This window comes from Trachurus trachurus (genome assembly GCF_905171665.1).
Source record: "Trachurus trachurus genome assembly, chromosome: 3".
Classification (NCBI taxonomy): Eukaryota; Metazoa; Chordata; class Actinopteri; order Carangiformes; family Carangidae; genus Trachurus; species Trachurus trachurus.
This window is the reverse complement of record NC_139893.1, coordinates 25,218,568-25,362,746: the sequence shown is the minus strand read 5'-3', so window position 1 is coordinate 25,362,746 and position 144,179 is coordinate 25,218,568. Positions and strand designations below refer to the sequence as shown.

The 144,179-nt window shown below is 41.1% G+C and overlaps 3 protein-coding genes across 4 annotated transcripts in view; 2 read left to right on the top strand and 1 right to left on the bottom strand.

Annotated features, from left to right (window-relative positions):
* Positions 1–37,305: 37,305 nt before the first annotated feature.
* znf507 (zinc finger protein 507) lies at positions 37,306–64,330 on the top strand. Its single transcript, XM_084001756.1, has 7 exons — positions 37,306–37,410; positions 39,551–41,935; positions 44,799–44,916; positions 45,064–45,172; positions 52,811–52,915; positions 59,131–59,265; positions 59,970–64,330. Exons 2-7 carry the CDS (start codon positions 39,554–39,556, stop codon positions 60,442–60,444), a joined length of 3,324 nt encoding a protein of 1,107 aa, XP_083857882.1. The 5' UTR covers positions 37,306–37,410; positions 39,551–39,553; the 3' UTR covers positions 60,445–64,330.
* A 6,946-nt stretch (positions 64,331–71,276) lies between these two features.
* Positions 71,277–131,681, top strand: dpy19l3 (dpy-19 like C-mannosyltransferase 3). 2 transcript variants are annotated; one of them, XM_083999099.1, is made up of 19 exons: positions 71,277–71,962; positions 72,554–72,709; positions 73,350–73,477; positions 86,001–86,091; positions 88,993–89,114; positions 89,780–89,925; positions 91,547–91,670; positions 91,858–91,992; positions 92,585–92,716; positions 94,481–94,582; positions 95,380–95,453; positions 96,176–96,334; positions 98,040–98,168; positions 102,564–102,675; positions 103,903–103,959; positions 104,315–104,397; positions 121,019–121,151; positions 127,910–128,068; positions 131,393–131,681. In XM_083999099.1, exons 2-19 carry the CDS (start codon positions 72,589–72,591, stop codon positions 131,591–131,593), a joined length of 2,208 nt encoding a protein of 735 aa, XP_083855225.1. In that variant the 5' UTR covers positions 71,277–71,962; positions 72,554–72,588; the 3' UTR covers positions 131,594–131,681. The 2 variants fall into 2 exon arrangements, with proteins under 2 accessions (XP_083855225.1, XP_083855224.1); XM_083999098.1 differs by having other exon boundaries at positions 71,278–71,962; positions 72,580–72,709.
* Positions 131,682–138,939: 7,258 nt separating this feature from the next.
* LOC311006298 (neural-cadherin) overlaps positions 138,940–144,179 on the bottom strand; it is a gene marked incomplete at its 5' end in the record, with an annotated part of 358,210 nt that continues 352,970 nt past the window's right edge. The window contains 2 exons of the mRNA XM_083999073.1: positions 138,940–139,650; positions 141,574–141,728. Coding sequence (XP_083855199.1) covers positions 139,039–139,650; positions 141,574–141,728 — 767 coding nt within the window. The 3' untranslated portion in view covers positions 138,940–139,038. The remainder of the gene's footprint in view (positions 139,651–141,573; positions 141,729–144,179) is intronic.

Genomic DNA, 144,179 nt, shown 5'->3' with positions numbered 1-144,179 from the left:
AGTTCTCACACAAAACGGCCTTAGATCATTTAGACTGACAACTTTTTTTTCTGAGGCCATTTAGTGTGACGACTTTTTTTCTGAGGCCGTTTATTCTGACACACTTGTTTTCAGAGGCCGTTTAGTCGGACAACTTTTTTTTAAATAAAATATACAGGCAAACAGAAGGATTCGCAATGGGAGACCCACTATCCGCAATCATGAGCAGTTTTTTTATGGAGGACCTGGAAACCAAAGCAATACATACAGCACCCGCCCACTATAAACCTACACTATGGAAAAGATACGTTGATGACATCCTGGAGAAAATAAAAACCGGACACACACAAGACCTCACAGATCACCTGAACACCATGGACAGCACTGGCAATATTCAATTCACACACGAAGAAGAAATAAACCGGACCATAGCTTTCCTGGACATAAACATTCACCACAAAGAAGACGGCAGCATTAAAATAACAGTTTACAGGAAACCCACACATACCGACCAGTACCTCCTCTGGACATCAGAACATCCCACAGCACACAAACTCTCAGTTGTCAGAACACTATACGAACGGGCCACCATCATAACAGAAGAAATAGACAGACAGGAGGAGGAAAAACACATACAACATGCACTCACACTCTGTCAATACCCTAGATGGGCCATAGAAAAAGGAAAACAACAAGTCACAAACAAACAGAAAAAGAAAAAAGACGAAAAAACAAAACATACGAGAAAGATAGACGACAAACCCAAAGACATCATAACCATACCATACATCCGGGGAATAACAGAATCAATACAACGGATCATGAAGAAACATCACATCAACACAGCAGTCAAACCACATACAAAACTCCGTCAACTACTAGTTCACCCAAAAGATAAAATAACACCGGACCACCAATGCAACGTCATCTATGAAATACCATGCAAATCATGCAACAAAACATACATCGGAGAAACAGGGAGGTCATTCAACATAAGGAAAAAAGAACACCAAAAAGAATGCGAAAAAGAGACAGCTGGACGATACACACGGACACAAAAAGAAAAAGCAGAACAGGAAAACCTAAAATCAGCAATCACAGACCACTGCAGAAGAAATAATCACATCATGGAATGGGACAAAGGCAAAATCATCACATCAGAAACAAACAAGTTCAAACGCTGGATAAAAGAGGCCATAGAGATCAGGAAGCGGGCGAGGGACACCATCAGCCGGGACGAGGGGGCGTACACTCTCTCGCACACCTGGGATTCCGTGCTCCAGAGACCACCCAGGGCGGAGGGGGCGCGGTCGGTACGGCGGACTCTGACAGGTCCGCCGTACCGACCAGCTGATAAATGACACGTCAGTAACACGTCGGATGACGCTTCTGAGGAAGACTGGAGGCACAGTCGAAACTGTCAAGCAGGTAACATCACTCTTGATTTCAATTGTCTGAACTCAAGAAAAATATAACTAACTTTTTTTCTGACGCCTTTTGGTCATATAGAGAGTAACTATGATATAGTTTAATATTAAACTACTTAATTGAGAAAACTGGAGGAGGAATTCACAAATATGAACATCAAATAAGCCATTCAGTCAGTATTCTCATTGGACAAGCCAGCTGCACCACACCCCATCACCTTTGCCAATAATGTCTACTATTATTTACCTCTGATTTCTCAGCCGAGAAGAGCCTATTGAACTCTTTACCCTTTCATGAGTAGGACCATTATCCCCTCCTTACCAGACAGGATGTTTATCTCCAACTTATCAGGTGGAAACATATGGAGCAGATAGGCCAGATAGAGGCCCAGGAAAGCCACAGGTCCTGAAGAACTCCCGGGAACACATATCCATCCTTCACTCTCTCTTCCGTATGATCCTGTGTCCATTAACAACTGTCATCCCTGTTCCTAAAGAACTGCACCCATTACAGACCTTTGACTCTGAAGAACTTCTGTTGTACTGAAATGTTTTGACAAACTATTCTAAAACATCATCCTTCTATACCTTTGACTATAATTGGATCCCTTCCACTTTGCATAGGTTTTGCAATTAAACCAGAGGCACAGTAGATGCGGTGGCCTTTCTCCTGTGCGGGAAACTATGCCAGACCTCTCTTTATTGATTTGAGTTTTAACACAATCCAGCGCCATGGAGTTAAAGCACCTACAAGTTCCATCACCACTAATTTACTGGAACCACAACTTCCTCTCCAACAGACCACAAGCACTAAGGATTGAAGACTCACATTCATCCACCATTATTCTCAATGTGGACACATGCTGAGTCCATTCCTCTACACAACTGTCAAAGTCCAACCACTGCATTTTAGCATATAGTGTGATAATAACTTTCTCCACTTTAAAGGAGCTATTAATAAGTTTTTATCTCTTGCCAAATGTGGTTTCTTAATGGGAGCAGGTGGTGATTGTCATTTTAAATGTGCCCTCTTAGCAGGATAATCTCTTCAGGACAGACTGGAGGCTCCCCTCAATCAGATACCACTATTGTATTCAGTATGTTTACTTGTTTGTTTGTGTTTTCTTGTGCAAGTAAATGTCTTTACACTAGTCTTTGTTTTTCTTTTGTGAGTACTTATTGAGTCATTGTGTTGCCATTAGTTTGTGTTTGTTTGTATATTATTTGTGTGTGTGTGCTGTAACATGTATGTGCATGACTGTGTGTGTGCGTGTGGGGTGTGAAAGGGTGTGTGCATCCACATGTTCTGCAGACATGTGTGTGGGGATTGTGGGTCATGCTGGTGTTGAAGGGTTTCTGTCCCAGGATGGCTGTAATGGATGGAGAGAGAGAAAGAGCCTTCCCAGATGGCAGACAGAGGAGAGGACGACCTACACAACAACCAACAACAAGAGAAAAACAACATGGATACACATGGGGGAGGTGTGAGTGAATGTGTGTGGAGGGGGCTACCAGATGAAGAAACCACCAGTGGCTCTTTGTCTTATAGATAAACTCTTTGTTCTTAAAATGACAAACATGTTTTAAGTATTCAACTTTTGAAAACTCCTACTGTATAACCTCAAATTCAGATTATGACCACACTGAACATTATAAAAACCTTTCTGTCAATCTGTGTTGTCCTTTAATCTGATCTAAAGTAAGATTTGTATTCCTGTTTTGGCTGGACCAAAACACCAGCTCTATGAATGTCCATAGTTGACTGACTGAGTGAAAATATTGAGTAGTCATATTTACACCATTGGTCAGCTGAATACCATGACTGAGTTATGTATTTGAATTCAATCCCCATGAGTGTGATCTTTCTGTCATGTTTTTCTTGACTATAAATAGGATGTGTGTCTATCAAATATTGAACCTGCTTACACAATCAGGATGTTGAAATAAGACTTTATTAATGTTTATGTTGTCAGATGACTTCATAGTCATCTGGTCACCACTCAGTGCTACACTGCAGGAATCTGCTTTTGCCTTGATCAGCAAGTAGATATTATCAAATCGCCGTTTTGTACCACCTCAGTATCTGAGATCAGAGAAAAATGTTGGTGTGTAAAACTTAGTGTGTTTATTGAAAGACATGAATAGTGATTATAGAGAAGGAAATGAACACTGGACGGAATGGGGAGCACTCACTCCCTAGTGTCCATCAAATCTTCTGATCATTTAAACATTTCTGATTCTCCTCGCACTTTGTGTGTCTTTGCCTGGGGACAAACCTTTTGTCATAAAACATTCTTTTCTCTTTTTTTAGCAGAATAACACACACCAGTGACAAAAACGTGCAATGGAGAAATTAATGTAATTTTATTAAAAGGAGGGGTCAAGTTTAAAACTGCCCTGGTGCTAATGGACTCGAAGGATTATTTCTGTCTGACAACTACATTTATGACAGAGACACAAGCAAACACATATGAATCAGTATGCTTGTGCGCACACATACCGTATGCAGCCACACTCAAACACACACCTCATGTCAAACACACACATACACACACCATTTTAAGCGTGAAAGTGCAGTCTCATTGGATTGGCAGGCAGACATCCTGAATAAAATGGAGTGGCATTAATATTAATACCACTAAAGTGCCTTTATAATCAGACAGTGGCCTGTCATCTGGCCAAGTGGGGCCGCTAGCATGTCACGCACATACACGCACGCACACACAATGTCACTGCATGCACACAGTTAACATGAAGACAAATTCACACACAAAGTACTTTGATGCCCTACATTCTACACACACTGTACCTGAGACAAACATGTTTGCACACAGGTAGACTTTCAAATGCACATTAACACACACACACACACACACACACCACCATCAGAGATAGGGGTCACAGGTCAGTAGTGGATTTCAGGGCTCTTATGACAGATCTTTTTGTATATAAAATGTAATACAAGCTTATGAGGGTAATCTAATAAATCAAAGATGTGAACTCCAACATATTGTCAGAATAAACTGCATTGAATAATCTACATTTTGTTCTTGGACCTCTCATCAAACAGCAACATAAACAAACAGCACATCAGTAAACAGAAAAGCTACGGGCTGCATTAACCAAACACAAAGGATGTCAAACCACAGGAGCACACAAGATGGTCAGATACTGAAAAACCCACTCCATATGCATAAATTAATTCAAAACACTGGCACGAATACATCAATCAGCACATCTAAAATACAATTTAAACTAGTGATGGAGAAAACTGGGTGAGAGGTCGACAAAACATACAATCAATGAAAAAAAAGATGTTTAGTGAGGAACATTAAAAAGGATGGAGTGGGGAGTGTCAGCTCTGGGCCTGTTAGTGGAATACTGTATGATGTAATTTTATTATCACAGGAAAGGAGTAAAACATAACTTAAGACATTTTTAAAGGAGATGTGAAAACTGTGAAGTTCATCACTTCAAGGATAACATGGAAAATAAAGATATTCTGACATTTTCTGTTAGTTGGTTATGTTTTAGTGTTTGGGGGTGTGGTGGGGGTGGGTCCCTTATGTGAGTAGTTTGGTGGACAAGTCTAGCCTAATTTAAAGCAAGCAATGTGATTTCAATATTATAATATACATTTTGACATTGGAGCATTTATTTAGGATTGATAGGATTAATAGTGAATCAACACAATATTGCACCTTTAAATTAACAATGCATTATAATGTAAAGCAATAAAACAATACAATTGATCATAAACACCACCACCCTCCTTGAATCCTTGGTACAGGAATGATATTTGTTAGTCCTACCAAGTCAATATTGAATGTATTTTCCTGATATGTCAAACTATAAAACAAAACAATCAAACCAGATAGGTCAAGAAAAAGCTCTTAACTTGAAATGTGAAGCTCTAGATGACTTCAGTAGATTTATACTGCAGCCACATTGGGACCTCTGACACATTTAGACGGTGAACACAGATCTTTGGACACGGCAACCACACATGCGTTCCTACTTTTCTTAAGATCTGTGAGCTGAGTCATAGCATGTTCTCCATTCACACACCTACCACAGTAGGGAAATGGCCTGTCTCTGAGGTTGTAAATAAAATGCTGGCTGATGTTTCCAAAGAAGCTCCAAAGGGAGAAGGGGAGCTCCAGAGCTGGATGTGTCCATAAAACAGTGAAATACTATGAGAGGTGATGGCAGCAGCTATGAGACAGGACGCTCTGAGCATTTCCAGATGGACCTCACCATCACCAGGCTAGAACACCCACCACTATGTGGAAAGAAAAGGAACATGAGGTTTTTTAGGTATTCACTCCCTCTGGAAGACATTTTGTTGGGATTTTTTATCCGTGAAATGAGCATTATTACCACAGAAACATTTCATGGCCGGGGGATGTGGCAGTAAAAATGGATTTGAAGCAAACTACTGCACTTAATATCTGCTACCGAGAATCAACAGTGTGTCTTTTAACCATCAAGCAGTTGTTTTAAGCATTGCCACAGTCTTCCAGTCCTATAGCCAGCTAGTTTGAGGGTGCTCTCACAGGTTTGGTCCATTATGAAGGAAACCTAGCAGTTCATGACCAACGTTTGAGTGACAACTTTCACCTTGGTCAAAACAAAGGAGAGAACAAACCAGAGTTGGACACTTGGTGGTTGTTTACATTTTGGCCAGTTAGCCAATGGTCTCTGAATATTTGTACCATAATGTTACTGTAGCTAACTTGATATACAGTAGCGTGTGTCTTAAGACATTACCCCTATTTTGGGGGGGGAAAGGAAAAAAAATATTTCATAGTTTGGAGTGTTTTAACATTGCTAACTGCTTGAATTTGTTTTAGCTAGAGTGTACCTTGTGCCAGCTACCTTCAGCCAGTTAAAGGGATAGTTCAGGTTTTTTGAAGCAGTGGGGTTGTATGAACTGCCAATAAGTACACAGGAAATACACTGTTGTGAATGAGGGACAATTAATCAGAGTATTTTTGCTCAAAATAATACACCAGTTCAAGAGTACGATGTAAAGTAAAAATTTACAATGCATCAGCTGGTCGGAAAAAAGTTTTTTTTTTTTTTTCTGGAACTAACTAACTCGCTCACTCTGCACAGGCAAGCTCCACGCTGTATCACTCCGCTGTTCAACTGTTTGGATCAGCTGTGTGAAGAGGCGCGAGCCTGCCTGTGACACAACACCCCGCCCCCAGAGATGACAACATTCCGCCATTTTGAACTTACTGGTGCCGACCGCTTCTACTGTACTTCTACAGCAATGCGTTCATTGTTTTTGTTCTAATCGTCATTTCCATTACATGGCTCGACCTAACTCGGCCTTTTTACCATTAGGTAAAAGTACCTGGAGGTACTAAAATGTGACCTGTAAACAACACCGCAGATGACTGATTGTTCAGAGAGTCGTCACCAGCGGGTCGTCTCAGAGGCAGCAGCTGGTCTCCTGAGATGATCGGCAGGTCAACCTACGTCGTCATCCCTAACCCAGAGACCTCTCTACTGCGTAGTGTAGCCCTACTTAATGGGCATTTCTAACTCATACAACCCCACTTTAAAAAAAAAGACAAAGTCACTGTTGTGTCTAGTCTATTACAGTTATGGCTGAATGTCTTTGTCAAGACTGTTAAGCATCAGCTGTTAATGTAGCAATAGCCAGACTTAAAGTAGGCCTACAAAGAGCTCCCTGAAGGACAAGCATGGCAAGCAAGATCATTTTCAACAACCTGATAACCATTATCAAAAACTAATTAAAGCACAAGTAAGCGGAATGTTTGTGTTAAAGCAGAAGTAAGCGATATTTTTGTGTTAATATAAGTCTTAAATAGTTATATCTTCCGACAGCAATCACTTACATAGAGTGTTTGGACCGAAACACGGGTCTGTCAGTCACTCTGCTCTGCTCTGAGCCGAGGAGAAAACTTTTCTCGTATCCTACAAGTTTTATCCAATGAGGAGAGAGAACGGCATGAAGGGCTGTGTGTGCAGCCAAGGGATGCGCCTGAATGTGGTGACGTAGGGACAAGGACCAATAGATCCATGACGAGGGCGGGGGCTGCTGACAAGACGTTATGGTGCGTTCAAGGCAACCCGTAACTCGTGTTTTTCCGACCTGTGAAGTTGTACCAGTTCGATCTGGTACGAGTTCACGGGTCGGAAGTTACGAGTGGCCGTTATAGTGCACTTTCACAGGTAAAACAGGTCGGAAAAACACGAGTGGGTTGCCTGGAACGCTACAAAGTCGTAAGTCGTGACTTGAAGCTGTAATTTACGGTTTCAAAAGCCTGCCTGGAACGCAGCATTAGCCAAAATGACCGGATCGCTTATTTCTGCTTTAATATAAGTCTTAAATAGTTTTATCTTCCGACAGCAATCACTTATATAGAGTGTTTGGTCTGAAACACGGGTCTGTCAGTCACTCTGCTCTGCTGTAAGCCGAGGAGAAAACTTTCCTTGTATCCTACAACCTTTATCCAATGACGAGAGAGAACGGCATAAAGGGGCGGTCCTCTCTGTGTGTGCAGCCAAGGGATGCACGTGAATGTGGTGACGTAGGGACGAGGGCGGGGACTGCTAACTCCATTGGCTGACAAGAAGTTAGCCAAAACGACCGGATCGCTTACTTCTGCTTTAATTATCTGTAATTTATTATTTAGTACCCTAAAATAGCTGTGCAACTAGATAATTTATTAACCACTAACATAACCATTAAATAATAGCCTATCTATAAACACGAGAAAGGATTGTGAAGTCAACAGGTAAATAGATGCCTGAAGTGTCTTACTTTAGATGAAGGACAAAGGAAAGGAGGTCAGAGGGAGAGGATGTAATGAGGAGGAAGAGAGGGAAAGACAGACAGAGAGGGAGAGCATTTACAGCTGTGTTGCTGATCCAGTGTCAGCTGAGTGTCAGCTCCAATAGTGCCATGTGAGCAGGACACTCTTTGTGATTCCAGCTCTCTGTCCCTCTGTTTCATGCAAATCACACAAAGACACTCACACACAGGTAGGTCAAGTCTTTGCACACACATGCGCACACACACCTGCAGATTTAAATGCGTGCAGGATCATAAAGAGCAGGTGCACATGGGATGTGTTTCCGCTAAATGTCTCCTCAGGACCCTGTAAATATTTTATCAGCCTGCCTGTCACTGGCCAAAAGTGAGAAATCATAATGAATCATAAAGAAAAGATCATTCTCTATTCATGTCACCAATATTAGTCTCTTTCATAAGCAAACTCAAATATTTATCAGCTGTTAAAACTGTTAAACATTATCAGAGACATTGTAAAATGGACTAAAATGATTTTAAAAAAGAAAAGAAAAAAATGACATGAAAAAAGGGGTTTCTAATAATAGCGTCTAAATTGAGTATGGTGGCAACATTCTGGTTGGCTGGTTTTTATTGCTTGTTATTAGATCCTGGCAAAACAATTATTAGTCTTATAATTTTTTTTCTGCATTTGCTGGTAACACAAAAGAATTAAAACAGTGCCCTTGGGCTGCACAGTCCTACTGTAGTGATTAAAAACAGGAAATTGTGATGCATAAGCTATTAGACAAAGCCGTAATCAGATTCATTAATTTCCTTCATTTCTACGGGCTAACAGGGTTTTCTTAAAGTAACACAGACTTAAAAATAGAAATGTGCACCAACAACCACAAGCCCATGTGTTGAAAAGTGTGCTTTGATTATATGATAGTTATCAATACTGATTATACAATATATTTGCATTGTAAATCACAAATAATGTATTTACAACCTTACCCTGATAACTTAAGCTTGCTGAGTGCAGGAGAGCAGCTGTGTAAGTAAAATAGCTTGTGAATACTTTCATATCAATATATCAGCATTCCATGATTTCTGAAGGTTTTGGTTGTTTCAACTAAGATTTGAATTGAATTGCATTTCTGCATTGATTCCAATGCACACATGAAAAAAGCATGTAAATTTGTAAACTGTAGTGTAAATGAAGAAAAATATTGAAAATAAAATGTATTGTTTGATAAGCTAAAATATGAAAAACACAACTTCCCATTTGAACAAAGAAACTGATTATTTCAAATGTAATAAAATATTTTAAGTGTTATGTGTGTGGATGCATACTGTTTATTTGAAACAAATGTTTCACAGATGATAACATAAGTCATCAAGCTTCGAGTATGAAACTCTTCTTGCAATTCACACATGATAAGAAAGAACATTTAAGTTAAGTCAACATTACAATATGTTTTTATGTCTAGAAAAGATCATATCACAAGTCAACTATAATATTTAATGTTGTGTGATTTCACTTTTGATATAAGACTAAAATCTGTATATGTCAAAAATAAATATCAGATGTTTTCAGTTCACGTGTGAAATAAAATAAATCTGAAAACCAAAACTGCTTATCACACGAGGAATAACTCTTCACGAGGTGACAGCTCTGACATGGTTGTATAAAATTGTGTTACTACACAGAAGTTACATACTCAATCTTATACATGTAGGAATGGGTTTATGCATTTTCTGGACTATAATGCCTTTAATATGTGATTATTTTTTTTACACTTTTTCACAATACACTGCAGCACCTGCCTAATTCACTAAAGACTGAGTGATGTTTTTAGTTTTATTCCTGGTGTTACTATATTTGCTTTGTAGCCTGTATCAGATTAAAGTCTTTGTCATTGGCATTGTGTTTTCCTAAATGCAATAATAAGGTAGGATTCTTCACTGCTTCCTACAAACCATTTAAAACCTTGTTTGTTTTTGGCTTTCACATAAACTAAAAGCACTGTCTGAAAAGTCTGAAAGGTTTCCTCACAAAACGAAACTTATTCAACATGCGGTGACACACTGAAGAGGAAAAGAGAGAATGACACGAAGAAGGAAAGAATGAAGAAGGGAGCCCTTGAAACCAGATGAAAAATTAGAACTAGGAATGACCACAATCAATTCTGAAACACTGCACAAAATTAATTAGGTTTCTGCATGGAGGGTGTGTGAATGAGTGAGTGAGTGTGTGTGTATGTAGCCTATGTATGTGTGTGCGTCATTTGTCTCTGTGCGTCTCCACTGCCACTATGCTGTTGAGAAGAGGGAGGGGGGGAAGCCCTCTCTCACCCCACCTCATCCCTCTTCAGCCCAAATGATTAACTACAAATTACTGATCTCACAACACAACTCTGTGTGTGCGTGTGTGTGTGTGTGTGTGTGTGTGTGTGTGTGTGTGTGTGTGTGTGTGTGTGTGTGTGTGTGTGTGTGTGTGTATGAGAACCATACATCAATATCAATAACACTGGCAAGTGGTGACAGGTTAGTCACATGTATTTTATCATATACACAGCTGTAGACAGTTACAAACGTACATACTTGTAAGCTCAGGCCAGGTCTCCGCAGCATTTGTAGCGAAATCGCCGCACAATGTTCAACATCCCATAAACAATGTTATTTTAAAAAAGCATTCGGTGACAACTTTTTTGCATGAGCAACTCCTCATAGAGTCCCATGATAAAATTCACAACTTTACAACATTAAAAAACATGTGCACAGTTAAAGGTTCTGGGTGATTCTCTGAATTCGGTGCACTTTGGGTTGTCTGACCTTTGATGGAATTACCACAAATAATTGTATTTCTGATCATCTCAGCTGATTAAAGATTGTTTAAACCTCTTAGAAAATTAATTTTCCAACTCAGACATGAAATTCCGAACAATAGGAATGTATTTGTCACCAAAGTTGTGTTGAGTTTAAGACAACTTGATCCCTTGGTTTGTGAATATAATTCTAAAACTAATTCAGACTAACTCTTGAAGAACCTTTAAGGGATACTTCACCCAAAATCAATAATTCACCGTCATGCCAAGGAAGGGTTCGGAGAACTTTCAGAGTTATCAAAATGCTTTTGGAGTTCCGAGGGGTTGGATTTTCGTATAATGGCGGCGGATAGAGTTCACTTTTGAATCATCCAAAACACAAAGTATAAAACCAAATACCTCCATACTGCTCATCTGTACTGACCCAAGTGTCCTGAAGCTGCAACATGAAAAAGTTGTTTCTTAAAAATGTATTTGATCTCTGTTTTTAGTCTTGAGATGTTCGTTCGTTGTTGTAAAGCATTGGATGTCTGATGTAAACACACAGCAAATCTCGCGCATCTCTCTCAGCCACTGGGAGCGGATCGGGCACTAACAGGGGCTAACACTCATGGCGGCTACGTAACGCGCATAGCTCCAGGAACTAGTTCCTTTGATTCATTTCTAACTGTACTGTTCTTGAACGTGACAGGTCACACAAAAAGGGGTGTAATTCTGATCAGAGTTTCCGCCAATAACCAATAACAATACCTGTGACAGGCCAGATATTAGTGACTGTTACCAGGGGTTTTGTCCAGTGAGAAAGGGGCTTTACAGACAACTGCTAGTCTACTTGGCAAGGAATGTGCTCTTATGTGACTGTGGCTCTCTAAAATGACTGTGCTTGGTGAGTAGAGCAGAACGGAGCAGCAACACATTCAGCTGACCACTCACTACCAGACAGAACCATGAATAAGCTGTGAATGTGTAAACCTAATGTCCAATCCCTGTCCCATCTCCTCTGTTTTGTTCTAAATGATTTGACATTTGACTGGACTTGTTTGTTTGTTTTCCACATAATACACAGAGTTTACAAGTGGAGGTTTACCCCAGTGTCCAGATCCTTTCTGTGCATGGCTAGACTGGTTTCACAGTCTCAAAGAGAATTTGAAATTGTGTTTATAGTTTTTCATTTCATTTTTTCATTCTCTCATATGACCAATAGTAATGATTCCCGGAATACTGCACCTAATGGATGTTGGTTGTCATGGTTACCATAATAACACAGTACCTGTACGCTGTACCTGCTTAGCAATTGTTGCCATGGTTACTATAAAAACAGTCATTCATATTAGGCTTAGGCACAAAAACTCTTTGGTTAGGTTTAGACGATAAAGGCACTTGGTTAGGGGGTTAGACAAAGAGCATGATTTTGGTTAATACTCCTGTAGACTTGGGTCGATCTGAAAATCAAACTTAAATTTCCTGCGTGAAAGCCCTGGATAAGATTGACAATCACTCCAACCTCCTCCTGACATGGCCTTACGCTCTTTATACAATGTCACCGCGCTACCACTGCCCCTGTCATAATTACTGTGGCCACTAGATGTCACTTTAAAACGTAACTATAGGTCATAAAGCTACTGAACAAACAACCCACGGGTTCGTTTTTTTATTTTTTATTTTTTTTATTTACTAGAGGTCAGTCTCCTTTAGACAAGATTCTCCTCACAAAGTGATTGCCCATAACTTCATTGTGGCAAAAAGAGGCACTAGCAAAACACACATACATCTCTCAGTGGTATAAATCCATGAGGTTATGATAAGATCATCTCTATATGATTCATCAAGAAGCAGAATTGCTTGTTTAGAGAAATGTGGTTTGTCAACAAGAACCGAGATGGCTTCTCAGCTGTTATTTCACATGTGAGCATCTAGCTCACTAATTTTTGTTTGGTCAAACACTTATTGTTGCATGTATACGATGGATCTCACATTTACCCTCTCTCATTGTCCATAATGCATATGTACACACACACATACACACACAAAGAGGAAGGTATAGTGTTCTCAGTGTCTTTCATTCAGCACTTTGCTCTGTCAGTAAAGATATGCCACTTGAAACAGTGAACCTTCTGAAGTCCTCATCAGAAGAGGCCTCCACTTTCATAAAGCTGAGATGCAATTAAATACAAAAAAGATGCTTTTATCAACACAGCACTTCAATGCACACACACTTACACACCCTCCAGTCTCCTAGCCTGTGAACTTCAATCCATCGCTCTTACTTGTGGACAAAAGGGACCAGAATTTCTTGTGTATGAACGAAAAAAGAAAAAAAACATGACGTCTCGACTTGTCGGGAAGCGAGGGCCCAGACGGTTTCAGCGCTCAGGGGGCCTCCATGATCTGATATCTTTTTAATTAACGGTATCCCATTCAGCCACTTGAAGGAACAAAATAAAAAGGGAAAGAGAGAGAAAGGGGGACAGACTTAAGTTTTGACAGCTCTAATTAATGTGCATGGAGGCAAAAAAGCGCAAAAAAAAAAAAAAAAGAAACGGGAAAAAGACGATCTCATAGCGGACTGGTGAAGGATTCATTAGACAGACCGGCCGTCTGAAAGACATCAAAAACTCCTCTCTCTCCCTCCCCATACTTGTTTTTTTTAGTCTTTTCTCAGGACTCAGAAGACTTCTTTTTTTCTTTTAGAAAAAGTGGTGGAAAAAATGGAAAAAGGAGATGAAAAGAGAAAGAAGAGAGGAAGAATTGCTGAGGATAGAAGAAAAATGAAAGGAGAGGAGAGGAAACAGAGATGGGAGGCTAGAAAAGAGGAAGAGATGGAGGTGGAAGAGGACGTGGGGGAGTGGGGGAAGGAGCCCAGAGCTGCCACTTCACAACAGGGGAGATGAATGACTTTTTACCTCTGGACACTGGGCCTTAATGAAACCTCCAGAGGCCAAACAATGGCACCTCTGACACACACACACACACACACATACACGCACACTGATACGCGCTCAGAAAAGCAGACACTATATGTAGGTATACTCACACACACAGCAGTAGACAAACAGTACTAGAGACAGACACTTGTTCATGAACACACACACACTGGAAATATAAACCCTGTTGGGTGTACACACACACACACACACACAGATGCTTGCTTACACACAAAAACACACAAATACACAAAAACACAGACATGCCCACAATCAAACATTCTCTCTCACACACACAAATGTGCCACAGCACACACACTACCACATAAAACACAATCAGACACATGCACAAACAAAACACACTGCAATTATGCACTCCCTCTCTTTTTCCCTCTCTCTCTCTCTCACACACAAACACGCACTCAGCCTCCCTGGGCGAAGCAGGGCGCCGCAGCTGTGGTGCTGGTAGAGGAGACAGAGTCAGAGAGGCCACCTCTGGTAAAGCAGGTCAAAGAGACTGAGCTCCCTTAGCAACCCGACATCCCACAATACCATCATAACTGCAGTCCTCCAACCTCCTGCTGCACACACACAAACTGAAGTCTATTATAATCTATATAATCTCATATCCCCTATTGTGTCAAGTGTTGTATGTCACTGCAGTTAGATCATGTTTAAATCATTCTTGCACTACCGTTGTGTAGAGTTATATCATGGGAAAATGCAGGACCCATTAGTTTTGTGGCTAGGCTTACATTTGAATATTATGGCAGTAAAATACTAAATTACTGGGATGCTTCTTTTCTTATCCTTGCGCTTTTTTTCCTAACTCATGGCCAAAACTATGAAAACTACAACTAAAAATTCCTGTAATTTAAGTGTTTTAACTAGCACCCATACCTGCATCTTGTGCCTATTTGACATACATGTATCTTGTTACTTCGAGCAACTTATATGTCTCACTTTTCCCATGAAAATCACAGAAGTTTTATCCAAAAACAATAGAATATTGGCGCTGTTTCCTTCTTAACCTTCAAAAATATTTCACAATTGACTCCCCATGGGGCTCTCCACTGCTCCAACTTTGGGACTAAATTGTCCTTGAGAAGCTATATTAAGTCCAAGTGTCTTCAGGTCGCGGTCCGTCCCGCTCAGTTATGATGATAACCTTTTATCCGGCGGACTGCTTCAGAGCTGAGAGGGTTGAAAAGTTTGGGACTTGATTGATTCCTTCCAACTTCCCCGGCCTTTTCCAGACTACATTTACAGAGTCAATCACCGGCAGAGAGTGATTTATTGGCACTGCTGGCATTTCCGTGGTACACCGCCACCACCCACCCACCACCACTACCTCCCAGTCCATCCATCCCTCCCTTAATACCCTCAATTAATGCATCAAGGCAAGCGCTGGGTTATCGTTCCCCATCCTCCTCCACCCTCCACTCCTGCACTCCGACATCCCTCCATCCCTCCGTCCCTCTCCATCATTCTCAATTAAAGGGAGCTGGATGGGTAGCTCTTATCTACGCTTATGAATATGCAAGCAACTCTTATCCGCACACCAAGCGGCAGGTGAAATGGTTACGCCCTGCATAGAAATGTGTTTTGGGTTTGGATGGTGACGTGGTTTAGACAGGAAATACCTTTGTTCATTTGATCCCTTCATTTCACACAGTGAAACTTAATTCTGTAATCGTTTATTTCCATGTTTTGATGTTGAAAGGTATTTTGGACACTTGCCTTGCATCTGTTGATTAATTTATTTATTGATATTATACAGATGTTCAGCATAATTATTGAATTTTCTCTTACTGTTATTCATATTTACCAAACATCAACAAAAAGATGAATCATTTATTAGTTTTGTTCACAGCCACAGCAGTAAGGAAGACGTAACAGGGGCATATCATCTTTAAGATGATAGGACTTTCATTAACTATTTTTTGCAGATTTACCTTCCACTCAATTTGACTCATCACTCCAATTTTGCTATGTGGACAGTTTCTTATCTGTTTTACATATGAGCATTTATGTCATTCACATGATGCATGTTTTAATGTTGTGAATTGTCTGGTATAACTACGCACAACAAAACTAAAAATGTAATCCACTGTACAAAAATGATTTGATTATTTAACAGCATGACCTCAACCGAGACAAATATATTCATATCAGTGCAGAACAAAGTGGGAAAAAAATTATTTGAACATCTTGGCTTAAGGAACTTGAAAGTGTGACGGCAACAAGCTTTCATTTCTAGTCTTCATTGATGATAAATGCTTTAAAATTATACTTTTTCTTGCACTCTTCAAAATAATAAGAATGAAAAAGTGGATGACAGATATCCATTTTAAACACAGAGCTGCAAACTGTGTTTATACAGCAAGAACACCTTACTTGCATCACTAAGTATTTCTTTAGTGCCATAAACAGCTGATACAAAGAACATTTTGAGTAAAATCTTTTCACAAAATCATAGATGCATTTTTATAGTTTTGGGCAAGAGAGCGAGGCATCATCAGTGTTTGATCATCAGATTAGTCCTTGTTTAGGCACATTCAGCGACTGGAGTTAGAGTAAAGGAAGAGACTGAAAGAGAGAGATTGTCCCTTCAACAGGCAAGGAGGAGGGCTGAGAATATTACTGAGGGGTTTCAGTCATGGTTAACAGCACCATCTATAGGATGTTTAAGGAAGCAACAGTCAAAAATTGAATTAAAATCGCACCTTCCTTGATCATTAAAAAGCTTGTTGTGAAGCAGGGGAGGCAAGGAATCGAGGCAGGCGTGGCATAAAAGAAAGAGAAAATGGAGAACAGCAGACAAGAGGGTGGTAGAGAGCACAAGAATTAAAAGACAACTATAAGAAAAAGAAAGAAAGAAAGAGGAAGCAAAGAAAGATGGAAGAGGAGGTAGAATATGAGGTAAAAAGGAGTGAGCTGAAAGGGTAATAGTGAGAAAAGACAGTAAATACCAGGAAGTAAAGAAAAGGAGGAGAGGAGTAAAATGAATAGAGGGAAGGAGGGGGCATAAAAAAGTAAAAGGCGGGAATGAGAGACAAACCTCAGATAGGAAAGTCCACACACTTGTGAAGAGGAAAAATTGATGAAAGAGCGAATGAGGGAAGAAATCAAAGGAAAATCATTTTAAGCTTCCATTCAAGAAAACTGTATTTGCTGTATTATCACCTCATGTTCTGTGGTTAAGGCCTCCAGTAAGTTTGACACCTGACTGAACCTCGACACCCCCCTCTGTCTCTTCGGTTTGCCTCATTACCCTGTGGACCAAATGGAGGACTGTTCCATGTCAGGGGGAATACGGGGGAGAGGGAGCGGATGGAGAGGGCCTGCAGGCTCAGTGTCACTTGCATCAGCAAATGTGTCAGTGATTTTGACATATGTCTGATATCTATGTGACACACACACACATACACACACACACACTTCAATACTGCTTCATAGCCAAGGGCCCACCGTTGGCTACTCTCTCATTTCACACACTTTAGAGCTGTAGCCTGAGGCAGCCAACAAGCCAACCCCCTGTTTCAGAACACACACACACACATTCTCACAGTAGGCACAAATACAGGATGCCAATCCTACTAACACACTCAGTTTAATGAGCAGTCCATATATATATATGTATGTTCATGTTTGCGTGTTTATTTGGAATATAGGCCAACATATTTCCTCTGAATCACACAAATGAGTGGTGAGTCCATCAGTATAGATGTACTGTACATACAAACCACAATGGATGAGCATGTTTGTTGTTTGTCATTATGGCTTTAAGATCAGTTGTGAAACTAATCTGACTCAATTTAGTTGTCTTTTACATAGCTTTCTATCTAAGGTCATGAAAATGGTGATACATAATGACTCAAGTGAAAAACTGCAGCATCAGTTAAATCAAATCACACAAATGGCCCATTGTTTAATGGTAAGAAGACAGTGGCTCCTTATTTTCTTTTAACTGTTGAGGCAGATTCACCACACAATAACACACCACACAGCTAAACAAATAAAACTGCATGTAGCTAGCTTCAGCCAGAGCCAGCTTTGTTGTCCCCCCCCCTCTTTTTACAGTCTTTAGCCTATGCTGAACCAAATCAACCAGCTTCTCGGCCAGAGGTGAGCCACCATTAGAAAGTGTCACTAGTTGATTAGCGTGCTCACTTCACTGGAAGAAAAGATGTAATTGAAGTAAAAGTTAACATTGGTGTTGTTTTCAACCACTGGAAAAAGGTGTTGGTGAGTAAAGGAGTGAAGTTTCATGCTAAACATTCATCTGGCCTGGTCAGCGAATGTCTATTTGCTATAGAAAAACTTACAAAAAGTTTTTGCAGTCATGCATTTGGCAGCCTGATGAGTGTAAGTGGATGTCACTCTCCTTTTTGCTCTGATTTGGTCTGCTCCGCTGTGGTCACCAGCTAGTCATTCATTTAGTCTGTCTGTGGCTGATGAGCTAATTATAAGAAACATTTTTGGAACATTTTAAATCCACGTTCACCAGTTAGATTCAAGCAAAGGGTTAAGGTTTCAGGGCTTTTTTTTCTATTTTATTTTGTTAATAGGAATTTACACACAAAAGGAACTGACTGTGGCGTTCTTTTATTTTAGTAGAAATGCTGCCATGTTTTTCCCTATCTCTATATGCATCATTTATTTTCTTTGTCTGACTCTCATCCATTTCTCAGAATTACGAAAAAAAAAAAAAAAAAAAAATTCTGAGGCCAATTGTTTTAATATATTTTACCATTCCATTCAGTGCTCAGCTCAACTAGCACAAACATAATTACTACCAGTGTTTCTGCTTACCTTTATATCTATTGTGCTTATACTAAGAATTCTTTACCTCTGGGTTCCTCATACAGTACCTGATGCCTTCCTATTTCATGGCAAATAAAAATCAAATTTTGCCACACATTGCTGTTCCTGCCACTTATTACCAGCCTCCTAGTTCACCCCAATTAAACATGAGCTCTGGCTGCCCTTTATGAAACCTCACCTTCCTCATGACAAATTAAACATTACTAGTAGAGCTAAAGATTGAATTAAAAGAACCCCTCTCTCTCCTTCTCTCTCTCTCTCTCTCTCTCTCTCCCTCTTTAACTGTTCTTCCAGTCAGCAATAACCCCAGCTCTAATTAGCAGCAGGGCTGAATCTCCAGACTGATTTGGTTCAGGCCAATTTGTCTGTATTATTACCTGGGTGACATTCAGCTCTGCTGCCTTTACATATTTGCCAGATTTATTCTCTAAAAAACAGATTTTACACTCTGCAACAGAGCATACTGATTTTGTATCCTATTGTGAAATGCAGCTTCAACAGCTTGAACCTATTCCTTTCATCTTGACAGAAATTATGAAGATGTGTGACAATAGGATAAGCTTGTGTCTACTAACATTAATAAGCTAAAAAAAAAAAAAGGGGTGCAGGGGCCAAAAACACACCCCATTTTCTTATCAAACTTTTTTTTTTTTGTAAAATAACATCATCCAGTCTCATTAAGGTCTACAAAACTGAACGTGTTGGTGGTACTGTGACTTACACTTGATGTTCACTTTGTTCCTACCCCTTCGCTATATTTCACTACATTTACCTTTAGGTACAGTAATAAGTAACAAGGCTACATACTGTCTCTCCTTTTATTGACGGAGGTCATTGTTGGTCAGGTTCATATCCAGCCTGATGGACAAAATCCCACTGCAGAATAGGTTAAAATAGCTAAAATAGGGCAACAATCAAAGACAGTGCTACAAAGCAATGGTTCTCAAACTTTTTACACCAAGTACCACCTCAGAAAATACTTGACTCTCATAGTACCACCATGACCAACATTAAAATACAGCAGCCTAGTAGGCCTAATGGTGTGTTCCATGCAATCCGCAACTCGTGTATTTCCGACCTGTTACCCGTGAAAGTGCACTGGAATGGCAGTCAAACCCGTAACTTCCCACCCATGAACTTGTACCAGATCAATGTACTCCCAGTTTCAGCCTCTGACATCACACACAGCCCTCTAATGACGCTTTTCCACTACACAGTCACGGCAAAGGTGCTTTTCCACTACAGCTGAGTTCTCTAGTTCCTCAGCGGGGGTGGGGTCGTCGCGGGGGCGATCGCAGGGTCGCATTGTCCGTCTCTCTTTTTTCGATCCTCTCGTCAGCTCTAAACTCACTTGTCTGCACCTCGATTACAGACCACAGTGTGGTTTTCCACACAGCAGTCATTTAACTCAGGTGAAGGAATAACAACAGTCTCGATACAGATCAGTGGGCGCTGTTGCCGCTCTGTTTTTGAAATTTCCGGGTTTGATTCTCATGTCGGACGTAGCGCTCGCACCAGTGACGACGCTCTGCCTAATCAGTGGAAGGCAGTCGGCTGACGTCACATTTTAGTATCGCTTCGGCTCGCTTGGAACCGGGGCCGAGGCGGTACTAAAATAGTACCTGGTACCGGGTACTAGGGCTAGTGGAAAAGCAAAAAAAGCGTGCTGTGCCGTGCCGTGCCATGGAAAAGCACCATAAACGTGCTCTAATGTTATTCATCTGCTAATGTTAATGCATTATTGGCAGCAGCTCTAGCGTTAGCTAGTTTTTGGTGCATTAATCAATACCAAATATATCGGATCGGTGCCTCCACTTTTCTGCAGGTTTTTGGTTGCGTCATCACAACATCCTGCAAATGCATTTTTTGGCTGTTTTCAGCCGAAAATATTCAGTGGCCGAATGTCGGTGCATCTCTAAAATGTATTTTATTTTATTTATATTTAATTCATTGCATTAAAGCAGAAGTAAGCAATCCGGTCGTTTTGGCTAATGCTGCGTTCCAGGCAGGCTTTTGAAACCGTAAATTACAGCTTCAAGTCACAACTTACGACTTTGTAGCGTTCCAGGCAACCCACTCGTGTTTTTCCGACCTGTTTTACCTGTGAAAGTCACTATAACGGCCACTCGTAACTTCCGACCCGTGAACTCGTACCAGATTGAACTGATACAACTTCACAGGTCACGAGTTACGAGTTTCCTTGAACGCACCATAACAGTCCTCGTCCCTACGTCACCACATTCACGGCGTCCCTTGGCTGCACACACAGCCCTGCATGCCGTTCTCTCTCCTCATTGGATAAAAACTGTAGGATACGATAAATGTTTTCTCCTCGGCTCAGAGCAGAGCAGAGTGACTGACAGACCCGTGTTTCGGTCCAAACACTCTATGTAAGTGATTGCTGTCGGAAGATATAACTATTTAAGACTTATATTAACACAAATATATCACTTACTTCTGCTTTAAATAATCTGTAAATTTGTCTTTCTTTCTTTCACTATACATTCTGTCCCCTGTTAGCAGCTTTGTGAAGCTGTAGTTAAGCACAGTGTCGAGGAAAATGCTAACACGTTTTATCGTAGTATTAATCATGGACTAAACATGAACTTCAGCAGAGGATGATAGGGTTGTCATTAGCTTTGCAGGTCTTAAACTGAAGAACAATGAACAGAAATGTTGACATGGAGTAAGGGGATCACTAAAAATTTCTGGGGGTGATATATCTGTAAATTTAGTGAGAATCAAGCACATAGATGTCGTGATATCTCAGTGAGTAATTGAAAACTTGACTCGCTGGTGACTCTACATGAAAAATCAGGTGATCACAAGAGCCATTAGCTTATTTAACACTTTTCCCTCAGTCACTTTGTGTGCAGAAAACTGAGAAAACTGTTGTTTGGGAAACAGTCAGCAAGATCTGATAAACAGTCCTAACCTGGTCTGAATATGGGCCTCGTATCTCCTGAGCTTTTGAGCTTGCGACACATAATCATACAGTCTTATTGGACCATTCATTCAAGCTTTGTCATCTGGCCTGCAACATAAAAGCCCAGGCCCCTGACCTGCCCACCTATGGCTTCATCCCCGCCTCCTGCAGCACCTTGAAATATCAAATACATATTTCACATTTCTGCACTGTGACCAACTAAAAAGCAGCAACACACTCCATCTGAAACTGTTATTGCTTATACTAAATCACACATGTCTGTACAGACAAATTGGTCCAACCAGGATCGGCCGGACTGGGTGGAAGAAATAGTCTAGTCATTTTGAAGCTCGACATACACACTACACACAGAAAGAAATATACAAACACTCACACACACACTCACACACACATATACCCATCTCCAGTATGTGGTGGCTGCAGAGGTGCTGAGGTTTTTTCCTAGGCCTAATGGAGTGTTTACTACTATGTTTACTAGTTTTAAACATGTCATAAACAACGCTAATAGGGTCAGCTCTGCATGTCTGGGGTCAGTGCCAACATCAGTGAGAGAGAGTGAGGAGGAGAATCACAATCTGGTGCGATAAACTCTTCGCCACCTCAGAGCTCATGCACTTAGCTACGTGCATATCATATATCACATGTGGTATAAACTATGAAGTAGAAAATATTGACTGTATGTCACCTGGTAAATGTCAAATATTGGCATTTACAAGGACAATTATGAGAATAGAGGCACAGATATTTCCTACAAGTGTTGCGCTGCAATAACAGTCAAGGCCAAGGTTCAGGTTGCCATTGGATACATAGCTGGGCTGATATAAAAAGGAAAGAAAAAGTAAATGCATTCAATAGTCACTTTCAAAGGTTAGAATAGTTATCTAAATCGTGTAAGGATTATCCATATTTCATATTAGAGGGTTCAGCCAGATATCACTTTGCCTTTCTTGTGCTGTCATCCGGCTTGTTGCAGTTATGACTGCGAGTATGTTCTGTAGTCTGCACAGTGTGCATGTGCATTTCCTTCCAGCTTGTGTAGTGAGTCTAGACATGAATCCAAGTGGCCAGCATGTGCGTCAGTGTGCCTGACTCATTAGGACACATTAACAGTGATTTCATTGGGGCTGACGCCAACGTCTCTATCTCATCCCAAATGAGAAGGGACGCGATGACAGCGTGCACACACACAAGAGGGATAGCTCCTCTGAAAGATAGAAAAAAAAATTGTCCAAGCTGAAGAAACAAGATTGTTTTTTTGTGTGTTTTTTTTCATCTGTAGATAACAGAATTGCAGTGTGACAAACTCAAAACCCCTCGCTTTCTGCCCAAGGCCACATTAATTGCATTAATTTGCTCTGACAATTGCACAACAGGAAAAGAAAAGACAAGGGAGTGGGAGTGTGCCTGGCTTTGACTGTGTGTATGTGTGTGTTTTTGTCACAGAACTGTTCTTGTCATTTTTCAGCAATGATTAAATTAGCAACAAGAGTTCTGTCTGGCTATAATCAATCATTACCCTCACTCCAGTGCCATCCAATATCACCAAAACCATATTTCCCCCACTTGAGGACAAAATGTTTTTTGATTGTGTGGCACACTTGTCTATAAATATATCAGACAGACCAGTCGCTCCCTGCAGTATTGAGTTTGAGATTTTTTTTCCTTTTCACAACATGATTGTGTATGTGTACCTCTGTGTAAATGTGTTTGTTAGGAGTGTGTGTCCAGGGGTCTTTCAAGAGCAAACATCTGTTTCTGCCTTTTCTGAGACTGACCAGTGACCTGAATACAGTAAGGCCTGAGATGGCTGGCTGAGCATGTTGAAAAATCAAGATGTACAGCAGTTACTGTTCAAGTTAAATAGACCAAAATCCGTCCTTTAACACTCAAGGGAAAGCTTCACACAATAACCCACAGAGTATGTACAGCAGCAGAGAAACATTTAAGATTATGATCCCATCATCACAAGTTGAAGTTTATATTCAATATCTAACTTTTTCAAACCACTTTCTCTCCAATTTCCCCCACAAGAGTGTTTAAATCCATGAGAATCCATCAATCAAGCTGTTGATTACTCTGCATGCTATTGCCAAGGTCTGTCTTGGGGATGTGTAGCTTACATCAGAAAATGAGTATCTGGTATCAGAGTGTCCGACTTTCAGGACCTTTAAAGCACAACTTACAGACTGGATATTAGACAAACAAACTTGTGAGCACATGTAAACATGTTTAACCCGGGCTAAACATGTTTGCAGTTGTATGGCTATGGCCGGTGCGTGTGCAATGGTCCAGCATTGTAGATATTATGTGCGAATGTTTGTGACCGGTATGTCTGAAATAATGGAGGTATAGTTATTGTGTGCGAATGTTTATGGCTGGATCGTGTGCAATAATAAGTCAGGGTGCGGTTGTGCAATACCTGCAGTGCTTGAGTGAGACCGGCAATAGAAACGTGAATATGGATAGAATGTTTAGTTGCTATAATATGTGGATAACATACCATGTCGCACTTTAATTTTACTTTTACTTTAATCCGATGCGCTATTTAATGCAATACACCTGGCACTTTAAACTGAGTGCACTTTAGGGCACCGTGCAATACAACTTGGTACCCATGTACTCTTGCACTTTAGCACCTGTCACTTTGGCCCAGCACTTTTGCACCTTGCACTTTATCTCTCAAACTGTCCAGGTTCCACTACTGGCCTGATTATCTGACCTGTTTTTTATCTTGTTGTCTGCTTTGTCATGTCGCGTATATAACTGTGTTCTCCTGTCACTGTATTGTTTTTATGTTTTGGGACTCCGGATGGAAATTAGCATTGTTGCTATAATTCGGCACATTTACATGTTTTTATATGTACATTGATGTGCACTGTCCCATCCAAATAAACAAATAAAGTAAAGTAAAATAGCTGTTGATGTCTTCATTTTGGAGGGCAAACAACTGTAAATGATGTTAGATTATTTCATGAAGATTTAGACCACCTATAGATAGATATCACGTGAAGTCACACAGCAGCCGCAGCCTGTCACAGTGCCATCTTGGGTACCGACTTCCAAAGGCAGTCTATGGGCTGTGACATCAAATCTCACAAAAAGAGTGGATAAACCTTTTTTTATTACATGGCTCTATTGAATGTCGTATTCCGATAATTTATTGATATCACTGATATTTATTTACATTCTGATTTTGCATTTTACAGACTGTTATTCCTGTTTAACAGATCGTTGCTAAGTAAAATACACCGTTGCTAGGGACGCCGCTCTGATCATCGCAGCACAGATAAGAGAAACTATGCAGGATATTTACTTTCTGTTTCATTTTTACCGTCATTAAACAGCTTGGGACTAATAGTTATGTTAGATCAACTTGTTACAGAGAGAGTGGAGGCTCCTTCCACATCGCTGCTGGAAACACAGCTCTCCTCTGGTCTCTGTCAGAGCGTCAGTGGCACCGCGAGTCCGCGACTGTAACAAAGTCCTTACGTCTCTGACCGTAATCTCTTGTTTATGACAGATACGACTACACAAATACATACATTGTAACATGTATATGATAATCTATCGATCCGCTGATTGATTATTAAAGGCTTCATTGAAAACAAATGCACACGACCAAGGCGGGTGAGGAAACCAGCAGAGAAGTGACTGGACTTGCAGATTTGCCAAATGATGAAATTTATAAATCGATAAAAGTCGTATTTTGATCAACATTACATCTGAAATGAATAATTTCACTCTTAAGCCGTGTAATAAGCGGGATAATGTAGAGTTAGTCTGTGGTTATAGAGAAATAAAGACTAGACATCCTTCATTAAAGCCCATACAGTCTAATGATCATAGCTGTGCCGGTACCCAAGATGGCGCTCACAACAAGAACGTCACGTGACTGATAAGCATCTATGAGTGTAGATGAAGTCATATTCGTTGTGAACTAGGTCAGTTTTGGCTTTATCGAGGTTGTGATATTCTTTTGTCTTTACATGGACACAAATCATTTTGTGCAACTAGTGTGTCCCAGTCAGAAGCATGCAGCGCCTTCCTCCTGAACCTGTACATAATGTCACGTCAAAGCCCATATCAACTTGATCGTTGTGTTCAGGGTCATTGCTGGTGGTGATAGTCAGACAGGGGCCATTGCTTGCTGTGGTGCCGTGGTGCTGTGGTGATTTGTAAGCCGATTTGTTCCTTTATTTCCCCTGGCCATACACATGCAGTCACAGGGCCTTTATACTCACAAACACGCACTCACACACACAAATCAAGCAAAACACACAAAGGCCCTCCCTGAGGACAATCTGTTCTGAATCGCATTACAGCCATTTCCCATTCTGTAGGAGGGGACTGGCCCCAGCAGAAATCAAATATTTATCATGTTGTATTAACCCCCACTGCTGCCCTGCACACACACACACACACGCACACAAACACACAGCATTGGTCCTTACACTGCCTCTACACACTGAATTCATTATCCTATTAGGCCATAGCTCAGGCACTGTGGCTGGTGTGTGTGCAAAAAGACACACGTACATTAGTACATGTGTCTATGTGTGTGAGCTTGGACGTATACTCACATGCTCACACTGAAAATCTCATATTGCGAGGAGCCTGCTATTGTTGGGTCAGTTAGCTTTAATGCAGTATTGTAGGTTATAAATAATATAAACCACATCAGTTCCTTCCATTGATTCCACATAACCGTCTATCTACTGTAACATTGATCATTCTTCTTATATGTCAATAAGACTCAGACGTACAGCAAGATTCCTGGTTTCCTGTTCATCACCCATGAAATGATGAGAATTGGGAACCATCTGTTGGTCACTAACATAACCAGTGCTCTGTGGTTTAGCTGCATTTTGGGTTTTGTTAAGGGTGAAATATTTTACATCGCTTCAAGGATGTGTGCAGTGGGTACTGCACCCTGGTGCAGTCTTTCCTGCCACCAGCCAGTCTTCCCTGGCAGCTCTCCAGTATTAATTGGATGCCAAATATTCTGTTCACAGTAGTCGCTGGCTCGCTGGTTAACTAGATACGAGCACATGGGTCCACTCTGCCTAAAACACCTCTGATGCTGGCATTGGACGTGTGTCAGGAAATTTCTATTCGCCTACAGTTATTGGCTATTACCACAATTGTAATGATTAAAATGTTTCAATAAATCTCTGAGCATTAACTGCTGCTGAAAAAATATAGCAGTTGGTGTTGATTTTTACATAGGTCTGTAATATTGTAATCGTTACTTTTTCATCCACATGTTTTTCCCACCATAAAAGGGGATTGCAGCAAACTTCATAAGCAGACTATGATAAGATTTCTTTTTTTGTCTGTGACCAGATTTAGGCGGCTTACATTACATTTCACTATTTGTATCAGACCTCCTTGTTCAGTTACTCACTTAAAATGCTGGAGCTCTGCTTTACTTACCAAGTTAAACATGGGGTGCTGGAGCCATTAGTCCACTGGGGACACAGATGATTTCAGTGTCACTGTTCTTAAGTGATAAGTTAACCAGCGATGCCTCAAATGCTTTCTCTCTGTTCAGTTAACTTCTAAAGTTACAACAAAAAAGTTTGCCTGACTTAGTTGTTGAATACATCTGAGTGTCTATTGGATTTCTGCAAAACAGATATTTATCTTCCTCTGAGATTTCCCCCAACTGTAGAGAGAGGAGCCTGAAAACGACAACTGCAAGAGCAAAAGACAAAAAACACACAAATTGTGCACATTTAAGCATACACACACGAAATAGAAGTGTCCTCTTTTCGGGCTCCTCTGCCCTTCTTTCTCTTCACCTCACCTTCTCTCTCCAGGAACAGTGTAAGTGGTGGATACATGACCCAGCCACACATTGTTATAATCAATAAGCTGGTTGTTATGGTGATCAAATTGCATTCGTTTTTTTCCCCTGTGGCAGGTCAAGACTAATGTACCTTGTCACTGCATGTGATGATAAAGTGTCTTATTACCCAACAAGCAGGAATTTTAAGATTACTATGAATATCTTAAGGAATCAGTCCGACTCGGTGCAGTTTTGTTGCTTCTGACCTAGTTGGGTGAATGTTTGTTAGAGTGTGTGATTGTGCTGCTATATGCATACAGTATCTGTGTGTGTGTGTTCTCGTGTGCACATTTGTGTGTGGAATAATTGCTTACGTGCATGTTTGTGGCCAGGAGGTTGTGTATTTGTGTTGTTCGCTGCTGAATGAAACATAGCGAATCAAGATTTTTTATTTTTTTGTGCAACTTTGCATGTGTGTGTGATATTGTGTGTGTGTACTTTGGGAACTTTTCCTCCTCTTTGTCCTGAACTCTCCCTACTGGAGGGTAAAAAGGCAATTAGAAGCAGTGAAAAACAACAGCAGCGTCTCCCACCAACATTTATCTCAGCCCTGCTGCTACAAATGCCAACTGGTCGGGCCGTCCACCCCTGTTAGCTGTGAGGTGTTAAGGACAGATTTATCGATGTAAATATTTTGACTCCTTGACTTCGGAGATAACTCGGATTTTACGAGGTAATATTTCCGCCTGTTCTTTTTTTACATTAGGTGAATATTGCACTTAAAACTCCACCATTTAATTATTTGCACCGGCCCAATAAACATGACTTTATAGTGTCCATAAATCAACCAAACGAAAACACACTTCACACTGTTAATCTTACACATTCCACCATAAAGTACCATCTATAAAAAAAGATGTGTTTTACACCAAATGTGCGTCGCTGAATACCTTAAGTAAATGTAATAAATGTGGTAAGCATGGCATATAAATCTCACATGCTGCATGTTGTTAATTTGATACATTAGGCAATAATTTGTTATAAATAATTGTTTATTAGGCGGGGCATCCTGTACTGAGGCCTAATGATATGTACTTAGCAAGTTTTAAGGGATGTCCCAATCAGCGCACAACTTTTCAGCAGCAGGGCCATTTATTAGAAGAAAGGATAAAATTATTGCCATTTAACTATTTGTATAATTCAAAACAACAAATCATTAAAAGGAGGGAATTAAATTTTCGAATTGCTCCGTTAAACATGGATTATATTGTTGCGTTGGATTCTACCTCCCAACTCCCACCCCCCAAAAGTTTACATATTAGTATGGAGAGTTTCTTATAACCGCTGCCCTTAAGTTTCCAGCATTCAGATTTTTTAAAAGTATCATATTTTAACAAATGAACTCTTAAGTTCCACTGTGCATAGGGGCCTGTTTTGGTGGTAATGAAATGGAAAACAAATGGAATCTGCCGACCATGATGTTTGCAAATGTGAACAAGTAGCCCACCTATGGCCCACTCTCCACTATCTGTTCACTTATTTATTAATTCACTTCATTTTATTCACCCGCTCTCTTGATCAATAAGTAATTAATTTCCCTGGCTGAGGGAAAACGGGCCCTATAATGTCACTAATGTTGCTCCTGCCTCTGACTTTTCTTTTTTTGTTTGAAAACTTCAAATTTAAATTAGGAGCAAGAGAGGAAAGGCGATAAATAGATGTCTCTCGCTTCGATTTCTCTGAAAAGGCAATGAGTGTTTCTCTGGCTCTGTTCTTCCTTACTGATAGTGGACAGCATCTCATGATAATATTGCATTTGTTTTGTTGGAGGGGAGCCAAGGACAGAGGAGTTAGAGAGCAACTTTGAATTGAGTTATTGTACAGTTAAGTTACTCCTGAGGTACAGTCTGTTTTCTTATTCTCACTTTCTGCTCGACTTCTGCTTTCCCAAGCACACGGGCTCTTTTCCAAAGTCAGCTAAATACAGCGAAGATAATTTGATTTAAGAATCCTATGTTTAGATTTTAAACTATTATTATGACACATTCATCTCAGTTTTTTTCAAGTCATAGTCAGTGACAAATAACAAGTTCACACCTCACTTATGTACATGTCTATGCTATTTATAGCCGGTGTGCCTTTTCTCGAGGCCTGAAAAAATGTAGATTATATGAAAGTCTTCCCAAACAAAATGTTTTTAATGCAAGAACCATTTTAATTACCATATCATATTTTTTTTAATTTCCACATTATTTTATAGTATGTATTTGATAGTTATATTGTGGTCACACAGTTCATGATGAAGACAAATAAAACTACTTTATCCAGCAGCATGTTAATCTGTCTGTCTATATATTTTTCCAACAAAAAACATGCAAACAAATCTTTAAAGAGTCTGTGAGTATTTTCAGCAGTTGGATGCTGAAAATGAGTCAAATGATGCGGCTCACTGATGTGTTGACACTGATTTCTGTGGACATACAGCGTCATAAGATATGTCAGGATCTGGATCTATATTGCTCACACCTCGAAGAAATTTCTGAATTCACGTAGTAACATGGACCAAACACCCTGACACAGTGGCATTTCTCCCAGAATGCACCGCCACTGCAGCCCTACACATGCAGACCGCAGTCTCCTCCAATTCCTCTATAATAACATGATTCATATATTTGATGTGGCCTAGATAGATCATGAAGACACATTATTTCCCATTCCTCAAATGAAAGCATTATTATGCCGTGTTGTTATTGTTGTTAGTGTTGCTGTGTTGGTGTGGTGGTCGCACAATTTTTCTTCTCCAGGTGAACCGTAGCTGTAAGATTGACCGGGGCAACAGAAAGAGAAATCACACCAGAGAGGAAGGGAAATCGGATCAGCGAGCACAATAAAACAGCAACTCCAAAGAAAATGACTTGGGAGGCCAGCCACATGCCCAACTCGCTGTGTGTGTGTGTGCACGTGTGTTGGTGGAATATATTTTTAGGGGAAGAAGAACTGCGATACATATAACTACAGGCTGTCGTTTTGTTTGCTCACTACCGTGGCAAAATGGAGGACATACATCGTCTCTTATTGCCTAAAAAAACGGGGGGGGGGGGGTTGAGAAAAAAAAGAGGGGTGGGGGCGGGGGGCAATGCAATTCCAGTTGCCCTTGGGTGTGGCGTGGCTCTGGTCACTCAGGGAGTGTGCTGCAGGAGTCACATGGTTCAGATGGATCACATCAATTTGCCACAAAAACAATATACCCCCCTCCACCACCAGCATCACCTCTCTTTCTCTCTCCCTCTTTCATATATTCTTCCCTTATTCTCCACCTTCTCCGAGCCTTCAGTCCATCATCACATAATATAAGAGAAGAACCAAATCGAAAGGCTGACCTCTGTCTTTTTGCTCCCACCTCACCTTTTTTCCCCTCCTGGCTACTTTCTCCATCTACATTTTCCTTAACACCTCCCTCATCCTCTCTCTGTAACATTTCTTTTCTTTCTTTCTGTTTTACTTTCCCCTCCTCTCTCTCTCTCGCCTCCACCCTGAGTCTCTGCACAATAGAAATTTGGATTTGAAGACATTTTTAGAAATTCTATTAATTCCTCTTGTTCTCACTAACTTATCTTATCTGCGTCACCTCACTGTTGCACATTCAAACATGTTTCAGGCGTATGTTAAGGAGAGAAACTCTAACAAGGGATTTCACTCAAGGTTAATATTGTAATCTGATGATTGATATAATTTACACAAAAATTACTAATAGTACTGTTCTGATGAATAATATAAAATAGTCAATAATAATTTGGTGCAAAGTCTTTCCCCGTGTCTTGTCTTTGTATATCTCATTCTTTCCCTGCGGTGCATCTCCCACTGACCAGAAGGTCACTACTGCCACCCTGTGGTGATCTGTGGAGAAGCATGAGGGAAGTGCTCAATCTGATAACCACCTGATAACCATAAGCAGATCAAGATGTGAGAGCATGAGATGAAAGAGGAGATTCGCACGAACAGACAACCTTGATTGCGATTTTCTATTGACACAACCAATTACAATTCTGAGTTACATTCAGAACATCGAAAAATATTAAAACCGGAAAAAAATAACTTTCCCAGAGAGGTGAACTTTAGCAGAAGTTGTAATCTTTGCATCGCTGCATTGACAGTCTCTGTTAAATATTTTTTTGTGTCTTGAGGGGATCAGTTGAAAAAAAAAAACACAATGTGAAGAACTGAGCAATAGACAGTTGTGGGGTTGTCACGGTAAATGACATGAAGCGATGCTGACGATATAGATTATACTGGTACTGACTATGCAACTGTATCAAAAGATTATGAGATTAAAACTGATCATTGTCTAACAGTTGAATAATGTGTTGTCTGACACTGGAACAGCACTGTAATATGAGGAAATAACCCCGATGATGTAATTTATGTGATCTCATCATGGGCTCTGAAACTCAGCACTTTAATAGTGGAATGTCTTAAAATGAGAGCATGAAAGATGTGGATAGGAGGTTCTAATGAAAATGTTATCAAATTGCATCATGGGAATGTGGTGCCCTGTGTTTTTCAAGCCCCGTGGTGACTCATAACGATATGTCTTATTTCAGGCAAGTGCATATATCTCCTGAGTACCATTTTTATTCAATTAATGGTTAACAAATTGATCCAGCTACTTTTTTTTTCTTTTGACTTTCGCTCACATTTCATTGTCTTCTTCAGCAGATGGAGTTGGCTCAGTTCTTATCCTGCAATCTATGTGTGGACCTTGATAGTTGTGTTCATAAGTGAGTAGAATCTCACCACAAAAGAAAAACTCTGAAATGCACTTAATAGCTCAAGAAAAACAAAAAATAAATAAATGAAAAACAAAAATGAAAGAATTAAAATGTTTTTTTCCTCCAAATAAATTCCTCCCATCAGTGATCCCTCTGTAATACCCCCTCTCTTTCATTTGCTACTGTGTGTTCTTACTCCCCGTTATTCATGTTCAATCAATCGCTACTCAGCTCTGCGGTTGGAAAAAATAACACACCCAGAAATAATAGCTTAAACTGAAGTATTACTTTAATACTTCAATAGAAATAACCTGGTTTCAACATTTTGAAAGGAGCGGGCTCTGTTGCCCAGGGCTATACTGTAATGTGTGAGTGAAAGTATATGGGCTGTCACTTCAGATTAGAGAACAGCCTCAGTGTGCCTTTGACGGAGAGGGAACAGGGGTAATAGGAGGTGGAAGGAATTACAGTTCATAAAAATCACATATGAATGGAGATAGCCGACAATGGAATATGTCATTTTCAGCACAGGCTTGTTTTACACCAATTGGGCCTGAATTACATGGTGTGTATCTGTGTGCATGTGTGTGTGTTTGTGCGTGCTTGTGTCCATTTCTCCTGGTACAGTTCTAACTATGTCTGATTTGTTCAAATTGTCATACATCATCTTAATTCCATTAAGTCCTTCAGTCTACTAACATGTAGGAGAAGCATGCATCACAATGATCCAAATAGTGTGGAGTAGTTTTTACCAATTTCATTTTCTGCATCTTGATATGGGATTAAAATTGACATTTTGAAAATTGCTCTAAATCTGTAATGAAAATTATTTTAATTTTTCCTCAGTTTTATTCTTCATTAGACATGGGAAAATGTTCTATATATTTTGTTTGAATATTTTGTAAGAAAAAAAGTATTTGATATGTATGGTCTAAACTAATCATTTCCACCCATTTTAACATAGGCCTACACTAAAGGTCTGACCAGAGTGAATAATTGGACAGACACTCTTTCTTTCAAATTTTCAAGAGCTACCTTGGTAAACCCACAAATCCATTATTTTGTCAAAAAATGTGAATCTGATAACAGGAAAATGTGTTAAACTGGATTTTCTAGTGATTTCTGATACATGAGATGTGTCTATTTACTTTGACACTTTCTCTGCCCAGTTATTTAACATTAGCTTTGTCTTTTACGATGTTAACCTCAAGTTTCCATGGTAAAATTACAGTGTTAAATTCTGATAGCTGTTATACTAGTTCCCCTTTCATAGACCAGACAGCTGCGCTTGTGCATGTAGGCCTACATGAACTGACCACTAGGTGGTGGTAGTCAGCTGTATTACTAAAGAAAGCAGAAGTGTACTCAGAGTTTACTGAAACTTTAGTAGCCCAAGTGTACTGTGTGTCTCTGGGTGGACATTCAGTTTATATCATGATATTATTACCAGCAGGTATTGCAAAAAAAAAAAAAAGGGAATTTCACGAAATGAAGGGTGAAGTTAAAGGGATATTCCGGCGTAAATTTAAGCCATGGTCCACCGAGTTTGACCGCACCATAACAAACAGCGCAGTATACGGATCCACTATCCACGGATCAAAAAGCCACTTACAGCCACAAATAATGCTCAGAACAGCACCAAACGTCATCAACAGTACAAACAGGGTCCCACCACATAATACTAGGCATCAAATTAAGCAATATCACACGAGAGGGAGTGCTGTTGTACTGTATATCAGCACGGGTGTGATTCGGTCGTAGGCACTAGGTTTAGTAGAGATTTATCGCCAATTAGACGGACCAGGTCAGGTCCGGGTTTTAATGTTCAGGTCCGTTTATAAGCGGCAGAGAGATGGGGGGGGAGCCTGGCTCTGACTTAGCTCCTGTCCAGCTGAACAGCGGAGTGATAATGTCTGTAAAAAGTCGCAGTGCTGTTATACTGTATATGGAACGTCTCTTGTCCAATCAAATTGCTCGGTTGGGACGGTCGGAATTAACTTGTATAACATCTGTTAGCTTAGCCTGGTTTCTATTGAAAAGAGACGAAAACAACTCACCCACTCTCCTCCAGTTATACGCTATGCAGCAACTTTCCGTGTCCAGCATAGAGTCCAGGCACTGACAACAGCAGCACAGACATCTGGTTTCAGCGGCCACCGACAGGCAGTGACCACCACACTGACCACTTGATTCCCCCAGGTCCAGCACATATCCTCTACCGGGCTCTCTCCCTCTGTCACTTTTAGCCTCCATTTCCAGCACATAGCCTCCACCGCAGCTGTCCCTCTTTCACTTTACTCCTCCATTTCCTTCAGCTTGTCTTCAGTAAACTCGGTCTCAAACTGATAGGGCGCCCATCGAAATGAAACCAGTCGTTGTTGTTCTCAAACTCCATAAATAGTCCAGGCAATTTAGCTCATTTTGGACCCCAAAATAGAACTTATTGTCACAGAATGTTTTTCACCTTACATCATTTCTATGAGGTGTCTAGAACAACATACTAAAAGTCCTAAGAAATCCTAGTTGGGGAAATATGTTTAATTTGCATCATTATTTACTGTATAAAGTCTATGGTGCCGACAACAATACACCCCAATGAGGCTATTTTTTTCCTTTACTCCTATCACAATGAAACTTTACATGATGAAAGTATCCATGAAATGTAACATTTTTTGTATTACAAGTTTCTTTGAAAATGAATTTGAATATGCAAATGAGCCTTACACTAATCAAATATGCCCAAAATACACCCGAATAGGCTTCTTTTTTTCCTTTACTCCTACCACAATGAAACTTTACACAATGAAAGTAGACATTAAAAGTAACATTTTTTGTATTACAAGTTTCTTGGAAAATGAATTTGAATATGCAAATGAGCAATGCACTAATGGAATATGCCCCAAATACACCCGAATAGGCTTATTTTCTTCCTTTACTCCTACCACAATCACACTTCACACAATAAAAGTATACATGAAAAGTAACATTTCTGTATTTCAAGTTTCTTGGAAAATTATTATTTTTTAAATATGTAAATGAGCTCAACACTAATTGACTTATGGTCAAGAAGCCATAAAGCCGCAAGCAGCAAAAACAGGGGCCAAATAACTTAGTTCTTAGTCCCGCTCATATGTTGTTGAACATAGTTCAGCATATTTAATATAACATCACACACAGTCGTTGAAACGACTTTGATGAATTCTGACTTTCTTCTGATGTTCTCTGCAAACTGGGAGGAAAGTCGTTAGGTAAGGCTTGTTCGCTAATAATAAAAAAAGAATTTAGAAAGCAACTGGAGACAAGACTGTGCAATTAATTCTTAAGGTCAATATACAGTAGGTCTTTTAAGTGTGGCAAGTGACATGTGTGTATGCATAAGTCAAGTGTGGCAAGTGACAGCACTCAGTGCATAGGTTAACTTATTGAATGGACATGAATGTGTTAGTTATTTGGCCCCTGTTGCTGCTTGTGGCTTTATGGCTTCTTGACCATAAGTCAATTAGTGTTGAGCTCATTTACATATTTAAAATTCATTTTCCAAGAAACTTGTAATACAAAAAATGTTACTTCTAATGTCTATTTTCATTGTGTAAAGTTTCATTGTGGTAGGAGTAAAGGAAAAAAAGAAGCCTATTCGGGTGTATTTTGGGCATATTTGATTAGTGTAAGGCTCATTTGCATATTCAAATTCATTTTCAAAGAAACTTGTAATACAAAAAATGTTACATTTCATGGATACTTTCATCATGTAAAGTTTCATTGTGATAGGAGGAAAGGGAAAAAATAGCCCCATTGGGGTGTATTGTTGTCGGCACCATAGACTTTATAGAGTAAATAATGATGCGAATTAAACATATTTCCCCAACTAGGATTTCTTAGGACTTTTAGTATGTTGTTCTAGACACCTCATAGAAATGATTTATGGTGAAAAACCTTCTGTGACAATTAGTCTGTCGTAAAACGCTATTTTGCCTGGACTAAAACTCAGCCGTGTCCGTACTAGTCTCTTCCTGCAACGAACGGCGTCCTGATCGCGCGTGTGACGTTGCGTCTAATCTCGCGCTTGTTTACGTAATTCTCTCCGTTCATTTCCCTGTGACAGAGAATTTCTAATAGAGACTGCTCTGCCTGTGAACACTCGATAACTTTTATAAACTGATATGCAAGATACATAGGAACTTGGCTGCATTATATGGAGTAAATACACACACATTCATCCTTGAGCTGCGGGACTCCACTTCACTCGGTAATCGCCTCCACGCCAGCCGACTACCTGTACAAGCAGACATCACAGAAGATATGGGGGAATCAAGTGGTCAGTCTGGTGGTCACTGCACCACCCAGGTGCAGTAAGGCCTAAAAACTCAAGAATGACTTTACTTATAGTTTGAGTCAAAGGTGATGGTTTGGTAATATTATTTATTTATTTATTAACATTAAAAATCGTTGGAGTGTGAAAAGAAACTGGGGCACATGGAGGAACATTTCACAGGGAGAGGTAGCAGGTGCATGACAGTGGATAGATAGCAGTAGTGGAGAATGAGGTCAGGCACGAGGTGAATGAGGTCGGTGAGGTTAAGGAGAGAGCAGAACAAGAGGAAACGGTTACAGTTTTTTCTCAATTATTTATTTGGGCTATTGATGTTTTAAATTGAACAAACACAATATCCACTAGTGTAAAATACAAGTTATAACCTACATTGTATGGGCACAGCGCACCTATTTAAATCAATAGGCTACATCTATCTCGCTCTCTCTCTTTATTTTTTTATTATTATTTTTTATATATAACATCATAGACTGTAAAAGATTTAAACCCGCTTCAATGCTGTGCATGGGGCTGGCTCATGTTATAATATATATATATTATAACGATAAGATGTGTCAAGTAGGCTACGTGTCGCTTGTTTTACAAAGCCCCACTCAGGCCTCTAAACGCACCAGGAGTAAGGTGAGTCTGTGTTTTACGTGCAGCAAGTGAAGGCGGCACCGCGTTGGTCACCTGACCCAAACTCCGAGTCACGTGACTGATATTCCATCCTCGCCATTTTGCAATGTTGGGGAGAGAGAGAGGCCACTTTTTTATGGCCAACGATTAAAACAAAGTAGTTTTATGTGCTGAGGACAAAGAGCGCCGAGCCTTTTTGTGACAGTGAGTATATTTTAACTAAATTACAGTCACGCGCTTCTCCGTCACTTATTAACCAAAAAAGCTTATTAAAATGCCCTTGTACATTGAAGTGTGTGAATGCTAGCACTGTGTGAGACTCGTGTATGTGTGTGTGCCTTTGAAATAGCACACAGCACACAGGGAGGCTAACAGCGAAGCTAACAGTGCGTGTCTGCTTCCTTTAGCTCAAGTTTCGTCTGTTTCCTTCGTACGAAAGTCTCACAAGTGTCACAGCACGTTAGCGTTCGTTACTTTAGCCGGCCACATTTGACGAAGTGTCGCTCCAGTGTTTGACAGTGTGAGTTTAGGGGCTGGTGGGCTGTTTCAGCTTCACTCTGCAGGAGGAGAGAAAGTGCATGAAATATTTTTAGACCCTGACATAACAGGTGCTCATCTGAGACCGGCTGGAGCACATGTGTGACTACAGACAGACTCACACTGACTTCCAGCAGGCCTTAGCTCCGTGTGTCCATGTGATCAACTTTAACATAGTGGACTATGCGTTGTTTCATCTGGCAGCTAGCTAATACACATTATAATAATAAGACATTTCCACAAGAAGCCCGAGTGAATTATTCTTCTATCCATTAATCAAAATGTAATGCCGGTTTCTGGATTGTAGCCAGTATTTATCTCCTGGGATGAGCTCTCTCCAAATGTGCATCCTTCTGTTTTGATGTAGTCACACTGAAGAAGCAGAAGTTGGAGAAAGGGGAAGAGATGAACTGTGGTCAGAAAGTGACAAAGAGGAAAGTGTTGGATTTGCAGACATGAAAGGATTTCAACCACATTAAGCTGTGACCATTTCCCTCAGGCTCAGTTTGTAAACACAGGCACATGGTGCACGTGTTTGGAGCAGTGTCTGGGCTTATCACTGAACTAGCTAAGCTATCACACTTATCATGGTGGTCGTTTTCTCCACTTCCCCCTTTCTGCCTAATCAGCCAATTCCCTCACCAGACCATTAGTCAATAGATAAATATCAGTGTAGGAGGCCTCATGGTCAAATCCACCTTCAGATGTAAAGAGTTTAGAATGAGTTACTTATTTACAGCAGCTTTCATTTTAAAATGAAAAATATGGGCATAATTGAATGATAAGCACATGCATATACTGTGGTGTGGTCGCAGATCTAACCTGCTGTGGGAAATTTTGCATCAAATATTCTGAAATACTAATTCCAGCATCGTAAATACCAAGATTCACTGCATTGATGTGTTATTATCGTATAACTGTGTAAACTAAAGAAAAGTCAAATAATACAGAGTAAATGAAGACAAATCTGTAATGATAAAAAAAAAAAAAATGTTCTAGAGAAGCATACTAGACACTTGAGGCTGTTGTGTCTGGTGAGGTGTGAGGTGTGCGCCAAGTTTTCCAGGTGCTTCTCTCCTTGTGACAGCCAAACATGATTTTAATGTCAAAATGTTATTAATGGTTATACACTGCCCATCTTAAACAAAAAAAGAAGATTTTCAACAGTCGAGAGTTGCATTATTTTTTTTCAATTTCAAAGAATCTCAATGGGGTTCAGGTCTCTGGACTCTGTGGTCACATACATTTGACCACATTTCTTCCTTGAAGATGATGGTTCCCTCACTATACTTCCAGTTTTTAATAATGCATTGGACAGTTTTTAACCCAATTTTAGTCTCAGTCATCTCCTTAGATGTTTTATTTGCTTGATGCATGCCAATAATTTGACCCTTCTGAGACAGATTAACATCCAGTCTTCCAGCATGGTTGTTTACGAAATCAGACTACATCAGTTAGGGATAAATACGTTGTTTCCAGCTGAAACATAATCATCCATGCAGTAGGCTAAATATCCAATTGGAGGTTCTGACCTATTAGCTTAGTTAAATCTGAGTGGCCTCTGCAAAGTTAATTGTTTGATTTCAAATATGTATTATTTAGTCTATAAGTTATATAATAGTCCAATTGCTGTGTCACAGGTGCCCGGAAACGGATGAAATTGTGGAGCACTTCCATAATATGATATTATATTTTATAATACCTGTGTCCATATTGGTTGTAAGGGATCATATCTGTTAAAATGCGGTGCACCGTATAACACCGACCAGATTACAGGCTAATTCTTCTGTTCTCTGCTCTCTGCCAGGTCATGGAGGAGATCAGCAATGTGTCTGTACTCACCACGCACTCCTCCACTGCCTCCTCCTCGTCCCCATCGGTGCTGCAAGCTCTCTCTCAAACCCAAACCCAGCAGGACGTTAAGAAGGACGCCCCCCAGAGCTTTCAGCAAAAACAAGCTCCGGATTCTCTCATACAGGTGATTGAGAAGCTCAGCAAAATCGTGGAGAAGCGTCCCCAGCGCCGCTGCAACTTGACCGGACAGAAAAGAGCATTCCAGCAGGCCTCCTCTGCACGTGGAGGAGGAGGAGGAGGAGGTGAGGAGGGGGCGAGGGGGAGCAGAGGAGGCTCTCCCAGTAAGAAACCGAAGAGGAACTGTAAGGAGGAGGAGGAGGAGGCGAGTGTCGAGGAGGTAAGATTAGACGCCAGCGGTGGCGCTGCTTGTCCATCTGTGTCAGGTGACAGTAACAACAACAGCATCGCCTCCACAGAGACGGGGGGACCCGGCAACAACAAGAGGACGGTAACGTGCTATCAGTGCAGCCTGTGCTCTTATCTCTCCCAGACGCTGCCCTTGCTCAAAGAGCACCTGAAGCAGCACAACGAGCAGCTCAGTGACCTCATCCTCATGTGCTCCGAGTGTCGCTTCACCTCCAGAGACCACCGGCAGCTGGAGGAACACGTCAGGCTGCACTTCGACAACGGAGGCGACCTCAGAACGAACCCTACCCCGGCGGACGCCTGCAGTGAGGCCAAAGAGGAGGTTTTAAGAAAGCGGGATGGAGATTGGAGCGGGAGCACCGGCAGCATAGCAACCGAGGTGATTAAAAGCTCAGAGGACGGTTCCACAGCGCTACCACAGAAGAAGAAATGGTACAGCCACGAGGAGTACGGACTGTACCGCTGCCTGATCTGCAGCTACGTGTGCAGCCAGCAGCGAATGCTAAAGACCCACGCCTGGAAGCACGCCGGCCTGGTGGACTGCTCTTACCCCATCTTTGAGGACGAGGACGGGGCTCCCACGACGAGAGACGCCCAGGCCGCGGCGGCTAACCCTGCCGCGACCAGGGAGGAAATAGTCGTTCTTTCCCCAGCGCTTCAAGATAAAAAGCTCCCCACCGGCTTCAAGCTCCAGCTCTGTGTGCCATTGGCTGTCGACGGTAAACAGGATGTGTCTGTCTCTAATCCCGATGGAAGTCCAAAACCAGCGGAGGAGGAGGAGGAGGAGGAAAGCGCGTACCCCATCAAAGAGGAGCCAATGGTGGAAGTGCAGGTGACGACGGCGGAAACGGAGGCTGATGCAGACAGTAGCTCCGTCACAGACAGCTTGTTGTCATCAGCCCAGAAAATCATCAACAGCAGTCCCAACAGCGCCGGTCACATCAACGTGATCGTAGAACGACTGCCTTCGGCCGAGGACGCAGTCATGGCCGCCAACCCGCTGCTTCTCAGCCCGAACGTGGACCGAGACAAGAGCTTACTGGACGCAGAGGACGTAGAGCAGGACCGCGTAGGAGGAGCAGCGAAGGACGAGGCGGCCCTCGGCTGCAGCGCAGGCGCCACAGACAGCCAGTCGTCAGGAGCTGATATCAAGTCTACTGTTGCTAAAAGTAGCGGTGCTCCAAGGGATGAAAACATTCCTCCAGCTGGGCGCAAGAGGACGCATTCTGAGTCTCTCCGCCTGCACTCGCTGGCTGCTGAGGTCCTGGTGGCCATGCCTATGCGGACCCCAGAGCTCCCCACCTCCAGCACCAAGGTGAACTTCAAGACCATAGCGACCCAGGCCCCGTGCCCTAACACGGGCCAGAAGCTGGTAGACGTGACGACGACGGGTGGACAGAAGACTTCTGACATGGGGACGACAGCTTTATTGGAATTGGAGCTTCACAGTGAGGGCAGAGATGAGGAGCTTGAGTCCCTGGGCCTCGGGGAGGTCGATGAGGAGGGCCCCGCCACTAAAGCTGGCATCAGTCTGTCGCTGCTCACCGTCATCGAAAGACTTCGAGAGCGCTCGGACCAGAACACGTCGGACGAGGATATCTTAAGAGAGCTTCAGGACAACGCGCAGTTCCACAACGGGGCCGTGGCCGGCGTGGTCACGGGGAACGGAGCCGGGAGCTACGTGTGCACCATCCCAGGAGTGGAAGGGTTGGTCGCCGCTCCCGACGGCGGTCTGGTGGACTACATCCCGGGCAGCGACAGGCCATACCGATGCCGCCTGTGTCGCTACAGCAGCGGAAACAAGGGCTACATTAAACAGCACCTACGAGTGCACAGGCAGAGGCAGCCGTACCAGTGTCCCATCTGCGAGCACATCGCCTTGGACAGTAAAGACCTGGAGAGCCACATGATCCACCATTGCAAGACCAGGATGTACCAGTGCAAACAGTGTCCAGACACCTTCCACTATAAGGTGAGGAGACGTTCACAGCGCAGCATTACAATCTTGTTATTAAGAATAACCCTGTCAGTGCACCACTTTGTTCACTTGAACCACAGGTTCACAGGTTCACAGGTTTCCAGACTTGATACTCATTATTTTTATGAACACACACATTTTACATCAAGATTTTAGGTTTGAGTATATTTATATACCCACATGCACAACATGAGATAAGGTCACAGCTGTTCATACTGTGCTTGAAATATCTTTGGTTGTATTATGATTATTGTTGTATAAGTTGCAGGAAATATTTGATTTTCCAACAGTGTAATCAATTAACTTGATTTATTGTAGACAATTGCATTTCAAATATTTTTTATCCAGACTCCAAATAGATTTTATGCTATTAAATGATTTGTATGGCCATCATTAACATTAATATCACAATACAAAATAACTCACATAGCTGCACATTTCTTGATTGTTAGGCTCGTATCAATTTGAAATAACACAAGGGATGCTACATTGAAAGTCCTAGTATGTTTACATCACTAAAGGCAGAAGTGTGTGATAAATATAATGGTTTTAATACACAGTTCTCGAAGTTTAGTGGCTCCAAAGTTAATGTACAAACTTCCATGAAAAATCAGACAAAACCATTTATAATTGAGGACAATGCTTTGCAGTTAGCAATAATGCCTGAGGTCTTATCCGCTCGTCCGTGTCCTCCCTGATGATGCTCTCTGAGGTCTCCACTGCAGCCTCCCTCAGCTCTTGCTTGCTGTTGAGTCTTTTTAATCTGGCCTTCAGCAGGTGGACTGCAGTCATAGTGACTCATCCAGTCAAGGATACTCCACTGCTACACACTGAAGTGCTCTTTGGTTGCTTGAGCTGTATATTTAGTATCGTTGACCAGCTGAATGATGAAATGTAGTCCAGTGAATTTTGATGCATTTGGCTGAATCTGAGCAAACAGAAAGCTCATGTACCTCTGCATTCATCCTGTTGATTAACAGCCACAGAACCACCACACTGCAGTTTGATAGATAAGTAGGTGGCTTTGGGTCATGAAGTCTGTTATTTTCCCCCTCTTTCTATCATTTTTATAGAGGGTGATTTTTATTTAATCGGCCCATAGAACTTTATTGCAGCGCTCTATTGTTTTTTTAGTTACATGTTAAAAACTTTAAAACTGCAACCTGGCCCATCTGTTTTGAGGCTTGGCAGGAGATAGGTTTTGCATTTTGTGGTGTGGTTATGTTCACAAAGTCGTCTCCTCAGAAGGAAATGGCTACACCTACATCCTGCAGAACATCCTTGACTTGCTGTTCTGTCACGCAAAGGATTTCAACACACTACTTTGTCATTTTCTAATTTATCTTGTGTGCATTTGCTTTTTAAGAATGCCCTAGACTATATTTCCCTTCATCTAATATCCATCATACCATAATATCAGTTTTCTTATTTTTCAGTTTTCAAGAATCTATGCCGCTGCGCGGTTCAAACGTCATTTCACTGCTTTGGTCTATATACTCAATGCACAAATCCAATGATCTAATTATATGATTTTATAATGAACTTATCTATAGTCTTTTAATAAAATAGCTGAAATATAAAATTTGATTAGTAATCTATTCCTCATTATTTGGGCTGTGTGAAGATAGAGATATTACATTATGGTTTTCGCTCAGGTTTCATTTGTCCCTCCTTATATTGACAGACAACTGAATCATAATTCCCATGAATAATTATTCTCACCTCTCATCTGTCATTTAGGAGCTCTTTTTTGTTTACACACTAATCTTGAAAATGAGGCACAGCTGACCCAGAAATATTCAGCAGCCAAGTGTCCAATCATTTAATTTGAACATTTTAATTTGGGCCCCATTTAGCAAAGTAATAATCCCTTTGTGTCCTTTCATAATTACACAAATATAATCCAGTTCAAAATTAAGACTAGTGTCCATTCATTTATATCATATTAAATGTGCTAAACACACAGCCAGAAGAACAAAAACTGTGTAACCATACCAATACTCACAGCTTAGACTGTGTGAGAGTTGTAGTGATTAGTCCATGAGTTGATCATTTGATGGATAGAGAAGCAATTGGCAAATATTTTGATAATTTATTATTTTTCCTTTGATTCCTTGAAGGTGACATGTCAGACATTCTCAGGTTCCTGATTCATTTTCATTAAATAAAACTGCTATTGAGTTTTGGAATAGATGAAGCAGTTTGAATATGATAAATTTGCCTCTGAAAAATGCACAATTTTAACTTGTGAAAGTTTGTGGACCACAACATAATCAGCAAGTTCATAAATAATAGAAATAGATTTGGGGACTGTAGATCAGGTAATATTTTATGTTTTGAAGGCACATTTTTCAATATTAGAATAATCTTTTTCTTGGTATCTCTATCTGGAATCTTCCTGTCATCAGCTTTTCTTTCTGAGTGACTCCAAACATGAAAGAAGAGCAGGTAACACCCATGGAGGCCTTAAATTGTCTCTCTGCCACCTCTGTGAAGGAATGGACCCTGTCAGTAAGAGAAGAAAGTTGCAGTCTAGCAGTGAAAGTTTGCCTTGGTTTGATGATAATACGGGCAGAGGAGTGAAGTATTGATTCCACTGCTACCGTGGGACTCCAGGGCCGATCTACAGCAGAGATTTGGGAGTTAGGTTGAAAGAGTTGGTAATTATAAGGAGTGAAGTTTGGCCCGCTGCTAAGACATCGCTCCAGAGGTGGTATCAGTGAGTTATGGGTCTATTAGACCTACATGGTGCTACACTGAAGATCACTGCAGGGTCCTTTTTAAATGCCAACTGCATATGTTTTCATTTGTATAAACATCTAAATGGGTGTTTGTTTACTTTGTTTTCTTTACTTAGAGTCAGTTAAGAACTCATGAAAGGGAGCATCATAGTTTCAGTGGTGACACAGCAGACCTCACAGCCGTCACCGAGGCCATGGCCACAGTGGAGGAAGGTGAGCGGGTGACAGATGAAGGTAAGACATGGTTTTATGTTCTTGTTACGTATAAAGATTGGAGATTTAAATGACACTCTGGCTCCCCCTGTTGTCCTTTTAACACTTATTGTCAGTATTTGTTTTTTTAGAAATCTGTAAATGTCTTTCATCTGTCCTCTGTTGTAGAATGCGGAGTACAGAAGATGTATAAGTGTGATGTGTGCGACTACACCAGCTCCACGTATGTTGGGGTGAGGAACCACCGGCGGATTCATAACTCCGACAAGCCTTATCGGTGAGTTGTTAAGAAAACTTTGCATGACCAGTGTGACCTAAATAACAGTCACTAACCAACCGGAAGTGTCGACAGGTCGACATTTGCTGTAACTTGGGGCCAAACGCAGTTGGTGTTGGGTTTTGGTTCATCAGCATTTCAAATTCCTTCAAACAACAAAAACATAAAGTTTATAGGGAACTTAATTCAGATCAATTTATTTTATCTTAATGTTTATTTAACAGGGACGATCCATACAACATTGCCACAAAAAATGGGAAAATGTGATGCATATAAGACATCTAGCTTCAGCTAATTTGCAGTCTTTGTCATGTGACCTACAGATGGTGAAATGAAGTTGCCTATAAGATTCGTCAATGATTTTTATGAGTCTAGGTGGCACAACAGTGTTGCTCACATCAGGTACTCATATGTAGACACTTTGTACACAGTATACCCACTGCATTTGAACAGGGCAGTGCCTCCAAGAAAACACTGTCGTTGTGCTCTCACCAGAAATGATAATCACAACAGGCGACGGCAGCTGTGTGACCTGCCAGCTGCTTTGCTCTCTTGACTTGAAAATCAACATGTTATTATTCTGTGTTTGCCTCCATACGAAATGGAAATAAGGCCGCCGTCCGCGCCTGCAGTCGCTGTTTTTCCAAATAAGATGGTGATCCCTCCCCTTCTGTTATGTAGCCACCATAGCAACAATGTTTTGGTCGTTTTGAGTGCACCGTGGAGGTAGTGCACTGCATGTAGTACTTCAAAATGTATAACTTGCTAGATAATGACTCCTTGAATGTTTTATTTATTGCTCTTTGCTTGTGAAAAGGAAGGACAAGACCAGGCGAGGAAAGCATTAAGCTCTGAAGTCCAGAATATGTGTGTTTTGATAATTGGAACTGGCCCCAAAACTAAGGCAGCTACCACAAATCATTTTTTTGTACAGCTGTTTATAATCTGTTTGGTTGATCCACTGAGTAACCAAGTGAAAAGAGCATGTACAGTACATAAATAATTTATCAGGTGCAAAGTCTCCATAAATTATGGAGTACATTTTTTTTGTTTTGTTTTGACTACAGTTATTCATTTTCACTCAAAACAAAACAGATAGAAAAGTTTTCTTTTTAATGCGATATGTGTTTCAGTCAAAAAATTGATCTTCACCATAAAAATAATTTTAAAAGTCTAGAATAACTTCAGATTTAATATGTGCTGATTCACTGGCCACCTTATTGGGAAATCTAGCTCAGCTGCATGTTAACATGAATTATCACAGATATGTCTAAGCCAATCACATGGCAACGATTTAACGCATTTAGACATGTAGACATGGTCAAGATCTTCTGAATTTCAAACTGACCATCAGAATGGGAGAAAAAGTTGATTTTAAGTGACTCTGAAGGTAGCATGGTTGGTGTCAGACAGACTGGTCTGAGTAGGTTAGAAACTGTTGATCTACTGGGATTTTTACACACAACCATCAATAGGGTTTACAGAGAATGGTTGGAAAAAGAGAAACTATCCAGCAAGAGAAATTGCCTTGTTGATGAGGACAGAGGTCAGGCTTAGGTTAGGTTATGTCAGGCTACAGTAACTCAAATAAACACTTGTTAAATCTGAGGTATGCAAAGGAGCATCTCTGATCAAACAGATGGGCTCCAGCAGCAGAGGACCACACCTGTCAGCTGAGAACAAGTTCTCACAGGCTCACCAAAACTGTACAGTAGAAGTTGCCTAGATTGCCTAGTCTGATGAGTCTGGATTGCTGCGATTCAGGCTGCTGCTGCTGCTGCTGCTGCTGCTGCTGCTGCTGCTGCTGCTGCTGCTGCTGCTGCTGCTGCTGCTGCTGCTGCTGCTGCTGCTGCTGCTGCTGGTAAAATGGTGTGGGGATATTTGCTCGCCTCACATTTGGTGGCCCCTTAGTACCTTAGTAATTGAGCATCCTTTAAACACCACAATCTGAGTATTGTTGCTGACCATGTCTGTCCCTTTATGACCACAGTGTTCCCATGACTGCTTTCAGCAGGATAACCTGCCATGCAGCAAAGCTCAAATCATCTCAAACTAGTTTCTTGGACATGACGACGAGTTCAGTGTACTCAAATGGCCTCCACAGTCACGAGATCTCAATCCAGTAGAACAGCTTTGGGATGTGTTGGAACGGGTGATTTGTATCAGATGTGTGATGCTATCATGTCAATGTGGACCAGAAACCTCTGAGGAATGTTTCCAGCACCTTGTTGAATCTCTGCCATAAATAATTAAGGCAGTTCTGAACGCTGAATGATCCAACCTGGTACTAGTAAGATGGACCTAATAAAGTAGCCAGTGAGTATTGTAATTTGTTAAGGATCCTGAAACGTTGATGCTGTCTGCTGTAGATATAATGCATGACACATTGGTAGTCTTGTGAGATAATATTTTCATTACAGTCAAAGTCAAATCAAATAGGACTAAACTTACAGTAACTTCATCCTCAACATGGATTTTGTTTTCTATACTATATGGTTAAGTTCAGTGTTTAATATCTGCTTCAGATGTTCATTTACATTAAACATTTAACAAAGTTGACACCACTCTTTATTTTTGGAAACTGATTTCATGTCTGCTCTCTGGTGCAAACTGGATAAGCATTCTAGGTTTACACATAATATTGTCACACATACTATTGTCTTTATGGGGCTTGAAATATAATACATGTATTTTTTCCTTTATATTAGATTAAAAATGTAAATGTATAATAAACAAACATTAGTATAAAGTTAAAGAGGTAGAATGTATATTTGAGTGAAATATCATCCCGTGTGTTTTTGTTTTGCTGTGGTTGTGTTAGTCATCAGTTAGTGTTACATTTTGTGGATTTCACTTCCTGTTTCGGACAGAGTGAGCTGACCAAATTCTTTAGTTGCCAGACAATAAGTTTATCTTACTTTTCTGTGTCTCATGCTTTCATCTTAAAGATGTTGATTCTAGAAAGGTCCATTAGATGGCAGTAGATACTGAGTAATGCTCAGACCAGAGCAGTGATCTCACTCTGTAGTCACACCTCCTCACACTGTGCTCTCTCTCTCCCTCTTTCTCTCCCACTCCTGCTCTCTGTGTTAGCACTTGGCCTTTGAGTTAACACGTAGCTGCCATGATGCGTGAACACATATGGTTGTTTGTGTCAGCTTTTCTAACCGTACACTGTTACCAATACTCCAAGGTCAAATGTATGTATAATATACAGAATATAAGAATATACACACTGTTCTTTCTGCTCTCGAAAAGGTCAGGTGGGTGGCATTTAATTGCTTTTTTTTTTTTCTTATAAGCAGAGATCAAGCATCCTGAGAGAGCAAAAATAGAAATAGCCTTCTATATATGGTCTATACTTTGAAGATTCATGTAGATTTAATTATGTGAAATCAAGAGAACATTTCAATTTCTGCAAAGGAGAATATGCTTTTGTTGGCTGAGAAAGTGTCATGGTTAATGACACAGTGACAGGTGTTTAAGCTGAACCCGTAAACGTTGTCTATATTATCTTCCTTACACTATTGTAGTCTTGTCCTTTTGTGAAGATGACATTATTCTAGGTGCTGAATTAGGTGTGTAAGTATTCAGTTAGAAGCAGTGCAGTGGTAATGAATGCAATCTTAGTGACATGATGTGATTGTTGGTGCTGGAGAAGCTGGTTCGGGTCAGACAGTCTCCAGACTTTTTCCCCTCAGGATGGAGCCAAAAACAGACGACATACAATGAGCAGCGGTTTTAAAGACAGAAGTAACTTTTTGATGCTCAAGGTCAGATGAGAATGGCCAGACTGGTTGGAAGTTTTAGATTTGCACCAGTTAGTTCACATAACCACTCTTTACAACTGCGGTGTTTCAGAAAAGCTTCAGACTCGCCACCAAAGCCGCAGACTTGGCAACATTGGACAGTTGAAGACTGTAAAAATGGAGCCTGTTAGTACAAATCTGGGTCAGAGTCTGGCATTAACAGCATGAAACCATGAGCTCAAGGAGCCATGTGTCAACAGCCCCAGACCGCTGCTGGTGGTGTATAGGAGTGGGAAATGTTTTCTCATGACTCTTTGTGACGTTCAGACCGTGACTGATTGGTATTAATGAACTCGGTCTATCTGAGCATTGTTGCTGAAGATGTTCATCTCCTCATGGCCACAGTTTACCATCTTCTAATAGCTACTTGCTGCAGGATAATGCTCCATGTCGCAAAGCTAGTCCCTGACTGCTATCATGAAAATGAGATGAGTGAATTCAAGTGGCCTCCCCAGTCACCAGATTAGGATCCAGAGCAGAAGATTGGCAGCGCGAATAATATACAGCTAATGAGAAGAAAGCTTATCAACACGAAGCAGGAAAGTGTCCAACATCTTATTGACGAACTGGAACTATACAGTATTAGTATGGTGGTCTTAACAAAGTGCTTGGTGGGAAGGTGTATACTTCAAATGAAATGTTGACAATCCTCTTTTTGTCTTTCTATGTGAAGTCTCTGATTCCATCTAACATGACATCAGCATCTACAGTATGTACGTGCTGTAATGCAGGTTGATGTACAGTACTTACAACATACTATTATAAAGAAAGACATCCAGGCGTGAATTGAATCTGGTCTCTAGGTGCATTTTCTGCTCTATGGTCTGTTGCCTTGGGATCGTATCCCAGCCCACTGGATTTGAAATGGGGAAGAAAAGGACTTTGAGGTTTAAGAGCTGACTTTCTGCTTTAACTGCTCTCATTTCCCTCAAATTAAAGCTCAAAGTCACCACTTCACCTTCATAAGCATTGTTTTGTTCCTGGTCCACCATGTTGGAGTACAGAACAAACATGGCAAAAATGTGCCATGTGCAGTTTGTACTGTAATGCAGAGTCCATCTGCACTGTGTCTGTATGGTCACATCACTGTGTGAACAGATTATCTAATGTGTGCCGGCAGTGCATATTATCATCTGTGAAAAGCATGTAGTAGTGCACAGTCACCTGCTACGACATGCATGCAGTGGTTTAGTAGTTACAGTGTACAGTGTAGAAGTGACATCTGTAATACTGATTAATGTAGCAGAGGATTTAAAGCAGTACCAGACCAGTAAGATCCTATCTATCCATCTTCTATACTTTTTCTATAATAATAATGTTTCTTAATGCTGCTACAATCAGATGCCGAAACATTTCCATGTAAAGTGGTCACTGTGCAGCATTGTGCTATGTAGCGGTACTAGTACTGCCAGAGACCTTGGTATACGTATGTGATGCACAAAGTCTCGTGGGTGTTGTTGATCATAAATCTTTTCTCACAAGACCTACTTGCCAGTTGTTAATGTACATTGAGAGGAATGAATTTGGCTGTATAATGATGAGACTGTATCACATTTGCATTGATTAGATGCAGGGCTCCTGGTACAGTAGAAGCTTGAAATGTCTGTGATTTTATTTCAAGTCAAAGCGGCGATCCCAAAGCCTTCACTGCTGCTCGTAGCCTCCAGTTACTGGTGGCAACAGCCAGAGTGGTTTAATACTACAGGTCAGAATTCTGGAGGCAGCAAAACAAAGTCTTGTTTTAATAAAGAAGTCAGGCAGTAATTGGTCTTTTCCCGTCATACTGTGAGTAACAGTGATGCTGCGCGTGGCAATAGTCTGAGAACAGCAGGACATAGTGATAGGGGTTTGTTACTGGACTGAGAAGTTGAAGGTGTGCAGGCTGTTGCCTGCAGCTCTTCATCTAACAGCTCTCTGTGGCTGCTCCTTCTTGATCCACTGTCCGCAAAAGCTCAAAATGGCCCTTGTCTTGTTTCGTAAACACATTTTTGATAGATAATAGCCTTATCTGCTAAACTCCCTGACACATTGCACTGTGGTGCCTGTGATTACTTCATAATTAACATTTTTGTTTTGCCACATAAAAGCTTTTAATGTGAAACTGCAGCAGTAGAAAATGGTCAGTTTTCATTAGCAGCAGCTCAATGTTTGATTCAAGTGACTCCATTCATAATACTGCTGATATAATACTATATCACTGGGTCGTATGCATAGTCATTACTGTGTACCTGTGTTGACTTGTTTTATATATTTTTGGGGCTTCTTCACCTTTAATGGATAGGATAGTTGAGAGAGAGAGACAGGAAATGGGAGGCAGAGAGGGGGGAAAGACACGCAGGATAGGGCCACTCGGTGCGGGATTCGAACTTTTCCAGACACTGTAGGAGAACCTACTGGTGGCCAAACTTTGAAACCTCCCTTTTTATATTGTTGTTTATATGGTACTATGTTTTTTATTTGTCCGTTACTTTTTTGGGGGGGGTTATTTGATTCCCAGTTAATTAGTGATGCTTTGATTCCGCACTGTGCTGTACAACAAAAAGCATTTATTTTTAAATGAAGGACCTTGCTAATTTATAGACCATTATCATATGATATTAGAGGTGGAAATATTCTGTATTCAGATTGTGATATGTGGTGGAATTCTAAAGCAATAATTACATTTTTCTCATTGAATTAGGCAAATGTTAATCAATTGATCACTTTTTTTTTTTTTTTACAGTGAATATGAAGCTGTATCTAGTTCGTTTACCTTACTGTTGCGGCAGCAAACTGGGAAACCGTTAACCTGGCACGGTGCTAATTAATTCCACCTCCAAATCTCACTGATTACAAAATGTTTATCACTGTTCATTTAATCTGTAGAATGGTAAACAAGATTTTTTCAGTTATATGGGGGATTATTTTATCTTCTATTTCTAGTTTGAGTCTCAGCTCATAACTTAACGGAAAATGCTCATAAAGCTTCTTGCAACTGCTCTTGTACATCCATGGCCGACTGCACGTGTATGCAGACTTGATTCACCATCGTAACACATAACCTCCATATTTCAATATTGATTCTTTCTGTATCACGTGCTTGAGTTCCCTTCAGGCAAGGCCACTTTATTTTCCAGCTACACGTGACAGGCACATGCACATTTAAGTACCTTTTATGTTAACAATAGTAATTTGTTCCATCTTTTTATTCTGTATCATCTACAGGACAGTGTTGTTAGAATTTTTATCAGCCCTTGAATTATTGTTGTTGTAGAAGCAATGAAACAGAAGGAAGCTGATCACCATGAATTACAATCAAAATTATAAGAAGTAATAATGGTTTGGTTTTGAATTTGCAAATGTATTGCATAATGATATTGAAATTAAATCAAATTAATATTAAAGATTAGACTTTTTTCCATTTTTTTCTCTTTTCCCCAGAAATTCTTCTTCGTTTTGGTCACATCTGTCTCTTCAATATTCTAGCCTCCGTAAATCCCATATTATAAAGTGCAATTCTTAGTCTTGTGTTTTATTTTATTGAAATGCTGTGCAAATGGCGGTGAGTTGAGTGTAGCCTCTGTTTACAGACCTTGTATTTGCCTCTAAGCAAGAAAGAATCCAGTTTCATCTTCGATTGCAGCAAAGTGCAACAAAGTAGAAAACGATTTATTCATATTCTTTAAGCAGCAGTTTCCTTTCTGTTGTCTTGTAAATCCCTCATCTCCCTCCAGGCTACGAGTGTAAAGAAGCTTCATGATGGCCTCAAACGGCAGCTTGTTAAAATAGCCGCCGCTCTATATCCATGTTCTCTCATCTCTGGTCTACTTTTTTTTTTTCCTTCTGCCAGGTGTTGCAGCTGTGATTTTGCCACCACTAACATGAACAGTTTAAAGAGCCACATGAGGAGGCACCCTCAGGAGCACCAGGCTGTGCAGCTGCTGGAACAGTACAGGTGAGAAACATCAAACACCCACTCACTACAGAGGGAGACATGATAAGAATGACCACAGGACCTCTGAGGTGAGGGTTGAGGAGCTGCTGGGTTTATCTGAGTCTGTGTGGATCTCACCCCACAGTGGCACCAAGAAGTCTGTGAAGAACAAACACTGTGTGCTTAGGCTCATAGCACACAAATAACTATAGTTTTGCATGTTTTGTTTTTTTTATATTGAAAAACAGCCAGAAAACAGTCCCAGTGCTAGTGCACAAATTAAAGCCAAACCAGTGGAACCTCCTGATCAGACGCGCACAATGTTCAGCCATATTGTTTGGATGTCTGGCGTGAGCTTCTCCCCCCAGGTCATTTCACAGCATGGGCTCAGGTCTGGCACCTGACTGGAATTTTCTGCGTGTGAATTCTGCAGTGGGTGATCAGACAGTGTTGGGCAGTGCTTGAAGCTATTGTTAGAAAGGGGTGGGTTCTCTGTGGCATCACTGATCCCTCTGCATTGTTCATTCAAAATTGTCTTAACTTGGAGGGTTACCACAGGACTAAATTGTTGCTTTTTGTAGACAGTTTGTCAGTGTGGCTTGATGAATATCTATAACTGCAAAAAAAGAAAAACCTAACTCAATTAATTATTTATTTTATTTATTTTCAGGTTAAAGGGACAACAAGGAGTTTTGGAAAAGCGAAGTGTTTTCACACTACATTAAAGCAGAAGTGAGTGGTCCGGTCGTTTTCGCTAATGCTGCGTTCCAGGCAGGCTTTTGAAATCGTAAATTACAGCTTCAAGTCACAACTTACGACTTTGTAGCGTTCCAGGCAACCCACTCGTGTTTTTCCGACCTGTTTTACCGGTGAAAGTCACTATAACGGCTACTCGTAACTTCCGACCGGTGAACTCGTACCAGATCGAACTGGTACCACTTCACGGTCGGAGAAATACGAGTTTCCTTGAACGCACCGTAACAGTCCTCGTCGCTACGTCACCACATTCACAGCGTTCCTTGGCTGCACACACAGCCCTGCATGCCGTTCTCTCTCCTCATTGGATAAAAACTGTAGGATACGATAAATGTTTTCTCTTCGGCTCAGAGCAGAGCAGAGGGACTGAGAGACCCGTGTTTCGGTCCAAACACTCTATGTAAGTGATTGCTGTCGGAAGATATAACTATTTAAGACTTATATTAACACAAATATATCACTCACTTCTGCTTTAATGAGCCTCCGCGCGCACCGTAGAATTCTTCGACCGGCGCAAGACGGACTCATGTTTTCATTCATCAAGAATTAAAGTCAGAGGTTCAAAGAGGTTCAGTTACCGTCGTAGTCCCGACCATAAACAGCAATTCGGTGGCGTTATTCTCATGAGCGTCCGCGAAACCGAAAGTAAGGAAACGCTGGTCGGCTCGCCCAGCATTTCCGCCACCACTAATAATAACAAAATAACGATAGAGACAAAACGATATATTTATCGAAAATGGAGCCATTAACAAGTGTGGGTAGCGTAGATTCATCCATATTAACGTGAGACTTTTTTTATAACCAAATAGAAACTCCTCGTTGTCCCTTTAACAAGACAACAGTTAATGCACACCTCCAGTCTTGTTTCTTTGAATGAACTCTAGGTTGACTAACTTCGGACTGTGCCTAGCTGTAATTGCTGTCATTAGCTGAGGGGTTCACAACGGGTCTGGAAATTATTCAGACCACCGTCAATTTTTCACCATTTGTTATGTTGCAGCTTTATGTAAAAATAAATAAAATTAATTTTTTTCCCTCATCAATCTACACTCACCACCCCAGCAAGACGGCACAAACCCAGAATTTTTGAATTTTTTGCAAATTAATTAAAAAAGAAAAACTGAAACATCACCTGAACATAGAGTAAGTATTCAGACCGTTTGCTGTGACACTCCTGTAGGTCATTCAGGTGCCGTCAACTTCTTTTGTTCTTTGAGTTGGTTTTAAAGGGACAACGAGGAGTTGTTTTCACACTACATTAACCATGAGCCTCCGCGCGCACGGTGAAATTCTTGGACCGGCGCAAGACGGACGTCTTGCCAAGAATGTTTTCATTCATCAAGAATGAAAGTCGGAGGTTCAAAGACGATCAGATACCGCCATAGTTCCGACCATAAACGGCGATTCGGCGGTGTTATTCCCATGACCCGCCACCGGGCAGCGTCCGCAAAATCGAAAGTAGGAAATGCTGGTCGGCTCGCCCAGCATTTCCACCACTAATAATAATAACAAAATAACGATAGAGAAAAAGCGATATATTTATCGAAAATGGAGCCATTAACAAGTGTGGGTAACGGAGATTCATCCACATTAAGGTGAGACTTTTTTATAACCAAATACAAACTCCTCATTGTCCCTTTAAACCTTTATTTAAGTCCAGCTGTGTTGAATTAAGTAGTTTGGACATGATATGGAAAGGCACACACCTGTCTAAATAAGGCCTTACAGCTCATTCACATATCAGAGCAAAAATGAGAGTCCTGAGGTCAAACTGCCCCAAGAGCTCAAAACAGAACTCTAGCAAGACACAGATCTGGGGAAGGCTCCAAAAATATTCTGGTGCACTTATTGTTTCTAAGAGCATAGTGGCCTCCATCACTCTAATGGAAGAACTTTGGGTCAACCAGAGAGGTAACCTAGAACCCAAAGTTCGCTCTGGCTGAGCTCCAAAGATCCTGTGTGGAGATGGGAGAAAGTTCCAGAAGTCAACCATTTCTCCACCAATCTGGGCTGTATGGTAGAGTGGCCCGACGAAGGCCTCCCCTCAGTCATGAAAACATGAAAAGGCTGCATAGAGTTTTCAAACAACCACCTAAAGGCTATGAATAACTCCATGCAGCCTTTCATGTGTCTTTCACTTTGGAGAGGCTTTCGTGATTGATGTTTTCAATATGGAAAAGAACAGAATGATGTCTTGTGTTAGTATAGAAATAAAGATCTGATCATATTTTAAGATTTACATTTAAATGTAAGTTCAGATCATTCTTTCTTGCCACTGTGTTAGTGACCTCATGTGTGCACTCTCACGGTCCCAGCAGGCTGGGAACTTGAGAAATAGACTCCTGATTGCGAGGTCAATGGCTGGTGGATGGAGGGAAGGAATGAGAGTGAATACATGATCCTTCATAAAATGTGAAATGTCCTCAGCCCTGAGTCTCACACTGATTGCTGATTGCCACTTCACTGAGTACCTGTGCTGTGTGCACCACGAACATTAGCACCTTCCACCCTGAAATGCATGTTTCCATACAGTACAAATGGCACCGACATGGCCGTTCCTTCGTCCATTAAAAGGGCTCTCAAGTTACTGCCCTTTGATAATGTTGTGGACTTATTCTGGATCAGACAGAAAAATAGAGTGGGGATGCTGAACTGTAGCTCAGACAGATTTCTAAGAGATTGGTCAAAACTGAGGCAACTGAGGACAATATCCTGACTTTTAGTTCATCTTCACTCTTGCAGCTCAGTTAATTTGGTCGAGACTTAGAAAAAAATGATGCCCTGTTATCTTTAGTTCAGGTTTGTGCTGACTCTTGGTTTGTTTGTTTTTAAAGTATAAAACTGGTGACTGATATTTAGTCAGACTGCAGCTTATTGATCATGAGGGTTACTAGCCCAGAATACAGCTGTAATGAGTGATGCTAGAAACGGGATAAAGAGGTGTTTTGTGCCGCAAAAAATTAAAAGATGTGCAGTTTTTCCCACAGGTTGGCAAGCACAATGTGGCGGGGGTCGTATCGTCCGACGGGGGGTACGAGTTTCGCTTTTACCGTGTCATGCATGCGTGCTTCTCTGTGTGTGTGAATGCCAATAACGGAGGATTAATCTATGCAGAGATGAAATGTACGGAACTGCCAAAAGTCGAAAAATCTATTCGTGGCGGACGTAATTCATTTGTGGCGGGCCGCCTCGAATAAATTAATGTGTGGGAAACACTGATGTGGGCTAGCTTCTGTGTGGACGCTGCTTATCACACTCTCCCTGCACTTAAAGCAGATGTAAGCGGAATATTTGTGTTAATATAAGTCTTAAATAGTTATATCTTCCGACAGCAATCACTTACATAGAGTGTTTGGTCCGAAACACGGGTCTGTCAGTCACTCTGCTCTGCTGTAAGCCGAGGAGAAAACTTATTGTATACTTCCTTGTATCCTACAAGCTTTATCCAATGAGGAGAGAGAACGGCATGAAGGGCTGTGTGTGCAGCTAAGGGATGCGCGTGAATGTGGTGACGTAGGGACGAGGACCAATAGATCCATGACGAGGGCGGGAACTGCTAACTCCATCGGCTGACAAGAAGTTAGCCAAAACGACCGGATCGCTTACTTCTGCTTTAAGTTATATATAGATGCTGTATACACAGACTGCTCCCTTGACAGTTCGCATGGACTTATTAATAGTTCAGCTTCTGACATCATGCTAAAAGCACACATCAGTTATCACACAGTCCTGTGGTTGGACCTACATCCAGTAGTAGGTAGTCTCATAGGCGGCGCTAGGGCAGAAGGAATGGGGAAGCTACGGGACAAAAAAAAAAAAAGAAAAAGAAAAAAGAAAGTCTTTACCCAGGCAGATATACTGTATATAGTTTTGATGTTCATCAAACTGAGATGCAGCAGAATGATTCTTTTCATTCTCTACTTGTTTTTTTGTTGTTGTTTTTTTGCTGTTGTAGTAGCCCATAATTAACCTAATCAATGTTCTTACCCTAAGCAGCATACGCCACGGGGCGTTTGTGTCATATTTCTCAACTATTTCTTCAGGTTTAAATCCTCTTAGTTGTCGCTCTCGATGTACAGAAGCAACAGAGTTGACAGTAGGCCTATCTGCTGTGCCATTGTCCTCGTCCAGTTGCGCAACTGCTGTATCGCTGAGAATGTGCGCTCACACAGGTGTCCAGAGGTAGGCTGGTGACTGGAGGAGGGAGGCAGCAGGTGTCCGGGCGGTCGGGGCTGCTGTCTGGACGTAACTTAGGCCAGTGACTGGAGGAGGGTGTGCGCAGGTGTTCGGGGGGGCGCGGCTGTCCGGAGGTAGACCGGTGACTCGCGGGCAGTGGCCGGTATCCGGGGGGGGAGGCAGCCGGTGTCATGATGGAGGCCAGGGGCAGGAGAGAAGGCGGCAGCCGGTCGTGGAAGCATCGCGGTCGGCTTCATTGCTGCTGCTTCATGGGACTCTCGGACTCGTTAATTTTGATATTCAAAAACCTTCTAATGTCCGTTTTACCGGGCTTTTTTCTTTTAATTTCGCTGGACTGTCAGTGACTAGCATAGCGAGGCAAAGGGGTAAGCTTCTACGCTGCGCGTTGTAGCTACGCCGTGTGTACGTAATGACGCAGGTAACCAGTCAAATACCACTGAAATAAAAAATAAATAAACCATCGACATAGATAATACTTTAAAAATGTGTGTTTTAATGTATTTCCCACCTCTTTCTAAAATATAATTTAAAAACAACAACGAAAAAAAAAACATTATTTAATTTTTACATTTTATTATTTGTGATGATTTTATTTTATTTTCTGTGACAATCTAGGGGAAGCTAAGCTTCCCTTAGCCTATTGATAGCGCCGCCTATGGGTAGTCTGGGTCTGGTTGTTTTGTCTCACTCCAGCCCAGATATCCAGATGTGTCCACAGCATACCTGCATACCTGTGTTGCCATGGTTTTGGGTCACCAGTTGCAACGTACCTGTCTTTTCGTATCTTGAGTACCTTCTACCGTACCTTCAGCACAAAATTGACTCTGGCATCAGCGTGATGCCAAAATATCACATTGAAAACATCAAGACTGGTCCTTGATTTCTCTTTCAAACATTTTACAGCAAGTAACCCGATCTGCCAAGACCTTGTCCACTCAGCCGTTGTGGGAAATGAGCTTCTTTAACCCGGATGATATTTGCTGCTTCAAGCATTTGGGTAGTTGATAAAAAAATGACCCGTAATTCTTTTAATTTTGACAAATGACTTCAGCAGCGGGCTGTAAATCCTATTTCTGCCCTGCACTCTTTGTCTCTGTCTCTCAGGCTTAGTATCCCCTGTGGAGTGTTGAGTCAGGATGATTCCTCTTGATAGAAAGTAGAAGAAGGATTAGCAGAACCTCTGTATGCATATTAAATCAACTTGGACTTGATCCGCTCTCACTCTGTTGCTCGTTTCATCCCTTTTTTTCCCTCTCTCTTTTCTTTTTCCACCTCTCTTTCAGGTGCTCTCTCTGCGGCTACGTGTGCAGTCATCCTCCGTCGCTCAAATCCCACATGTGGAAGCACGCCGGAGACCAGAACTACAACTACGAGCAAGTTAACAAAGCCATTAATGAGGCCATCTCTCAGAGCAGCCGGTAAACACATCATTCACTCTGTCAGGTTTTTGGATTTGTACATACCTGCGGTGGCCGGTCTTGGCAGTGTGACCACATTCATTCATATTGAAATACATTTATACAATAAATAAAAAGAACAACCTTTTAAATGAAACAAAGGTACAGCCCCTGTCGTCTATAGATGTGTGTAAATGTCTTGTAAGGAAATAAACACATTAGGAAGATGTAGGTCTGTTCTTCAAGGGTGTTTTAACGTGTAACAGCAAAAAATGTCCAAATGTGTAGATGGTGAGAAAAACTTTGAATAGTGTACGTGACCTTGTGCACTCACCAATCAGGTAGATATGCTTTAACACTCGTTATGGTAGTATTACGATGATGTGATTTATTTCTAATTTTCATAAAGCCCCTTCGAAAAGGAAGCTTTTATATTTATTTTACTGAGCAGATTGTTTGAACCTGTTATACCAGTGATACACATGATTCTAACAAACCTGAGAAAGATGTAGTGTGGCAGCAATGATTCCCAGATGCCAAATACACAGTGCATCGTAGGCATAATGTTTTGTTGGCAGGAAGCAACTTTATTAATCTGTCACACTTTAAGTGACAGATAATATAAAGTATCATGTCACTGTAAGGTATTTTCCCCGCTCTCTCAGCAGTGCTCTGGTTATTTAATCTTGCCTTCATTTGCTATATGATCTTTTATTTTTCCCCAGAGCTCCTCAGAAGTTGTCCGCAGTGCTGGAGTCGGTGGTGGAGCGCCCTGCGGTGGCCCAACCCTCTAAGGACAGAGTAAAGGCCCCTGTGGAACCAATGCCAACGCCCACACTGACGGCAACAACTGCAGTTGACCTGGGTGTGGACAGCTCAGTGGCCCTTACCCCACCCACCACAGACCCTTCACAGGGGCCCGGTGAATCTCCAAGCCCCCAGGAGACGGACCGTGCACAGCTCCACCTCCAGTCCCAGAGCCAGCCACGCCCATGCCAGGCCCCCGTCCCGGGCCCCAGTATGGAGTACTGTGTGCTCTTGTTCTGTTGCTGCATCTGTGGCTTTGAGTCCACCAGTAAAGAGCGGCTGATGGAGCACATGAAGGAGCACGAGGGAGACATCATCAGCATCATCCTCAACAAGGAGCAGCAGCAGCAGCAGCCGCCAGAAGTACAAGCTAGCCTCCAAACAGCAGAGTGAGACTTTCCCTCCCCTCCCTCCCTTTCTTAATTTAACACTGACACTGTTCTCTGACAGTGATCTGCTGCCCACAGAACTATTTCATTATGTTTCTTTACCTCAAGGTGGTTGCGGTGGCCGCAACATAGTAGTTAACTCTCCTGTCATCTGTCTGCACGCTCTGCGGTTGGGTAAGCTGTGGTGTCAGAGGGTTACGACTGTCAGGCAGCGACAACTAATCTACGACGCAGACACCTTAAATGGGTGTCAAGAAAAATGGTGAAATGATTTTCTGAGCGGCATGTCCTTTGAAAGGAACATTAAAAAACATAAAACAATGTTAGCTGTTAAGATGTTTAATATTTGTATCAAATAATTTGACATTGGAGACACAAAGTGTGTCTGTAGGGAAGCGACGTAGACTTCAAGGGACAAGCCTGAGCTCGAACCCAAGTAAGATTTTTACAGGGACAGTTCATACCTCACAAAACCACACAATCCCTCACTAGAGAAAACAGATACGCAAATTTTTCAGTCTAATTCATGTATCGACTGTAAGGCAGCTCTTTCATTGCTACTGTAATATTTAACGTATTTAATTCGACACCGTTGAGGCTCTAGCCTTGTTGAGGAGGTACATGTGCAGACTCACCAATGCCTCAAGGCATCTATCACAGCTTGAATATGATTTAATATTTATCAGGTTTTAATGCATGGTAGTTTCCGTTATGCCAGTTTAGAGAAGCAAATGTTTATTGTTATTTCTTTTTTTTTGTTCTGTTTTTATTTGTTTGAATGAGTGACTGTAATTTTTACTCGTTGGATTGTTGATGGTGTCTTTGGAGGAAAAAGTGATAGTTCTCAGAGGAGGAGTGGAAGTCGATCAGAGCAAAGCATGTATTGGTCTTTGATGGCCGGTCTGCGGGAGACAGAGGTGTTTGGGTTTGGCTGACAAAAGCAATGATTAAAAGGGAAGTTAGTGTAGTTAGGGCTGTTGTTGTTTCAATTGTAAGGTGCCTGGATATTTTTGAAAGCAGGAATATGTTATATTGAATCAGACACACCTGTTTTCACATGTGATTGTGGTGCTTGGCAGTGCACACATGATAGGTTCATTGAAGGTCTAGTCTTTTTTTCTTTTTATAGCCCATTGCCTATATGTTGTATATATTAAATTTTTTAACGTAATTATTACTCGTTTTCTTGTCAGCATTAAAAAAAAAAAAAAAAAAAAAAAACTTTATAGTGTCAAACACAGCTTGAAACGACTGTTGTCCCAGGTGAAAGACATGCCTAAAATAAAAGTTTGGAAGGTGACATGTTTTTGAATTTCTTGGCCTAGTTCAGAAGTGTCATGTAATAACTGCAGCCCTGATATAAAATCACTCAGAGATAAACCAGAAACGTTGATCAATGAAAACTTTTACTATGATTGATTTTCTCTGAGTGAGTGGCGACTAATATCGTTTTCTGGTCCCCCACCGTCCAGAAAGCATTTTACAACAACCAAAATACATCTCGCACTTTAATGTGAAGTCACATTAAACTAACCGTGTCATTCATTTAGGACACAAATGAGAAAAATAGCCAATTCTTTCATGTTGATGAGCACTGAGCCTTCTGTGTGGATCACGTACAATAAGTCAAAAATGAACAGAAATGGAATCAGATCTAAGATAAAGTTTATTCCTTTATGGCCAACAATCGGTTCTCAATCAGACGTCAGTGTGTCACGTTAATTCATCAGTATGCCATCCCTCCCTCACAGCCACACAGAGACTGAGGAAATTAAGATAAAATGGAATATCCATAATTCATGCCCCCCACACCCCACCACCTTACATAACAACTTGAAATGATGTCTGTGCGTGTGTGTGAAGCATAGTGGATAAAACAAAATTAAATCTCTATCTCAAAGACCTGCTACCTGGCCTGGAATTCTCATTATCATAGCAGATAATTATTGTCTGACTTTTTTAGTTTACAATCCTACGTGGCAGAATTAAGGAGGACGGTGACATTTCTGAATTTGGAAAAAAAGAAAAAGTGCCACCCCACACCCTCAGATGAACATGGTATGCATTTAAATGAGCTGTGAGCAGAGACCAAGCCACACACAGACACACCTCATCCCCCACCACTCTTCTTCTTTCTGTTATGTTGGATCCTTCCTTTAATCTGACAGATCATAATTATTCACTTCCACAAATGAATAAATGAGTACTGCTTTAAAGGATAAATCTGGTTTCACCTGGATTTTATTTTCATACTTCTGGCGATCATTCCTGTGGGTCAGTAACGCTGTATTCATTAGGTCGATGCCGGAGTGGGGCTCACTTTCTCAGACAAAAAACAACGTCAGCAGCATTAGCTTTATTGTGTCAAATGTAAAGCTCCAATTTTTGTTAGAAGAGAAAATGACAACGTCCTTGCCTTCAAGCAGTTACACAAACTTTCTGGGAAGTGAAACCAAATTATCTGTTGTAAACATCCTCATGTTTACAACCCAAATTCCTGATTTCTGTGAGAAGAATATCAGCAGGGTGCAGGGTATTTTGGATGCCTCGAGTCGTTTCTGGTTGTACGTTATGTACTAATAAAGTGGTTTTGCTAGTTTGTTTATAACCCCTCTATTTGTGCTTTTTACCCGTTGCACATTGTTGTGGTAATTATACCACACTCTAAGCTATTGAATAAGACTGCCAAAATAGTTTTGCTAATTGTCAACAAAACCCTTAAAAGTTGGTGTATAAAGTTTTACCATAATCAATAGAAATAATCGCTAAGGCCACAAAAAATACCACCCAACTTGTACTGAACACACATAACTTAATGACTGTGCAATGATGTATTAATAGGGAATTTGGTATTAATGAGGACTGTGAAGGTTTCACACCACGGACTGCAGTGTTGGCCCAGGCCTGCAAGATCTGGTAGTCACGGCCTTCTTTACTGATTCCAAAGAAGCCTACGACAGCGGTTCCAAGTAGATACCCCGGTGGTAATTGGATGTAGGTCAAGTGGGGTTTTGCGGACAGTGTTGTGTCCCTCTCGGTGTCACAAATTGCAAAAGTGTGTCAACACAGCCTGCAGACACTTCAAGCATAAGAAGTTTGTGTGTGGTTACCTCTTCCAGACCATCCCCATCTGCTATAGCTCTATTTTCCTCTGTCAGTTGTGATTTACACCACAACTACAGACTCGTATATGTGTGCCATATTAAAATCGATAACCTCCAACTGTCAAAGAAACAATTGTTTTTTTGTTGTAGTTTCTTGTGCCTTTATTTGTGTTGAAGCTAGAAGTTTGTCCTCTGCCAAAACTTAAGTCGGATATCTAAATGTTCTGTCAATAGACCCAGATTTCATTTTAACAGTGAGTTAGTCATTCTGAAATGGGAGCAAAAATCTTGGATCACCTCAGTAGATTTTTCATAGTGACAAATCCATATTTTCTTTGTATTTAGCTGTTTGTTTGGAGTGAGTAGTATCAGTATATGAAACAGCCCTTTTCTTATATTACCATATACTTCTTAAGCTGGTAATGATCTCAGACAATTGGTAGTGTGTTTTTAAGTATGTACATATGTAGATGAAGACTGAACAACCTAAAACTGAGTTTTTTAAAGAAAATCTATCTATTTTTAATAATAAAAAGCAAACAATTGAGGCAAAAAAAACTACAACTTTTAGATTGAATTTAGATTCTGTTCTTATTTACTCCCAGTCTGTTTGAGGAAACTGACAGTTGTAAGCTAAATAAGCCGAGTGTATTTAAACCAAAGGAGGTGGAAATGTTATATGTCTGTCCTGATCAGTGTATTTTCACTTATACTCAACTTTGTAATGGAGTTTCAAAATGGAATGTCTCAGACAGCAGTGTGAGGCTTGCTTTATGTTTATTTATTTCTAGCACATCATAGGTGGTATTATGTCACTACTACATTGTATTTTTGGTAATAAAGGCTGAATAATAAACGACTTTGTCTTTGTCTCAAGTGTCTGAGTAAGGAGCTGCAGTGATATTTGTAATACATTTTTTTTTTTAAATAATACATATTAGAGCTCCCATGTGCTTGTTTTTTGTTTTTTTTATGATAAAGCATCTCCATGATCTGTATTAATACCTCAAAAATATCAAAGCTTCACTCCACAGAGAAATGCACACCTGTATTCAGAAACTGAACTAGCTGTCAGGACTATAAAGTCACAGCTCTCAGCTATTACTGCATGCCATCCCCACCTGGGGCCACCATCCTAACTTGCAGAATTTGGTTCCTTAGAGCTTATACCTAAAATCTGTACATTTTTTGCTCAGTAAACAATCAATTAGAGAGCCACCTCATTTCCAATTGGCTCACCAACCTGTTGTCAAATGGAGCTCCAGAGAGAAACCTGAGAGAGGAGACATAAAACTACAATAATGGTGTTTGGTTCTTCAAACCACAAATATGTCTTATGGATCAGCACTTCAAATAAAACCCTGTGAAACTGTCAAATAAGGGGCCTTTACACAGTTTAGATAATAATCAGAAACAGCTTAGATGGTATCTGAACTCATGGAAGAAATTTGACGCCTGCTCTCATAGAAGTTGCACATCATAAATTGAGCTGCGAGTACCAGTGGAATCTCTGAAATAAATCAGTGCCAGCTCAAGTGCACAAACTGAGAGAATATAAATTGTTTAATATAAATAAAAGACAAGTGAAGTCAGCGAATCTGTCAGTGTATGTGAGCACTTAATACAGCTGAAACAGTACTTTGAAATGTCAAAGGAAAAGCCTGTCTGGTTGTTAGTGCACAGTACTTTTTAGCACCAACCACCAGAGGAGAGAAGTTAAATCAAAATGTATGAACGGCCTTCAAAGTTTTTCTCTTCACTGGCATCACTGGGGCAAAAAGTTTTGCACTGAGCTCTATGATCTGTATCATTTGAAAACAGGAAACATCAGTCGCTCCACTTTGAGATCAGTGACTTGCTTAAACATAGATGCATTACTGAAGACGCCCACAAGGCACAGACTGAAGGGTCAGGGCCCTTATACTGTATGTCTGTGCCCAGTGGGCTATTGTTTAATTATGGGTATTTGCCCCTTTCACTGTCCATGTAAGCCCAGCTCCTTCTTCACAGGCTTCATGCCACCCTGGGAGGAAGATCACTTGTCTTAGAGCATAATACAGAAATGTAGATGTGTGTGTTTTTATAAAGCCGTACATGCTGGGTGGATGTTGGGTTGAATGGTAAAATCAACCATAACAAATTGTTTCCCTCTGGAAATTGCTTGGAGTCCTGTTTGTCCACTTAAAATATGAGATGTCTGAAGACCCCGTGCACCTCACATGGAATAATCTTGAAAAACTGCCTCGTGGTATTAGAATGAATGGCATGAGAGGGTAAAATATGTTTCTTCTCGCTGTTTCTGCACACTACAGGAGCGAGAACAGGTTTTGTCTTGTGACAACGTTCTGCCTATTTACTGCAACAAATTTTAAAGTAGTGCTAAGGTTAGGGATCCAAAAAACATTTTATAACACAGTCCTGCAAGGCTGCTTGCAAGGTTAACATTTAATTAAATCTTTTGGTAACTCAGGAAAAAGAATTAAAACACAGATGAAGCAGGGCTTGTAGAATTCTCCCTAAAAATGTTAGAAATCAATTGAGGTATACATCTGCATTCAGGCAAACAAAAAAAACAAGTCTTTGGGGCATTTAAAAATATATATTATATAGGCCTATACACACACACGCACACACACACGCAATTTGAAGGAGAGAAATTACTGTTTTGTAATCCCTTTTGCTTTTACATGAAACCCTGACTGCAAGCAGGAGAAGAAAAAAAATCATCCCCATCTATTTATTTCTTTAAAGGATCAAGTTTGCTACCTAAACCTTTTAAGGGCCCACCATGAAAGTGGAGATCAAGGCCAAATATATATATGAAATAAGGCAGAGAAAGAAACAGGGGTGATGATAGCACAAAGAGCTGGAGGTACTAGACTCAATTCAAGGGGCTCTTACAGCTGGTTTGCTTTTCAACTTGTTAAATGGTTAATTCCCAGATTTCCTTGCTCTGTGAATCTTGTTTTGTATTACAGTGAGTGAAAAAAGGAAGAGAATTTTTGATCCCGTGCCGACTAAAGGGAGTCAGATTGGGCACACTGGGAGGAGGGATATCTTTAATGGGCCATCTTCCTGCAGTCTCACTCCCTTGCTTTGGATGACAATACTTAGAGAAATGCAAGAAGGGAGGAGGGAAGAAGACAGATTTAGCCTTGGTGTATGTGTGCATGCAAGGAAATGATTCAAGGGCTAAAGGGGCTGAAGTCAGAGAGTATGGCCATTAAACAATCTGTTTTCTTCTCCAATAATCCTCCTTTCCCACAAGAGCCCAGCCAATTTATTTTCATAAATCTCTTTGATAATCTCCAGGTCTTTCATGTCGTGTAGTCTACTCTGTCCTTTCCATCTCAATGCCTTGGGCACTCTCCCACTTGACCCATTTGCTGTCTCGAGGGCGCTTGTCAAGACAGTGCAGTTGGTGAATGTTTTTGATTGACTGAATCGATTTGTTTGTGCTGCAGTTTGGCTTGTTTTTTTAATGGTTGTGTACATATATCAGAGAGAAAGGGGAACATTTAAAGGATAATTCAGAGACCACAGTGTGAACTGTTTCCACAGGGGAAAACTGTCAATAAATTAGCCCAAGAAACCAGGCACACTGTTTCCAGTAGGCTAAATAAAATGAAATACAAAATATACCACGCTGTTACATTTTTCATCACTATTGCTGATTGTATTCACCTCCATTGTAGAGAGGTGAAGGTAAAAATCTAACTGATGGTTATTGCAACACATGAAAGAAAGACTGTGAGATGGCACTGGAGGAAATACTTTTTTTCCCCACTCATCTAGTTTCCAACTGTAGCAGACACAGCATGCTTTCTGCACTCCTCAATCTGCTTCTAGAGTTACTAAATGACACTGTCCTCCTTTTATGATGCTGTAATTTGGATTACATATAAGTTTTTTATTACAAAAATAAGTCTCCTGTTAACCTCAAGCATTTTTTGATATTGCCATTTTTCACAATTCCATAATTAGCCTACTCCATCCTGCTGAGTCCCAGACAGCCGTTGTTGATTGATAATGATGCATTTGTGCATTAGCCGACAAAATCTTTTCAGTAAAGTTGAGACGACACCTGCCAACATGTCTAATCTGAATACACATCGTGAAAAACTTCTCTCGCCTGGAGGATTTTTTTTTTTTTTTTTTTTTTTAAATAATGCAGGTTTGCTGGTTTTTCTTTTCAATTGCATTACCCACCTGCTGTGTTTGGTCAATAGCAATATCATAATAACATAATAATATTTTTGCCACAGAGAAAGAGATTCAAAAAGAACCATTTCATGAACATCAAAGTTATCTTTGGCAAAGACTGAGTGAGCGAGAAAAGAGCGGGAGTGGAAGTCAGATATCATATCTGTAGAGTAATAGTAATAGTAATTTCTCACTATAGGCCACCACAGCCAAAAATCAATCACTCGCCCATGGGAAAAATTGGATCCAGTTTCAATACGGATTTTTTCTAATTTGATCTTTTGCTATCTGTATCCACCCCCTGCCTCAGAACAAGTAGCCTACCTACTCTGCATGTTCAAGAAATAGTTTGGCATTTTGGGACCTAAACTAATCCATTATAGTTGACTTTACAAGATGTTTGACATTATAAACAATAATTGTATTTTAATGTGTACATCGACACTTACTTAGTTTGCTGTGTTGACTCTGCTGTGTTAAATTATTGTGATTTAGCAGCCCAGGCACCTAGTACAGATTTTAATTTTCTTTCACACATTCAGTTTAACTCCATATACAGTTATGTTCATAATAATAGCAGTGTGTTCAAAAAGGTGAGTAAACCTTAAAATTCTTCAAATAAATTGTATTTTAAGGAACACAACTGCATTGGGGACACTGCACATTCTATTTCAAACCAAGAAAATTGGAAAAAGTAATTTAATTTGATAATATTTTACAGAAAGTCAAGAAATATAAGGTTAAAAAAAATAGCAGTGTTGACATCTTTTTTTACACGCTTGCTGGTGTGTTTTTTTTTTTTTTTTTTTTAATTGGTTTATTTGGATGGGACAATGCACATTAATGGACATATAAAAACATGTCAATGTGCCGGATTGTAGCAGCTAGTGCTAGTTTCCATCCGGAGTCCCAAAACATAAAAACAGTATACAGTGTCAGAACAACAACAACAACATAGTATTATAAAAAACGTAATGCAGACAACAACACACAACTTTAACGAAATAATACATTGACAGTAGTAGCTATATCGCCCCCTTTTGATGATGCACTTAATAGGCTACATTCTTGCTTATTAAACATGATTATGATTATTAACACTTTATCAGGAACATTAGGCTAGTTCCTCTGTTTGCTCTCAAACAGTCCCAGTTCTTTGTTTCCACAAAATGTTGGAAACTTTCCTTAGAGGTTCTGCTCCATTTTCTGCAGATGTCTAAGCTGCAAGTAACATGTTCAAGCTGCCAATCTCTGCTGGAGTCTGATCTGGTGGTTCAGATCTTGAAAACCAGATCTTGTGAGACCAGTTGGAGATGACATTTGCTTTGTGAAATGGCGCATTATCCTGGTGGATGTAGCCATGTAAAGCATGGCAAACTGTGGCCATAAGGAAATGTTGAACATGGACTTGGGACATTGTGTGTTCAACTGTCTAATGATCTTGTTCCTTTAACAGAGATTGAACAACAACACCGACATTTGTTCAGTCAAAGCAAAACATATCACATTTTGTTTACCTAGCAGTCTGATCTGATGGCTGTCCTATCGCTCATCTTGTCTTCTGAAGATGGTGTCTTATTGACTATACATAATTGAACCTTATACCTACATTTTTGCTTAAGTGTGTTGTCGTCTATCTGCATGATGCAGTGTTAACAAAATATTGAAATTCAAATTATAGCCTATAGGCTAGGCCTACTGATTAAAAATATAAATGCAACACTTTTTCTATCAACACAAATCTTTTTAAATCCATATGTGCCTAGTTCTCCTTGGCAAAGATAATACTGTAACCTGCGCCTGTGCCTGACAGGTGTGGCAAATGAAGATGTTAAAGGGATAGTTTTTTTTTTTAAAAAGTGGGGTTGTATGATCTACAAATAGCCCCTAAGTACTTTAATTGCAGTAGAAAACTCTCTGCACTCCTCCCGTTAGCAACGCCAGCCCATAGCCCTGCCCAGAGATTTACAACATACAGTGTTGTGAACAGACCCAAAGAAACAGCCTATTTTCACGGCCTAAAAGAGGTTTTCCCTGAAAAAAAAAACACAGTTCCATTGTTCGCTATAATATAATTTTTTCCAGCCCCTCAAAGTGCAGGAAAAACGCAGTTTTTATTTGGACCTAACCAACTCACGTATCCCTCCGGCCCAGGGTTAGGGTTTTTACAGTCTATGGTTAGCACCCACCGATCAGCAGTTGGTTAGCTCCAAATAAAAACTGCTTTTCCTGAACTTTGAGGGGCTGGAAAAAATTATGTTATAGCAAACAATGGAACTGTGTATTTTTTTTTTCAGGTAAAAACTCTTTTAGGCCGCGAAAATAGGCAGTTTCTTTGGGTCTGTTCACAACAATGTATGTTGTAAATGTCTGGGCAGGGCTATGGGCTGGCGTTGCTAACGGGAGGAGTGCAATTGAAGTAGCCTACTTAGGGGCTATTTGTAGATCATACAACCCCACTTTTTTTAAAAAAAATGCTACTATCCCTTTAATTACACAGCATGATTATTGCCCAGCTGTGTCTTGAGCTGGTCATAATAAAAGGGGGGAAATGCAGCTTATTAGTAGGGGAGACTGGAATAAGTTGAGCATAGCCAAGTTGAGCCACCCTTGTTGCTAGGAAACCATAAGAAAAATTGAGCATGGGACCAAACGACCAGCTCCCGATCACAATCGTGCGCTCGCAAGAAAACCAAACTTCCCTTGTGACGGTATCGCAGTAGAAGCAGCGCTACGACCCGATTTGCCTCAACCCCTATGGCCTCAACCAGAGCGATATAACATATCTATCGCTCTGGCCTCAACCTCTTGCACGGAGCATAGGCTACGCTATCACGGCTGAAGGTCAAAACAAGTAGACGGAGAAACATGGCGGCGCAGCCAGTCATCTGGACCCAGGCAGTAGTTGAACTCTGGCAGGCTCACCCGAGCCTCTTCGACGTGGCCTCATGGACCTCACAGACCTACAATCGCAACAACCGGGAAAAAAAGTTGGGGGGAGATTGCCGCTCAATTGCAGCTGCCTGGTAAATTAGTATGTTTTGTCCAGACTAGCAATTCAGCAAAGTTGACGGTTGAGTTGGACTTTTTTTTTTTTTTAATTAGGAGGACGGCATCGTTTCATGGAGCCTGTGAAGGTAAGAACCACATGAGTAAAGTGGTTTGACATTTATGTCCAAAAAACATTTTTCACTCTCAAAAGTGAATTCAGTCGATCATAAGTTTCATGAGAATTTAGACCAAAAGAGATTATTAATGTGTTTGATACATGCAGTTGTGGTGTGAGGTAAGGTTAGTAAACCTAGCGTGAAAGTGCATTTTAGCCGTGGGGCGTAATAAAGTCAATATGGTAGCTCTGGCTTAAGTTGAGCCATTTGGCCAGGGATAAATTGAGCCCCCACTTAATGAGTGTATCTTGGCTGTATAGCTATGCTTTAAATTAAATCAAGATTAGGCTAGATATTTAAAGTAAGTAAGTTCCTAAAGACAGGCAAAGCTGCTTTACTTTAAAAGAGAAAGATGAGGGATTCTTCCCAAGATGCAATCACGAAACTCCCCAAACCTCACTGCGTTTGTGGCTCAGCAGGAAGTCCCAGATGTATTCACCTGCAACCTGGACAGGTGGAATACTGGGTAAAGGGGGGAGGTGGGGGATGGATGGAAGGTATGAGGGGGGTGGCTCAATTTACCTGGCTCAATTTGGGCTACCATACAAGAGGTGAGTTGTGCCACAAGACCACATTTTTTGGATGTGCTATATTATCCACACAGTTATGTTTACATTCCTTCTGTTTGTTTGTAGGGATGCAGGACATCCTGAAATATATAGCAACAAAATGATTTGTCTTGATGTATGATCCTGAATATGAGAAGTGGCTCATCTTACCCCACTCTCCCCCTAATGATAATAATAATGTATTTCCCTGGCCGGGTCGAACGACCCCCCGCCTCGCTTTTTCTCAAAAAAGTGTCATTCCTACGCTCTTATTTTGAAGGCGGGCTCTCCCGTGTTCCGGTATTGTTCCGTAGTTAAAGCCCCGGTGCGGTAAGGAGGCGAGCCGACCGATGAATTTTAACGGGAGCGGAAAAAAAAGATGAGGAGAACATGAAAGAGCGAGTGTGATAGAGAGACTTAGAGAAAGAGAGGGAGAGAGAGAGAGGGAGGTAGCGAGGAGAGCTGTCGGACCATCCTACCAGCCGCTGCTGTAGAGGAGGGTGAGGCTTACTAATGTACCGCTGGCTCAAGTCTTTGTTGCCGTTAAGAGAGAAAGAAAGCCTGGCGTCCATCACGGGAGCGCGCCTTTATGTTAAATGCACATTGATTATAATAAGGCTGTAGTAGTGTATCCGTGCTACCCAATGATAATCAGATCGTACTTTATCGCATCCTATTGGCATCACCGCCACTGAGGTGAATGGCTCCTCTCTGATGTTAGAGTAGGGACTCTTGTAAACGTGTATGTGCCCGGTTAAGTGTACGGTAAGGTGAATGTAATTTACCGGGGATCTGGTTGCTGCCGGTTTCGACAGACTGGATCTGATGTTTCACGTTACTCTTTGCAGCCGCGTGACCTGGAAACGCCGCTGCGTGCAGGCCCCTCCAAGCCCATCTATCAGTGTTTGACTGAACGACAGTGACGGCAAACAAACAGTGGTGTCCGTCGGTGTTTGCTCTGGCTCAGATTGCAGCAGCACACGCCGCTGTTTGTGTGTTAGAGGTGGGGTGGGGGTGGGGGGGGTATAGATCCGTGTGTGTGTGTGTGTGTGTGTGGTTGCCTCCTCCGTCATATCTGTGCGTGTAATCAGACGCACTGCCCCTGTCTGGTTTGCAGTGTTTCAACATGACAGCCCTGCGTCAGAGGAAGGGCAGCAAGGGGAAGGAGCACCCTCCTCTTGGTGCTGAGTTTCAGTCCCAGCAGTCCAACTGTTGCACCGATCATCACCCAGAGAAGATGTTGCACGGTGAGTGAGCCACCCTCCCACCTGAGTGTGAGTGTCATGCACAAACAAGCAGTGGAAGTAGAAGCAGAGAGGAGCCCCATGGCTGCAGAAAATGCCCTTTGATGCAGGGGTGAGCATGGCTGGCAGCCGTCCACTCCGCTGGATGTGTTTTTGAGTCAGATCCAGCTCCAGGGTCAGTGTTCTGTGTATCTGACCCTGACCTCTGACCAGCTGTGGTTGCACAACCGGGATGGAAAGTTCTTAGTGTGGGGTTTAAGTGAAATACCACATTTGCATAAACTCACTCTGCTGCTTAAAGCCTGAACTCTTACACTTTTTGTGCCCTTTGCCTTATAGAGTTCATGTAGTCATGTTTTTTTCCACATTTCACAGATTTAAATATACATTATTTTACATAAGAATCTACACACTAGAAAAATTGTATCAACTGTGGTTGCATTACATTTCAAGTTTTATATGTCAAAGTGGCCCCGGTGACCTGGATTTCTGCAACATTTTTAATAAAATGCAATCAACACAGTTATTATTAATGACACTTGTTCTTTACCTGCTTTAGAAAAAATCTGAAAATTGCACTATTTAGTGTTTTTGAAATTTCACCCAACAGCAGCAGCTTAATGATGTGTTCATGTTCCCGCAGGTGATTGGTCGTGGGGAGCCATAGTCTGGACATCTGTCGGTTGGTCTGTGTCTGTTGGTCTTGGCCTGCTGTGCTGCATCTATGTGGCCACGCTACATGAGAACGACCTGTGGTTCTCCAACATCAAGGTGAGGTTCCCTTCATGCAGTAACATTAAGACACAGTGGTACGGTCACATCTGTACTTTCTCTCATGATGACAAATCAAAGGTTGGTAGCAAAGATCAGCCAGAACAAGTGTTCAGTGGCATTTGCTATTTATTGCCTGAAGATCAGAACAAGATAACAGTTCAAGGCCACCACCATGTATCAAACATTTGATAGCGCCAATGTAGGTTTTAGGTTTTAGATCAGTAATGACTAGCCTACAATTAAAGCACATGCACAGGAAGAATGTGCACACTGCTAAAGAGTACACATACACACACTACACCATACAAATCCACATGACAGCACTAGCTAATTTATTACTGCTATGGGGTTGACTGCAGCTCCTTTTACACAGCCTGTTGTGGATGAGACCTCGTCATTCTGTACAAAAGGTACAAACAATATGAAATATATGCTGGGGCTGTGTAATGGAACAAGCCACACATGTCTCAGAAACTTCTGTACTGTACACAGGGTAAATTAAAATTTGCAGATTATTTTGAAGGGGGATTTATGTTGAGTGGGTGGTCAGGTGACATGTTCAGTGCATGTCATGATGAAATATCTTGGTGAACGTGATTAAAGGACACAGCTATGGGATAATCCACATCTTTTGAGCGTAGTGTGCTGGGAACTACATGCTCCCAAGGGACTAAATGATGAAACATGTTCCTATGATTCCTTACATTTGAATGTCTCCCAAGGTCTATTTGAAGGTGTCCCTTTCTAAATCTATGATGTTGATGTTTTCCATGTATAGATATGATTATGTAATATAGTATATCTACCACTTTAGTGGGGGTTAAGGTGAGTGGCATCCGACTAAGCCACTTGCCTCAAGATAGCTCCTTTTTGTTGAGAACCATTTGCCCGAAGAAGTCCTAGGACCAAGATTTTGCAATAAATTGTTTGCTGGAAGTTTGACAGTGTTTAGGACTTTTTGATTGCCACTGGGTTTGTCAGGGCAGGAAGAAGGTCTGGGAATGTTGACACCACTTTGTCTCTTTTATCTCTTTTATGAGCCTGTTGTTGAGGAGCAGCAGGCATGGCTGGATTGATGGGTCTGACACTTTTATATAGAGGTTATCTTAGGTTTTGACATCCATGTGTAAGACCCATCAACGACATCACGATGTGGATATTTGCAGATGGAAAATGTCTCCTGGTTTCAACTTTTAAAAGCTAGAAAACTCCACTCGCATTTTCTGCGTATCTCAAGAGGAAACGTTGCTTCAATATAAATGCCAATCAGGCATTCTTCCTTCATCCAGTTTTTTCCCTAAAATAGTCAGTGAGAACGTCATAAACACCTCATCCTGAAAATGGGATGATTGTTTTTCCACGGACTGCACAGGATTGATTTTTCAAGCCCATTAAATAAACCACGTGAAGTCATGAAACACCGGGGCAACCGGTGGTTACTCAGTCCTTTTTAGAGTGTGTTCAGTGTACAGCAGCAGAACATTGTGACCTGCCAGATATGATGTCATTTTTAAATCTCTCTTGGAGGGCTTCACCAACACTCTGGTTCAGACTGAGATGCACATAGCAGATTTTGAGCTAGTTGACATGGCAGAACAGATTGCTCTGTCATCCTCATAATGGGAAAATGTAGATGAACACTGTTGCTTGGTGCTGTTTTTGGCTCATTTTGTGCTGTGATAGTCACACGTTATGGAGAGTTGACGGAGGCAAGGAAAGCAGGTCACTTTGGTGAGGACTGTTTGAGTCTCATGTTGTGTGGTTTGTTTGAGCTTATGTATGATCAAGGGAAAGTCAAAACCTGATGTCTGGCTGGAGAGTGGATGGTCGAAACAGAGGACGAAGATGAAAACTGCTGTGATCTAAACCCTGCTGGAAAAGTTACTAAATATTTCAAGATGATGTCATGAGGAAGTTGTAATATTCATGTCTTTGTCACATCACATTTACATTCTAGTGTCACAGAGTTTCGGCCCTTCATCTCTTTGCTTCCCTCTTCCGTATGGACTATTTTAATGCAGCTACCTTCCCAATAAAACTGGTCTCATTGAGATGTTGTTGTAGAACTTTAGCTTTAAAGTTTAGAGCCTGAAATGCAGTTTACAAAGACTTCATATTTACTTCAAAGTCTTTTCCAAGCTGCTGCTCTGCGCTGCTGAAGTCCAGATTTTTTTATAAGCATGACCATGTCTGACAGAATCGCCAAATGCATAAATTTAACACGAGGACTACATGAACTTGATCTGACCCAACCCTGTCCTGTCAGTTAGTAAGCTGTTCATGTTTCCCATTCATGTGGCTGCATTGAGCAGCTCATGCACCTCAAAAAAAGGTTTCTCTGCTATGCCCAATGTTTCGCAGTATCTTTACAGAATCCTAACAACCAAATTCAATTTGACAATTTGAAATCATCTAAGGGACAGCAACATGAACAGCTGTTTTTATAGAGCCACAGTACAGTGACCCTCGACTCCCCAGAGGTAAAAACTGAAGCCAGAAGAGTTGTATTAATTTTCTAATGCTGAGCTTTATTACTACTGCAATTTTATCTGTATTATTTTAGTATCAGATTGTGAACTGTGTACTAGGATTAGGTTTTTTTTTCAAAACTCTCAACCCTCACCAAGGAGACCTCATCTTGAGATCTGACATGTCCATGATCAAATACCTCTATGGTGGATATGTATTCTCAGGTTTGTTGTCTGAATGGTGAGTTCTTTGGTTGGAGGAAATGTTCATTTTTCACAGTTTGGTGGGAGCTGGTCTTCGATAGCAGAGTTCCATCTGTGCATTCAGGTTTCAGATTTTGAAGTATTATCCTAATCACAGACCAGACTTGTCATTTTGTGTGAGACAGAAGAGAAAGTGAGCACTCAAACAAAGCAAGTGAACAGACAGGCCCTCAGAGATCTAACACTCAGAATTAGTCTCATCTGTCAGCAGTGACTCGCTGTGCCAGCCAGGTGCTTCATCTGATCCTCATGCAAATGTACAGGGCGTCTTGACCCACATCGAGATAATCTGCATCGCGGGATAAGTTGAGTTTTATTGTCGCAGGGAGACAAAGCAGCATTTAGTTAGTTGAGCAGAGTCCACATAGACACAGATAGTGGTGCTGTCTTGTCTTGTTTCTGTGTGTGTGTGTGTGTGTGTGAAGAGGCAAACAGATGCTTTCATTTATAATTAATGCAGGTCACTTTACTGGTGAACATTTCCCCGAAATGTTCCCACAAGTGAGAGCTCCTGGCTGACATCATCGCACGTTGCGTACATGTGCGTGAGTGTGTGTGAAGTGCTTCCTTCTGTTAATGCTATCAGTGCCTCTGTCCAAGGCTACATTCACAAAGAGCGAGCTCAATCTGAAAATCCTCTATGTGGGCAAGAGGAACATTTGGCCACAGTAGGACAACAGATAGCTCTCTCATTTTGGTCAGCAAACAACAAAAATGTGTATCACAGCCAGCCTCCGGTGAGACGGCAGGATCCTCAATCAGAGCTGCAGGTTGGACAGTCCAACAGCTTCAGAAACCCCCTCGCCCCCACTGTGTCTGACATGTCATGTAGCTTTCTGAACCTGACAATCCAACATTCACACCCACTTTACCCCGCTACTTGGTGAGGTGAGAATGTCAGCTGAGTCTCTCCCAGGCCCTGTATTTCATTTCTCACACAATTATTTTTAGAAAAAATGGTGCATGTCTCTCAGGAGAGAAAGTCTGAAAGTGCCTCAACATCAGCTTCAACCCCCTTATCAGTATGTCTCCTTTTTACGCCTACTGTACTTCTGGTGTGGTCATTCACAACAAGTACACACACTTTTGATTTTAAATGCGGTTGGATGGCACATTGCACAAACTAGCTGTTTCTGCACAACCGGGCTCTGAGGCTATTTCAACATTGGTTTTGTTTTAAAATGAAAGCATAGTAATGTCCTTCCATACTGCAAATTTTTAATATCTGGCAGCACTGGAGTAGGGGTTGCAAAACTACTAGAATTACTAGAGTACTTTTATGATTGTGTTGGTCAGTCTGTTTGACAATCCCATTTTGCAAGAATAAAAATGATTTAAAGCAGAAGTAAGCGATCCGGTCGTTTTGGCTAACTTCTTGTCAGCCAATGGAGTTAGCAGCCCCCGCCCTCGTCATGGATCTATTGGTCCTCGTCCCTACGTCACCACATTCACGCGCATCCCTTGGCTGCACACACAGCCCTTCATGCTGTTCTCTCTCCTCATTGGATAAAACTTGTAGGATACAAGGAAGTATACAAGAAGTTTTCTCCTCGGCTTACAGCAGAGCAGAGTGACTGACAGACCCGTGTTTCGGACCAAACACTCTATGTAAGTGATTGCCGTCGGAAGATATAACTATTTAAGACTTACATTAACACAAACATTCCGCTTACTTCTGCTTTAAGTGAGATGGACAGGCTGAGAACTCGATAGATAAAGCGGATGTTTAAAAAATATGATTTGCAATTGGTAGTTACACGCAAATTATAGCGATTAGGGCTGATCGATTAATCTTATTTCGTCATTGTGATATCAACATGCATGATAAACATATGGCAAAATGTTGCCTGAAACAGGATGAGTACGTTTTATGTACAGGCGCCATGCCTTCACACTAACTTCACACTCATAGGCTATACCTCAAACCTGCAACTTGAACCACACCACTAGACGTAACGTAACAACAACACCGGTGAACGGTGTATTTGTGTGGCAGTGTTACAGCCCCACTACAGGCCTGGCATATGTACTGCAGCTTTTCAGAAAGACACAGGAACTGTATGTTTAATATGCACACCTAAATATCTTCTTCTTATTTATTGCTTGTCATATCGTCATCGCAATATTGAACAGTGTCATCGCACATTTTGCTGATATCATGGACTCCATGTGTTATAAGATACTCAGGTTATCACAACAAGTTTAAAATCACAATAATATTGGATTGTGACATCATGAAAATATTGTATCTAAGGACCTCTGGTGATTCCCACTCCTAGATGGCAACTGTGGTTGTGTACATTATCATTTGCCCAGGTTTTTGGTTTGTCCTGTGCAGACGACGACGACAACAACACAACGGGACTAACAGCATTTTCAAAAGTCTGCGTTTTAGAGAGTGGAGTGAAAATTCAGGAGTTGTGTGGACACCATGCGTAAACATGGCAAAGTGATGCATGTACTAAAGGTTTTAGCATGGCCTAAGGCTGTGCTCAGACAGATATTAGCTCAGCTCCCTCATTAATTTTGTTGAGGCCGCTGCACTGTCACAGCAGGGGTGCTGACATAAAGGGCTCCAATAAAGAAATACCGGATCAACTGGCAGAAAAATGAAATCCAGCTCATCCAGTGATTCGCTGTGTTTGCCAGCTGAATTTGTGCATTTGCATATTCCTGTTAGATTTTCTAATGTCAGCGTCGTATTTGTTCTGTTTATCTTTCAATTGTACAGACACAAGATGGAGCTTGTTGAGGTGATCCCTGTGGATCTATTACTCAAACCGGCCTCAGGGAGTTGGATTTTTGTTTGTACAATTAAAGGCTGTGTATTAGTCCCCTCTCCCTGTGGAAGTTTGTCCTCAAGCTGGGAAGCACTTGACTCAGCTGCATTTTGCTGGAAGATGCATGAAGATCTCCATCTTTATTTATTCATCTCTCTGGTACCTGAAACAACAGTGCCGCCATTGTGCGCGTGTGAGTTTTAAATGCAGGGTTGTTTTCATTCTGAACCCCTGGTGAAATTTCTGCAGAGTCCCTCCTGCTCTTTGTAATTAATGATGATGTGTTTTTAATACAGCTGAACTCATCAGTTAGTTATCATTTACATAAATTTCCATCTCTGTTATCAGACAACCAAATTAACATAAAATAGTGATTTGATAGGCTCATGATTGTTAACTATCTATTGACACTGTGAATTTCCCCCTTGGGGGATAAATACAGTTTTATTCTATTCTATCAACAAAACAAACAGTTATTCGTGACGACACAATGTGTGTGTTTTTGGAAATGTTTTCTTCAGTGATTGGACTTTTGGATTAATCCTCAGACAGTTTTTAAAAGCCCAGTTTTGCTGTTTTGGTTCAGACAGCGGGAAAAAGATGAGTTTTCAGATTCAGCTCTATGTCCACATTTCAAAGCAGCAGCAAATGTGTAGTGGACAGCCAACACACCGCTCAGATGCTTGTGGCCGTGCCCGCTGATGCTTGAACTTTCTTCTGCTGTTTCTCCCTCAGAGATGATGTATTTAATTTCCTGCCCTCAGAGACCCACTGTTTCTCTCTGTCCAGCGTCTCCTCTTCCGCTCTCTGTCTCAGACACACACATGCTATCTAAACGTGTCTCTTACTCAAGAAGGATGGAAAGAGCCTTGAGACATGCTGGAAAGCAATTTGTGAGTTTTGAAGTCCCTCCTGCTCGGTACTGGTACTTTGTGTTTGTTGCTGCCTGACCTGACCCAGCATGACTGATGATATCTGAGTGTTGGCAGTCTGTGGAGAAGCTGCTGTTTAACAGAAAGGGCACCATTTTTGGCTGCACAGGCCATGGTTAAGTGCTACATCCACACATGTTTGTGGGTGAGTGAGTGAATGATTGATGAAAGGACACCATTAGTTGACTGAATGTTGGCTGTTGCTCTTTCAAAATAATTTGGCATAATAATTTATTCATCTGTGGTTTATGTTACACCACCATACAGTGTCAACTTCCATATTAAGTCAAATAGTGATTATTTACCTCACTTCTCACTTTCTTTAATTTACCTTATTTCTAATTCTGTTCAATTTTATATATGTAATTTAATATGAAGCCTCGTTTTGACATTCTTGTGTTTGCCCTGTTGAAGTTGCGTCGTTATGCAATAACAAGAAACACAAGACTGTGGAATGGTTTCAAAATTACAGCTCTCTAGTGTTGTGGATAATAGTGCTGCAGTAAGTGTATTGTCTCATTGCTGCCTACATATTCTATTTTTTAAATGGCCCATTGATGTGGTGATCAATGATATGGGTGAGAAAAATGGCAGAAAAATCGTTTTAAAAAATGTCCGTATAATTGAAGTTGAAACAACAATAAAGTCAAAAATGGACTTTCAATGTTATCACTCACACTGCAGTGACAAATGTATTGTTATGTTGACAGTATGTTGTGCTATTGGACTATTGAGACTGTTTTATATCAAATATTGGAAATTATAAATAAGTGTTTGGGCATGCTTTTCAAAGTGTCACTATCCATGGTACTGAAAAGGTGGATTCAATTCTAGCTTGTTAAATTAGCATTTCATTGAGTGGGAAAGAAATTCTGCCCTCACCTTAGAACTTTTCCCCTGCAAATTTCACCCCTCACAACCACACGCAGTCCAGCCAGATACTTAGTCTATATCTGCTCTTATGAAGTTCCCTTGCTCCATGTGTTGTTGATGGAATTGGTAGCAGTGCTAGCCTCCAGTTAAATGGGTTATTATTAAGTTCTTCTGGCTCCTTTACTGTCTGTCTTTTGCACGCTTTCTTTACAATGCTTATTATCACCTCCTCTTACGTATGCAGTCAGACAGCTGGCTTAATCTGGCCTCTTGCATTCATCAGGTGTGAAGTCATGTCCACGTTGGTCCCAGTGCCTAGCGGAGTTTATTTCAGACATGTGCTCACAGCTTGAAGCTGGTTCCAGATCCACAAACCCTCTGACAAATGTTCCCCACATTTTCCGAATGATGTTCCAACATGTTCCCCTCACTGCTCCCCACCCCCACCCATCTTATTCTTTTCCTGCGTGCATGTGTGTTTTTATAGACGGGAGGTCACCAGTAGTCAACTCTCTTTTCTTTCCCTCCCCCTGGTTGCTCCAACTATCTACAGACTATCCGGTTGTTTGCAGGCTCACTGTAGCTCAGTTTCGTACATAGTAGCTGCTCGTTGTTTTGCAGTCCCTGTTGAAGTCCAGGGGAGGTGGGAGTCATCCATGTTTAGCCTCTGGAAGACAGACATCATGTAGAGGAGAGATGAACCAAGGCCAAAGCTGGACCAACGCTTGGATTCTTCAAGCACCACATCGAGAGACAGGAATTATTCAATGGACCATAAAAAGGGAATGATAACACAGAGAAACAGAGGGAAGAGGATTGGTGCCTTCGGAGGAATGAACTAGCATTCAGGGTAATGAGCAATGTATGAACTTGTTAACTAGGCTTATTCTCTTTGACCTTAATTTAAACCAAGGATTAGTCATCTCATCAAAGTTCTTGGTGAAAAGCCAAGGCTTGTTTTGCCTCAGGCAAACTCAAAAGAAGGATTGGGAAGGAAACTAGCTCCTCATTCCCTTGGAGAAAGCTTTTTGCATATTTCCTTTGGCAAGGAACTTGAAGCGATTAAAAAGCTAATTTATTTGGACTGGCTTCAAGAAAAAGAAAAACACACCGCATTTACATTTATTACTGTAATGGATTTGGATCAGTTCTATAGCCGAAGCCAGGAGCATGCTGTTTATCTACCTGGATTCAGCTCATCAAAGGATCCAAGAATTTATTGATAATCTTCGTCTTCTTAGGCAATGGAGCTTCGCAAGAGACTTAAGCTAAAAGAGCTAGAAATGAATTTGGGCCGCTCACAAGATGAGAGTGGTGACTTGACATGTGGGACGGCGAGATCAGCTACCACACAGGAGGAGGGCAGAGGATCAGGTACTTGCTCCGGGTCAGACATTCCTCCATCCTGGCGGTTGTGGCGACGGTGTGTTTCCATGGTGGCAGGGCTGCTCCTGGCTGGGCTGCTGGCTCTGACACAGGCCTGGTGTGTTAATGCCATACATGAGAATCTGCTGTGGTTCTCTCAGCTCATGGTAGGAGGTATTACTTGTATTATCAACACATGTTTTTATTTGAATCTTAAATTACCCTGGCACATCACAGGCTGTCACTCACTTCAGCTGAAATGGAAAAATGTACCAGAACCATTGATTCCTGCGTAAACATTGATTAATTTCTGTGCATTTACTTTAGCATAACTGTTACATGATCTGAGTAAACAAAGAAAAAAAAACCCTCATTCACATGTCAGTCATCTGCGGTTCGTGACCTGGGTTGTTGAGTAATTGCGGAGTGGGTGGTTTGATCCACAGCTTGGCCATTGTGAGAAATTTGGGGGTTGGTGTCTTGCTTAAGGACACTGTGATGCGTGAAGAGTTCTTGTCCTCTTCACACATCACAGTGTCCTTAAGCAAGACACCAACCCCCAAATTTCTCACAATGGCCAGGCCATTGTCATTTATTGAAGGATGAATGAAGGGGAAATTGTCAAGTGTCTGCTCAGTTAGAAAAGTGCTATGTGTGGCTGACAGCAGCAATAACAGCAGAAAGTTGGGTATAAACAAATGTTTCACTATTAACATTGCCGCTGCACATGAGAACCATTGGCTCATTGATTATTAGCAAAGCAAACCCTGACTACTGTGACATCTGCTGATACTGACACTCTGACCTTTTTACTGGATGTCATCTCAAGTCCACATAAAGAACCATCCTTAATCTTTTGAGTGACAATCAACGTCTATCCTGCTGTGACGTTGAAACATCTGCTGCTCTGGAAAGAAACAACAGTTGCCTAGTATCCATCCCATGAACTTGCTGTTAAGAGTCCCTCAGTGCAGCCCCTCACATTTTGCACAGATGTTTTATGCATTCACAGATGTGCAACATTATACCTGTCTTTGATAATGCACATTGGAGATAAGTCTCCAAAGGAACTATTTACTGCTCACTGAAACTACCGACTGTCTGAATTCACTCACTCACTTTTCCTTATATAACAAACGCCAACAAAGTTCTTTGACCCCTGCCTGTTTTACGGTTATTTTCTTCATGGCAGCTCCACAGCTGACAGATGTGGTGATTCTGCACTGAACACATATGCAACGGTCTAACATGACACTGTAGCAGCTGAAACTTTCACCTTCATTTCTGTTTGTGTGCTTGGCAGACAAGTTTGTCTTCACCACCCACTGTATAATTCCCATAAATGTAGTAAAGCCAGAGTTGGCTGTAGGTGCAAGCAGACTGCTGGGGAGAGTGCCACACATCTGTCATATTACATGAAGCCTCATTATATTATTACATAACTTTCCTTAAATATTAAACATCTGTAAAGTCTTTGCTTTTGCTTCAGACATTGCCACCAAGGACTAAGTGGGCCAAGAAATGCAATAAAACATTTGTATGGCTGATGTTGTAATGGTGATACTGTAGCTGGCCCCAAAACTTTAAACTGCTTTTAATTTACAACTGGCTAAAAGCAACTTTGCTAGTAACGGACTAATGTGGCTTACAGCAGTGATTGCTCAATCAAGTTAACCTAAAGAGATGCAACTTTCCCAAGGCCAATTTCTTAACCCAAAACCCACCACCAAAAAAAGAAGTTGGTCGGTTCATATCCCACACACAAAAAGACCTTACATAGTGTATGGTTTGCTCCCAAAAGTTTAAAACTCGAAAAACATCCCAAGGCACACTGTAGGATTGGTGATTTTATTTTTTAAATGCCTTTACCATATTTACATTGCAGTCATTTTTAAAAACACAGCCAACATATTTCGACTAGCACTAGTCTTCATCTGGGCTTTGCGCAGCAGTTTAGAGACCTTACATGGGTCTGCTCTTCAGTCCCAGTAGAAATGCCCTTGAATGTAGGTGTAGCTACGCTGAGGTCATTTTTACATTTTCCAACCTTTGTACGACAAAATCAATCAGAGTCAGATTCTGTTAACATATCTGTGGCTGCACCACAGCTATGAAGGGTCCTAAGGTTGAAAACTTCTACTGAAGAGTTTTCACTCTCAAACGGTGACAAATCTGTCTTTTGTAACAAGGAGGAACATCATATCCTCCATCTCATAAAGAGATGTTCACTGTCCAGCAGCATATACAATATCATTATGTCAGATTACAAATATGTATGTTAAACAACAGATTTCTGTTGGACTACTCGGGGCTGAAAGCTCTGTTACTTACTGTATAGCGAATCATTGCATGCTTTAAACCAGGTGAATGAAATTAACAAGCACATTGGGAACCACCGGCCTGTGTAGTCATCAGTTGCAGTTGCCTGGAGTCCTGCATGTGTTTGATCTTCTATAATTGAGCACTGAGGGAATGACGTATTTTGGATCCCAACCCAGCAGTTAGGATCAGTAAGAAAATCTTTAGACTGCAGAACACTTTTTGAAGCTCAACTACAATCACTATAGGTAAAAAGCAAATATTCGGCAATTACAGTGGCATGACTTCAGCGACACCACCACTGAAGTTCAACTTGGATAGATTTAGCTCTGACCTCTTCTATAGAAGCCATTCCTCATCCAAAGTGGTGCTAGTCTTATTTCTGGAATTTAACTCCAAGATAACCCATTCAAAAACATCAAGAATTAAAATTAAACACCAAATCGTTTTCAGCTTTTGGGATGCATTCTTGGGGGAATTTATAAGGATAGAACAGTGACGGCTACTGGTCTTTCTAAAGAGGGGAAGCTCATTTTTGGCCTACATCATAAAATTTGTCCATAAATTGTAAAAAAAAAAAAAAAAAAAAGAAAAGAAAAATGACTGTCTATTTTTTGACATTTTAGAGGAAACAGAGGCTCCATTGTAGAGTAATCGCCTCTGTGGTAGAACCACATCTGGTGTCAAGTGAACGGTATGATGATCCGCAGGACATCCAGGACAGACATTAAATTGCCAGGCTAATAAAATTCAGCCATTGGTTACTCTTCAGTTTGGATAGGGGTGGGGCTACAGGCTGCAAAGTGACATTTAATGGATCATTTTACATGCAAATTGTATTGAATGTCAGTTCATGGTGGATTTGTGTATTTTTCAGCATAATGTCTTTAGTTGTAATGCAAATGGAAATCTGCAGGGCTGTTCCTTTTTTTAAGCCATTTAGTCACCACATCAATGTCATAACAATTGTGTGTCCATTAGTTATTTTTTATTGTCTTTTTTAAATGAAGGATGAGCGTTTTATCATCCGTGATTACTGGAAAATGGATCACATGATTGGCATCAAGAAACGGCTCAGAGATATGCTTTGGTTTTTAATAGGCAGATTTCAAGATCCATGGGAATGACCGCATTCATCTGTGGAGGGACAAAAATCCTGGAAAAAGTATTTGACAGACTATTATTTAACACACACAACCAAAAGAAATCTGTCACTACAGTTAAATAATTTGTTTTTAGTCGATCACAGCTGTCAAAACTATTAACAAACAGAATTTGATATGAATACTCTGCAGCTTATTGTCCACTGTTTGCCCCCCCCCCCCACATTGGAACAATAATCATGCACAACACACACACACACACAGTTACGTGTCTTATTGTTACCGTTGAGGATTATGAATGTCCCAGCCTCCTTGTCTCTATCCCCATGATTCTGTCATGTCTTGCCAGGATCTCTGTTTTCCATATTAAAGAGGACAGAAGTTTCATATAACCAAATTCCCCTTTTTGCTTTCAGGAAGTGGAGCGGGAGATTTCCTTTCGGACAGAGTGTGGACTGTACTACTCGTACTACAAGCAAATGCTGCAGGCCCCATCCATACAGGAAGGTATACACAACTGTTACTTTTTTCCTACAGTGGTAACCAGTATTAGTATCTCTAAGGCCAAGAGAGTTCAGCTTTGAGCTCCTCTTTTAAGGGTTTCATCCTTTAAAACTTTGTTTGCCAAACGCACATGCAAATGCATCGTTCCATGTTGAAAGCTTGTTTCTGTAACATTTTACATTTGCTTCCCATCATACTTGTCAACTGTTGCCTCTTGTTATAGCTTATTATAGTCTTTTCCCCCTGGTAAAGTTAATCATGCTATCAAACATACTTACCTTTTAAAGCTGGCTAACATAAGCACAATTTGGCAGCTGGGTACAGCAGATAAAATCTATGAGTGACAGGCTTTTTTTTTTCCAGATGGCACAATCATCCTTTCATCTGCCTTTACCTGAAATCAAGGACAATTGTTATAAAAGTTATTGAAATACATTTATGGCACGGGAGAACTAAAAACCTCTCGGGCGTAGCAACAGTAACTAAGTAATAAGCACGGCTTATCAAGCAGTCAATGAGACAGTGGAAGTATAATGTCATATAATATAGCATTTCATGTTTTGATTATAGTCATTTTGTGAAACTGTTGTAATAACTCATATCTCACTCAAACTGACCATTCGTGGAAAAAAAAAAAAAATTATATGGATAGAGACACAGACGGTTGACTCTACCTACTACTATGAGAAAGAATGTGTTTGCCCTCCATCTTTTAAGCAGAGTAGCAGACCTAACAAATTACTGCAGAAAATAACTTAAGGTATTTTACATGGTTTTGGGAACAAAATAATTAGTTTAAAAGGTGCCTAGTTTTACGCTACGGCAAATAACTAAACTGTGAGGTAATAAGTTGAGCTAACCTCCCTCTCTGTCTTCTTTGAGGGATGGCAGAGCAGCTTGAAATGTGGGAACTACAGTAGTTTGAAGTATTTAGGGTGAGGGAGGGAAGAATGGTCTGATGACATAATGGAGGAAATGAGGAAATAAAAGATTGATAGTGGAAAGTAAGGAGAGATGTGGAGCATAGATGAAAGAAAAGGAATAAAGGAGGCATGAATGGAAACAAAGGGAATGTACAGAAGGGTGGGTGAGAGGAAAGGAAACAGACAGATGAGGATAAAGGAGTGGAGATAGGTCAGAGGAATCAAAGTGAGAGAGGAAAGTATGATAAGTGGAGGAGGGAAGAAGAGGGATAAAGCAAAATTGACATCTCAAAGGAAAGACATGGAAATGAATGAATGAGGTGGATTGGGTTGTGTGTATGTGTGTGTGGGTGGGTGGTAATGTGTACTTTGTTTATAGAAACACTGCTGGTTTTTATGGTTTTACGTGGATCAAGAACATAGCAGGGATCAGACTGACACATCCCAGCCTGCAGCAGAAACTCGGCTCTCTGCTTCTTCTTTGGTGTCACCCTTTGTTTCACTCAAATAAAATGCATAACAATGATACTGCATCCAGTGCCCAATATGGAATAATAACACCAGTGGGTGTCACTACCAGTCTTTTTGCATGGCAGGATAATACCATTGTTTAAGAATAATTCTGGTTTATTACAAATGGGGCCTATTTTAGTAGTTTCCACCGTCATATCTGTAATAATGCCACTGAACTCACCAGAGTGATGGCTGAGGTGGGGAAAGCAGGTCAGACAGGGCGAGAAGCACCAGCAGTATATGATTAGACAGGTTGCGGATAAAGGTCCAATTTAACTGAAGACAACTATTACCGTTAAGTGCACCTTGTTTTACAGGGTAAAATAATCTGTTTTACATAAATAAAACCAAAACATCAGCTGGAAGATGCCAAAGAGACTACAGCACCAAGGAGAGCTGCAGAGTTGTGTGATAATTATGTGTTTTGATCAGTCAGTGATATGCAGTGAAAAAATATTAACTACAATGCTTGTTGTTCTCCCACATCTCTGAATAGCACTGGGTATTGTTTAACAAAAGTAGTTAATTGTACCTACATATATTGTATGCATGCATGAAGGTCAAAACAAAATTTACACCATGAAGGTCAAAACAAAATCTACACCAACAGAGTATATGGCATGTTCATACTGTTGTCCCTCTGCCCTCCCATAGAGTTTGATATTTTATGACATAAACAGCCATAATATTACTGTCCATTCTCATGAACATATCTCAGGAACTCCTCAAGAAGAATCCCTTTGACCACCAAACTCTAATCAGCTCATTTCTTAATTTAAATTCAAAGGTGGTCATTACAAAGCACAGTTTTTGTTCATATTCCAAATCAATATGCTAATTAGGACACAATTTAACACAAATGTCGAAGAGGATTAATTGGGGTTATGACATTTTATATCCAAATGGTCCAAGGTCAACATCATGGTGACATCATCATTTTTTGGCCATTACTCAAAGCTGAAACTCAGGAAGTACCAGACTGTGGCCATATTTCCTGACACATGCAGCTGCAAGATATGTTTTTAGTGGAGGTGGTCTTTCTTCAAACGAGACTGCCCACATCTCCCATAAAACACTGCAGGAAACCCTGCAGACGTATTTTAGATGCTGTATTTATCTTCAGTTCCTGGTGTGATTCTTTTAGTTTTGTCTTGGGGGGGAAAAAAAACTGCATAAAAGAATATTTTTTGAATTCAGCAATGGAAGTGAAGTTTGAGGGTTTTCAAGGTTGAATGCACCAGTAGCCACAGACATCTATTGTGCTTTCACCAATTAAGGAATTAGATTCAAGCAGAACAATCTGTGGGTTTAGTGCTCGACAGAAATTTCAAACGGTGTTATTGTTCTTTAATAGCACCACATGAGAAACATTCATATCCTTCCCTCCCTGGTTGTCACAAACCACTAATAATTGTTATCAGTCTATGTCACTGTGGCATTTTGAAGTGTGTGTGTTGTGTGTTCCTAGGGCTCTCAGATTTGATCCATGACAACTTGACAGAATCCAGGAGGACCATTAATCTCCTACAGAGAATGAATATCTACCAAGAGGTCTTTCTCAGTGTTCTCTACAGATTGCTGCCCATACAGGTAACACATCACCCGGCTGTCAGCTTTTCACAATAGGCTTGTAAAAAACAAAAGATTAGAGTAATGGCTGTCATTATAACATGTTTGACTGATTCTGTTTCTTTTCCTGTCACTTTGGTCCATAAAATAAAGCTTTCTCATTTCATGAAAAATGTCAAAATAATACCATTCGCCATTGTTTTGAAACATTTTCTTTTTCTCTTTGTCATTCATTTTCTCCTTCTCCTCCTCTTCTTTTCCCTCCTCCCTTTTCCTCTTCTTATCTTTTTTTGTTAATATGAACCATCCAAGTTACTATGAATGATCGTCATTGGAGACTGTCAGGCATTTGAGGCGCTTTGGCATTTTGTTCTTTTAGCTGACATGGCCTGGCTCACTTGCACTTGTCACACTAGAGGAAACGGTTCCTGCACTGGCATATCAATTAACTGTGAAACAGCTACTTAGCTTCATCAGCGATCTCATAGTGTGACAAGAATGTCAGAAAATGAAATATCAGACCAAACTTTGAAAATGCCACAGTGTTCTTGAGTGCCCAAGCCCGTCGCTGTCACTGCATTTAACTTTCTGTATGTTCATTTACACAGCCTAATGAACCAATGGTTTCTCTCTGTCTCTCTCTCTCCCTCTCTCTCTCTGTGTGTGTGTGTGTGTGTGTGGTCCAGTCATATCTGGAGCCAGTGTATTTCTACATTTACACTGTCTTCTCGCTACAAGCGGTGTATGTGATTGCTCTGTACCTCACAGCATGGCTCCTGTCTGGTTCCTGGCTGGCTGGTGCTCTCACTGGGGTCTGGTACATTCTCAACAGGTGGGTAAATGTGTATCCATCACGTGTGTGAATGAAACTGGGGGAGGGTTGTGTCCCTCTATAAATGTTAAGACAAAGATAACAGTTCTCCTTTATTTTTAAGAAAGTATCCGGGTGAATAACTCTCACAGCTTGACAAATTAGTAAGAAGTGTAAGAAGTAGTAAAAAGTCAAAAGTATCACAATTATAAAATATTATATCGGTGTAAACCATATTTTGTGGCAGGAGAAATAAATATATTTTGATTGCATTCATATACAGAGATAAGTTCATAGAGATCTCATATCTATCCCAAAATAGTGTTTCTTTTAAATGAAAACATGTGAGTGAGCAACATAAAATGATCCACGAAGGCTGTGACGATTAGCTTTATTCTTGGACACAGTTCACTTTGTGCTCACAAACGCCCATGTTGTCAAGCAATTTCTTTTTTTATTTTATTTTATGATTAGTCATCCATCCTCGATATTATGCTGAAAGTAACACTTTCCTTGTACTGTACTTTCCCTGTTAAAATCCCTGATAATATTGAACAGTTTTAAAGTGCCCTAAAATACAATTGTTATCAGTCTATAAGTCTTTATACTGCAGGTGCACTGAGGTCACATTCAAATATGGTTTCTTAGAGAGAGGAAAAAGTTTTATGAATCACTTAAACAACAGGAATCGGTGAATAAGCTGGTTTTAATAGATGGTCTTTTTTATGTTAGATGTGAATATTTTTGAAGATGTGTTTTTATTTACGATTCTCCCTCATGGTTCAGTGGAAGAGAAAATAAATTGCCCTAAACAGCAAGTCCCCTCTGAATGATGAAAATGCAGCAATGTGCCAAATTAAGCAAGCCAGCATCATGCAAGCAGAATACAAATTCAGTGACATCCAAAACTTTTCTTGGATGTGTTGCTCATTTTTTTCTTCAGACTTCTCGGACACTGTTGCTTTGTGTGAATCAGGCTACAAGTGTTAAGTACTGGGTTTCAGCCTTCACTGTAATGTAATGCGTCAACTCTGTCACTCACTCACATTGTCACATACACAAAGGACTTAAAGTTGAACTGTTGCTTTATAGTTGTACTACATAAAGTGTGCATTAAGAGCTTTCTAGTTCTGTGAGTTGCCTTTGGAAACGTGCCAAAAGTAGCTATAAGTTCAAAAAACCCTGCTGGCATTTTCTCCTCTGTCCTTTTGGATCAATGAAGAGGCAGTGACCCCTGTAAACAGTGAAGTAGAGGGTCACAGAGTTTTATAACTTCAGAAAACTTACACAAAGAGCTGCCATGATCAAAGAGGAAACGGCACAGTGTGAAGCATATTAGTATTTCAGTTGAAACTAAATTGAACTTTGTATATTACAATGTACTTCTGTAGAGCCAAATTACATCATTGCAACATTTTCTTGCTATTACAGCAGCTATCAGTGAGCCAGCTGTTTATTTGTTAATAGATTCCTCTGGTTGCATCAACACGCAAGCCACAGGAAGCTGAAAGACACAAAGTCAGTTCTGTATCCTTCATACTGTTTAGCCTCCAGTTGTGAGTTTAAATATTACATCAATTTTTAAAGTTTATTTCCACTGTTTCCATCCCCCCTTTGCTCCCTCGTCCTTTTCTTCTTTCAGGGTGGATACCACTCGTGTGGAGTTCACCATCTCCCTCAGAGAGAACTGGTCTTTGCCCTTCTTCGCGCTGCAGGTCACTGCAATCACCTGTTACCTCAGGCCTCAGCTCACCTCCTTACAGCAGGTATACACAAATAAAAGCTACAGACAAGCCTCTACCACATAGGTTTGCCTCGACTCTCTACATCCAACCTTTCTGTTAAATGATCTGCTGTCTGTGAAAGACAGGCACAGGAAAGACTTCATATGCTGTCAGTATCCAGTTCAGGAATTTGACCCTGGTGTGCTTGTATGTGTGTTTCCCTCCTCAGAAGGTGATGGTGTGGTTGATGTATGTGATGACATTCTGCTTCTGTCTGACGTGGCAGTTCAACCAATTCATCCTACTTGTTCAAGCCCTCATCATATACACGATGGACTGTGCTGACTTCTTAACAACCACACAGGTAGTACAATAAAAAGGATAAAAACTCATGAAGGGATTAGCTCCATGGATGTCTTATAGTAATGGGATACTAGACTGAGATAGATTGTGCCCATTAAATTAAATGGAAATGGCATGCCAAGTAAACAAGCCAAAACCTTAAGTCCTCTACTTGCCAACATCTAAGTTAGCAAGTTAGCTTAGTCCCATCTTAACAGTAAATGATATTGGTTCACTGTAGCTCGCAGATGTAGCACATAAGTCTACAACTTTTGGAAAGACCCATCGTCTTTTTAAGGTCATCTTTCACTCAGAAAGTAGAGCGGACGACGCTACTCTTGCTTTTCAAAACAATGGGATCCAGCTATAGTTAGCTAGCAAGTAGCTTTAGCCCTGTGGTCTTAGCCCATGGATCTATAATAAGAACAGCCTCAGTAGTTTTGCTACTGTTGGCTGGTAAGTGTGTGCAGCCATATAAGGCAAGAAACAGCCTGCATTGTGAGGGGATACACGACACCACATTTCAATGCAATATTGGTGATGTTATCTCACCTACAAATCTCAGCCAATTGTTTTACATCAATATGTGTATACCGGTATGTGTGTTTCTCTAGGTAACCACTCTGTACCTTGTTCAAGTGTGCGGTCTGCTCAGTGTGTGGTTCCTCCAGTTCTGCAACTCCATGATACTGGGATCACTGGTCCTGAGCTTCATCGTGGCCGCTCTCTTCATCAGACACTGCCAGGTCAGTGTGTGTGGAGTCAAATCACCCTCACCATGGGAAATAATAGCAACCTTCTAGCGACCAACCTACACACTCAAAATGGGACTGTGCAACTCCACAGTTGACATGTGTTTTTTACTATACCAAAATAGGTTCCCAAAGATACTTGTGGTTGTTTTAAAGAAATACAAACAAGCCAGAGTGCATTTTACCAATGTTGCAGAATGATAATAGGTGCAGCCATACCATTCTCCAGTGTATAGGCAACCTTGTAGATATACAGCAGGTCTGCTTATGTGAGACTCATGTAGTGTGAGTGTGTGTGGTAGAGAATACAAGTGCAGTCTGAAATCAGAAAAGACAGGAATATGGAACATTAATAATTAATACAGCACTGAATGTGTATCAAAGTCTCTCAGAGAAAGATTCAGACAGTGGTGGTAGTTTGTTTGCAAAACACAGATGTAAGATTAACCAGTACTGATGTGAGGCGGCCTGTGCTGCAGTGAGTTTTTGCAGGTGAAAATTGCAATTTGTATGCTAGAGTCACACATTCCTTTTAGGTCTAAATGTAATCTAGTTAAATCAGATCTTATCACAATAGCAATTACAGCAATTGTGACAGAATGAAAAAGGAATGGAGGGAAAGGTGGAGGACATGCGGAGACAGTGGAGCTTCACTTGAGTTGATATCCTTCCAATCCCAAATATTAAAATGTATGTATGTTATACACCAACAAGCAGCGTATCAACTCCTTATCCACCCAACAAGAGATTGAACTTTAAAGCAGTGCTTTTTCCCATACTCCATACCAGTATTTCGCAATGGACACACATCATCACTGTATGGTAAAAACATATCAGGTAGACATCTAATCTCAATGTTTTTGATGCTTCAAATGAAAAACAACTTCAACAACAAATTATGGCTCTTGAGCGTTAATTACTAAAACTAGAATGTCGGCTGCAGTCTTGTTAATGTGCAAGCTGTCTTCTGTGTTTGTAGCTTTTAAGCACAGAATGGCAAACAGTGGCAAAACTTCTCAAGTGAAAAGATTTTGTTGCTTTACATTACATGTGATCAGTGGCTCAACGTAGTACCTCTAAATCAAAACTTTAGAACAAGTAACTCATTAAAAATTGGTTGTTCCTTCAGTAACAATAGTTGTTATCTGATAGGTATTTGATCAACGCTCATGTCATTTTCAGGTTTTTTATAGGTTGTGATGTTTCTGTTTTCTCAGCCAGCTAAAATGATAGATGTAATTTGTAACACTGACTCTTAATTATAGATAAATTATTAGAAAAACAAATTTGAGAATGAATTTGACGTGATTCAAAGTTATATTGAGAGCTTATGAAATTACATCAAACACGCACTTTAAACAAATTAATAACATACCAAGCTACACACAGAATATCTTTGACTGTTTAATCTTATAGAACTTTTGGAAAGTAATTAATGCACCCTTTAAAATGTTTTCATTATGTCTTTGAAGTTACTAAACAAATTGGCTTACATTTTGTGGAGAGAACATACACACAAAAGTTTAATTGACTTGTCTTATTGTTTAACTTTAAACACATTGGAGTTGAAGTGGCTTGTTAGTCTTTTGTTTTTATCATCTGCTAATATTAGGTTAGCTGTGCCAGAGCTGCTGGAGCTTTAATATCTTGATTTACCTACCTAACATGGTGTGTGTGCAAGTGAAATATCTAAACGTCAAACAGCACTGAGAATAAAACCGAGGAACTGACTAATCTGTGGTTGCTGTCTGATCACAGTCTGGTCTGAAGACAGGAAGCCTGCTGGTTCGTCTGGGCAAACTGCTTTTCCACAGCGTCATGGTTCTCCTCCTAACCTTCACCATCAACTACCTGGCCAAGGTACTTCTCTTCCTACCTTCCTGCTTCTGTCTTTCCAGTCTCTTTTATGTGTTTTGTCCTTTCATCATCCCCCTCCCCTCCTTTCCTTGTCTCCTCTCCTCTGCTCTCCTGTCCTGTCCTGTCTTGTCCTGTACGCTCTGCTCTCCCGTTTTTGTTTATCCCTCTGTGTTGATGACAGCTGAGGCCGGAGGCATTTTGTGTTGTCTGTCCCATTCTCGTGAACTTGATATCTCAGGATCATCATGAATCCCTTCAGATTTGGTGCAAACATTAACTGACACTCAAGGATGAACTTATACATTTTGGTGGTCAAAGGTCAACTAACATTTTTTTTTTGGCTACAACGCAAATATTCATGTGCATTTAAGTGTGACATCATAATGTTCTGTTAAGACACTTGTGGGCCCAGTTCAATACTGTAACTCAGGAGGTAGAGATTTTGATCATATATACTGGTGGAAGAAACAACTGCAAGTTGGTTATTGTACTTTTTTCTCTGTAGCTCTGTTCTCTCCTTCCCTCGTGCCCTTCTTCTGCTCTTCCCTTTCTTGCTACTGCTGCACTTAACCCCATCTTGTTTTCCCCCTGTTTGTCTACACTCTCCCACTTTCCCCCTGCTGCCGCAGCCCTCCTCTCCTCCTCCTTCTCCTCCTCTCTGATGTATCTCAAACTCGTAGTCATGATGTGTGCTCACTTCATGTTTTCGGCTCGGTTTATTTATTTGTTTGTACATCTCGGTGCGCTGATCTTTAACCCTAACGAGATTACCTCATCTGTGTTTGTGTGCATGTTTACAGAAAGCACTTCAGATCAGATCAGACGAGCACATCTTTAAATTCATCAAGTCAAAGTTTGCCTTGGGGCCAACAAGGTATGAAGACACAACTCATAGACGCACACATACACAAAAACAAACAAAGATCTGCTCTGGAACATAGTCACACAAGCCAACAAGTCTGCACACTTATTCACTTGATCCAGCTTGACTGTATTATTCACTAAGCACCAGTGTTGTAGCACCTGGAGTGTTAGTGTGTATTAATAATAGATGGCGGGGTAATGCCAACAGGCCTCCCATCGATCAGATACCGCGCATGTGTTGAGCAGCTCAGCCACTGGATAGCTGCCTTGGGGTGGCAGATAACACAGCTCACAACCTAACGCCACACAACTGGGCCTTCAATTATTCAGGAGGTTGTGGAAAATGCAACGCTTACTCTACGCTGCATCTCTCTCTTCCTGTTTCTCTCGCTCTCTGAGATTTCTCTCTCTCCAGCTGCACCTTTATTTTATCTCTCGAGTTTTGTACTGTTTTCCAGTATCTCATTTCCTCAGTTCAATTACTTATCAGCCTTGTTTTGTATCCAGTTTATAATTAAAATTCATGCCACACTGAGATACTCAACCTTATGTTGAAAGTGTTTTATGGAGCAAGGTTATGTGCAGTTAGCATGTGCACAAAAGCCTTAAAAAACTTCAGCTTCACCAAGGTGATGGTCTTCAACACATAAAGAAGTGACATTCTCCATGTTCTGTTTGCCTCTTTTGTTCTACTCCCTTTCTGCTGTTCCTCATTCTTTTCCCCTCCTGCAGGGATTTTGATGCCAGTCTGTATCTGTGCGAGGAAGCCTTTGGCTTGCTGCCCCTCGACACACTGGAGCGCCTGGCTGGTACCCTCTTGTTGTACCCCTACATCCTCACGCTGCTACTTCTCAGTGGCATGTTTGCAGTGGCCACTCTACAGCACCTGAGGTAAGTGGCAGCTGGACGGGAATCCAAACCCCTGGATCCTTCTCTCATGGGAAGGAGAGATGGTGTCTTTGCCGTCACCTGTTTGAAAGATGCGTCTGGTTTTGGTTGAGCATGATATCCACATTGTCCTTTACTCTTCTGTCCGTTCTATTGATGTTAATTATCCAATGGCAGGTTGTGATCTCCTCTCCTCCATCTGCCCTTGTTTCTATTTATAACATAACCTGAAAGCTAATGACCAGTTTTATATGAGGTTTGTGGGTGTGTGCGTTCACACTCCATACGACCTGTCTTTTATATCACAACCTTTAGGTCAATCTTCAACTCACTTTTGCTGCTCGCTTATGTCTTTGGCAGACAGAAACCAACAGTGTGGGAGATTATTAAACGATAATCATTAGGATTATTGGGCAGCTGTAGGGGAACTCTGCAGCTCTCCTCATTTGTCTGCAGGTGTTTTGTGCCTGTGTGATTTAAAAGTCTTTTTTGCTTTTGAAGAATTGCATCCCGCAGTTGTTGAGCCATCATCAGTGTTGTTCCCAGACACAGCAGGCAGCTGTTTTCAGTGGAAAAGCTTCGGACCACCTGCACTGTCTGATAGACAGACAGTTTGTGCGCATTGTGGAGCATTTAGCAGCTAAAGGACAGAGATAGTTCCCTGAGTTGGTGGAGAGCAAATCAGAGGTAAAAATGAAGTGTTTGGATTTACATTTATGAAATGATGAACAGGCTGTAACAGGCTTGTTTAGAAAATCAGTTTGGGTTTCAGATATTTTGGGGTTTTAAATTGTAAAATGTTAACTGCTTCATAACTTCTCCCTTTGACTTCATTTTACACAGTGACCATGTTACTGTTTGGAAACTACCATAGTTAGTAAAAATATGCATCGTCACCTTTATGAGTCAAAATGCAAAATTTAATAAATGATGTTTTTCATTTGTTACTGTTGTCAGAAATGACACTGCAACAAAGTAACAGCACACATGACAACCATATTTTGTGTTTAATCCTCGAATCTGGCGGCAGTGAACGAGTTGGTGTGCGTCCTTCGTAGGAGACACTGATCAAAGGAGCTAGTGAAGTGTAAATGAGTGGAGAGTTTCAGTCCTTCCAGAGAGCTGAGGGAGACTCAGCTGAGAGGACATCAGAATGGCTATCAGGAGGCCCAGCCACAGTGGCTGCTTCATGCTCTGAAAAAACATTTTTCCAGCTGTCTCTCAAAACTTCATTTGCCTGTGGGGCAAGGTGAGGGGCCACATTGAACCAAACACATTAGCATATCAACTCGCCCTCTGCTGTTGGAGGGCTGGAATACTAACCTTGTAGAACAAAGGGCTATTTGGCAATTCAGGAATTAATTTAATTCAGTTTACCCCACCTCACGTAGAAGGAGACTGGATTTGTATTCAAATGGAAGATGGAGTTTGTCTGATTTAGTGCAGGAGGCCAAATTGTGGGAGTGACATCATTGCCCTCAGGCTTTTCTCTGTTTTGTCTGCGCGCTGACTCCTGCAGACTGAAATGGTTGTGGGCGTGCATCCATTGTGTGCCTGCTTGTGCGCAAAACAGCTAATAAAGGCCGAATAACAGCCACTGAAATCTGAATAATCTGAAAAATATCAATCACTCACCCCCTCTGCTGCTCTTCTTGAGTGTCTGGCTGTAATGTTTTATGTATCTCTGTTGTCTGGTGTGTCGCTGCAGGTCTAAAGGAGGTTCAGCTGAGGAGAGGAAAGGAGCTGCTGAGGGCCGTGCGGTGGCTTTTCGTCCAGATGTGGTTTATAATCTGTTGCATACACTGTTCTATGGCGCCCTGGCTTTCAGCACCATGAGGTGAGATCACACACACACATACTGTAATTTCAGGATCATGTACGTATATGCAGATGCTTAGACTGACTCACACACATTCCCAAGCACTCAGTGGGACTCTTCAAATGGACTTCTCCTCTTGACAGCTTGATTGCATGTGCTTTTGGGGCAGATGCTAAAATTTAAGTGCCTGGTAAATGCTTGTCACCAAGTGTCTGAACGGTCCACTATAGCCTTGATCAACCTTTCACGCCAAGTGCTGTCCTGCGGGGTGTTAGGCTCTGAGATAGCGATTCCACTCACAGCTACAACAGAAAGAGTGGGCACAGTTGGAAAAACTGATAATGAACTCATCAATTGTGTATGGTTGACATCCTGAAACTAGTGTCACAGCTCATAATCATTTGTTCCACACGAGGCAAAACATAACCACAATTGACCCTTTCCATCCATCCAACCGTCCACCTATTATCTATAGCGCTTATCCGTTCAGGGTTGCTGGAGCCAATCCCAGCTGACAACTGCATCACACTGCAGGTATTTTAGAGTCGCCAATCAAAGTACTGTGCACGTCTTAGAAGTCAGAGTACCAGGAGAGAACCGGGAGGGACATGCAAAGTCCACCCAGAAGGCCTTCTTGCTGAAGAGCCACTGTACCACCACGCGCCCCAATTGATCCTTTGTTTCTATCAAACATAAAGTATATACAAATAATGATGCTGACAACAGATTAACCATAATAAGTCTTTTTTGTACATTTTGTTCATGTTAACCGTACATGTCATTTGGTCACCTGTCAATTATGGAATTATTGTGGTTACGTGCCAGAAGTGTCAAAACTGTCATTATATCCAGTTTTAAGCCACATTTCTAATACTGTTACGTCTGTAACGTCTGTTGTCCACTGAACCTCATCGTTGAATCACTGATTATGGAAATGAAACTGCTGTTTTCTTATCGTTATGGAGAGAACACATTTGTAGATATTTCAGCTCCAGGTAAAAACCTCCTGAATGTGTGGATCTTGGCAACAACAGTGCCTGACAATAATGCTGAATAAATCCAAACCAGGAGAATCCGATGGTGATGGTAATAAGACACCAACTCCTGTGATCCAACACGACATCACTAAATGTCGTCTTTTGGTATTGCTTTGATCTAGAGATGCCCAATGGCAACGTTGATGACGTGTCGTCTATAACCAGGGTCCTGTTGAGGTTGACAGCTGCTTGTTCGCAGTAGATTAGCTAGTTTTCAAGTCAGCATTACCCCCTATGTTTAGTTGAATCTAGTTCTAATATTTCCTGCTGAATCATAAAAAAAAGGAAACTCACCAGATGGTGATCCATGTGGAAGACATTTAAATAATAAGGCAGTATTGATCTTGTACTACAGTGTAGAGCTTGTTAGTTTAACAAACATGAACAGGCCTTTTATCGCCTTGTTTTCTCAACCTGTCTAACCAGTCTAAGTTAGTTCATGATGTGTTCCTCAGCTCCTTGGCTGTAGGTAGTAAACTACTTTTTCAGACATGACTTATTTTCGCAGTTTTATTTTGAGCAAATAAACATAATGTAAAATTCATTCTTCACACTTGAGTTCTCGTGTTTTTGTTTCAAAAGGGCTTGAAAAAACCACCCTGCACAGTCTATACATGACTGGCCTTTTCACGACAGCTCCATTCACTCTGCCTAGAGGAATCCAAACCCCTGGTTCTTTGACAACACAGTTTATTTTGGTGTTTATAGACACTACTCTGACTGTGCGTTCACACCAAAAGCGTCGGTAGCGTCAGCAGCATGGTCAGCAGACGCTCTCAACGCTCTGGCCAGCTCCAGTGGCCAAAGGGGCGGGACTTTCAAGTAGTGCGGTAGATGTGTCCATTCAGGCGCTCTCAATTTCAATTCAAATTTGACACTCTCGACGCTCCGACAGGCGCCAACGCCAGTCGACATTGAAAATGAATGACTTCCCACGCTCCCGATGCTTTTGGTGTGGACGCACAGTAAGTGAAGCACCATGATGAGCTAATTTGTAAACCTCAAGGTTGGGAACAGGGTTTCCGCTAGAAAAAATGGCACCGGACAACCGGCAGGTTCCCAATTTACCGGACAATTGTTGACCTTGACAGAAGAAGAAGAGTGTGTCTCTGTGGGAAGTGTGACCCACATGTAGAATGCCCGCAAGAGAGTTATCCATGAAGCCTGAGGCAGTTTTGTTTGTTTGTTTGTTTGTTTGTTTTTTGGCATAGTCACTCAGCCAGACATGCTACTTCATGGGTTCCAGGTTTAAAACTAAAGTAGATACATTTATTTCCAGGGTTATAAGAAAGGTGTTGTTAGTATAACCTGAGTCTTAAAGCAGAAGTAAGCGATCCAGTCATTTTGGCTAACTTCCTGTCAGCCGATGGAGTTAGAAAATAAAGGCATAGCAATGTATTTCTACTGTAAAATATTTAATCTCCTTATCCTAACTTGGTATCATTAGCCTTCCCTCTCATATTCCTCCTCTATTTTATATTGCTTATCTTTCCCCTGTGTCCTGTGGTCCACACAAAAACTGTGGCCTGTTTCTCTGGTTCACCTAACTGCATCATCCATGTGCAGGCTCCAGTAGTGACGCTGTCTCCAGTAACAGGTGCCACAGAGCGCTGTCACCAGCGTTGGCTGAACAGAAATATCTTTTCCACATCCAGCCACTTCTTCCTAATTTCAGCTCTCTGCTCTGGTAGCTTTTACTTCTGCTGTGACATGCTGGCTCTTGACAAATTTGCTCTTATTGGTCACACCAGAACTACTACCACAAAACAAAAAACGGCTGACTGGCCTCAACCTCTGCAACAACAGCCTTGATTTTCCACACAGTGCAGTTTCACTCTTTTTTTTTTCTCTTCTCTGTTTGAACGAAAACTTTAACAATTTTTACCATTTGACGAAGAGGACGCTGTGAGTTATGTGTTTTTGAAACTTATTTTGAGGCTGCTGCTCACTCTTTGTTACCCAAGTATAAAGTAGCTGCTGTGTTAACAACACCATGCTGGACGGCTGACAGATCTGTTATAGGTCGATGTTGATCAGAGTCATTTGACCTGGTACAGTGGGTGGACATGACACCCAAAGATCTCAATGTTGGCAGGTCCTAGCATGTTTTTTTGACCAGTGGAGAAGAGGCTTTACATATTCATTTACATAGAAATGTCACATGCCAACTGAGCAATATCCAGTATTACATAGTATGCATATTGCCCTGTTATTACCTCTGATGTATCATTAGCCCTGTGGATTTCACATCCACAATCTCATGGATGTCAACAACCTTCCCTGACCTGACCCTAAACTTTCATCTGTAATTGTTGAGTGGTGCTAATTACAAGCAGCATCAGTAAATTTCCAGGGCTGGCACATTTTAAGCTGCCGTTCTTGACATCCAGGATTTTATTATTGTAAAAGTACAATTGCCTTTTAACTCGAGGCTCTGTGCGAAGAGTGTCAAGAAAATCATGGAGATTACAAAGGGAATCATCACCGCTTTTGCCTGTATTAAAAGAAACCTGCAATTACTCACTCAAAAAGAAAAGGGGAATGGTACCTGGTTTATCCATAGCAGGATGGAAATGCTCAAAGGTTCACATAAGTGGCTTCATTTGAACAGGTTTGAGTGAAGAATAATCAGTGGCTGAGTTTCAGTGTGTGTGTGTGTGTGTGTGTGTGTGTGTGATAAACAGTATTATGCTAAAGTCTATACAGTTCTTTTCTGCTCCAGTCAGGAATTAAAGAACTGAATGAATTCATACAAAGGAGAGAAATGTGAAAGTTTTTAACGCAGCAGCAGCAGCCAGGTGGTGCCGAAAGTGTCACATTTGATTTCAGCACTTTCCCTAAAATGCTGATTAAGAGCAAAAGGCCAAAAGTGCAGAGAGTCATTTGTTTCTGTCAGACAGCTCCTTTGCATTTAAAAAAAAAAAGTACTAAGATTTATTTCTGTGAGGCTGCACTTCTACGCCCCCTCCCTCCCTCTCTCATAGCTCCATCTCTGTACCTGTCAACCATTTTTCAGTTCATTTCATTTTCAGTCTTCTCTCTGCTGTTCGCTCCTCTCTGGTTAATCTTTTTCCCATTAGAACTGTTGTGTGGTTTGGATCAGAAAAAAAATCTGTTACAATAACAATGTTGTATTTAGACAGTAGATTAAGTTTAACCACATAGGATCCACTGTAATCAATTATGCTAAGCTAAACTAAATGAACCAAAACACTTAATTGAAGACTATTTGATTGTCATGTTTGAGTATGATGTGCTGTTCTGGTTTGAAAACAACCTTCCAGTCCAGTATTTCTTACTTTGACACTTTGAATACTGAATTTAAAGATCTTAATGGCAATTTATATCGCCTTTCTCTCCCTCATTCTCCACCCAGGATGAAGTACATATGGACTGGCCATATGTGTGCAGTCGCAGCCTATGGTGTGTGTGGGACAGAGCTGTGGACTCCACTTCTAAACACTCTCCGCTGCAACAGTAAAATGCTGGTACGAGCTCACAGCGGCACACTAAACATCTACTTTAAAGTCCATGTTGGTCGGCTCATTCAACACATTCAAACTTCAGCAATTGTTGTTCCGTTTATTGTTGATAATGTGAAAGATGTTGCTGGTAGTGATAAGCACGTAACAAATTATCACCACACCACAATCCATTTAGCTCATTACGATTGGTATTGCTGCTCATTAACAAGTCTCAAGATGAATGTGAATGTTGCTCAGATCTGTTGGCATAATTACTTAAGAGAATTACTCATGTGCAGATACATCTATAGGCTGAAAACACCTATGTTCAGCATCACATCAGCATTCCCACAAAAGTAACTATTGTAACACATATTCACAATATCAGTGGAGAAGGTACAGTTACAAATACAGCTCAAAGAATGTTTTTGAGTATCTAGACATTTTTTACCACACAGTTCCTTGACCAGAGCCTCTCTGGCCTGGATTGGATTGAGCAACCCTCCAGTCACAAACAATTTGTGCGACCCCCCAGTTCAGAGGACGCACTATGTTTTCTATCTCTCTGATCCAGCAGGAGCTTTTGAGCCATGACAATTAGCAGCCAGCGCGTTACCTTTATTCAGTACCTTGACTTTTTGCTGCTTTAAAAAAAACAACTATTTAACAAAACTCATTAGTGCATCTCTGGCTGAATAGAAGCAGAACTTTTCCAAAATAAAGTCCATATTTTGATATCAGATCAAATAAGAAAACAGAAATCAGAGCGATTATTTCATTCCAGCGTCATTCTATACTGAAAACCTTCATTTTTGTTCAGCACTCATTCTCTTGAAGTTGATGTCCAGTGTTAGTGACAACCACCATTATGTCCATCACCAGACTCCACTGAGCGTGAGATTGATCTCTGCATCTGTCATCTCTTTGTACGACATTTTGGAAGATGTCTAATCACATTATGCTGCCTAATGAGCAGCTGGATTGGAATCCACAGCCTTTGCTCTTGTCTGCTGATGAAGTTACTTGTGGGCCACTAGGTGTCAGTATGTTCCCAACATGACAACAGCATGCATCAGATATGAAGTGATGCATGTGAGCACCACTTCTCTGTCTTTGCTTCTATCTCTGTGTTATCTCATTGTGTATCTTGTCTTTGTTTTTAGGTATGTCTCTGAATCTGTCTTTCTATGCCTCTGATAAGATTATGTTCTTTCATGATATTACCGCTGTTTTCTTTCTCTCGTTTTGCAGTTGAGGCTTGTCAGATATGCAATCCCACTGGCAATGATGTGTTTCCTGTATTACAAGGTACGCCGTTTTCTTGCTGGTTTATGCTCATCACTCTACTGTTGGTCTCGTTACAGAGCCGAGCCAATTTGTGCAAAGCGTGTGCAACGATATGAGAAAAGGGAAAATGCTGAAATGGAAGTTGCAGAAGAAAATGATAACAAGCAAATGGGTCACAACAGGATGCTACAACAGCCACTGCTCTTAAATTTATTTTGCCATTGGAAGAGGCTCAATGACTGTCACGTACTCTCTTATACCCAGTGCAATAATGAGCCATTATTTAAGACATATCAGTAGGTGTCCTATTCTGCCTCACAGGCTCACTGAACACTAACAGAGTTTTCCGTCACTGTCCCTGTCTGTTGTCTTTTAGTTCTGGCCTAAGCTGATGGAGGAGCTATCTGAACTGAGGGAGTTTTATGATCCAGACACTGTGGAGCTCATGACCTGGATAAGGTACACACACACACAGAACCACACACCCATACTCACAAATCTAGAGCACACATCAAATTGAAGCAAATGTGATTAGCTTGTTTCCGCAGATCAAGTTTCACTTTGCCTGATGCCCTTGATTAGTCTGTGTGAACGTGCATGGGTGTATACATGTGTATCTGCACTTGTTTGTGGGGGAGTCTCGCCGATGAGTGATGAGAGCCGATGGGTCTCCATGAATAAGACATGGGGGGGCTGGAAAGGACCCAGCTGTTGGCAGAGCTCTAACCCACCTCGGGGTCTCTGTGACTGGGCTTTCAATCAAGAGGATCAGCCTGATGGGATCAGAGATGGAGCTGTGATTTGGAATGGCTCCGTACCACGGCGGCTGTGTGTGTTTTTGTGTTTGAACATCTGTGTGTGTGTGTGTCCGTCATTTTCATCAAGTTGGATTTGGCTGATCTTTGGTGGAGCTGTTCATATTACATAGCATATACGACTGCAACACATCATATGTACGTAAATGGCACTTACTGTAAGTGTTTGTAGTTTCTTTTACTCCATGATGTAAAATCCATCCACCTGCTGGTGACGCTGCTCATCCTGGACCAATCCCAGCCGACACTGGCTGCAGTGAGGTACACCCTGTGCAGATCTTTAACAGTGGTGATGTAGCAGCCATTCATACTCTCAGTTACATTGTAGAAATTCAGATACCAATTAACCTACCTAACCCGCATGTTTTTGGACTGTGGGAGGAGGATGCAGACCCAGAGGAAACCCATATAAGCATGACGTGAACACACAGGTGAACCCCACCTCACTCTGCAGGGCCAGTGAGTCAACAGTGCTAAACTATGCCGCCGTTTATATATTGATCTGAGGAAAACAGAATGTGTGTGTGTGTGTGTGTGTGTGTGTTTTGTTAATTTAGTAATTGTGGGGGCGTCGTTCAGTCACCCCATATGCAGAGGCCATAGTCGTTGTCACAGCGGCCCCAGTTCAGTTCCACTGGTGAGCCTTTGCTGCATGTCGTTCCCCCTCTCTCTGACTCCCCATTTCCTGCATAAAGTGATTATGTGTAATGGCTATTTTGTTACGATCAGTGAGAACGCCGACTTCCTGTTATTGTGCTGTAATGATGGAGTAAGATTCATATCTGGATCATGACTTAATTGTTTGTGGTTTTGAATTTTACATGTGTCTGATTTTAATTTCGACACTTCTTCACAAAAATAACCAGGGTAAAGTAGATTTCTGAGCAACTTGCATAGATAGCTTTGTATTACAATTATATACAGTACAGTACATTATATAAAAAAAATCTTATCGTTTCACTGTTTTTCTTGCCACAATTGAAAATATTTAGATCATTGGAAGCTCAAATAAAAAACATAAAAGTATAAAATTAGAGTTAAGATACATGTCTTTCCCAGACACAGTCACTGTAGTTCACTTCCACTCTGAATAAGACATAATTCAAAGCTCATTATTTCCATCCCATCATCATCAGCATGATGAAACTGAGTGGACCAGATGTGATTTTTAAGGAATAGCCAATTTTGGTCTAATCCTATTAGACAGATAGGAGAATGGCAGAGAGAGAGAGAGAGAGAGAAAGAGTGAGAGAGATGGATAGCGAGACTGAGGAGGAGAGGTTGGGCTTTTGAATGTATTTGTGTGTGACATGGGTTCCCTTCCCTCTGGAGCTAATCCCATTAGACTCTGAGGATTAGGGGCTGCCTAGAGTTACCTTGGTTGGGGCTGAGAGCAGGGCGGAGCGCAAAGCCTCTTGCTGCTGTGCTAATTACATTCTAGATGAAAGTGTGAAGATGGGGAAGAAAGGAGGGGGGTTTGTGTAATGATGTATTCTCTTAGCTGACTGAAGCAGAGGCTATTTTGTTATATGTGGAAAGATCATGGGAGATTATCAAGCATAATGAGGGGCAGAACAAAGATAGATACATGCATATAGAAAGAAGAGTATGTCTCTGAGCCGGCTAGCATATTTATGTAAAGCTGTGGGGGGGACTCATTGTGGTAATTTTAACTGCAGGGGATGTGCTGTATGTATGAATCATGTACAAATGGTAAAGGTTGCAAATGTGTAGAAAGGGATTTAATTTGGCCTGCTGTTGGAATCAGACATTTTTCTCCATCTGTGTTTTTCTCTATCTCTTTATTTATACCTTGTTTTTAATGATGAAAGATGCTCAGGAAAGTTTCTCAAAATTTCACCAGATCTATTTCTGCGAGTATGTACTGTAACACCCAAATTAAGATTGAGTCCAGCAGGGGATAAAGCTGTTTGTTTAAAAGATGGATTTTGAGGTTTAGGACTAGATTAAAGGAAAAAGGTCCTCACAGGAGCCAATGATTCATGTCCTCATGAGTTTAGAAATGTGTCTTAAGAAGGGTTGATGAGGGGATTATCATAATTCTCAGGGCAATCATTCATGACACTGGGCTTCGCAAGTTTGAAGGTGTAGGGCACCATGATAACCTCAGGTAGAGGTTTGTCTGTATTATTCACAACAATAATTCACAAACTTCCACTTGATAACAACAGCGGCACCTCAGCTCAGCTGTGGGTTGATACTCTGTCCTAAATGGGCAATCAATAAATCAGTAGTGTGGTCGTTCGTTCCACTGCCTCCAACTCTGAGTTATAGTTGTAAAGTGCGGTTTGCTTTCGTCTAACCTCTCAGCTACCTCTTTGCTGTGTATCTTCACCTTTTCTTTCCACAATTCACATTTGCACACTCTCAACAGCAGACAGCCAGGCAAGGCTAATAAAAACTAAAGAAGTAATGATTAGTAGTATCTTCACCACTCTGCTCTCTGACTTATGAACTCAATGCTGGCCAAGAGTGCAGTGCAGTACAAGTTTTACATGTGCAGCATGGAGAGGAGCAGCGTAAGGTCAGGAACATGTAATGTAAACCGACTATCAGCTCTCACAGACTAGCACAGTGCATACTCAGTACTGTCACTGATGCAGTCTGAAGTTTAAACAGTGGACAAAACTCATGCTGCATCATCTGTTCTCACTGTTTACCTTCACATTGGTGCAGAGAATTTGATATTTGCAAAACATATAGCGGCCACTTGTTTTCGCCCACCAAGCAGAGCTCATCATACATATTTCACAAAATGAAAAGGTCAGCTGTTAATACAGGTCTTGTGTGATTCTGCATCTCAGCTGCCTGTGTTAATATTTGATGCTATTTCAAAAGGTTCCTTGTTTTATCCCCCCTATCCTCCACCTGCTCCCACCTCCTCCTCTGGGTTGTGATATACAGTCTGTGGTCGAGAATTATGAAGGCTGCAGAGGAAATTATTAATGAGAGCTTTGACAGCACTTTTGCTGCAAACTCATCTAGCTACTCAGCATGGATACCCATTCAGAGAGGGAGCAGGCGCTGATGATGAAAGTCAGCACATCTGACTAAAACACTGACTTTGTTTATCCCCTAAATCCAAGAAAATCGGTCACCTCCTTCTCAAAGACCATTATAATTCTAAAGCTGATCAATGTGCATTTTGTGCTCTACCACCTGTATGGTTACAGCTTGCTTCAACTTACCAGGAAACACCTGTAGCTTCATGCACTGAGCATCCATCATTTCAGCCTAACGTGAAAAATTGTCTTATGACTACATCATCTGCATTAACTGCACTAATCTTTGTACTCTGCTGCATAGAGATGTGGGAGCACTAACTGTGTTTAATAATAACTTCAACAGCCTTCTACTTTAGATCGATCAAATCGTGGAACATACTCCCAAACAGCTTGAAAAACTGCATATTTCTGCCTTTTTTTCTTGTGAGGTGAAAAAATAGATCTTAAGTTCTCAGTCTTGTCAGCACTAACCTTAATACACTGTAGATTGTACATAGGTAGGTACAGTATATCTTCTTGGTATTTACTGAGTTTTAAATTGTCCTGTTATTTCTCCCTGTCCAGGGATTGTCGATCGAAACTAGCTTTTTGCTAAATCCAGTACAAAGCATCTCCTTTATGTATGTGATTAATGTATTTTATACATGGTCGTTGAAAGAAATAAACAAATAATAATAACTAAGGGAATTAAAATGATACTAACCGGTTGGCTAGCTAATGTCAGTGATTGTTATATCAATCGCTCTGGCTAATGTTACTTGGAAGTTAACAGATACCACAACGGTGCAACTCTGCATTTTCAAAGGTTCCTTAAAATGTGAATGCTCCAATTTTCCAAAATTTCTTAAAACCTCAAGTTTTTGCCAACAAAAAGTTATCAAGGCTGCTTGGCCGCAGAAGCTGCAATTTGTGCTGCAAAACAGGAAAGGCGGGCACAGCTGGTGACACAAAGTGAAAATCCTCCGTAGGCCAGACTCATTTTGTCTCATTTTGGTTCAGCTCGGCCTTTTGCGGTCTTCAACAGCTACAAAGGCCACACCTTTGTAGATTGTGTCTTTTGAATGATACAGCCTCTGAATCGGGACACAGCTCATCTCTATCATCATGAGGGGATTTTTGCAAACTCTCCTGCTTTTGAAAGGAGCATCTGCTTGCAGGCTGTTGTCTCACATTCATGTCCAAACACAACTCGGGGAAAATAGAGGAAACAGCAGAGCCAAACCTGGATGAAAAACATTATGAAGGTTTCAGAGTTGTGCTGCACATAGTAAATGGGTTTTACCAAAACATCACTGCTGATGTTCTGAGGGTGGTCCATATCTGTTGTGCATAGGATTCTTTCCACTGAGTCTATTAAATATTTGTAGCCATTGCAAAGCAGCAGGAACGATATCAGTGTCTCCAAATTGAGAGAGGCTGTGCATGATTTTACGCAAGTGGCACAGCAGCAGTGTCTTCATTAATTATTCACAATAATGATTAATTATCCAGAGGCAGTGACAGGATCTGTTAGTATCCAACTGTTACTGAGTTCTTCTACGCAACAGAAAGGTGAGATGGTATGCACACATTTGAGGGTCAGATTATTTGGAATAAAGCATCCAGAATGAGTTGCGCAACTCTCACAACTGTCCAGACATCTTTATTCTGCTGTGGTTCCAACTAGTTGAACTATAAAGCCTACTATTCATCTGTCCTGCAAAGTTTAATACAGGGATACGATTAGAGGTAAGACAGCCCTCTTAGTTTTGATGTTTCAATGCAGTCAGGAATAATGCAATTATTTAATTGATAGTAAATTAATCACTTGTCATTTACAGCATTTCCAACATTGTTTATACATGTTTGAGTTTTGTATGTAATCCAAATGAGATGTATGGAATTTGCACCCAGCATTAAAATAATAAATAAATAAATAAATAGATATTATAAATATTTCTTTCCTAAATGAGTGTCCAACATAGAGGAGCTGAATCCACACCATTAATGTTGTATAATATCATGTGAGAAACCTCTATGCTCTAAATCCTCTAAGCTGTCCATAGTGGGGTATGTGGAAATTTGATTCATATCCATTGTATAGGGGTGGAGGCAGAAATCTCAGATAAGAGAAACGGGTCTCCACCTGGCTCCTGAGCATGTGTAACCCTGATAACATGACCTTTATGTTCCAGTGCATGTGTCCTGCCCTGTCAAGGACCAGACTGCAAATAAGTTTAAGGTTTAAGGGGTTTTCTCATATAAACATCAGGCCTGAGAATCAGGTCCAAATATTGTCAAAAACTGGCTATTCGCACATTGCTCTAACTGGAAATTGGGGCATCACCTTTTATGGAAGATACTGTAAATGCCTGTAACAAGCAGCCTAAGGGGCCCTTCCATAAATTTTACATGCATAGAACATGGATTAACTTAAGAAACATTTTGTAAATGTAGTATTAGCTGAGTTACATAATTGTTGTTAATTCAGACAAGATAAGATGACCTTGTGTGATAACAGGAACACAGCTTACCATCTAAGAGAAACAACAGGGCAGCAAAACAGGCAGGGGGAGAATGTGCGGGTGTGTAGCTGATTTACAGTTTGTTGAATGAATTCAGTTTCTGTTCCCTGAGCGATCTCTTTATCTTGTCTTTAGATTTACAGTCAACACAGTGCCAAAAGGCTGCAAAGTTTCCGGTTGTGCTGCAACTTATTTTATCATGACAAAACATGGTTGGAGGTGGGGGATCCCATGGCATTCATTTTGAGACACCTTTTTGAGCTGAGAAGGACATTTCAAAAGTCCCCAGGAAGGTCATGAAGGTGGCGAGTTTACGGAGACCTTGTTCATTAGACTTATTCTTTAGTAGAATGTAAGAATAGAGAGTTCTCCTGCACACAGTGTCAGATGCCTTTTCGCCCACTTGAAATACTCTGTTTGGTTTTGTCAAAGATTGATGCAGGAGCAGTTTTAATGATAGCACATCTGCAAAACATCTGTAGCATTAATGATGCAAGTTTCCAAAATGTGTCATCTTTCTAGTGAAACAATTTAATTGGGGTGTAAATGATCTTCTACACCCCTACATGTTTGTAGTCTTTGGGTTTCGCACCACACCCATCAACACACCCACTCACTCACTCATTGTGAATTCTCCAGACTTGCACTATTTACACATGGGCTCAATTGGACATTACCGACCATGTACTGGGGAGCTCGCAGGCTGAAGTCTGTCTAATGTCTGCTCCTTGCAGTCCAATTTGTTGTTGTAAATCTTTATAGTCCCCAAAGGGCAATTCAAAGGCAGCATAAAATACCCCCCAAAAAAACAAAAGACAAAACAGATATTAACAGAACAATAAAAGACAAACAGTGAGCAATACCAGCCTACTACAAGAATGATTACAATTTACAAGTGGCAGAATTTACATAATTTTAAAAGATACAAAGGGGTACAAAATTGAAACATTTACAAAGTGACAGGTGCAATTTGAGATAGGATGGCTCAATACATCCTTATATCCTGGCCTTATAAATAAACATGCCATGCATACGCCTGGCACCATATCCCACCGCCCGGAGGACAGGAGGTGGAATTCTTCAAATAGAGGGAGTGATGGGACAGCAAGGATGGAGGTGGCTTTTCTAACTACGTGTCTGTTATACAGAGCAGTCAGACTCAGCTGGGGTACCCCTATTATTAGAGCAGGAGTTGACCACACTGTGGTCTTTTCACTTTAAGATTACCAAATGAGCAGATAAAGGCAAAGATTGACACAGATTCAACATTTACAGTACATTTGCACGTACAGCTCCACAAGGTAATATCTAGAAAGGTTGCAGTGCATTTGTGAAATTGTTATTGGGCTAGTGTTTTGTGTAATCAGTGGACTAATCGAGAGAACTGTGTAGCAAATTAAGCTTAACTGAACTTTTAGAGTTAAGTCTTATCATAGAAACCAAGCCCCTCAAATCTAAGAATTAAACCACCAATTCACCAATTCACACCATTAGAATATTATTGTAAATTTGGAAACAAATAAAAATAAAATACGATCAGCTTAGTGTCAATACAGCAAGTGATACATTTATTTCCTTTGGAAACAAATAAAAATGAAATACGATCAGCTGTATTGTCAATACAGCAAGTGATACATTTAATCCATAGCTATATCTGTGTGACCTTTTCTTTGATCTAAGGATTATAACAGCATTGCACATTTCATAAAACATAAACTGCTCATTCTAAGCGTTGTACAAAAGTCGAGTTAGTCATCAGGCCTGTACTTTTCTCATTTACCCATGATGAGGTGAGCATTTGGGGTTACTACAGCGCTGTTGCCCCGGATGAACTGTCGGTAAATTGGTGAAACCCGGTGAGTGCTGCAGTTGTTTGCAGTGACCTTGGACAGGCCAGTCCGTCACTGGTTTCACCTCAGCGGGGACCATTTGAATTTTTCCAGCAGAGATCACAAACCCCAAAGAAGGCATGACCAATTATTCATAGTTACCACTGAGTGTGTCAAAAGCAGTTTTCCATTTGCCCCCTCCCAAACAGGAAAGTGATCTACAATCCTGCAAGTCCAGTTTTGTGGACACGGTGAGCCCTTGTAAGAGTTCAAAGGCAGGGGAGAGGGTTGGGAGCGGCTACCTGTTCATAACGTTGATGCTGGGTACATGAAAGTCAGTGCATGGTCAAAAGGTCTTATCCTTATTTTCCACAAAAAGTCCATGACCCCAGCAGGAGGAAGAGAGACGCATGATTTTCACATCACAGAAGGTTTATGGCACAGTTGGGGGAATGACGAAGATTCAGAGAGGTAGTTTATGCCCTTTTAAACACCTCTTAAAGGTAGGGTTGGATATTCTGGTTCTAGCAGGCCACATTTCGAATATACAAAAGTCAGAAGTCCCAGCCCCTTTCCTCAGACTTCTCTCTGAAGCCACGCCTTCACCTTTCCGCGGACGTAGGTGAAGACAGCCAATGCGCATTGCCAGAGCTGCATTGGCACTCACCAGACTGGAATGTGGCTTTTCTGCTGACCTGGTCATGCAAGCAGGAGGAGGGAGAGAGGGAGAGAGATGGCAGCTTGATTGGGCGTAGGCAGAACTAGACATGAAGTCATCTGATTGGTTTTTGCTTTGAGCAGCGAAAAGCATGGATTGGTCAAAGTTTTGTCAGTCCTGAGGCTGCCACAGATGTCTGATTATTTTCATTCTTTTTTTCTGAATACATAATACGTATATTGACTACTCTCAGGATAGAAGGACCACTTCACCCAGTATAACAAAACGTGTTTCTCAGCATGATTACCAACCACTTTAATATCCAGATATTCAGAGGGAACATAAGAGAAGTTGGGGGGTCAAAATATTATCAACAAATATTCGAATATATTCGAATATTAATATTAATAAACAAACAAAGTTCGAATATGATTTTTTGGGCAAATGTCAAAGCCCTACTCTTTGCTCTGATTAGTCGTAGCGCACCCTATTGCGTGCAGAGGCAGTTTGAAAGACAGCCTTCATCCTGCCCCCTGGATTGAGCCGAGGTCTACCGGTCGTTGCCAGACTATACATTTTAATGATATAGTCTGGCTTGTCAGGCTACCAGACCTCCCAAATACAGTAAAACTGCACATTTTAGAGTGACCCTATATTGTGGCCAACCTAAGGAACACCTGTGCAGTATTCATGCTATCTAATCAGCATCTTGATATGACACACCTGTGAGGTGGACGGATTATCTCGGCAAAGGAGAAGTGCTCACTAACACAGATTTAGACAGATTTGTGAACAATATTTGAGAGAAATTGTTTTTTTTTTTGTACATAAAAAATGTTATAGATCTTTGAGTTCAGCTCATGAAAAACGGGTGCAAAAACAATAGTGTTGTGTTTATATTTTTGTTCTGTGTACATTAAAAACATAGCACAAAGGATTTAGGAAGTTATTAGAGCCAACAGGTAGGGCAGGAAGTGATCCATCTGTATAGTTGCACGATGCAGCAAGGAAAACCAAAACAAAGCTGGTAAGTGCTGGACTGCCCTGTCTCTCCATGCAGTCCTTGGACATGAAGGTCAATAAAGATGATGAGAGAAATTAACTCATTAAGTTCTGCAGATAATTCTCCAGCAATCAGTTCAACCTTTTCCGTGATCCCAAATTCAATATAGTAGTCCACCTTCTTGTCCGTCTCTCTGGCACAGTTTCAGCAGACCCACTTTCCTCATCTCCAGCTAACACTGAGTTGTCACTCATGTAGATGAATGGCGTCAGCCTGAGCCTCTTTGTGAACAGGAGTTGAGTTGACTTAGTCCATATCAGCCATGTACTACTGTCACAGCTTGCAGGGACTCAATAGCTTGACTCAGACACACCATTAAAAGTTCATAAGAGTTCACTATCAATAAAGCTCAAGAGGGAGGTTCAGGCAAGGGCAAACAGGGGATAAAGTGGAGGCATGTGCAGGGGTCAGTAACAGGCTGGCAGATTTACCAGGCGAAAGGAGCACAAAGGCAAAATCCAAAAACAGGCAAGGATTGCTGGAGAGCTACGTTGTGGAAAGCACAATAGACAATGTGCCAGAGAATTAGAAATGGAAATGGGCCGGTATAAATACTAAGAGCTGATTAGGGAATTGGGAACAGAGAGTAGGAGGATGGGGAAGAGTTATACAGTATGGCTGAAAGGTTAAGGCTGGGATTATTGCAGGTCAGGAAGGCACCTGAAATGACAGGAGAGGTATCAAATTTCTTTCCTACTTCAGCCCCTCATGAAACACTTGATGGGTGTGTCCATGAAGACATGTTATGTCGATGTGGTGGCGCCATATTTTAATTTGCTCTTTGCGCTCAGAAAGGCACTTCTACTAAAGAGGGAAAAAGAGCTGCAGTTTTCCTGTCAAACCTCTTAAAAAGGTTTCTTAAATGAACTTAAAATCCTATCAATGTTGTTTTCAGCTTAAAAGACACGGCTCATAGAATCAGAGGTTACATTTGGACTTGGGAGGAGGAGAATCACGGGGCAGTTGAACTAGTGCAGTCATCATCTCATGATTTTAAGCAGTGAAAAAGTAAAGCAATAATTCATGCTACTGCATCACCAGGAATGTAAGGGACTGGTGCAAGACACGATGAGAGGTCAAGGTGAGGGTATTCAGTTGCCATGTCATTAGGAGTGTAGATCATCATGAAGCCAACGTTAATGTGATTTTAACATTGTTTTTTATTAATCTCCTGATACTTTCTAAAGCAGAGGCTGAACAGATTTACCAGGCTCAGATGAGGAGGTCATGAAGTATTATTACTAGTGACAAAAGCATTGTGTCCCTGTGCTGCACATTTCCGCTTGTTACCGGCCTTGTTAGTCATCTGTCCACAAACTACCACTTCATAATGTGACAACTAGGCTTTCCACGATCAGGATTTTTGGGGCCGATCACCGATCAGAAATCCCTGTTAATGCATCACTGTCTCAGTGCTGTCAGTGTCTTGGGTCAAATGTAAGGGTGGGCAGTGTCTAGGTCGGCACAGTACGCCCGAGTGCGGTGCGTTTGTGTCAGCGTGAACACAATAGTCACTCTGGGCAGCAGCCACACCGTGGCCACAGTCCGTTTGTTGTGTGAACGCGACCGGACCTCGATCCGCTCCAACTGCCCGGTGTCCATTGTGAAAGTTTAGCATTACTTGTCAGAGTTTCATCAATCGATCATGTCAACATGATGTACTACGCATCTTTTCACAGCCAGTCATCTGAGTTCTCCTTCACATTTTCTTTCAAGGCAACACTCATTCTCTCTCCCTCTCTCTGCCCTTACATAGTCAGGCTTACTGTGCATGTACTGTGAGTGGTGTGGGCTCCACGCGCACTGTCCACGGACATTTGAGGTTTCATAGTCAAGCGTACGGTGTCACATTTAAAACAGGTTGATGTGAAGATTTCCCGCCGAGCAGTCTATTGTGTGACACCAAGTACGCATATGCAGATTCCGCGTGGTCATAAAAATTGAGCGGACGGGTCCAGCGGACGACCAATTTGGGTCCGCATTTGAGTCCACCTCGAGTACGCGCGGACGTCCGCGGAGTCGAGTACGCCCGAGTATGTGGGGCCTCTCTCTCTGTCTCTTTTTTTTTTTTTTTTACCCGCAGTGTCCCTCTGCTGACTTGCATGGCTGTTTGCTGTGTGTGCGTAACCTAACCTAATCATGTGGCTCTATTCCAGCCACATGATTGGTTAAGCGTGGCACAACTCTCATTATCATTGGCTATTTGTATTGTCTGTCAAAACATGGATGAATGAAACCTATTGACTTGATATAAACCACCGTTATCATTTTATTGCCCAGTCATATGACGCCATTGATCGAATTGGTTATGGGAAGACATTACGGCCGATCACACAAATTGCAATAAATGCGAAATATTGGCCGATCTGATATAGCCGATCAGATCGGTAGAAAGTCTACCACAACCACACAGGCAGCATCACACAGCAGCTAATGAGGATATCCTTAATTCTGTTTAGTCCACCTCTCAATAGGTCTGGTGAGATCAGCTTTCTACAAGGACCATGTGTTATCCATGTTTGCAACAGAACAACTTGACAAAGTATCCTGTAGGAAGTTTTGCAGACTGATTTCAATTTTTTGGGTCAATTCAAACCAAAGATATTTCAGTGAAAGCATTTTCGATGGTCGTCGTCTTCATTTCTGGGTCGTTATAGTTTCATGCTAATTCTGACTTGTTTTGGAGATCACTCTCGTCGTGTCCATCTGTCTACATAAAACAAATTAGTTTATCCATATAATAGGAGACATGTGCCACAGTTCATCTCTATCAATCCTTCAGCAAAATTCCATTCTAGTCAACTCTCTACATGAAACTGTTTCCTAGCCTTTTTTTTCTTCTCACATCATCTGCTACGCTTTCTTTGACTCACTCACTGGCTGTCATCCTGCTCCTTGCCGTTCTTTAAATTGTCTAAATTAGCAGGATTTGGCCTCATCCTTAAATGGAGAAAGTGCAGCTCCGTCTGGGATCAGTATGTGTGCGTTTCTCTGTCTCCTAACTCATCTAGAGGCAGTTCAGAGAGAGAGAGAGAGAGAGAGAGAGAGAGAGAGAGAGAGAGATGTCCTTGATTGAACTACACAGCTTTCAATCAGACATGAGCCTTCTGTAGAAAATCTGTAACTTGGCACATCTATAGGATTACTACCAATTACTTTCTCAGCCTTACTATTAGTCGTCATCACTTCCACTCAAGTGTGTGAGTGTGCAGATTGAGTGATCGAGAGAACTTTCCAGTAAGTTAGCTCAACTGAACTTTATAGTTTCATCATAGAAATCAAACTCTTCAGATCAACCATGCACCACAGACAACCACCTCACGCCTACACAAGAGAAACAATTCAATTACTCTGTATTTTCACTTTGGAAACAAATAAAATAGGTAAACATTCAGCTTGATAATTACATTTCACCTTTATCATACAAATGTGAACATATCCCAGTTTATATAATTGTTGAATAGAAGCCAGACATTCATCTGTTCTGATTAAGGCAAGTAAAGGGTTGGACAAAGGTTAGAGTTGTAGGTATTTAGTCGTATTTAGTGTTGTGCTAATGAGTATCTTCACAGTGGCTGCCTGGCTCTTTGCAGGTACAACCATTGACAATAAGGAAATTAATAATTCTTCTGCTTTGGAAGAAACTGAAATACTTACCAGAACAGCAGTCACTTAGATATTTCACAGTCTGCAATCTGCAGCCCCCCTCCCCACCACAACCAAAAGTAAACATATAATCACAAAAAGGTAGCGATAAAGCAGCTTAAAAAAATCATCTTTTTACATCACGTTTTCTCTCTGAATAATGCCTGAACTCTGTCTGAATTCACAGACAAAGTGCCTTTGTTGAGAGAATATCTAATTAGACAAAATAAATAAAAGACCATTGTGTGGGTGGATCTGGCTGAGTCTTTAACTTCAAGGTAAATGTGAATTAGTTTTGTGCTTGTGTCAAAACAGACATCTATTAAATGTGTGAAGATGGCATAGTGTTAGCATAGCTGAGGTTCTTTTGTGACTTCAAGTAATAAATTAATCACCTCTAAAGGAAAATTCTGCCATTACTCTTTAAAAAGTTTTTTCAGATATTATCACAAATTTCCATGGCAATGTTGTACATGGTTGAGTGTACGGTACGACGTAAGTACTATTGAAGGATAAGTCAACTTATGTAATAAAGCAACACTTCACCTTTTTTGGGAATTTTACGCTTTTCTTTGTTGAAGTTAAAATGCTATTAATAAGCTGATGGCACACTAAAATGTAAGAGAAATTCAAAGTGCTGTGTGAAATGCCAGAAAGGTAAGAGGTGCTTTAAGAGCAGGTGCTTTTGTTTAGTGTTTTTTTTTTTTTTTTTTGACAGGTTCAAACATCATTAGTGTTAAAGTGTTTGTGATCTGTGTTGTTGTCTGTATTGTCTTGCTGCTGCTCTGTGACATTTTAAATTTCCCCTCGGGGATTAAATAAAGTATTTCTAATTTCTAATTTCTAAACTCTGGTGGAGGTTTACCAGGATACCATGTAGGTCTTACTGGCATGCTAATTTTGTTGGAAATGTTCTCTGTGCTTATTATCATGTCACTGCTAATTGCCACTAGTTATGTTTTGCTTGTCAGATAATATACTGTATCACAACACGAATAGGAAAGTCACAAGTCAACACCATGGCATTAATTCTTTAACATTACATATTTTTACTCATAACTTACTGTATATAAAGATAAGTTGCTGCAATGACACTGCTGAACACCCAGCTAATCCATTTGCTCACCCAATTCAAGTGCCACACCCTCAGTTATGCAGAACATTAATATATTCACCCCCCAAACAGTTGTCATGAATAGTTCCCTACGTTCCACATAGTTGAGGAGAACTGCAGAGCGAAGGCGTAACAACTATATGACAGTAATTTGATCCTTTCTTTAGACATTTACTGATTAGTGTAGGTTAATGTTATTCATTATACCTTTGCTTTTTATGCACAAATTCTCAAGAATGCCAATATGGCTGCTGATGTTGCACCATATTATAATAACATTATTAGTATCAGGGATTTGCTTCCCCTCCATACCAGTTTTCTCTCCTTTTATGTTTCCTCACATTAATAGTGCTCTCTGAAGTTACGCAAAAGGTCCTAATGAATGTTTTCAAATAAAAGTGTATGAACCTGTAAACAGCTACTGCAATTACAGTCATTATATAGTAATACCGTCATTGGGGTGTGTGCCAGTGCTGTCTCGTATATGAGAACCTAAACATGAAATTAAATGTAAATCTACTTGGAAAGGATGGAGGTTCTCTCACTGGATGCAGTGGGAGATTAAATTCACATCCTCACACAGAGATGACAGACAGAAATGGAAATGACCCACTTCTACTGCAGGTCAGGAGACCAAGAGATCAACCCACGCATCGCCCAACAGCATGTATGAAACACACATTCATACACCACTGCAAGATGTGCAAACGTGCTCAGTTTCACACATAAGGTCTGTTGGCTGTCCTCTGTGGGTAGAATGATTTATACATATGTTACTTGTGACAACATCCCCGCACAAACTCTGCAGTGCTGTGTGTGTGTGTGTTCAGCTTTTTGGGACAAAGAGCAAAACAAGAAACTCTCTCTCCTTTCATCCATTCAGCAACAACTTTGGGCAAATGTTGAGGCCACTGCTGAAATGACTTGAGCTGCACTTTTATCTCTCATGTCACTACAAAACATCTGTGCAGGAACAGTTACTGAGATACAAAGCCAGTATTGTTTGGGTCTAAACTAACAGTTGATGGCGGGGTTCTCTGAGGTAAAGGTGAGAATGAGTGGACTGGGCTCGGGTCATGGCTGGTGTTCCTCTGTGGACCAGCACTTTGATACTTTCTCAGTATAAATACAGAAGCTAGATATGCTTATAGTCAAAGAACATGAGTAAATCTTATTTTAGTTTTAATATACAAGTTATATTGTCAGTGTACAGTACATGGCCAACTCTGTAATAACACTGAACGTCTGATGAAACAATGCTCGTACAACTCTTTCTCTGTTTCTCTATCATCTCTGTTGGGGCAAGTTTTGGTGTTAGCTATGTTTATCTTACCTACAGACTCAAATTAGCCCACAATGCAATGGGAAAAAACTGTTACAATTTCTAAAACAGGAGGCCCGACAAATTTCCCATTATGCAATGCACAGCGAGAGAAAAACATTATTTTAGATGTTTGCCAGATGAAAATTTTAAACGATTGTTTGAATTTACCATCTGATACTTTATTCTGTGTGTGTGTGTGTCTATATATATATATATATATATAGACACACACACACACAGTATATATTGACATTTAGATTTCGATACAATTTCCCATCAGGCTTGAGTCTGTGTTAACTTTGTGACCCAACCCTGTCTCCACATTCCACGTTTTAATCGTGTGGTAACGTTGTGAAACCCGAGTGTCACTGTTCTTTGTCATCTTAGAAATACAACACCCTGTGCCCTGTGTGTAGGTATGGTTTTAGATTGAAAATGACCTCTAGAGTCTAGGTGAACATTACAGGTATGAAACGTGTGTGTGTGTGCGTGCGTGCGTGCGTGCGTGCGTGTGTGTTATCATAATAGAGGCCAGTCAAGGTCAAGTTTGATTAAAGAAGCGACACATACCAGGCATACACATTCACATTCATATAACCTGTGAATGTACCACATCTTCATCAGGCTTGTTTTTGTCCCTGCAGATTTTTCCAATCCACATGTAACACAACTGCACATGTTTTACCTTCTCTTTGTGATTTAATTTGTATGTTTAAAAAAAAAGGGTTTTCTGTTTGCTCCTGATGTAGGTAGGTAGCCACTGTCCTTGAAGCCACATCTTTGAAAGAAACTTCTGAAAGGCATCAATATGTCCCAATTATTGTGGTAAATGCAGAAAGAAAAAGCATGTGGACTGAATAACAAAGCAAGAAAATAAAGTGAAATTCAATCAAACTTTTTTTGATGACTGAATGTACCTGTGAATACCCCTCAGTTTTCCATCTGCAGTACATTTTATTCTTTTCTCCTTTTCAGCACTAATTCACAAAGCTGTAAAACATACTGTACAGTTCATCAAAAGCTTTGTTAAGCAATACATAATCCATATATAGCAGTGAATAATGTATCCTCATCTCTCCCCTCCTTCTCTGTTTGTCCACAGTACAAAGACCCCTAAGCGGGCTGTGTTTGCAGGGAGCATGCAGTTGCTGGCCGGCATCAAGCTGTGCACAGGCAGAGTTCTCACCAACCACCCCCATTATGAAGATAAAGACCTGCGGGAGAGAACCAGACAGGTAACGTAAGCTTCTCTATACTGTCAAACATACACCGGGGTGTGGGAACTACCGCAGGGGCTGCAAGATAACAAATTCAATTCAAGTCTGTTTGATGCCAGTTGTCCATCTAAGTTGAAAATTCGCCAAAGCCATTCCCTGAGCAGCTCGACAATTGTTGAGCTTAGGAACTGTAACTCAACACAGCAGGTCTGTCAATCTTGGAATTTCTCTGAAAGCAGAAATACTAGTGAGAGTGATATTTGTCTGTCTCTGTTAATGTTCTGTATTTTCATGAAGTAACTCAAGTTAGTTTTTATAGCTTTTATTCAACATAATCTGATATAGAAAAAAATATATACCTCAAGAACAGAATAAAACATTGGTGTAGGGAAACAATAAATATACACTACCTGTCAAGTTTGAACACACCTCATTGCAAAGCTGCCATCAAAGCAAAAAGTGTCTACTTCAATAAATCTAAAAATATAAAACACATTCTGCTTTGTTTTTGTGTTCACTACATAATTCCTTATGTGTTCCTTCATAGTTTTGATGTCTTCAGTTTGAATCTGCAATGTAGAAAGTACTGAAAGTTTCTAATTGAATGAGAAAGTGTGTCCAAACTTTTGACTGGTAGTGTGATTTGCTTGTAGGTAGTAAGAGTTGTGTTTTGTAGAGTGAACTTTATACACCTGAATGAGGGCAGCTTATCCCATTCTTCACAGAATTTACTCTCAAATTCTGTCAGATTGGATGAGGAGTGTGTGTGTGAACTGCCATGTTCAGTTCTCTTCACAGAAGTTCTCAAAAACAGAAAGACCAGGGTGCAGTTTGTAAAAAGAAAATACACAAAAAAAGGAATAGGTAGAGATCTGGAACAAAGTTTTATGGACTTTGTGATGTACGGCCAATGCCAGCTGTACGGGTTAAAAAGAAGAAGAAGATGTGACTGTCCAAACACTTGATGTTCTACGGATGCAGTGTGAAATGTGGTGATGTTAGCTGCAGAGTTTGGAAGTGGTTCAGTAAAAAGACTGGAGAGCAAAGGAGATATGGAGCCACTCTACCATGTCTCTTTTAAGTTGAAGAGGTTGTGCATCAGTAATTACTGATGCAGCTGAAGAGGTCTATACAGTTTTAATCCAGGTAGAAAAATAAGTTGCCAAACCAAACCAGACAGAAAAAAGGCAGGGCCAGCAGCTCTGTTGAAAACAATCCAAGAAAAGGAGCGTTGATACAATTGAATTCACTTTGGCATTGTGCATCACACTGAGCAAACGGCCTGAAGTATGCCCCTTAAATATGGCAGTGGGTTCTGGGTTAATTAAGCGACTGGTAGCTATGTAGACAGAGCTTCTCGTGGTGTAATCAGAGCTATGTTCATTTGTTGTGGTATTGATTGAGTTGAGAAAATTTCTCACCGTTCTGTGATGAATGAGATCGATCGAAGTGGCTAAAAATGCTCGTATAATTCTTTTGTAGATTCTCCAGGTGAGTTGATTGTTGCATAAAAGAGTGTTTTGTGTAATTCTTTGTCGCTAAGGGACCAGGCTAATTTATTCTTGAGATCAATACTACATTTTTGGTATCACACAAAGGTTTACAAGTACCTACAATTTCTCAATTTCTGGAGTAAATTGTACTTGTAGCATGCAAAATTCAATATTTTTACCTCATGACATTTGAATACATGGGTTGAGGCAGCACCTTTAGCTTTATTGTTTTCTTTCTCCTACTGTCACTGAGTGCAAAGAACTGCATTTGTGAACATTGGTTTGAAGTTAAAAGCTGTTCTGAAATTGTGAAGTCGTCCTGGTGTGACTGTATCCAGCTGCGTTTTCTCTTTTAAGAGGCTGTGTGATTTCGCTCAGGTGTTAAGATAGACAGATTATAATTGGTCCAGTCTCTTAACCTCCTACTGCAGTGACTCTTCTTGTGGCTTTTATTTCTTTTTTTTATCAGATTATGGTTCCACTCGTGCAGCTCTAGCTATGTCTCATAAAATACAAGCAGATGTTTGCATTACAGGACGTCCATTCCTGCTTTATTCCAGCTTCATCTTCAAAGCAGTTATAATAAATATATTTCTAATATAAACAGTGTATCAGGTGAAGTTTGAAGTTTGGCCTCGTTGAAGGGTGCTGTTCCACAACAGATAAATGGATTATTAAGAATCCAATTAATTTGATAGTGATATCAGTGCTTTCTCGATTTCATTGATTTCCAGCCTCAAAGGAATACACAGGGATACTAATGGGTCCAGTTATAGATGTTAATCAACTAGAACACTTACACAGAGGAAATGCAATGATTGATAACCATTAATATGTAAACTGAAGCATATTATTATTTTTATAATCTTGTAATAGGAGGAGTTAGGCAATGGGGGAAGAGAATAAGCTATGGCGAACTTATTGCTCACAGCTGCTAAACTGTTTAGGAGGCAATGAAAACGAATTTATTCGTACATCAACTGAGTCAGGAGCCAGAAAAGTGTGGATGAAGTCACCAACTTTGTGTTGTGCCACGTAGTGGAGACTTTTGTCTGAAGACAAGTCTGTTGCAGTGAGTGTGTTTAAACAGCCGACTCCAAGGTGATGGGTTCTGCAGGTTTTAGAAAAGTCTGTCTTTCACAGGCGCCCTTAAGATCTGTTCAGGTGATCCCAGGAAGGTTTGTAACCAGTGGGCAGGAGGTTGATGACGGAATTACCCTTAATCGTTATTTGCTTGTAACCTCAGAGGGAATCGGCACCAGACACAAATACCTTGAAAAATCCTCTAAACAAAATTTGCAGTGGTAATTAAAAGCTTTTGTGAGCTACTGCTGTTCATCTGACTCAAAGTATGGAGAATAAAGAACACGAGGACAGATTTTAACAACGAGTAAGGTTACCAAACTGAAAATTATGCAGGCACAGCAGGGCGACACTTTTGGCGATACAACGACCCTGTTGCCCCTCCCCAACAAAGATGGCTCTTCAAAGCTGCTTTATGTATTTTGTGTTTATCACATTAAGTAAATACATGTGATATGTAAAGACTTAATGTGGAAATTATTTGTTAAAGGAAAAGAGAAAAAGCAGTCATTGTTGCAGTTGCAGTTTCCCTTGTGATACCAATGTGATACCACATTGAAAACAAGCTCCACCTTGACCAGGCACAACAGTGAAATGCTGCTTATCCAGTGTTTCATCGGTACTCACAATCTAATACTGTCAAGCTGGTGATGGTTTTGTGTGGTATCATATTTAATACAAAGCACATCAACCTGGAAATAATTAAGATGTGTGTGCTGTTCAGACAGTAGAGGAGAGGGAGTGATCTCAAATACAACATTTTCATTCTTGCTTGAGGTCTCTTGACTGACATTGATAACTTAACTGCTGTAAGCAAAAAACTCAAAAAGATCCGCACACCATTGCACTCCCATTTAAAATATTAAATAAATACAGTGTGTAACGTTTCGAGCCGGGGCTCTTCCTCAGACTTAACAATTAACTTACTGCTGTAACGTATCCACTCTCGTCTCCTCTGTGCATGACGCAGTCCCCTACCTTTCAGCCAATCAAATGTTTGCATGTATAAATTGATTTTTGATGATGTAGTCTCTGGGACAGCATGCGACTATGCAAAATGAGGTGATTTGTATCACAGAGCTGAAAACTCTTCATTTTTATCATGTGACCCGGTTGAGTAGGAGGAGAGCGAAACGTGCATTCATCTGTTGATCTATTTTGACATCTTTATGTTTGGCCGCAATCGTCAAGTAATCAATGGACAAGTCTCCCAGCTTCACGGCTGATGTGAGACATCTCTCCACTGCCAGAGTTTCCAGCACCGTCACTACTTTCTCTTATTGTCTTCCAGGCGCTCTCCTCTCTGCTGCCGTCAGCAGTCACGGTGTCACTGGGACTCAGGGAAATTTTCACTGTTCAAGTTGAAACATTTCCAGCTCAAGAGGACAGACCCGGGCTCTGTCTGTGTTTGAGGCGCCCAGAGCAAATGTATTTAGTTTGTCTCCATTTCTGTTTCCCTATTGACTTTGTTGCAACTATGCTGCCTCCAGATATCACTTTGTGTTGTAAAATACAATCAAGCAGCAGCCTTCACTGCCTTTTTGTCATACTTTATTCAGTTTGGCAGTGGTTTAAAGAGCTAGGAGAGTGTGTCATCATCTCTTATTATGATGACATACTGTCCATAAGATGCAGGTGATAGGCTTTTTTCCAAAGAACATTTTCAATCTTAAATTTAACTAAAAAAGCTGATGCATTTGTTCATTTGTTTACATGATTCATATTACCCCCCAAGGTCTTAAAAAATAAGCAGTGACACTGAAAACTGAAATGTCAGACGCACCGTCACAGCACTGTAACATTGTTTAAGTGCTATTCAACATTATTTGACCTTTAATTTTCTTTTTGTTGTCGAGAAGATATTATAGGGATTGAATCAATCTGAATGTTATGGCTTTTTTCCTGAACCTGCTGCTGCTCAGCTGGTAGCCGCTTATTTTTCCTGCACAGAGAAAATCACGTACTGTACAATCGCAGCTAACCTCACCCATCCGTCTCACTCAGCTCTGTGCTAATGTCTTGCGTGAGAGACCAGGGAATTGTCTGTAGATGGGGCCAGTGACCTGCAGTGATTGTGTGAATGAATATAAGATCAGGAGATTCAGTGAGAACAAGGGGCATCCATTAAGTCAGGTTGAGTGGTAATACAGGAAAAATGGAGCCTAAAAAATGCCGAGTTCCAGTAAAGGAGCGGTGAACGGTGGCGCTTGCACTTGAGTGCCTTCATAATATATGTAATGTAAAGCGGATGCAGAGGGTTTTCGCTGTCATTAATGGAGGGAACCACTTTTCAAAACAAGCTGAGTAGATGCTATGTTTCTACAGATTGTTTTACCAATTTACTGACATTACTCTCGGTGTAAACATTTTTTTTTTACTCAAATTCGATTTGTCTTTGTTCGTGTGAATTCTCTCTGCATCGTGTCTTTTTCTTCCCCCTGGCCTTCCCATGGCTGTCGTCAGTGATGTCCATTACTGTGTGTTGACTGTTGACTGTGAAATGGAAAACTTGACACCAAAGAAATGATTGCAAAAACGTATCCAGGCTCAGATATGCTATAAACATAGAACTGTTGGTGTTATCCGTTTCTGCTTCTCTTTCTGTGTGTGTGTCTTCTACACAACAAGCAGGAAGTAATGTGTGGGTCATTTCTCGCGTAGCTGAGCCTATGTTTTGCCTCCCAGTGGGAAGTCGGCCATGCTGAGCCGCTGGCGAGGCCGGAGCTTAGTGTAGAGCTCATTAATGATCCACGACACTGGTACAAACCTTCTAGGCTCTGTGTGTGTGTGTGTGTGTGTGTGTGTGTGTGTGTGTGTGTGTGTGTGTGTGTGTGTGTGTGTGTGTGTGTGTGTGTGTGTGTTATTGAAGGGCTTAAGTCTCAGCTTAATTTGTGTTTCGCTACAAAATAATTCATTAGTAGGCCAAGAACAGAGCTTTTCTTATCACCTATGTGTTTTATGCTCCTAATTCACATTCCCAGGAAGCATACTGTATAATATATATGCCGAACTGAGAACAACATTTTATCTTTGTGTAAACTTTGGAACGACTACACAAACAGGCCCTGGATGAGCGTGGCTTGTCCAAAAAACTGTAAGCATTTCTACAAGCATCTACAAGGTCCATAAGACTCAGCTCCAAATTCATGGTTTCCATGGAAATATGTTGTTTCATTTTTGAGAAGGTTACATAACGTCCTTAAATAGCCAGGGAAACTCAAACAGGATGAAATAGTGCTTTCACTAGGAAGTATGTTCGGAGGCTGATTAATACACATTTGGTTCTCTAGTGGGTGTGTAGTCTCACTACAACTATTAAAATATTATTAGTGGACATTTATGGTCCAAGACACTTTTTAGAGCACACTGAGCTGCACAGTCACACTGTGTGAGGGCCATGGCTTTTTGAAAATCGCAGCACTAGGTGGCTGAACATGAGCACATTAGCATCGGTGCAGCCTTGCAATGATGTGACTGTAAACTCTCCGTATTGCTGAACAGTATTTTCCTGTAGCAGCGACATGAAACAGAAATTCTAAATAAATCACCCATCCTCAGTTAGTAGCTCCCCGAACTACTAAACTAGAGCCGACGCCACAGATGTCCTTAAACTTCCCATTTATTCACAGCCAAGGCGTTGTCACTGGAGCTACTTTGATTGTCACTAATCAGCTACTCATTTCAACAGAAAAAACAAAACATTGAAAGACTACTGTGCTGCGTTTTATCCCTGATAAACATCTGCAGGAGAAAATTCTGTTCCTAAATTCTGTACTAGCGCCTTACGTAATTTGTCCATTTAAACCTGCTGTAGTGTGAAATTGGTCAAAAGTTGTATTTCATTCGTTTCACAGAGAAGATGGACCATGACAGATTTTAGAAAAGCTGAGACGCTGAGAAGCCGCTGTGGTTAACACTTTTGTTTTTGTTCTCCCTCTGATTTTATTTCACTTCTAATTGTTTTCATTCAGAGTTTTTCCTGTAAGCATGTTATAATTGAATCAAACCAACTTTCATCAGAAGTCTAATTCAAAGTAAATGTGCCCGGTAATTGAGTTCCAGGAGAGAAGTTTTCTCCTTCCTACAATATGCTGTTAAATTATGAAGCCAGATGAGCTATAGGCAGAAAAAGGAATCACGAAAATGCATACAAACCTAATTAAATCCACTTGTATTCTTTCTGTGTATGTGTGTGTGCAGGTGTATCAGGTGTACGCCCAGCGCTCCCCAGAGGAAGTCTATGACATACTGAAGGCTGTCGGGGCCGACTACGTGGTGCTGGAAAACAGCATCTGTTACGAGCGGAGGCACAGGAGGGGCTGCAGACTGCGGGACCTGCTCGATCTGGCCAACGGACATGTGGGTGGCATTTATTCAACATGATTCACTATGACTGTGTGTGTTTGTTTTCCTTTATTAATGTAAGTTCAGAAAGAGAAGCTGCTTGGAGGGACATGTGGAGACTAAACTTGTGGGGTTTAACATTTTTGCAGGATGGGAATGCGTTATGTCAATCAATGACAAGCCCCCGCTATAGGCCTCCATGGTATGAGGACAGTCTGCAGTGTGCAATAACACTGCAATGGTGACATGTCTTGTGATAAATAAACAGTGTCTGTCTCAGGCCGTACTTACAGCTTCACACAAGTGTATGTGCTGCAGTCACTGACAGAGAAACTTTGCCTTTTAGTTTGCTCACGACAGTTTCCTGTTTCCATGCTGCTGTAAAACAAGTAAAGTGTGGTGGAAGAAGAAGTTGCAAATGCAAATTCTGTACATATTTAAATCCTGTTAAGCAGTTGGTGTAATGAAAGATGTCAATCATGTACTTTCAAAGGTTGTGATCACACTCAGAGATACTTGTTGCCAGCTCCAGTTAACAGTTGCTGCTGTGCAACACAAAAACACACCAGAGATTTTATTTACGGTTAATTTGACCCAGACGCTCTACCTTCCCTGTAAACCCAGTGTGACTGCATGGCCTGTATGTAACATTATATATTTCTAGTCAGCTGTTTTACAGTGTGTTTATTGCACGTGCTTCATATCGTGATGATGATGAAAACACTTTATCGGTCAGCACTACAAAGACAGCTGTACAAAATGTGTGTGTGTGTGTGTGTGTGTGTGTGTGTGTGTGTGTGTGTGTGTGTGTGTGTGTGTGTGTGTGTGTGGCCTCCTGTGCCGCCCCTTCTGCCAGACTCTGTGACTGGGTGAAACCTGTCAGCGTCTAAAGATCAATACTCTCACTTCTCACTGTCTCTCACTTTCTTGCTGTTGCCCTCTCCCTCTTTCATTCCTCTCACCTCCCTCACCCCCCTTCAAACCCCCTTCGTCTCCCCTTATTTTGATGTCGGATGCCTTGCACTGGCTATTTGGATTACCAGAGGCGAGACAAGCTTCAATCTGGCTGTCTGGCTCAGTGTGGTGTAAGACACATGAAACACTGGGTTGATGTGTGTTTGTGACGGCGTAAATGTCACACACAGCATACACCACACCTGTCATCTAGACAGCTTTATTGAAGCAATGCTGGGCACACGTCTCTATTTCTTTCTTTCTTTCTTTCTTTCTTTCTTTCTTACTTCAATGCTGCCTTCCCTCCTTCCTTCTATCCTTACTTCCTTACTCCCTTCCATACTTACTTACATAGGCTATCTACTGTACATTACTTCCTTCCTTGCTCACTCAACCTCCTTACTGCCTTCCTTCCTTCCCTACTTACTTTTCTTCCTAGTTCCTTACTTAAAGGTACATTGTGTAGGAATTACTCCCATCTAGCGTTGCGGTTGTATATCGCAAGCAACTCAATCGTATTTTTCATGTTGCGTTCACGTGAAATTGGGCAGACGGCAGACGGACGACAGCCACTGCACGTAACGGCATAAACAAGCCTCTATGTAAACAAGTGGTCCATCAGCACGAGGCAAAACAATACACGTGACAATATGTTGTCATGGCGATGTCGTATTGTTTACCTGACCCACGTTTTACCGGCTTTCTCTCAACTTCTGTGACTAAAATTACATCTGAAAAAATAAAATAATCGATTTTCGTGAATAGATAACAGGAGAAGTTACACAATGTCCCTTTAATTCTTGCCTCCTTCCTTACTTTCTTCCTTACTTACTCACTTCCTTCCTTCCTTCCTTCCTTACGCGCTAGAAGTAAACAGGACCATGTATCTCTGGAGTAATGGGGAGGACATGGGTGCTGAACTTTTAGAATTATATAAAAACCTGACTTGTCTTTAAGTTACTGGTACCACAGATTATGAGCTGCCTTTTTTAATAACAAAACTTCAAACTACACATGGTGGTGCCATGGTGTAGTGGTGAGAAGGATTTGGGTTTGAACCCCAGTTCTCCTCATGCCTGTGTAGGTTTTCACCAGGTTTTTCGTTTCCCGCTACAGTCCAATGATATAATGCAGGCTAGATAAATTAAAGACTAACCTTCCAGTGGGTGTGAATGTGAGCACCTCTTGCCCAGGGTCAGCTGGGATCGGCTCCAGCCCCCTGTGAGCCTTCAGAGGGATGGGCCTATAGCTAAAAGATAGTCTTCAAACTTTTATTACACAACATTTTACAAGAATCTTCTTCACTAACCTGGAATGTATATCAAAGTTCAAACCAAGAAAATATCAAAATTCTCTCCCGCTGCTGCGCCTGTGTTCAAACAACAGGGGTGCAAATTATTGACTTGAATAAATTGAAAAGAATTTGACTTGTCTCTACACATTTTATGTTTTTACTTTGAGGTTCTTCTGTTGAGGTGGTAGTTGTAGCTAAAAACATAATAACTCAAACAGTTTCTGACTTCTCAAAATAAAATTGTGGTTTGATCCTGGAAAGATAAGCAGCCACAGTCACATTGATATAAAGTTTGCTGAACTACAGTATGACTGCCAATGTTAAAACAGGTTTGGTTGGTTGGTTGTTTTGTTCTTGCTCAAAGAAAAAAATACTTTAACACTGATGAAGAGCATCTCTTTTATTCATTCTTAAGTTCTTAGTTTGCACCAAACAAGTTTCATTTTTGATAAATCTCGAAGAAAAACACTATTCACTGCTAGTTTTGTTGAGATTCACAAGTGAGTAGCTGAATGTTTTGAAGTTTTACTTCTTTCCTACATTCAGTTCAGAATCTTTACATTGTGTTATAATGTGCCAAGGTGAGTAAAACTACTCTCAGAAGTTTTATTATTGTAACAATAATAATAAAAATGTTACAAGGCCAGGCCGATAGCTGAGTGATTAGGGTGCAGGCAACATGACGAGTTCTAGGCAGTAAGTTCTGGCTCAACTCTCCCACTCTGTCAGTAGGACTCTTAACTGCTGGCCTGTCTCTCTTCACTGTCCACTATCTACAATCCACAAAGGCATCAAAATAACTTTAAAATTGAGGCAGAGTCTCTGCTGGATGGGGTTGGCAGGAACACAGGGTGAAATCAGAGGCTGTGAGAGCTCGTTTTGGTCTTTATTGTGGAGAGACAGTGAGAAATAGACAATGAACTGGTGGACAAAGCTGTAACCGTACAGTATAAGGGCTACAGGGTGTCAGTCTGTTGATGGGATTTTCTGATATGTCAACACAATGTATTGATGAACACACAGTCTCTTTACAAATGTAGCCTCAACTTGTTGCCATTTTTCTCACTGTTGATGTTTCTCCATACCATCAGATCATGGATGGACCTGGGGAGAACGACCCGGACCTCATCCCCGCCTCCCATCCACGATTTTGCGAGACCATCAAGACGGACGCAGTGGCTTACACTGCTCTGTTCACCAGAACATTCCAAAACAAAACCTTCCACGTGTACCGGGTCAAGAAGAAACGCAAGAAAAGCAGCAAGAACTCAGAGCCCAGTGCGACTCAGTAGCTGGAGCACGGCTGGAAGGAAAACCCTGTCGGAGGCCGAAGGGGAGAGAGATGCAGGAGAAGAAGAAGATAAAAGCACTGAATCCTGACCTTTCCTCCGTCTCCTCCCTGCGTTGTGGCTAGCTGTGATCATGCCTGTTATTTTTTTAACACATGGGTCTGTGAACTGTGGCGTTCGAGCAGCAAAGCCGGTTCAAGCTTGGGGCAGTACCCTTTTAGTTAAAGAGGTGTGAGAGCACCTGTACGAGTCCTGCTTTGGGTTGTTCTGTTTCCATCTGTCCACCTGCTCTCCTCAGGGGTCTGAACGCCACAAGCTACACCTACAAGCTTAGTTTAATTTGACTTAATTGTCATTTCTGCACAGAGCATCGTGAAATGACCAAAACACTATTGATTAGCCTACTTCTTCTAAGTAGTTAGAAATATTATTGTTTTGTTCATCCAGAGTTGACTTGGGGGGCGGGGGGCATTTATCTTGATCTAGCATAGGATCAGAGTCCATGAAAATCCTTTATCAAATCTGGTATTTTAGTTTTGCTTTGAACACAGTATATTACATACAGTATTTACTGTTGGGTCCTTCTTTACAAAACTAAATAGGGACAGAAATAAATTTAGCTGGCTTTTGGAACCCAACACCCTAATTCACATTTTTTGCTTTTATTAACATAATACATTATTTTTGAAAGTGCAAGTTGCCAATGCAGTTCTGACTGTCACTTCTTAAGAGATAGGTATAAATAGACATCTGGATTAAAATAAGCCTTGCAACTGTGGTAAACTGCCAGTTTTTGAATGTGCGTGTCAACCGCTAGGTTGACTAAAAATGAACTCTTTCTAAATACTCAAATTTGAAACTAAAACCAAGGAAGAACTGAAATTAACTAAGAAAGAAAGTTCTGACTGTGAAGGCCTGGTCTCACCAGAAAGTGGCCGCAAGTGTGTTTGCATAATGCCCGGTTCTGGGAGCTTGGGCTAGGGCTCATTGATGAACTTGTGTTGCTAGCGAACTAACCGCTAACAAACCAGCTCCGAACATCTCAGTGTGAATCCATAACAGTTTCTGTCTGTTTTCTCAGCACTGTGTCATGTGGCTTCTTTGTTCCTGGGATTGATCTGAATTCCATTCAACATGGGAGTTTTATTGAAGAGGAGAGAAAACATAATAAACATGCTAACTTCCTGTTCAGCTCAGTCACTAATGAGACTAGACATTAACACAATTTGTTTAAAAACATATCACCAGGACCAGAGTTATACTGTAGGTTTGTCCTCTACCTGTATTGTCAAGACAACTTGTTGGTCAGGGTACAAAATGTACATGGATTTACTGTAGCAAGTGAATCCACTGTTCATGTTGATTGTAAATTAATTTATTACAGAAAAACCAAACTTTCTGGTGTGTCACAGCCTTTATGATTTTATCCACAGCACTTTCTGCCTGCTTTCTTGTGTTCATTCAAATATTTAGCATCAAAATTCAAAAGTCGACAGGACAATGCCATCTCAAGGTCCATTCACCAGCTTTTTCAGATCTGTCAACCATATCACGCAGTCTTTAAAAAATTAGACAGATCCAACTCTAATCTAATATTTCTTTGGTCGGAGATTCACTTTAATGCTTAATCCAGACAAGTATTTTCATATATGAGTTTCTAAAGAAAACAAAAAAAGCACATTACTCTACTAAAGCTTGACTGTGTTGTTGTGTCCTGTGTGTCCCTGTGGTATATTTCCAGCTGTTGGAGTTTAAAGGACCAGTGTGCAGAAATTAGGGGGCTGGAAAACATTCACCCCAACTACAAATCGTTAGCTTAGAAACGGCGCCATGTTTCTACATTAGCCCAAAACGCTGATTTGAGAGAGGGCGTTTCATGTTTCAGGGTAGTGGTACTCAGTTGGTTGCTGCCTCTTAACCACTAAATGGCCCTGAATCCGACACACTGGCCCTTTAAAAAGGAGAGAAAGTTGCAGAGTTGTGTTCTCACTCTTCAACAGGATCTGTTGCAATAAGTTTGACCATTAGCTTGTCACTTTAATGCCAAAGCACATTTGGCTATGCAGTGATCGATGTTATCAGTTATCCCCCGAAAAGAAAGATGGAAATAATTTGGTTGCTTTTGATTCCCTGTCCGAGTGGAAAAGGGGTTCCACCTCTGCCTAAATGTGTTTTTGCTGTAAAGCTGAGGTCAAATCTGGTACTAAGTGATATTCGTGACAGTGTTGTTGTTGTGATTGCTGTCATGTTTTTCTTTTTGTTGGCTATGATTCTCATCAACAGCAGCCTCAACCTTCATTCTCTATTCTCTCTTTCTCTCTCTCTCTCTCTCTCTCACACACACACACACGCACACACTCTCCCTGTCTCTCTCTCCCCCTCACACACTCACACATACAGCCACAAACACACATGAATAATGTAAGTGCCGAGGAAATTGCAGTAGGCTAACAACGACGCTGATTCCCCGCCGCAATCCAAAATAGTTTGTGAGAGAGTGAGGGCCAATACTTGCATATCAAACTGAGGCTTTGTGGGTAGAAAAGAACGTGGGGAGGATGAGGAGTAGTGAGGAGGGGGGTGGGGGTGGGTGGAAGAAGCTCATGTTTAAACAACAGCAGAGGAGAGATGAGAACGCATCAAAACATGGATTCACAATGATCTGAACCTCTCCCTCATTTTCTTTTCCTTCTTTTGAACCAAAGGGAGAGCAAAGCAGCAGAGGAGGTGATTGAAAGGCTGCAGCCTGTGTCGATAATTATTGATTAGCCAGTCAGAGTTGCCTGCTACAATGAGCCGTGATGTGGGCATGACACACATGAAAAAAAACACACACACACACATTTTCTTTTCTCTCCCTCATCTCAGTTGGCCTATATTTGTACACTTGTTAATAAGGACCTCTGTCTTTGATAATCCCCGCTCTCGCAGATGCATGAACAACACCCCTGCACACAGTTGTTGTGGGGCTTTTGACGACGTGTTGTTCGTTAACCGTGCAGCCTCATTGTAATGCATACCAATCGGATCAGTGCTGAAACCGCGCTGCTTGCCCCCACCTTACCACCCTCCACCCCCCCCACCCTCACTCCCGCCTTCGCATTGGATGTTTAATTTAGGAGATCTCTGATTGCTTTATTTCAGAACGAAGTGATTCTATTATGTTTGCCTAATAAGAATGTACCAATGTAATACTTTTTTCTGCATTGTTAATTTCCATACATATTGGGATTAGTAGTTCATTCGGAGGTGCAGTGTCTGCCTATGGTTTTCGTAATGAAAAGGAGACTGAGAAAGCCATTAACTCGTGCGGACATATAAAATGGAGCTCAACACTCCATTTAGCCTCATTTTGAAGAACTAGTAGAAACAAATGCAGCTACTAGTAGAAACAAATGCAGCTACTTGAATTCATATTTTTACTTGGGAAAAGAATAGATTTTGAAAGAAGGAGAGAGAGATTTCTTATTGCCCTGAACTAGACCTTTTCAAACTCTTCACTCCTCTGGGAAGGCTTTCCAACAGATTGTGGGACCTGGCTTGAGGGATTTGTGAAGTTACACACTGATGTAAGGTGATAAGGCCGGGGCTCTCTGATGCTTTTCGAGCTCTTTCCAAAGATGTCGGGTGGGGCTGAAGTGAAGCCTCTGTGGGGAGGCCAAGACCATCTAAAGAGGCGCTACACAAAAAGTACAGAACGTGTGTATTTTGTTTTTTCCATCGTCAGCATTTGTTGCTCAACACATCAATGTTCAAAGTTGCCATTCAAATTGTCTTTTTGACCATGTTGCTGCTGAAGCTCGAGTTAAAGATTAATTTAGATTTAAAAATTAAAGATCATTTTTATTGATGATGAACTGCACTTTTGCTGTGCATGCCAGTCTGAAAACAAAACCAATCAGCATCCTCTAGAAGAGTCTGTACAAATCCTTTTCCCTGAACCAGTGCCATGTTTAAAACAACTATATGAATGTGACATAGAGTTTGAAGATCTAAATAATGTGTAATGAAGGTACAGTGTATATTGGTACTTCAGAAGGATAGGGAAGTGATGAACCTTAAAAGCTGCATAACTAATGAAGAGCAGCATGAGTCTCCTCATCCTCAGCACAGGTAGTTTCAAATCTGTCAGTAGTGTAGAGCATCTACTTCTGGGTTTATTTCACAGAGGACTTGTGATGTTTGTGAGTGCCTACGGCCATTTTCACCATTTTGCTCTGCTGTTTCTTTTTCTACAACTCCACTGAGCTCATGTTGTACAACTGGGTTTTTTACCACTGGACATTTTTCATATCAGAAATCAAAATGTTTACTCTGGAAAAAATAAAAAAAAGTTTCCAAACCATTTATTAGTGGAAGTAAAGTGTGAGATACCCAAACTGAGTTGAAATATTTTCCAATGGTAGTTATTAGTTATAAGACACATCCATGTTCAATGGCTGTATGATCAATAAAATGTTTTTTTTTTTTCAACAATGCAATTTCTGTGTTGATCATTATGATTATCATTTTCCATGTCTTTCAGTCTTTCAGTCTCTTTTTAAAGACAGCCACGATTCAGCTCAGTCACTGGTGCAAATAAATGAATTTATTGAGGAGAAAAAAAAGATCAAAGCAAAATACAAAACACTTACATAACTGTCCAGAGCTCATCACCACCATGATGATAAAAAAAGATATGTTCAGTTAGATTTTTCTTTTTCTTTTTTCTCAGAAGCTGCACATTTTAAACCTATGGTGCTTTTTCTTGGCAAAAAGCAGTAATCGTAATTAATCTATCTCTGTATTTACAAATGAGGTAAAAACATTAACTTTGTTCACAACATATCTGCACCCAGAACACAACATTTAAGAAGCTGTTTTTATGGTTCAAATGAACGGTGATGGGAAGTGAGTTGCTGCTCCCTTACAGCTGCAGAGAGAGAAGTGAAGCATGAAGCGACTTCATCCTCCGCCACTCTGCGCGGCGGCTCAGCCACGGCCTCTCTCTACAGGAGAATAAAAAACATCCCGAGCTAGGAAATCCCCAAATGTCTATAAAAAAAAAAAAGCCTATCAGGCATCATCCCTCAGTGTACTGCACCCTCCCCGGACTGCCAAGTCTCTTATTTTTTAAAAAGCCACATTGTTGCCTCGGCTTTCCACAAAATAGCGTGTTTCTGGAAAGCCACAATCTTGGGAATCAACTCCTCTGTTGACTTTTTTCGAAAGTGCCCGCAATCCTTTGGTTTTTTCCAGCATGACGGCAAGCCATCAGCTCCTATTAGGATTAGTGGCCTGACGTGTTTTCACACATTCCTACCCTCTAAATGCTCCCCCCTCCCTGACGGGCTCGGCTCTGTCGACAGACTCGGCTCTGCCAATGTGAAGACAAAAAAAAAAAAAAGAGTGCTGCTGCTACTCCCTGCAGAATACAGCGCCTGAAATGCTGGGAGAAGCCAGGTTGGCTTTTTGTTGTTGTTGTTTGTTTGTTTTTTGTTTCTTTTGGAGGCTTGGAGGAAGAAAGGCAGCATGAATGAGAAGGAGGGGTGGGGGTGGGGGGCATGACTTGTGTATTTATGCTGTTTGTTGTGCAACAAACCGTTTCTGCAGAAAACTATTTCTTCCAGCATCTCTCCCCTCTCTACAGCTCCCTGCGGAGCTGCTGAGCTCCGTGGTGCACTGGTGGCACGTTTCACCACAGAGGCAGGCACTTGTTAAGATGGTTCCTCTCTACCCCCTCTTTGCATTCGCTCTCTGATTCAACCCTCTACCCTGTAATCATCTCTTTTTATCAAAGGTGAAAGGAACAGGTCCTTTTCAGGCTCAGCACTCCTCTTCCCTTTTGCTGTTTTATTATTGTTCTTTGCCTTTTTGTTCTTTTTTAGACAAATTGTTCTCACCGCTTCCACAACTGCAGGCAGTCTCTGTTTTTTGAGGTGTTGAGAGGGGGTGGGGGGTGGGGGGAGTGACACTTGCCACTGTGATGACAATTCACAGCTTGGATAATAACTGCAGCATTATTATTTTCCTGCAATTTTCTATCAGTCCATTTCCCCACTATCACAATTATAACACAGTTTCAGCCATGAGTTTGTGGTAATTTAGCAAAGAGACAATGGAGAGATGTTTGAGCGGCGATGGCACAGGTATACCAGCTCTGGACTATATACATATAATCATTATAAATGTCCTTTATCCTCCTCCTCCTTCTCCTCCCAGTTGTTTTTATTGAGTAGTCACCTTGGAAAGCCATTTGACATTGTTTGTATTCTACTGAGCATTCATCTGTTAAAATAGTCTGTAGCAGCCGCCACATTTGGTATGCCTGAGGAACTGCCTGCGTCGAACAGAGCAACAGAGCACGTATTTCCTCCCTCCCGCAGTTCGCATGTCCACTCCTATTTCTTTATTACAAAGTCGTCAAATTTCTTTTTTCCTTTTTTTTTGTGCGCCCTCCCTCGGGTGAGGAAGAATGAGCAGCGGAGACGCGTGAATGCGAATAGGAAATCAAATAAAGATGAGGGTGCAGTAGTAAGTAGAAAGCTTGATGTCTCACAACCCACGGAGCATTGAAACTTGAAACATCCAACCAATACAGAATTACTCAACCACATTACCAGAGAAAACAAAAACAAAAAAACAAAAAACAAACAAACAAAAAGAAAAACCCTCACCCTGCAACCCAATGATGGTTGAAGCACTTTTTAACTCATACGAACATTGACAGAAGCTGTGTACAGCTAGGCAGCGAGAACACTATGTGTCCACAATATACTGAAAATCCAAACTATTACATGGGCTACTCAGAATGATCCCACTCATCTTCACTGTCTTGTCAGGTAACAGCGCAGGGTGATATCGATAGTTCTTTGTTGATTACAAAGATTTAATTCAGTGCCAAGGTGCTAAAAATACATTTCATGTTGTGTAGGTTTCCTCAGGTGTAAAAAAACAGAAAGAGAAATAAAAAAAAAACTGTCCAACTGTTTCATATTTCACATTTCACATTTTAGGCCTTCAGCTGACACTCATCCAGAGCATGTGTGTTACAAAATCGAGGAAATTTAGTTTTTTTACTGGCTGTGACTGGAACTGATTTTTCTGACAGTGAAGCTAAGCTCCATCATGATGAGTAGCCTGGGTGGAGAGTTACGTTCTAAACCCTTTAACCTGACTGGCAGGTTTGATAATGTCTGCTCCTGACAAAAATCCAAGGTAGAGGGAGCGCAGAGCGACAGGCTCTTCTCACAGGGACACTGATCTGTCTGTTAGTCCACCACGTTGACTGATGGGGCTCGTCGTCTGGTAAATACAACACCTTTCGTCAGCAAATGCAGGGTGTGGAGCGAGTCTCTCTTGTCAGTCAGCCTCGTGCTGTTTTCCCGCCTCGTCACTGCTAAGTGTCTGCTAATTGATTGTTTGGGGCGGGCGGTTGTCAGGGTCCCATCAGTTTGAGCGTCCTGAGCTCAGAGGTCACTGGCCTCGGCTCGCTCGTACAGGGCCCGCAGCTTCTCGAAGCGAGGCCCCCACTCCCCGAGTGTCTCCTCCCTTCTCGCTTCCCCACCCCCTCCCCCATCTCCCCCGCTCCCCCCATCCAGCCCCGCCGAGCTAAAGGAGCTGAGGGACCCGGCGGGCGAGCCCCCTCCCTCGGTGGAGAAGACCTGCAGGGAGTCAAAAGGCCCCGTGTCCGGATGCTGGTCGGCGTCACGGATGATCTCGCACAGGTAGCGGGCCAGGTCCTGGCTGGAGAAGGACAGGGAGCGGCGAGCCAGCTGGGAGGGCCGCGCCTGGCCCTGGGCCGGGAGTCTGGTGGGTGGGACGTCCCTGCGGAGGCTGGCGGTGGTGGTGGCCGTGGAGGTGGTGGACGCGGCCGAAGGGGGCAGGGTGGTGGAGCTGGCCGTCCGGCTGAGGGAGTCCAGCGTCTGGGTGGAGGGCGGGGCGGGGGGCGCTTGGTGCAGCAGGTGATGGTGGTGGTGGGGAGGAGGCGGGTGGTGCAGGGCTCTGGAGCGGCAGTACTGGACCGACTGGGCCGGGCTCGGCTGGAGCGACTTCTGCAGCTCTGCCATGTCATAGGCATTCTGGACACACCCAAACACACACGATGCAAAAGCAGAGGAAAAGATTTGGTTAGCACAGATACTGAAACAAAACAAAAAAATGCAGATATGAGAAGAAACAAGGCCGAGAGAAAGACTAAATGATTTGAGGAGCGAGATGAGGCAGAAAAAAAATGAAATGCGGCAGCGAGAGAGCAGAAATGAAAAGGGAGCAGAAAAACAATCAGCTCTCCCTATTACGTTTACTGTGAATGTTCCACCTATTTAAGTTTCCAATCTATCTCCATTTACTGTCTCAGAGAACTCATCGTAATTTTGAGTAGACCGTCTGTTTGAGTGGGAGCCTGTGTGTGTGAATTTGAGTGAGAGAGACAGAGAGAGAGAGAGAGGCCAAGAAGATAAAGAAAAATATATGAGCGAAGGTGATTCGGATAGGAGATGAAGGGCGTCTCTCTCTCTATCCATCTCTTAGGCGCTGGTGCATTGGGGGTTTAGGAGCCGCCATTATTTCCACATATACTGTAGCCTCTGAATCTAGTCACTTCAGTACTAATGTGATTCCACCACAACTGTAACCACGGCAGCAGAGATGGAAAAACACAGGGGGATGTAGGAGGCGGAGGAGGAGGAAGAAACGATACACACAGGGGAAGGAGGTGTGGGTCGCTTTGTAAAACTGATTATGTGATGAGTGGAAAGTGCTGTTTTTATTCCTCAAGAGACCTCAAACAGGACTCCTGAGGATTAACTCCAGCATCTGCTCTGCTACAGGGGATCACGACTGTGTGTGTGTGTGTTGGTGTGTGTATGTGGTTTATGTGCAACGTGAGTAAATTTACTTCCCGTATGTAATAGGTTACAGATTACTAAGTACCCTACGGAGAGTGTAATAAGTGAGGTAATTTATTACACTTGCTGCCTTTCTGATTGCGTTTCATTCATTTAGTCTAGCTGTTGCCCTGCAGCAGTTTCACAACCTAACAACCCCTCCATGTTAATATTTAATGAAAACACAATGTGTTATTAGACCTCACCTACCTGCTTTAACATGCAAGGCAACAGAAAGAATGGTATATTTAACATATCAGACTGATAACGGCACCAATATATTCAGATGTAATCAGCAACATATTTGATTAGTAAATGTAATTTAATAACACTTTTCCATGTATATTTATTAACTCATTTTACTGTGTAATCCCATGTAACTAGTTTCTAACAGTTTGTATTTGTTTTACTGCAGGTGCTTTAAGAACAAGCCAAGACCTTAAGGGTTTTTGGTTGCTGACAAGGTGTGATACCAATCTGTGCCCCCCCTCCACCCCCCCAACTCTGTGTGTGTGTGTGTGTGTGTGTGTGTGTGTGTGTGTGTGTGTGTGTGTGTGTGTGTGTGTGTGTGTGTGTGTGTGTGTGTGTGTGTGTGTTCAGCAGCCACGTGTGTTTGTTTCAATAAAAGGCTTGATATTATGCAAGCTCTTAAGAGCTGTTGAGTGCTCGTGGGTTACTGTGGCTGTTGGAAAGAGGAGATAAGGATTTTGCGTGGGCCTAATTAAAACGCTAGGGTGCGCACACAGACACACTCACGCATGCACACACATACACATACACGCACTCTGTGGAGGATTTTACACCAAATTGAATTAACTGAACCCACTCTAAGGCTCCTACCTTGCATCTAGTGCTAAGTATTTCCAAAATAGAAGAGCTCACAGTCTTAAAAATTGTGCAGTTCAAAGAAATTCACCTTCATGCAGATGCACAGCGTACAGTGTGCAGTACAACACTTATTTCATTTAGCACTCATTTAGCATGTACATACTTAGTTGTTATTAATGTGTTTTTGTTTGTGTGCCTGCATGGAATAGTGAGGGCCATAAAACAAGCGTTGTGATGAGACAAAAAGCAGAAGGCAGAGCACATGTGTGTGTCTGTGTGTCATTGTACCTGATCCTCCTCGCCGCCTCCCTCCTCGTCGTAGTTGAGGACGTTCTCTCGAATGTCCTCCCATCCGTCGTGGTGGGCCGAGACATGGTAAACGCCCTCCTTCAGCCCTTTGTAGCTCCTCCAGCGGGTGTAGAGGAAAATGCCCAGCAGCAGCACTGGAGTAAAGACAGACAGTGGTGGAGGTTCATCAGCTCAGGCATTAGCATTACAAATCAAGTCATTCAGATCCATCAGCCAATTAAGGCATGGCCACGGAGAGAGGGATGCTATTTAATGGAGTGGGCCTTGAGTGTCATTTGGGGAAAAAACTGTGAGTGGAAATGTGATGTAAAGTTGTGGAGTTCATCTGATAATGATGCTTCAAGTTCCAACTTAAATCACACATTATTTTATTATTTTTTTTATTCAGATTTTATTGCTGATATTTGACAAACTATATTTCAAGTATTGTTTCCAACAGAACATCAAAGACTTTCCAACACTACTTTCTACTCGAATCTTATTCCATCTCATGTCACATGGTCCAGCTGATACAGAGCTAAATTTGCGTTATCCGTGTTTATGAAGCATGAGTTTAAGTAACAAGTAACAAGGTCGAGAGAGGTGACAGCGAACAACAATACCCGTTTTAATGGTTTCACTCAGTCATAGGTTTATTTAATGCTTCTATAAGTCATGACTATAATTTGTCTACATACCTGGGACATAAATCTACTAACACAGTTAAGTAAATGTGAAGTAAATAAATGATAGTTTTGTCTAATTCTGGAAGGGATATCTATGTTTAACTTAGGTTGATGTTGCATTAGGGTCAAATTGGTTAAAGGCTCCACTTGAAGTTTATTCTCCATCAAGTTGATCTGTTTACTGGGAGAGACTTGGCACAGTTGCAACAGGGGACAGTTTTATTACTAAACAAGCCAGACAGATGAGACTTCCACTGCACATTTGTCATGAGCTTTTGTTAAACGGACCTAAACTTTAGAATCAGAAGTTACTCAGTTTGAGTCACTGTCTTGCTGTCCAAATTACACAGTAAAAATCAGCGTGTCTAGCTAGCACATTGTATTGTCATGGGTGATAAGATGCAAAAACATGCAGCCATCTTAGAATTGTTCATTTTAAAGCACAAGAGAGACATTATTTTGCAAGTGATTAAGTTGTTTCCCCTGGTCTTATCTCATCATATTTGCCTTTTCTGTTCATTAGATCAATAAAACAAACTCCTTCAGCTATGTGACCCCTATGTTCTAAGCAAAACCAAACTAAATAAGTATTCTTCGATAAATATGATTAAATAAACAATAATTTTACTAGAGTGTTGTATAAATGAATAGGGCAATAAAATAATGCATATTTTCAAAATTCATTCAAAGGCTAAAGTTTGTGTGAAAGTGAAATCTAATGTGTTCTATGTTGCAGCTGTTTCCTGGACTAGGGCTCCGATCAGTAAACTGGGGTCTCCCCAGTCTCCTTTATGTGGAATTAAACAACATCATACCAGAGCTTGATATGAATGGTTTAACTAGACAGACTCATAATTTTAATTAAAGATAATAATCACACAAAGCTATTTCAAATGCTGTGTAAAATTATGATTCACATTCCTTTACATCTGCCAATAAATTAGTGATTACAGGCATTCATAATATTCTAGCGGCAACAGCAGATATACAGACAGTGTTCAGATGTAAATTACATCACATTCAAAGAATACTAACAACGCCCTGGCCAGTGGAAGCACAGACAGTTAATGACCTGACGTTTCATTAGAGCTACTTACGTTCCCATTACGATCTGACAGTTTTGAAATATGATTTATTCAAATTTAACACTCTGGGATGGCAGGAGGCGTGAACACCAATTTAAAAATGGTAGAGGAAATAAGTGGAAAAGCTAAGAAAAAGTGAAGTTTCATTTCAGTAGAAAAATGTTGAAGCGATTGAACTTTAGTAGGAATCAGACAGTAGGCAGCACACACACACACACACACACACACACACACACACACACACACACACACACACACACACACACACACACACACACACACACACACACAGACAAACACATCAACCAATCTGCATGTGTTTTGTGTTTTTTCCACCTTTAGTGTTGCTGTGACCTTTTCAGATGTCTGTATCCTGTGTCTTGTCTCATCAATTTCACCTCTTGTCTTAGTTAACACTTCACATTTCACCCGTCTGTCCATAGCATTAACCTGCTTTAAACCCACACATTCTCCCTGTTTCCCTTTTCTTTTAAACCTTTTATTCAGTGGTGCTTTTTCCCCTCAAATCAAACACATAAATCAAAAGAACCTCTTTTCCCTACAGACTTGCAAAAAGAACAACTTGTAGAATCAGCCATGAAATGTCGTGATAATATTTAATGTTCAACAAAAACATCCCATTAATTATTTTCTGAGTCATGTGCTATCTTAAATCTGTTTTGCAAAGCCTACATATGAGAGCAGTGTTTAATCACATTTGAGAGCAGCAGTAATCACACACCGCAAACGAGTTTAAGTGGCAGTGCTATAAATACCCCAGCTGCTCAAATCTTATTAATCTGAGGTTTGAATTTCCTGTAAAAAAATAAATACA

Coding starts and splice junctions, on each gene's coding strand:
- znf507 (XM_084001756.1), top strand. CDS start 39,554: ATGGAGGAGATCAGCAATGTGTCTGTACTCACCACGCACTCCTCCACT. Junction 45,173..52,810: donor AACTCCGACAAGCCTTATCG/GTGAGTTGTTAA, acceptor TCCTTCTGCCAG/GTGTTGCAGCTGTGATTTTG. Junction 52,916..59,130: donor CAGCTGCTGGAACAGTACAG/GTGAGAAACATC, acceptor CCTCTCTTTCAG/GTGCTCTCTCTGCGGCTACG.
- dpy19l3 (XM_083999099.1), top strand. CDS start 72,589: ATGACAGCCCTGCGTCAGAGGAAGGGCAGCAAGGGGAAGGAGCACCCT. Junction 92,717..94,480: donor TCTTCATCAGACACTGCCAG/GTCAGTGTGTGT, acceptor GTCTGATCACAG/TCTGGTCTGAAGACAGGAAG. Junction 121,152..127,909: donor TGCGGGAGAGAACCAGACAG/GTAACGTAAGCT, acceptor GTGTGTGTGCAG/GTGTATCAGGTGTACGCCCA.